This window comes from Haliotis cracherodii, unplaced genomic scaffold, assembly GCF_022045235.1.
Source record: "Haliotis cracherodii isolate W230 unplaced genomic scaffold, xgHalCrac1.p SCAF_4, whole genome shotgun sequence".
Classification (NCBI taxonomy): domain Eukaryota; kingdom Metazoa; phylum Mollusca; class Gastropoda; order Lepetellida; family Haliotidae; genus Haliotis; species Haliotis cracherodii.
In genome coordinates this window covers 22,377,442-22,503,793 of record NW_027266297.1, presented here as the reverse complement: position 1 = coordinate 22,503,793, position 126,352 = coordinate 22,377,442, and the positions used below count along the sequence as shown (strand labels likewise).

General features: G+C 38.6%; 2 protein-coding genes across 6 annotated transcripts; both read left to right on the top strand.

Annotated features, from left to right (window-relative positions):
* Positions 1 to 8,317: 8,317 nt before the first annotated feature.
* On the top strand, positions 8,318 to 60,768 carry LOC139480506 (hippocampus abundant transcript 1 protein-like). Of its 5 annotated transcripts, none has more exons than XM_071263596.1 (14): positions 8,318 to 8,467; positions 21,355 to 21,375; positions 38,427 to 38,522; positions 39,850 to 39,912; positions 41,594 to 41,721; positions 43,527 to 43,641; positions 44,667 to 44,885; positions 45,973 to 46,086; positions 48,327 to 48,398; positions 48,717 to 48,829; positions 49,776 to 49,873; positions 50,349 to 50,530; positions 51,510 to 51,666; positions 52,521 to 60,768. In XM_071263596.1, exons 1-14 carry the CDS (start codon positions 8,393 to 8,395, stop codon positions 52,574 to 52,576), a joined length of 1,509 nt encoding a protein of 502 aa, XP_071119697.1. In that variant the 5' UTR covers positions 8,318 to 8,392; the 3' UTR covers positions 52,577 to 60,768. The 5 variants fall into 5 exon arrangements, with proteins under 5 accessions (XP_071119697.1, XP_071119698.1, XP_071119701.1 ...); XM_071263600.1 differs by lacking the exon at positions 21,355 to 21,375 and adding an exon at positions 33,515 to 33,606 and having other exon boundaries at positions 8,388 to 8,467; positions 38,434 to 38,522; XM_071263598.1 differs by lacking the exon at positions 21,355 to 21,375 and adding an exon at positions 33,515 to 33,606 and having other exon boundaries at positions 8,388 to 8,467.
* Positions 60,769 to 63,822: 3,054 nt separating this feature from the next.
* LOC139478524 (trimeric intracellular cation channel type 1B.1-like) lies at positions 63,823 to 104,889 on the top strand. The gene is made up of 5 exons (XM_071261017.1): positions 63,823 to 64,041; positions 88,389 to 88,551; positions 89,947 to 90,131; positions 96,306 to 96,393; positions 99,013 to 104,889. Exons 1-5 carry the CDS (start codon positions 63,921 to 63,923, stop codon positions 99,317 to 99,319), a joined length of 864 nt encoding a protein of 287 aa, XP_071117118.1. The 5' UTR covers positions 63,823 to 63,920; the 3' UTR covers positions 99,320 to 104,889.
* Positions 104,890 to 126,352: the final 21,463 nt, after the last annotated feature.

The following is a 126,352-nucleotide window of genomic DNA, read 5'->3' as shown; positions in this document are numbered from 1 at the left end:
TATGTGAATTATGTCCTTCATATTGCCTTACCTAAAGTCTCTCCTTGGCTTCTAAGTGTGTCTCAGCATAATTTTAATCCTTTAACCTCTGTAAAAGATCTGCTTAAATTGCAGATTCATGCTTGCCCTTTGTGTCCTTTGTCATGGTAAGAAGTCACACAGCACAGCAGAACCTACTTCACACAAGGAGGATGTTGGACTCTCAGGAATCTGTTTTACAGGAGACACCGGCCTGATGTTACGTCCCTGCCGTATACATCGCGATGGGCGCAGACTACACCTCTGAGAGCTGTATTACCCTTGCCCCACTTAATGTTTACTTGGGCTTCCTCCAAGCGCCTTCAGCATACCCGCAGACGACAACGTCATACACACATCCTGCGTGGATGCCCAGCTTTGTACAGTCTATTTCCACCAGACCTATGCGCCTCACCTGCTTTTTTTCAACAGCTCCTTCGTACCATCCAGCCCCTCCGGTGAATCCTGCTCCACCAGCGCCTTCCGCACCTGCTGCACCTGTAGCACCTCCTGTGCCTACACCTCCAGCGATCATTGGTGGTCCTTTCTCCTCTGGGGCTCTGCCTTCCCATGGCTCAGCGTCACCCGGGGCCTCCTCCAGATGTAGTTCTAAGTCCTGATCAATCTGTACAGCAGTTTGCCGCACCCAATGCCAAGCAAATTTCACCTGTGTGCTTGGTGCATTTCAAAAGGGCTTCAGGCGCAAAGGGCCACACAGACCCTCAACCTGGGGCCTTTTTGACGATAAATGGTGCTCTTTTGAATCATTTTGCAAGAAAAAACATCAAGACCCCACAACAGCATCCCCTCAGTTCTTGGCCAAATACCTGTTGTACCTGTGCAGTAAGCGACACCCTAGGGCCAGCACCATAATGACCTACCTGGTGGCCATTAACACAGTGTTCCAGAGGATCGAAAACTGACCAAGGTTCTGGAACTGCAAGCCCTCCTGCACTCTTTCCACCTTGAGGATCAGAAGGTCAAGTTTCAACCACTTGCATGGGATCTGAACGTGTTTTGGGGGTTTCTGTGTGGACTTCCGTTCGAGCCTCTCCACGCAGCTTCCTTCTATAACCTCACCAGAAGATAATTTTCCTCTTGGCTTTGGCTTTAGCTATGGTGGCAAGGGTCAGCGAGCTACATTACCTGTTGCTTGACAGGTGCTTCAGCATCCCACCTCTCTCCTCGATTGTAGGGAGGAACTCCATCTGTGCCCGGAAACGACTTTTCTTTTCCATCTCCAAGACATCCATGACTGAAGTCAGCCGCAATAAACATTATCCCTATGGTTATACATGAGGCCACTGGCCTTGATCCTGCCAGAGCCAACAGTCCTTATGAGATCTTGGCTGTCACCTTTACAATGGCTCTCCACAGCAATTGCTATGTCAAATCCATCACATCAGACGCCACTAACACCAATTTCCAACTGTCTGGAGCTGGCCTTTCCTGACTCTTGCAGTGTTCGCATACCCAACGCTGGGTCTATATGCTGGCAGCATTGGCTTGGTAAGGCAGTGTTTAGACTCTAGCACATGATATTTTCGATTGCTACATTTTGCTCGGACGTCCTCAATCTCTCATTCTTTCTGCGGACAGGATTGGCTGAGTGATTGCCGATCTTCGCAAGTGATGGGCAGGACGGCTGCTAAGACATTCTAGAGGGTTTTTTCTGAGGACCACATCTGAATGTATGCCCACCTCCAGAACGTTTGATTCAGATGCATCAAAAAGTAATGCAGGATAAGTTTAAAAAATTTGTAAAATCTAAAACTTTTTGCATTTATATAGTTACGTGCATTACTACGTCTGATTGGCCCACCCGTTGCAGGGCTGCCTCCCCACCATGTCTTCAGATGTTATGTTCAAGCAGTGATGTGAAGATACAAAACGTCATCACTTCCGTGGGCGCTGTGCAATGGGGTCAGCCTTACAACTAGTTGGAACAACTTCTTCTGCAGCTGCACCTCACACAGCTTTGTTTTTCTGTCAAAAGAAGACAGTAAATGCATTAAGGAGTAATGCAGGATAAGTATAGAAATGTAAAAAATATATTAAGAATTTACTAAGATGTATAAATTATCTATAAAACAGTGATAGTGTGGCTTATTTTTTTGCTTTCACATTTCCTTGATTATATTCATTTTCAAGGTAAACAAAATCAGATGTGCTTCTCTGAATGCGTCGCTCACTTGTACCAAGACTTGGCGCTGATTTGAATGATTAGAAAGTCACCTGACACAACGTCCTATTGGGGTGTCCTCAGATTTTCACACAGAGAAGTATTGTATTGGAGTAAAAGATCTTATGTTAATGAGATTGTGCAGACATAACAACTTTTAATCTTGTTGTCTCATGCTGCAGTCAGCAATATTTCAGCAGTGTTGTGGCTGCAGCCAGCAGATAATCCGCTCCAGCTCCAGCTTAGACAAATCAGTGATTATTGATTGTGTGTCACTGTACCCTGATGGCATGGGGTGTTGCTCATATCATCAACCACTGGTTTGTCCTGTTTAAGGCTGCAGTGATATAGCTGGAATAGTGTTGCCTGTCGTGTAAAAACAACAAACACTAACTGTGGACCAGTCCGCTACTTCAGCTACTTGTCAGAATAACGAGTCTGTCAAATTTCATTCTGTCTGTGCTCAACTGATAACACAAACATCTGAAAATAATGCCAAAGGACATATTTGGGGTAGTAGACTCAGGTTTGTTTTTTTGCACTGGTATATGTACCAAGCTAAAGAGTGTATGATTTCATGGTAACACATGCAAATATCAAATTGTAGGTAGCAGAACAGTGTTGCTGAGCTACATGGGAGATATATTGTTGACACAATGTACTCAGGTTTTTGATGTAGATACTGTTGATGTCACAGGGTATCTTTGCTTCAGACAGGCCTTCATCTATGCTCATAACTGTCCTGTTTTAGTTTTATTGCATAAATGAATTAGAAATAAGTGAAAACTCAACTTTTGATAGGTATACTCCATGGATAGTTTTTAGACATGTCTTCTGATTATTATTATTACTTGAAATGAAGTTGAAAATGTGTCGGCTCAATCCATGGAAATATTAAATACTATTTTAATGACATCTCGAAGTAATCAGTCACTTTTAATTCCTACCTGGTATTACCCAGAATTTCCCCACCAAAAGTTGTGCAGTATACTATGTTATTGACATTTATAGCAAATTCTGGAATTTGTATACTGTTAAGTGATATATACTGAGTCAAATCTTGTCTTATACACGTTATGTAGTGTAAGTCTGTTGTTGAATAAATTATTTTAAGTATTGGAAAATTGTGTTGATTCGAATCTGTTTTTGCAGTCCCTCAGATGAACAGTATACTAGACCTGGGAACTTGTATTCCACTCTTGTTGATTAGTTTAACCTTCTTAATGCCTCGTGTGTGATACTGAATAATTCATGGTACGATTGGACTCTACTGTGTCAGTCAAGTGTTTGGTGTCTACAATTTGATACTTCAGAGTGCTGGCCGAATAGCTAAGAAAACATGTTGACTTTAATACTTGTGTATTATTGGTTTAAACTATTTCTTTTCTTACACCACACGTAATTGATTTGTGAGAGTGAGTATGGTTTTACGCCGCTTTTAACAGTATTCCAGCCATATTTTTATCCAATGAATCTGGATCCGTCAACAAGTACAAGTTATATTCATGACGGTAATATACAAAATACAATATAACAAATACATGATGATCAACTGAATACTTTCAACAGACGCAAGTGGTCATGAACAAGTTTGGTGTTATAAGCAGTGGAAGATAAGGATAGTGTATATGCAGGATTTATACTCTCGCGTTGGTTTAAACCTGGTTGGTGATGTAAAATTACCATCACCATTCGATATTGTGTTGAGATCAACACAGAGTAGGAGAAGGAATACGCTGATGTCACTTGCGAGGTAGCAGAACTGAACAAATTTCTTTGCATTTGATGTCAGATGAAGAGTAAAGGAATAAAAGTAAGTAACAGAAAACAAAACTCGTATATTTTCATGTTTGAAGAAACAATCAGTCATTTGTTGATTTTTAAAATTACTTACAGAAGTTCCTTCGATCTTCGTAACATCGAAATAGATCCAAAACAAAACGAGGAGATTAATTTAAGGAGTCTAATTCATTTCAGTCAAAATTTCTAAAACCCAGTCTCATTTTTCAGGCAATATGTACATTGACTGAATATTTCAGTCAATATGTACATTGTCAGAGTGAATGAGTCGATATACAAAGACATTGACTGTAACAACTGCATCGTTGCACTTCATTAAATTGTCATTTTGTTCTTTAAAAATTGGTTTGTTCTGTATAGTTCCCATTATAGGTCATGACAAAGGTTGTTTTTTTAAAAACAACATCATTTGGCTTCAAGAATAATATTCCAATAGTATCTCATCACCCAAGCTGGATTAAGACTTTGCAAAGATGAAGATGATCTGTCTTGGAAGCATTCGTAAAATCTCAAATATCAACAAAATCAATTTCCTCATTATGACTGAAGGACCACTTCTATTGACTGTTCGATATCCGGGGTGTTTTTCTCTTGTGTATGTATTTAGTAAGGTTATCAGTTATCCTGCCGTACATGTGTTTAAACAAAGTTTCCAAGCGTGCAGGTTAATGTTACACCACAGTTTAACGTTGGGTAAATATGTTAACTATTTTATAGGGCCCGACGGCTTAAATATAAAACTAGTTTGTCCTATTTCCACATGTAGCGCTCTGTGATGTGCAGATTTTATATTTATAAAACGTGTATGAGTGTTCATAAAGCTGAGACGTTTACAGACAATCGGTCTGCCTGTGTAACAGATGGGATGACATGCCTGTCAACGTAATGTTTTGAAGCGCATTGTAGCAATCTTCTGACCCAAGGGATTTTGAGATTAAATATGATAAAAGGAAACACAGCATAACAATACATCAAAGTATGCCGATGTGTGGCGCAAGACGCTGAAACAGTGTTACCCACAACACAACAACAAAGCGACGGCGCCTCGCAACCTGTGTTGTCGAGACACAACTCGGGACGTGTTAATCATGACTCGTGATACCGAACTCTGTATACAAGACGTGTTTTCACCTGTCTCGTCAAATCATACAGACATTATTATTTCGCAATGGAAATCATCTCAATGAATGAATTACCGAACCGAGGATATCCAGACCGTGCAAAGAAAACCAACAGAGAGCTACCAAAACTATATAATATAATATAAGGGATTGTGTCTTAGTAATTTTGTCTGAAGGTATTCTATAATTGGGTAGCTCTCTGCTGTTTTCCTTTGACAAACCTGCTATCGAGACATTAATGTTGAACTATTCTAGTATATATAGAAACCAAAATGTTTTTTCGAAGTAATAAGGTAATACGAATCAATATTTCTTGTAGATATACACCCTTTACTTGTGTAACATACGTTATTAACATGCAATATAGGTTACCTCTTAACCACACGTGTATAACTGTAAGTATGGAGAGGAGTCCGTAAGTGATTCACTTTTATCCAATCCTTTTGAACATGTCAATGTAAATATAAGAATCGCGGATCACACAAAACCTTAAAATACGGTTAATCGGGCTTTCGTCAAAAGAGAGGAAAACCAACAGTGTGGCATTAGAATTGACACGGATATAACATGCGGTATTGAAGTGTGATATGGATTAGTTCGTTAGATTCTATTTATGTCAAAACACGTATATAAATGTCAGCTACACTGCCTTAGACGACGGGGCTAAATACTCGAGTCTGGACCAGACAATCCAGTGATTGACATCATGAGCATCGATCCATACAATTGGGATACGATGACATGCACCACCCAAGTCAGTGAGTCTGATCAGCCGATCCCGTTACTCGCCGCTTACGACAAGCATAGTCACCTTTTACGGCAAGAATGGGTTGCTGAAGACCTGTTCTACCCCGGAATCTTCACGGGTCCAGTGCCACTGTTGTTTTACACGAGAGCTAATCCTTCAAATATTAGATGTCTACTATTTTCTTATGGTTTTGGTTTTGTTTCGCTGTCACAAACAGTTGGAGATAAATAATGTTTAATAAGTATGTTGAAGGATTGTGCTATTAATATGTTTCATCAAAATTGGATATATACTACAGTCAACTAGGGTTATAACGAACACGCTTATAACGAACTGACGGATATAACGAATTTACTTTTTTGGTCTCGACTATTTGCTGTAGTTATGCTATATATGCTTATAACGAACTACGGTTATAACGAACTAAAATTAGTAGTCCCTTTGAGTTCGTTATAACCGGACTTTACTATATTAATAACAGTTCAAGATATAACCTTTATAGAGAATATAAAAGTTTGTTAGAACCAGAAAAGAATCTTAATGCAATTAGAGAATTAAAGCTTCTAAATATTTTGGGGGAATTTAGGGGGTTATTACGGTTGAGAAATAATGAAGGTAGGTGGCAAAAATATCGACATGCATGAGAAACTGTTCTTTATGTGATCGAGGTATTGAGGACGAATTTCATTTTCTACTTGTATGTGCTACTTTTGATGCTATTAGAAGAAACATATCTACCAAAGACATGTATAATTTATGTAAATATGCATACATTTAAAAATATAATTGCCACAAACGATACAGAACAAATGAAATCACTATGCCTGTTGATTTATCATGCGTATGAAGGAAGAAAGTATTTGTAAAACAATGTTTAAAATTATGTATAGTGTCTCTACCATACTTGTAAATTGTTATTTGTATATGGGCCTATGGCCTTCAAATACTGAATAAAGTATTGGTTGATTGACATGAGAGGTAATCAACATTGTTCCCTGGAGTAGACGCATTGTTTGAGTTGATTATATTATGTAGTGAACTTATTATTATTAATAATCACATACTAACCTGCACGTATAAAATCAACAGTTTCAAACCACGCAAAATCCATATATATAGTTAGTTTAAGATCCGTACCTTGCAAACTGTAAGTATATATATTGAGTAACCAAGAGTATGAGAAATGCGGATTCGTTTAAGAGACATAGAGACGGGTGTAATAAGTTCTAAAGTGCGGTCATCCTGGAAAGAAAACCCTCTGCCCATTTGCACAGACGCCCAAGACTTGGTGGTGGCCCATTCGTTGCAATGAGTAGCGTCCCTTGTGCATACCAAAAACCTGATTGTGAGTTCGAATCCCGGTTCGCCCCGATTATGTTTCTAGATTTAACAACACCTTACTCGTGCTCGTGGGTCTGAGACCTGCATCACTTCGGGCTTTCCTCCCACAGTAAGATGACACGACCTGATATAACTGGAATATTGTTCAAAACTGCGTTACCCAACTCAACAACTCAAAGACTGGGATTTGTTTTGGAAACAAACTATGGTTTCTGTCAGTCCATCAATATTTTTTTTCTCAGAAAGGAGACCTACATTTTGTTTGAGGAATCGCAGCACGCTTTTCCAGCATGTCCAATGAATAATTAATTTTTATATGTAAAGCCAGATGAATTCTTTAAAGGTTTTCTGGAACCTTTTTTTCTTTTTTCTCAACAGAAACTGAACTCAGAAAAATCCTCAAGAAAAAAAAGACGACTTTTTTCTGTACTTGGAATAAAAATTGCGTGGGCATATTGATAGGTGATGTTTGATAACATTCGGAATCTGGTTATATAGAATGCGAATATCTCCTTATCTCCTTGAATGAATATGCCAGGATTAAAATATCTCTTGTTTAAATCGTTAGGTCCTTTATCTAGACCATACAATTTTGTTCATTGCTTGTCAATTCAATCTCAAATTTCCACACAACCAATCACAATCGCCTTTTACGGCGACTTGGGTATGTGTCAAAACAATAAAGTCTAAAATATATAAACAATACACAAATGCTATTTCGGGCTATAAAAAACGTTTCTTGAGGAGAAATACCAAACATATTGGATCTAAAGATAATTGTCAGTGTTTAACCAATACGTGATTCAATTAACGACCTATCATTATCTCAAGTGATAAAATGTGTCTATTACTTTGACACATTCCCTAAATAAATTTAGCGTAAGGCTCGCACCTGCTAGCCTCGATAAACCACTCAATATCGGACTGTATAATCGACAATATTATAGTCTCTTTTGTTAATTTTCGGGCTGTTTAAATATAATCTGTGAAGTGTTTAAATAACGAATGTATTTATTTCCATATCAAAGTTTGGTAATGGCATCGCAGTTTTATTTACTTTAGCAAATTAACCTCATTCTGTGCGGGGATGAAGTGGCGATAGGCGAAGGTCAAGGCCAAATTATATGGCACGAATCGCAGAGATAATGACTTGATAATATTTTAGTGAAAAATGCCGTCGTAATGTTGGGAAAGAAAAGAAAAAGAGTTGTTGGAAATATACTGTGGTCGAAGAGAAGCTACAAAGAAGGCTCTTCGGTATGATTATCGTTTTTGTTTTGAATCTGTTGTCATATGATTGGTGTGTCGCCAGCCAGGTTTCCGAATCAGAAACCGGGTTGTCATTTTGCGATTCACAGACCGATGTTGTCGTCCATACGGCGTATTACCGTCGATGTACCGTAATCGACGATTAGTTTTGAAATATACAAATAATTCGTTTAGGTAAGTGTAACAGATTCGGTCAAGTTCTGTTCGAAGTGCCATCATTTCATGAATAGCTTGTGTATTTTAGATGTTTATTTTCGAACATGTAAGAATAATATGATTCATGGTCCTTAGATTTCTCTAAAACGATTTAGCATACCCTAGTTTATGTCTGATATGTCTAACTTTCTTAATTTTATATAATTTGAATAAAATACATTATCAGATTTCTCAATACCATGATTCATTGATCACGAGTACATGAAGTATGTTCACTTTCATGTTTAAAGGAAAGAGAATGATCAGTCACGTTATCATTATTTAGGCCTAGATAATGCTTGATATAAATTAAACATGATTAAGTTTGCCTTTGTATTTATTTCTATGAACCATTTTACCAATTCGTAACATGCTAAAAGTGAAAAGAATGGTTGAATCATGTCAATCAAATTGTGAGCATGTTGATACAAATAACTTGACCATAAGATATATGGGAAGTGGTCAATGATAAATTCATTTCTCCTGTCATTAATCTTGTTGATAATTGATAGTGGAATTGCCTTCTTGCCCACATTGCATAAGCATGGTATAACTGACAGCTGCTAAGACTAGAAAAATTTTCTGTTAAAAATATGACAAACTTAACTATTCAATGCAGGTCTATAATGCTGTTTTCAAATTAATGATTAGTCATCATGGTTATGGTTCTGTAGTTTATGTTTTGTACTGGTTTGTTGAACAAATGTTGAAAACTCAAAATAAGTCTACAAATCTTTGCAACACTTACTATTGCATCTTCACCATTGTCCAACATATGTATCATTTCGTGAACAGTATGCCATGTTTGCAAACTTATGTAATTTTTGAGTATTTAAATCAGTTATTTTATAATGCCAAATAAATGAATTACTTGTAGTTACCTTCACGCTTTGTTTTCTATAATCTCTGGGAATGTCTTATCATCATGTTGTAGCAGTTACCTGCAGCAGGAAATAGCTCGGAAAACAAGAGTGTCATGTGGAATTTCTCTAACCTATTAATTTTGTCAAATTCCTTAGACAGCAGATGAAACATTTGATATCCATTAACTAGTCTGCAACATAAAATGTACGGCTTGTAACACTGGTCTAAAGTCTGAATCCTGAGACCATGGAGACCATTAACATTAATTTCATGAGAGTTAGCTCAGGTAATAAATATGTTCCAGTTCAGAGTAAAATCTACTGAAACTGATCACAAAGACAGCGGTAGAAATTGGCACTCGTCCTGTAGTCCTTGCCAAACTGCCCAATAGTTAAGGTATCATAAGGACTAGAAGAAATTTGCCATTTTTAAGGGTTTTGCTATATGTTATCATTATAAGGACTAGTGGACTAAAACTGTTAGTTTCTGCTGCTTTCCTAGGGCGAGTTAACAGTTTTTGGTAGAAACTGAGAATGCTGTTGTATCATGTCAGATGGAATATATCTTGAAATAACTAACCGTGACCTTGTTAAACGTGTAACAGAAGTAATAATACAAAACAGATTCATATCAGCCTCAAAGAAAGTTGAGAATAGTGTCAGTTATATTATGCATATAATTATAACTTGATGTATGTGCCTAAGTTTGGTCAGTGTTAATAACGATGCTGTCGTTATACTATCTTATAGTGTATGAACTGTTGTAGACATTGCTGAACAAGCTAAATTGACTGGAGGTTGTTAACTTGTTACAACATTCCTTATCATTTGGTACTCCTGATGCTCAGCTGTGTTGGTTGTACAATGTCAGACATGACCTTGAGCTGGACATTGTCACTGAAGTGTTGACAGACTTTGATACAGGGAAGATGTTGATCCTTTCATCAAGCCTGGTGTCCATATGAATTGATTTCCATCCATGGCAGGATTGATGTATTTTCTGAAGAACCAGTCAGAGCTCTTCATACTGACATGGAGGTATGATAAGTGTTTAAATTATGGACATAGTTGCAAGAATTGTACATATAATTTTCCAGGGAGTGTTGACAAGTGTTAGTCATTGCTTGTTGAATCGCCTCCGTGGTCTAGTGGTAGAGCGAAAGGTCCGGTGTTTGACTCCCGGTTGTGTCATAGCAAAGGACGTTAAACGATAGTACCCTGTCTGGTGCTCGGTATTAAGGGGCTAAATCAAGGACTGGTTGACTCAGAGTCAGTATACTGTGTCTGAGTTGGGTATTCATGTTAAACTGCGGCATGGTATCTCAGTGGGCTAGCACTATAAACTCTGCATAAGTCAGGACCAGTACAAGCAGCCACACTCACACACATGCATGCACGTCGCTATGTAAGTGCAATAATCTTGGACGCGACGTCAAACCCCATTTTACCTTCACCTTCATTGCTTGTTGACCATGATGAAGGGATGTATATAATGAACACCCAATTCTTCATGTTACTGTAGGTAATCTGTGATGGCAGTAGCCACAGCTGTAATATAGCTGACTATGTAGTGAGGAGGAGCATCAGTGTGCTTCACCTGCTAACTTTAACATGTATTTTTTCTCTTGATTTTATGTGAAATTGTGTACATGATCTCCAATGATGTCTGTGATTTCTTCTGGTGGTTTAAGGACAGTATGGAATCTGCACGATCTGAGATGACTGATGACAATCAATACTTAGCCCTCTGGGATGTCCGACACTGTGATACACAAGCACTCAAAGAGTCCAGGATAACTGCTTATATATTATAACTCCTTTTAGACTGCGTCAATGTCCCAGTGTTTTCACAGAGTCTATGCATCCATTACAAATACCACTGTGTATCCTGGGGATATTTATTTGTTTTTGCAGTTGTATGTAATGAATATTTAATGTTTATTGGCTCTGTATGTTGGAGCTGTGGGTATTGGACACTACCGGAGTGATTTAGTGTTACGATTGGCTGGTCCATCAGACTATTGGCTTTATCTCTCATGTGTCTATGGAGAGTGTAATGTTGTATTGCCTTGGGAAGGAATGTGATTCAGCAGTAGATTGAAGAGGGAGGCACGTTCTGCTGGGTGTCCACTTGAATCTAAATGAAAGGAAGTGATGATAATGAGAAGTATTGAAATACTGCTATGACAGCCATGTGTAACAATGTCATGGATGTGTACCGACATCATGATGCATAGGGGTAGTCTGTCTCCCAGACCTCAGAGAATAAATTAACCAACTAAAGTGTAGAATGACTTGGCAAGTCTATATTGCCTCAGTTCTCGGAAGTAAGGATTGTTCTGGATCAAAATCAAAATGTAAAATAGTGTTGATACCGGAAGGTAATGTCTGAAATAGTAGAATTTAGCTGTGTATATAATGATAGGAAAAGAGTCCTTGATAAAAGGTGTGACCCCCATTTCCTTGTCTGTAAACTTCTGCCACACTCTTGTGACGTCACATGGATTCGAACACCTGATTGGTTGGTATTATAACGGGGTTTCCATTATTGAACAGCCGTGTATGGTGCACAGTTCTCAACATGATTCTTGCAGTTTGGATTCAAAACTCCAAAAGTAATTGAAAGTAGAAACCTATTCACAAAATAAGAATATTTTGCAGTTTAGCACATTGTGACATATTTTCATATATATCCTCATGATAAGGGCTTTCGATTCCCTGAGAAGTGTTTCTGATTACTTGTGTAACAACAATCCAAATACATTAAAATTAAGTCTTACCTTCGAGAACATTTATTACTGTTAACACTTGGATGGTCAAATGGCCATATCTTGCTAATTTCATAGTGATAATGCCTGGCCAAGCGAGATGAGCCAATTATTATTATTGTCACATGATTTTGAACCCATCCATTACAGTCAAGTTAAAATTAACGGCACAACATGATAAGTCACATGACATTACAGACAGGAAGTTTACAAACAGCAGCTGATACATCATCGGTGCATACAACTATCCTGATGCAAAATTATCATTAGATCAAGTTTGATTAAATTTAAAATGTGCATTTATGAATAACATAGTAATAAAGTAAGTTTTGAGGCACGTTTTCATTACGTATTGAATATCTTACTTCCTGTAGCTATATCATCTCGTAACATAACTCCTGCGGCAAGTGGCGAACACTCAGCTTTCTTCAGTGGGCTTTGAAGCGTCTACCTTGACTTCAACATTAAGCGCATGGTCACATATTGTTTAGGGGCTCGAAAACATGTCCTGTGGGGATACAGAAATGTTCACACTATTTTTCTCTTCCTTTTCACCATGATATGGGTACCAGAATTCTGAATGACAACGGATCTCAAATATAGTGACACATATATGTTATCACAACAGCAATTATTTGGAAATATACTATCATAATCAGAGTCATTATCTGCCCTTAATTATTCTGATATGGCATATAATGTAGATTATTCCATATCAGAAGGACAGATAGTGACTTGTGATGATACACTGCATGACAGCGTTGATGGTAGACTATCATGATGAGGATAATGTTATTGATACCAGTACTTGTAACCTTCTATATTTAATATTTTGTGAAGAAACTAAGTTTTCTGAATAACAATGATAACATATGACATCATTAGCATTAAGAATGTAAAGAAGCCCTCGTAGTATCAGCTTATACTGTAACATTTGATGATTATTATGAACATGGTAAAAGAATCCATTATCAAGTTTGTTGATAATTTGTTTATCATTTGTGTCGTGGTTTGTGTAAAAATTGGGAAACATGGTTGAAAAAGTGATTTTATGATGAAAATATAATTGTTATTATGTGAGGTTTTGAATTATGAATTGACCATCATAATCATAGGGAGTGGTCGGGTAGCCTTGTGCTTAAAGCGTTCGCTTGTCATGCTGAAGACCCAGGTTCGATTCCCCACATGGATACAATGTGTGAAGCCCATTTCTGGTGTCTCCCTGTTGGGATATTGCTGGAATATTGCTTAACATGCTTAAGGCGGCATAAAACCATACTCACTCACCCGTGATCATAGTCGCGCCTAATCAGTGTTGATTCAATTAGATGATTCAGTTATTGGTTTTTATATTCAAGAAATATATGTTCTGATAATAATTATTTTTCCATGAACATGATTAACATCTTGACTATATTCCCTGTTAGCATGGTTAGATGAGATCCCGGTCTACATGGTCTATTGCGTGTGTCAGTGAAATAGGAAGTGGAAGTGGTAACACCCACTCTGCCAGGTCTGACTGGGAGTGACCTGCCGCCACCCAGTGTTTCGTACTGACTGCTGCACTGACAGTTTACATCCTATCAGTTGAGTGACTGATCTGTAACATGGACAGTGCACTGGTACACAGCCTGCTGCCGGATACACACATCCTCCTTCCTGTGTCATGTGTGTGTTGACAGCGTGAGTAGCCAGCCGACATCACACCCATGTACTACACAATTACACCTGCAGTCTGTAGCTTCCACATATATATGCCAATCTGAAGGTGTTGATAGGTGTTGTATTTGTTGAGGGTTTGTTGGAAATATTTATTTGCTTGTGCCCTTGGAAATTCTGGGCCAGAACAGGAGGTGAACTGAATTGTTGAATCACTTGTCTGAACATGGAGCGTAATACTGTCAGACATCTGCTGTGATTATCATGAGGTAGAAATTTTGCATGGAAAAGATTGTTTCTTTGTTGTTTAACGCTGAACTCAGCAATATCCCAGCTATATGATGGCAGTCTGTAAATAATTGAGTCTGGTCCGGACAATCCAGTGATTGACATCATGAGCATGGATCCAGGAAATTGGGATCCATGACATGCATCAACCAAGTCAGGGAGCCTGACCACCTGATCCTGTTAGTCGCCACTTATGACAAGCATAGTTGCCTTTTACCATGTTTACGGCAAGCATGTGTTGCTGAAGATCTATTCTACCCTGGATCCAAAAATACACCATTGTTCATACCCTTTAATATCTTTGCTATTGCTGCAAATTGTAACCTCTGGTCTTATTAAGTATTTACTCTTATCAGTCATGGTACTTGTGGTCACATGTTTACAAATATTAAGGAAATATTTTAGGAAAGAGTTTAGTTATATTTGCTCACATCCCCTGATGCCTATTTGCAGTGGTGAGAATCTTCCGCGGATCCGTGAATTTCTGTGAATTTTAGTGACGAAACATTTGTTAAATTCTCATGGCTTACCCCTAAACACCCCCAAATTATGGACCAAGCTCCATTACAAAGAAGTTTCCGCTGAAAAGGAAAATATCCTTTCTCATCCCTGTATTTGTAAGTAAGACATTCCTAATTGATTAAGTTTTACGGACCACTGTTTAACATGTTTAAAGACATTATGATAACTTCAGTGATGCAGGTGTAATCATGGTAATATGGACATAGGTACAATGTGTGAAGCCCATTTCTGGTGTCCCCTGCCGTGATATTGATGGAATATTGCTAAAAGCGGTGTAAGGCCATACTCACTCACTCACTCTCATGATATGTCAGTCAGTATGTTTGTTCTGAGACTTTTGTTTTGACCGTGATCATGTGTCTGTGTGTTGAGAGACAAATGCTGCCACCTTGTCCACCATATCTGTATTTACTAATCAGTTGTCTGTGTGCTACCATCTGTGCTTGTAGATCTCGTCCACCTTTGTGTTTCTTCGAAGCAGATCAGGTGTTACCTTTCTTATGTAGATATATATTGAACTGTAGGTATATAAATGTGACAGTGTATAAGGACTGATCAATATTTAAATCTATAGCACTGTGTATCAGGCTATTGGCATGTGCCCACATTCATGGAACCTTGAGATAGTAAGGTACTGTGTCTATTGTACATCATGAATGTGGTGGAAATAAACCTGTAAGCCAATCACAGTCCTGGCCTGTTGTATTAAAATGAAACAATGTCTTGAGTACATTTTGGATTTCTCGAAAACAGAAACAATACAGAAATTTAACACTCAGGTGCCAGATACCAGTTCACCTACTAACATGACTGACACAGTTTCAAAACTCAAGAATGAATCCTGTTGAAAGCAGTTCTTATTTCCACCATGTCAACCTACAAACCAAATTATTTCAGTAATATCATCCCCACGCCACCCCGAAAATAAATTAAAATTAAAAAAAATTACAAAAATAGATACAAAAGGTTCTGGCAGGAGCTCAGCTTGCTTAGCTCATGAGATCATGTGATTGATGCAGTGAGCTATATCATGTATCCTTGCACATCTTTTTATATCAGACCCATGACCATGATGAAGATCCAGGGTAGAATAGGTCTTCAGCAACCCATGCTTGCAGTAAAAGGCGACTATGCTTGTCGTAAGAGGCGACTAACGGGATCAGATGATCAGGCTTGGTGACTGGGTTGATGTCATTGTATCCCTATTGCGTGGATCAATGCTCATGACATCAATCACTGGATTGTCTGGTCCTGACTTGATTATTTACAGACCGCCGTCATACAGCTGGAATATTGCTGAGTGCGGCGTAAAACAACAAACAAACCAACTTTTTATATCACGATCATCATAGTCAATCTTTAAACCAAAACATCACAATTCACATAAACGTCTTTCATCATGTTCATCCTGTGGGGGGTGGGATTGGGAGGATTTAAATGTGTTGACCCCTGAAACAACACGTCGCTATATAAGTGCAATAATCTTGGACGCGACGTTAAACCCCATTTCACCTCACCTCACCTCACCTGAAACAACAAGTAACTTTCCACCTGTGATCATTCCTGGACACATCTTTCTGATCTCATTCACTTTATTTGAACATCAACAAATGGGTCATTGACCCAAGTGTATTTACATCAGTCTGAAAGTCTCTCACCCTTTTGAGGCTATATAATGTTCACTCCGCTTTGTAATTTTATATTTTCCTTTTATCATGTTCATACTGGTATCTGATGTATGTAAGCCATCTTTGTGAAAGGTATTGTAGCAGAATACGGCGGCTTAGTATCTCATGCTTGTAGAAACAAGCAAATAGGATTCAGATCTTAGCCATCATGGCTGCTGACTGAATAGCGTATTGATGGGCGTCCACCAAGAAAGGCGACATTTCATCTGGCTGATACAGAGATAATGTCATCAGTCGTGATGGTAGGCATGGTAGGGTATGTTGTTGATCTAGGTTCAATATGTTTCAAGATGCTGTGAGCAGCTTTTCTCTTCAGTGATTTTGTTACAGACAAATGGCTTGGAGTGACATAATGTATTGCACTATCCATGAAATGCAATCGTTTGCCCTACAATGGTGCTAATAGATAGGAATTTTAAAAAATCAATTGTATTGTCGATAGTATGCATAACAATTGATAGTTTCAATAGCTGCAATTAGTTATGAATAAAATATAGATTATGCCTGTGTTGGTTAGCAATGATTACAACAACTTCAGAGTTACTCCCCTTTTGTTTGAGTAGCAGCAGGGAAGAAAATGGCAGAGACTGTCAGCAATACAGTGGACTTTGTCCAATTTGGACTTGGTTGGGACTGGTCAAAAAGTCCGGTTTATGGCACATTCTGGATTACAGAGAGTACAAAAAATTTTGACTGAAGACAATCGCAATAGTGAAAATAGCCCCTATCATGCCTATGGCATAACGACATTTTCTGTATTTGATCAACATATGGGGCATTCTTTTCTATATGATTACCAAATTTGAGAAACAATCTTTCACATGTTTAAGACATTTTGGATGACAATTGATCAAATTCCTAGAAAATATATCTGAAAGCCTGATGTTACAGACTGTTGATTGGACCTGATAAACATTGCACTTTATAATCAGTATCACTATACAACTGTATTCACTCACTCACTCTTGTTATTCCAGGTCTGTTGTTCAGTGAATGTGTTATCACAACGAACTATCGCAATATGTTTAATTATTATCGTATTCTCACAGTGGTAATTACTCATGATTACCTAATTTTGAAAATTATTACCCCAAACTTCCAGTTTGAATTAGATATACACAAAATCCTATGTAAATCCCCACCTATATTGTGATATGCCTTTTCTCACAGCTTGAGGCCTACAGCTGAGAAGTTAAGGCATGGATCTGCTGAATCTGTCCCCAATGTCAAACCTGCCTTGCCTCCAGCTCGTTAGACATTATTATGATGAGTTAGCTTGAAACATTGGCCAGTGTTATGCAACATGTGTTGATGTCTGACATCAGAAGTAACTTGGTCAGCCCGACCTCGTTGGTGAGTGTTCATTTGGACATGTTGTCAGGTTTCACTCAACCAGAGTACAACTGAAGGGCCACATGGGGAAACAGTGTTGATGCCGGACAGACATATCAAACCTTTACCTCATTTTGGTTTGGGGCTGTGTTTGATCCCCTGTTTATAACAATGTAGGTATATATGTTTACATGAAACATGTCATTAAATTTCAAAATTTAAATATCTACCATGGTAAGTTTGTGTTCACCTGTGGTAAAATCATTGCTGAAAGATCAGTAAATTATGTGTGATCACATTCTCTGTGCAAGTTAATGTGAATCTGTGATTCAACGACCAGTGTAAATTGTGGTAGATTTTTTATCAAATGATCTGTGTAAATTAGTGTAGATCTGTGCCAGTTAATGCAGATATGTGATAAGATTTGTTTGTTTGTTTGTTGTTTAACGCCGCACTCAGCAATATTACAGTTATGCGACGGCTGTCTGTAAATAATCAAGTCTGGACCAGACAATCCAGTGATTGATATGAGCATCGACCCAAGCAATTGGGGATACGATGACATGCATCAACCAAGTCAGCGAGCCTGACCACCCGATCCCGTGAGTCGCCCCTTACGATAAGTATAGTTGCCTTTGGGTTGCTGAAGACCTATTTTCTACCCGAATCTTCACAGGTCATATGTATAGATCTGTGATCAAATGACCAGTGTTGGATGAGAGTCGGATAGTTGGTTAATGCATGGACCTGGATGGTTATATAGGTCTGTGGTTAATGGTACCTTAGGCATTGTGACTAAAGCTGAGAATGGTATTCCAATCTTGTAGTCCTGAAAAACATAAAATTTCCTATGTAAGTGGAAAGAGGTAAAGGGAAGTTCATTTCCATCGCGTATTATTTTCAGATGGAATGTAAACTTTATACATTAATAATGTAGGGAAAATGTTCGGCACTCCCCTGAACATGCTAAAGTTTTAAACATCCTTGGGTATGCAAGGTTCACCATATTGTGTCACTCCAGGAATGTTCTGACATTTATATGGCCCTTTATCTGAAAATTTCAAATATTCCCGAGGTACACCCACACTTGCCAATACAGCACAATGTTAAAATGCCCCATTGTATTTGAAAATGTAGGCCTTTTTTTCAAATTTAGGGGCACAAAAGCACAAGGTCCCACCCTAGATTTATCCCTGGTTGTGGTATCCTTTGCCTGCAATATACCGATATATAATATGTTACCATTATTTAGGCAGTGTTGGGAGAATCTTTTGAAAAACAATCCGTTATCCCAGTCCTCCAGATTACACCATGTACACTGATCAGTTAATCAAGGTACATTTGTTGGGTAGCCTAGTGGTTAAAGCATTCGCTCGTCACGCCGAAGACCCGGGTTAGATTCCCGACATGGGTACAATGTGTGAAGCCCATTTCTGGTGTCCCCCGCAGTGATATTGCCGGAATATTGCTAAAAGTGGCATAAAACCATACTCACTCACTCACTCACTTGTTGGTTTGAATAATATCATTGAACTGCTTTTCAAAGGTATAATAGTTATGAACATGATATTGATAATGATTCAAGATGTTCAATGATTCTCAAAAGAATGAAAGGTTTAATCAATAATTACTTCATAATTATTGTGTTCTTGCTGAGACTTCTCTCTGTTCTTGGTGAAATAAGGTCAGACAAAATGTCACGAGCTTTCCACAAATAGGTGGAGGTTTGTAATGCACTTAATATTTAAACTAGAAAGTGTTTTCATGTGGCTGTGTATATTTTAATTCTTAGTAATCACTCAGGGCTGCTTGCAGTGTTCTAAAGCTAAACAAAGTGTGTGTACACAGTAAATCAATGATATCATTGTGGCAGAGCGTTCTTAGTTGTATACATGATATAGGAGATCCAGGACAAGAAAAGGAAAATGCCTTCAGCAGGAATCATGAAGAAATAAACACATCTCATAATACTTGTGTAAACATGGTAATGAGGAAGGAAAGGGATTGTGTAATACATATTATACTACAATACATACAGAGAATAACCAGTGTCAGAGCTACTAGGAGTGAACATGGTGCAATGGTGTAAACACATTAGCGAGGGGCAGCATTCTTTCACGAAGGGTACCTAATTCTGAGGTTCGAGTTGGATATACTTTATATTATTCATTCTTATTTAAGAAGAAGAAAGTGAAGAAAAATGTATGAAATGTCAACCATGTAGAGAAACTTCACTTCACTTCAATGCAGTAATGTTAAACTAAGCATTAAAGTCTCTTCATGAATTGGTCCTGTTATCAGTGCATGGAATACATGTCACCACTACAAAGACATAACTACAACACTGGATTTGGGAAACGTTTAATTCCAATTTGGGAATTTTTACTGACATTTGCTGCAAACTTGGTGCCGAATGTTGGCCTCTGAGCAAGTCTAGATATGTATATATCATTGGCTTTGTTCCTGTTTCGAAAATGAGTTTGTTTCAATATTTGCACTTGAATTGATCTCAAGTATCTCCTCTGCTTGTTGTAAGAGTTAACCAACAAGTGGATATATCCAAAGTCTTTGAGTGTGTGTGTTGATGCTCATGCTGTCAACCATCAGTTCTGCCTGGCACTGTCATGTTGCTGTTTGCTGACCAAGGCATGTGCCAGACATTCACTCACCCACTTTAGCATGTTTAAACATGTGACATGCATCAGAAGAATGAATAGTGCAGAACCTAATGGCTGCTCAGTCATTACATTGATGCATCCGTGAAGATATGGGTTAGAATTGGTCTTGTTTGTTTGTTGTTTAACACTGCACTCAGCATTATTCCAGCTATATGACAGCATGCTGTAAATAATCGAGTCTGCACCAGACAATCCAGTGATTGACATCATGAGCAACGATCAATTGGGATGCAATTGGGATCGATGACATGCGAGCCTGACCATCTGATCCCGTTTGTCGCCTCTTACGACAAGCATAGTCGCCTTTTACAGCAAGCATGGGTTGCTGAAGACCTATTCTACCCCGGGTCTTCACGGGTCAATTGGTCTTCAGCAACCCATGCTTTAGTATGGGATAGGGTGGTCAGACTTGGTTGATGCATGTCATTGTATCCCATTTGTGTAGATTGATACTTAGATTGTCGATCACTGGATTGTCAGGCCGGGATTTGATTATTTACAAACCACAGTCAAAAAGCTGGAATATTGCTGAGTGCAGCGATAAGCAACAAGCAAACGTTGAACAGATGAAAACATCATGACAAGTAAATCATGGAAAAAAAGTATAGCAGAGACTTCTCTGTCGCTCCAAGCCAGACTATCAGTTACATCCCATCTAACATCATGTGGTTAGGTGATGTCAGCACATGATGAACATAGGCTAAACAGCGATGAATATCCTAAACCCATTGAGTCATTTCATCAGGCGATAATCATTGATAAAAAACCTCCTTTTGCTGTGTGTTTGTTTGTTCATTATTCATACCGTTACTAATACTTGTTGCCATGGTTACTGATAACTTATCTTGTTTGTTTTGACCATGATGTGTGTTTCTGTTTTAGGATTCGAGTGAAGAGATGAGTGTAAGTGAGAGGTGCATGGAGGGAGGGTGTACCGATACACAGGTGCCATGGATGTATCACGATACGTGGCTTGCAGTATAGTACATCACAATTTCGGCCAAATCCATTTTGTTCTACCAGTTTGAACAAGTCTTTTGGAATATTTTTGGAAGTTTTACACATGGGCTACACTAGGATTAACAGGAAAGTCATCAGCCTTTATTTATGATTCAGACCTTGTCTATAAATTTTCTAGTTGCTGTTTGGTAAATTTAGACTTTTATTACCAGAGCTAACTTGACCAGAAGAAATTTTACTTGACACAAGCTTCAGACGAGTATTTCTAAAGCTGCAACAGCAGACTGGAATTGTTAGCCGTTTTGAGATATTTTCTATAAAAGTTGGTTCCATGAAATATTGCCTCTGGACATATCTAGACTACATTTTGACCCTTCATCATTTACCTGTTAAAGTGAAGCAAAGTAAACTTTGTGTGATAAAGTATTCAAAACTATGTCTATGTATCTTGTGTCTCTAGATAACTTTTAGTTAAGTGCCTATCACAGACCTGATGAAATATAGCCCATTTGATGCTGTATGGTATTTGCAAGCTCGTAGGTGGATGCTGATTGGCTGTATCGGGACACCCTGATGTAACAGGATGCACACTTTCCCAGTAGGGAATGAGTAGTTGGTTTGCCCACAGCTTGGAATGCTTTCCCACCCACCCACCCACCCACCGTACATGCTTCTGGGAGTTGGTTTCTACCATAGTCATTGATATCACAGACCCCTGAAGATTCCGGGGTAGAATAGGTCTTCAGCAACCCATGCTTGCTGTAAAAGGCAACTATGATTGTCGTAAAAGGCGACTAACTGGATCGGGTGGTCAGGCTCACTGATTTGGTTGATACATGTCATCGATCCCAATTGCGTGGGTCAATGTTCATGATATTAATCACTAGATTGTCTGGTCCAGACTCGATTATTTACAGACCGCCGTCATATAGCTGGAATATTGCTGAATGCGGCGTTAAACAACAAACCAAGCAAGCAACCAAGCATTGATATCAGAGTGACATGAAGCTTGTGCACTGAGGGACTTTAAACGATTACTGTTTCTTGTGGGCCATTCTGATTTGTGGGAAATAATGTTGGACAGAAGTTGGTTTATTTGCAACATGTTGCAATTCTTAGTTCTGCTTTGAATTTTGGGATCATAGCCATTTTTCTCTTTTCATTGTCATCCGGCATTGTCCAGTTTTATTGTCATTATAACCACTGGTCAAATTAAGGGTGGTGGGGTCACATTGCGGGTGAAGCATTTTTTCATCACGTTGAAGACCAGGGTTCTATTCCCCACGGTATACATCATTACATATACAATGTGGTACCTCACTCACTATCATATACATGATATATGAGTGTTATGACATGCCTAAAACACTAGCTCCCATATCACCTACCCAGCATCTACTAACAGGCATGTATTTCATGTTTTGTATCATCCTTAGTAAGTATATATATATATATATATGTGTGTGTGTGGAAGACTCAGATCTATGGCCTGACTCTAATCTGTGGCATATTCTCAGATCTGTGGCAGATTCTCATTGTTATATGACGTCATGGTTACAATGATCTCTTATCTATGAATGGACAATCTATTCAATTGTAATATGATGTCATGCTTTAGATGACGTCATGATTCTTTGCCTGTGATGACATCATGTAAGTTCAACATCTATTACTGATAGACACAGTGATCAGTCAAAAACGATGGAGCCAGACACCATAGAACATGTAGAAAATGAAGGTTTTCTTATAGGGGATTCATGCCGGCAGAAGAAGAAGCCAGTACCGAAAGACCCTAATGTGCCCTAAAGCCAAATAATTTTCAAATGATTTTTCAAAAAAGTTCCTCATGTAGTGGCTCTGAATCCCAAAATGGGCAAACATGAAAATATTCTGGATTTCATCAACCCCAGCAGAGGATGGTGTGGAAGGTCTTAGAAAATTATTTTTACGATGAAACTTCGGGAAACGTTAAGAAAAGTACCGATATGCAATCCCTGCACCGACGATGCTGTTCCACAGGGGAAATGATAAAAATAATCCAGATATATCACAACATTGATCATCGAAAGTCTGCCGCTATGTATGAATCTATACAACGTTTCACGCTACAGAAATGGCAAATTGTTAATATTATATGATAATCTGCCATAGATCTCGAGTATACGCCAATATCTGCCCTATTTGTGGAATCTGCCCGTATCTTGAGTATACACCAATATCTGCCTTATTTGTGGAATCTGCCATGGATCTCGAGTATATGCCAATATCTGCCTTATTTGTGGAATCTGCCACGGATCTCGAGTTTACGCCAATATCTGCCCTATTTGTGGAATCTGTCATGGATCATACCATAGATCTGACTCCTACATGTACTAGGGAGTTATTCTGTTTTAATGTACACTTGACATTTTAGGAGAATCATTTTTGTGTATCATGGAAGATATAAATATCTCTATCAAGTGGAGGTGAAAGGACATTCCTTCCTTGATCTTGTCCTGCAAATAAGAGTGGCCCAGTGGTCTAAGGTGCTGCAATTCTGTGCAGAGTTGCTTCCCTTTTCCATGTTAACTAGGCACCTGGTACTATACCTGTTCAATTCAGATCAGTTCATTTTCCTGGATTAATATCATTACTTATCATGTAGACAGTCTCATAAATATACAGATATTCCTGCAACTGCAAAAATTCATGATTTATAAAGCAAAATTGTTTTACATATGCACAATGGAATATTCAAGCTTCCAGACATATGTAAATATATGGCATGTGTTAATAGTGATAGTGCAGGTAGCTGAAATTTGATAACCTATCGCATGTTTATTAGCATTAACATGTACCTGATGTAGGTATATGGTTTTAACATGGGAATATATTTTGTCAGACTCAAGTTTATTTTATTATAATCATGTTGGTTTGGGCAAGAGACAAGATGCAAAGATTATTTCACTTGATATTGAACATGTTTAATCTTGAATGATTTCATGCATATTTCTAATTTGTTTGTGGGGGCACTGGTGGAAATAGATAGAAAATGTAACTAGGTGAAGATCTAACAAATGTTATATTTTGGATAACACTTTCTTAGTAAAGTACAGATACTCATACTTTTTTGGGGTGAGTCCCGTCCGGGATTCGAACCCACACTTGCCAGAGTGAGGCACCTAATTGCCAGCACACTAAATCAGTGATCTAACCCACTCAGCCACCGAGGCTTCCACAGAAATGAAAGTCCGACAACTGGAAGTCTAGATCACATACTTTGAGTACCCCTCTGACAAGTGTAAATTGGCACAGCTCCCATGGCCGAAAGCTATGAATACAGTAACACAATGCCATTTAGAAAGTGGTGAAATGTAACAAATGTTATATTTGGTAAGGATCATGAGATGTGAAGGTTGTGTGATTTATTACATGTGTTAACATTGATAAGTGGGTGGACTGAAGGAAGTCGGTCGGGGTACCAATAAACATGACAGACCCATGGAGAACTTCCTGAAAACAAGTGTTTGCTTACTCACGTTAATCATTTTGATAATTCTGAAATTGTTAGTATGAAATAATATATTGCCTAACACCTATCATTCTTAACAATGCTTAACATCATAAAAGTAAGATAATTCTCACAAGTTTGGAGTTGACAGGGATGAGAATTTTTTCACAGATCCGCGAAATTCCGCAGATTTCATAACGACACGGGTCACTTTTGTGATACATGCCTATACAATATATGCTCAATTCATAAATTCCCCTTGGTCCCCCAGACCCCCCAGACCCCCAACTAACTCTCAGTGTTGATGGAAAAGAAAACCCATTCAGATCTCTGAATTAAGACTATTGTAACTAACGTTGCTGCTGAAAAGATGTTACTTGGTAAATGTTGGTTGAGTGGCCCAGAGGACTACATACGTCCTTGGCCTACAGTTGTGCATCTCTGGATCTGTTAGTCATGGGTGCCTATCCCACATTTTCCCAGGTTTTATTGACCCCTGCAGATCCGGGTTAGAATAGGTCTTCAGCAACCCATGCTTTCCATAAAAGGCGACTATGCTTGTCGTAAGAAGCGACTTACGGGATCGGGTGGTCAGGCTTGGTGTCTTGGTTGATGCATGTCATCAATCCCAATTGCGTAGATCCATGCACATGATGTCAATCACTGGATTGTCTGGTCCAGACTTGATTATTTATAAACCGCTGTCGTATAGCTGGAATATTACTGAGTGTGGCGTTAAACAACAAACCAACCAACCAACCCAGGTTTATTGGTTTGCCTGAACCATACCCATGCTTTTGGGTTTATATGAAGGAGTGTTCAAGGCAGCATTGAACCCAAACTCCCTCACTCACTGTAGTTTTTTCTCAACAAGAATACTGATATAGCCATGTCATAACAAGATTTGTCATGAAGAGACCCAAGTTTCAACAGAAACATAATTTTCACTCAAACCATTTCACTCTGACAAGCAGCTGAGGAATCCTGGCATTTCACTGTTTCCAAAAGCATATGTCGACCAAACATCGAACAAACACGATGTGATTAAGTCCAAGAGTCCAAGGAATGTAAGCCTGGTTCAATGTGGATTCTGCTGGTCTAGCTTGTTACCATGTTCCGGTGTCTATTGATTAGAATCAGTTCGATTGCTGTGGGGACAGTCTAACTTCCTGTGGATGAAGACGCCATGTTCTGTCACCTGTGACTGCCATCTCCGACAAGCTGACAGGGGAGGCTTCAGGCCTGGCACTGACAGATCTCGGTTTGGGATTGGGAGAATCAATGTTCGGAATTAGAAAATACTTTGCAATATGAAGTTTGGTTGCTACAAATTATTGATTAAAATTAGAATTAAAATAAGGAGAATTTTAATGATTTTGTATTTAATGACATGGTTTTATTTTTGAAAGTTTTTGATAATTTCTCTCGTTATATATTATTAATATTGCATTAGCATGACATGGTTTATTATTGAAAGTTTTTGATAATTTCTCTCGTCATATATTATCAATATTGCATTAGCATGACATGGATTTTTAGCATGGTTAAGAATGTTATTTAAGCTGAAGAGGAAAAAAGTTTTATGTCTTATTTAATATAATTACATTAGCTTGCTTAACTTTTTATGTTCTATGAGTATGCCCCTCAGTGGTGTGGAAATATGCACAATATAAATAGACTGTTGTTATTATTATTTATACAAATGACAGAATGTCACAGGTATGATGGTTATACAGTCAGTGTTAGGTTTTTGCCTTCTGTCAAGACATAAGGGGAGTTCATTTTGTGTGACCTGCTTGATTGTCTCATGACGGGAATAGGGGCGGTCGGGTAGCCTAGTGGTTAAAGCGTTCGCTCGTCACGCCGAAGACTGACATGGGTACAATGTGTGAAGCCCATTTCTGGTGTCCCCCGCCGTGATATTGCTGGAATATTGCTAAAAGCGGCGTAAAATTATACTCACTCACTCATGACGGGAATAGTTGCTCATGTAATCAACCACTGGTTTGCCTGGTCCAGACTTACAGGTCATTGTGACATAGCTGGACAATTGCTGAGTTTGATGTAGACCAACATTCACCAATTCACTCTGTCACCTTGTCTCTCTACATTTGGTGCCAGCTGTTGACATTACTATGGAAGGAAGGCAGGTAAATACAGTCACATGTGTTTGAGCATCAAAGTCACTATCTGAAATGGAGAAAGATGTTATGGACTGCTAATAATAGATTTGTTCAGAGCTAAAGTGACCTACTGGAATTATTGCATCACTAGCCTAGCTACCACCGATACTTGGAGCTATTGAGTCCATTCTGCTATCCCTGCTATATGGAGAATGTTTGGTGAGTGAGTGAGTTGGTTTTACTCTGCTTTTAGCAATATTCCAGCAATATCATACTGGGGGACACCAGAAATGGGCTTCACACATTGTACCTATGTGGGCCAACGAACCCAGGTTTGCTGTGATTTGAAAATTGCTAAATGCGGCATAAAACCATACTCACTCACTCACTCACTCTTCAGTGTGACGAGTGATTGCTTTAACACAAGGCGCCTCCAGCATCCCCTGTTTGAAGAGATTATGGAGTTGTTATGGGGTTGTTATGTGTGAAGTGAAGGAATTGAATTTAATGTTGAAACTGTTAAATGGAATTATTTGGTGCAGAGAATAAAAGTATTTAGTTCTATTCATGTAGTCATTATCACAGAAATGTTTCCATATTTATGAGGGAACAGTAGAACTGTTATTACATGTCTTTGATAAGAGAAAAGCGTTTTCCATGAACTAGCATTGATTTGTCTGTTTTTTTTCTGATGGAGTGTAAGGTCTCTGATAGTAGTGATAAATGGTGGGAAAATTAGTGATTAGTAGATATGCTGTAGAGATCTCTCTTGTCTGGGTCAGAGTTGAAAGGTTTGATGGGAAAACTGAACTTCATTCTAATCCTTGCAAAGATCCGGATCTTTGTCGTCGTTCAGATAAACACGATAAGCAGGAATGAGCATGACCTGTGACCCTAAAACCAGGGTATAAGTGACCTCTCGGCCCCCTTGAGATATCATCTGTGTGTGGTAAACACACTGTGTATGTGGATGTAGGGAAAACAACTCACTTTTAGTGATAACTGAAGGGCAGACATTTAAAAATAAGAACTTTTTAAAAGGATTTTTTAAAGGGGTGCAGAGGGGCAGGGGTGTCCCAGTCGTCTAAAGCGCCGCGATTCGCTGTGCAGAGTTGTGTCCCTTGGGCACGCCAGAAACCTATGATTGTGGGTTCAAATCCCGGTTCGCCCTACTTGTCAAGACTGAGTTCAAAAATTGGTCCTGTAATGCATAGGATGTGACTTAACACATTCTACTGAGATCATGTTAATATATAATAAGGTATTGGGTCAACCACCTCCTGGAAAATCAGCCCTAGGGGCCATTGTTGTAGAATTTTATGTGTATCATGTATATGGCCCAATGATGCTATTAGTGATCACATATTCATGCTGCCACAATTAGGTCAATGTGTTCAGTACATCAAATAGGCCCGCTGGCCACTGACATCAAATAATGCTATTACCAGGCCCGCTACAATTCTGTTGGCCAAAGGACCAGCAGCCGATTCAGCAGGAAATTGGTTGTCATGCCAGGGCTACCGGCTAATCCTTTTTTTTCATGTACGTTGATGAAACATGGATATGTGAAAGCACAGGGCCACGTATAGCCATACTATACTGATTGTACTGATTACACTAGTGTGTCAGTACAGTATGGCTATACGTGGCCCTGTGTGTGAAAGTGTTTTTGAGAGCCCTTGACCGTCACCTAGGCCATTGCCAATAGACAGCTGTACAGTTACAGTATGTTCCAAATCTGTTTTGGCTCTCAGCATCATTGTTTGTACATTTTAGTGTTGTCATATGGTCTATTATTACCTGATCAGGGTTCATTGTAGAAATTTTCTGACATGGGCCTTTTATGTGAAAATTTCCCATACAGCACAATGCTAAAATGCCCCATTGTATTTGAAAATGTAGGCCTTTTTTTTCAAATTTAGGAGCTAAAAAGCACAAGGCCCCATCCTAGAATTATCCCTGCCTGATCTCACTAGACTGAACTGAATTTTACTAGACTCAGGTTTAGGACTATTGGCTGAGGTCACGGCCTAGTAGTTAAAGTGCCCTCTCATCTCGCCACACACCCATGTTTGATGCCCAACATGGATACAGTGAAGCAGACTGAAGCTCATTCCTGCGCTTTCCTGGGGGGAAATTGCTGGAATATTGCAGTGTATAAACAGATCCTCGTCCTCTGCTCTCTGAAATGCGAGGTATGCTGTGTTTATTATGCAATACATGCCATGTATCCAAGCACTGATTCCTCATTCATGGGAGTAAGGTAGATACTCCCCAAGTCGTCAGTCATGGTAACCAGCTCTACTGCCAGGACCTTCAAGGAGACTAGCATTCTGAGCCTAACAAATTAGTGTCTTTCTATATCTACAGCTGAAAATGTCAACTGCCGTACAAATTTGATCAGAATTAATAATGTAAAGTTATGTTGAATTGTTCGTCTCTTACATTCTTGCTCTACCCTGCGGGTTCCCCAGTGGATGATGTGCATCAGGAGATGATGGCGTCGGAGGGAGTGGTGCTGTGAACGCTGGCAGTCACTGTCACAGCATGAAGGGAAACACAGCTGTGACCTGACTTGTGTCACTGATCCCCATGCGGTAGATTGTGCTATCAACCACCTGTATGTCCAGTCCTGAGCCCTGTGCCACAAGACAATCTGAGCACTGCGACTGTCTTAAGTCAGGGTTAAGATATGGAAGTTCTTATTGTCTTAGCACTAAGATTGCTTGGTTTATAGGGTCCAGGTCTCCTTTCCGTGCTGTTGTAATGAAGTGTTGTCCACCATGAAGCTCCGGCATTCGTTTGTAGGTCGTTACATTAATCTGAGTAATATTGTCATGAATGTAGTTTAGTTTTGATCAGTCAATGACATGCAACACATGATTATTTTTAAAAATCAGTGTCTCATGTCTGATGTTTGCTTGATGTTACGATCTTCAGCATGTTAAGACGAAACCACTGTTTGATCGAGTTGATCAAATTGATAATTAATTAACTACTGTAAGTATGATCAGTGTTTGAAATAGCTGCCAGCCCACTAGCCTAATGACAGTGATGTTTAAATTGGGCTAGTGACATTTCCATAAACACGATAAAGCTGGCCTGACTGTCTAGTTGAAAACAGTAGTCAATATATATCTATTTCTAAAAATTATCAAGTCAGTTATGGCATAATTTAATGTCAGGACCTGTGAATATTCAGAATAGGCAAGGATCGATGCTCATGATTCTAATCAATGGATTGTCTGGTCCAGACTCGATTATTTACAGACCGCCGTCGTATAGCTGGAATATTGCTGAGTGCAGTGTTAAACAACAAACAAACATAATGTCCGACTCAGTTTTCATTTTGTTTACATTTCATAGTTTATGGGCCAGTAAAATATGATTAGGGCTTGCAACAGTTTTTGTTAACAAGCCTACTTGCCAAATACCATCTCAGTTTGTGGATCATCTCATGTACAGTATGAAGTGTAGAATGTATCGTAATGTTGAGTTTCATTGCGTTGTACATGATTTTAACCTCATTCACTGACCATACTTTATCTAATGCTTCATCACATCAGGCTCCCCCATCAAGCTGATCATGAAATACTGTTCAAAGCAGTGTCACTTAAACCCAACTCTCTAACTCACAACCATAGACCTGAAGATCCAGGTTAGAATTGATTTTCAGCAACCCGTGCTTGTTGTAAGACAAGGCTAACAGTAACGGGTGGTCAGACTCACTGACTTGGCTGATGCATGTCATCGTATCCCATTTGCAAGGATCGATGCTCATGATTCTAATCACTGGATTGTCTGGATTGACTGCTGTGATATAGCTGAAATATATTGCTGAGTGCAGCGTTAAACAACAAACAAACAAAACAAAAACAACTAGAATGTTTTGCCTGACATGAAGGATTCAGTTACAAGTCTGCCAGTCTGAAACTGGGCAGTACTGATCGTTAACATAAACATGTTGATGGACAGGCCAGTGCTTTATGAACATGGGGTCAAAATGATATTTGATGGACTGGAAGAGGTAAATCATACTGAAGGGCTGGGATTGTTTTCCTGAATATGCGTAGCCCATTTCTGGCACCCCCAGGTGATATTAGTGGAATATTGCTGATGCGGCGTAAAACAGCACTCAACAAGGAGTGATGCCCAGCATGGCTGCCCACAGAATGTCTCCGGTGTAGAACTGTGAATATGCAGGGACTCTTGTGCAGGGACTCTTGTGCAGGGACTCTCGTGGCAGGGAGTCTCGTGCAGGGACTCTCGTGCAGGGACTCTCATGCAGGAGCACAACTGTCTCCACAGGCTGCATGGTCGGATGCTCAGCGGCAGATGTTGCTTTTGCTGTAGCTGTTGATGCCACAAGTCGGGTTTACCCACCAGATCGTGTGTTGTTGTAGTGTGACTCCATCAGCCCTGAAAGCTGTTGCATGTTCATCACTTATCTGTACCACCAGTTTATTATGGTATATAGTTTGCAGTTGACTCACACTGATTGGCTGGCAACTCATGTTTTACAATGAAGTTATTAGATAGTAGGGGATTAAACTGGTTGGAGATTTTCAGACATGAAATGTGGTATGTTCAGTATTCTTGAACATGTTGAAGCATGTTTCTCTTTTCATTCCTTGATTGGTCAAAGTCATTATTAGTGTCATTTTTGGTGATACAGAACTAAAAGATCATTTGAAAATTCAAGTAAAAATGTGGGTTTATGTAGATGGGAATATCTGAGTAACTCTCCATTCCTTAAAAATAATGGAGCAGAGGCCCATTATATTTAAGGAATGGAGAGTTACGAGGATATTCCCCTACTTAAAACTCATCCCTACTTTTACACTTTGACAAAATATTCTGTAGTTGAAAATATTTGAAAAATTTAAATGCTGCTTCAAGATAATGTACAGCTGACAAGCAACTCTCCATTCCTGAAAAAAATGGAGTGTTCAAACAAAAGAATGATGTCACAGATGTGTTTTAATTTTTAGAAATTGTATTACATTTTATTAGTATTTTATTAATATGAGGATTGACAGATTCTCACATATTGCAGGCAGCAGTTAGCATGGTTAGAAAGTTAGACATGATTATTCACAAGGAATGAAATAAATCCAGGAATGGAAACATGTTACGTGTGATATTAACCATGGTAATAGTTTAGCTACACAAATAAAACTTTTATAAGCAGATATAAATTATTACTATAATGTTCTGTTGATTTCATAATGTAAGTCACCATATTCCTTTTATTTGTAAGAATTGTTGTATTTTGGAAATGTAAGGATGGTTATGGAGAAATAAATGCTATTGATTCAGTGATCAGGAGAGTCTGAGGAGACATGATTCCGTAGTTCAGAATTAGATGACTTGATGCATCCGTGAATCCCTATTTTTTCACTTATCGATACAAGTAATGATCACAGTCAAACAATCTGTAATTAATATCGATTCTTACCTTAAATGTGTTTGCTTAAGTGTTACACCAGACACTACATTAGTAAAATTTGTAGTGAAAACATACATATTTTCATCCATTGCTGAATACTTGACACTGCCATCTGTAAATCGTCAGTGTGCAAGGTATTTGGCCATCTGTCTATGAAAAAGATGGCCCATTCACCACAAATAAGAGCACCTGCAAGTACCGTGATACGTATCGGATCACTCAATTGGTGTATCGTCCCGTTCCCAAGAATTTCACACTTTTCATACATTATTTCAGGGATAGACGTGTATCCTGTTCAAGTATTTGAATTGATATTCCGATACCAGCAACGGGCATGTTCCTTGATGATTTTGTGAGAGACAAATGTCAATAAGACATTTTCATGATTTATCAACTTTTGATATGACATTCTTCTATTTGAAAAACCTTCAGGACAACTTTGGACCTGACACCCTGCAACCATGAGTTTTTCTGTTGCCCTGTGAGTTTAATCTACATTCAAGAATATAATTAGAAAACTGTGACTCAATCATCACATCCCAAGACATTGCATGACATGATCATGATGGTGTTTATTGTATGACACTGGGCAGTGTCTTGGGCCTGTTGGAGCAGATAATATCAAGAAAAACATTGGGTCAGATTGGGTCTCAAGCACCCTATACTTTCAGAGACAACAACATGGATTGGGAGGTTACTTTTTTTATCTGGCTGATTGTGATCCATTGTGACCCAACATCATAGATTGTTGCTCATGCTGTCCATCATCGGTTTGTCTTGTGAAGACTGAATTATTTACAGGTTATATGACTATAATTTTGACTGAAGCAGTAGACATTCACTCACTCATCTGAAAATCACTTAAATTCATCCCATTATGTTCGGGGCAAACTGACCATGACATAGCTTTAACCCTTCATCAGTGTTCATTGATCAGACCGTAATCAAGATCGTGGTGGTGGTGGTGCTTTAGCTGCGATTGGTTGCTTTCAGTTATTTTTGTTTTGTATTATTTTTCAGCTTATTTACCTGAAGAGCATGACATAGATGGGCTTTGATAAAATCTGCAGATGCGTTGTAACAGAAAAATGTTCTGGAAACACCTCATGACGGTACATCATTGACCTTTTAACTAACCTTTAAAGAGTCTCACGTATAGACCGTTCGCGAGCACGCCTAATCCTGCTTGATTGCATTACAGTAACACCGTTATGCATCCCAACATGTTATACTAACCCATCATCCAATTATTGCCTTTGTAGCCTTGCAGGATGCTCAATAGAAATAGCATTGCTTCCTCCATGCTGTAGTCCTCCTAGCTGGCATGTGGGTCATGTTGGATGGTTTCAGGACTGCTTTTTACATTGGTTCTTATACCTTTCCTTGTGACATCTTGGAACGATTTTGACTTTTGAGGGGAAGAGGCTATAATTAACAGTGAAATGTTTGATTGGCATTTTTCAAAGTTGGTAAGTCACAGTAAGGATAAGATAATTTATGGATGACAACTTCTTTTTTCTATTATGATTAACGTTTCGGTATAGATCCTTATACCGTTGTCCTTATACTCTTGATTGATGACGGTATAAGGATTTATGCTGAAAGGTTTCTCTTATGAGAGAATAAAGAAGTTGTCTTTACTGTATAATTCAAGGGGGCACAGGTGGCCCTGTCGTCTGAGGGCCCGCAGTTCGCTGTGCAGAGTTGTGTCCCTTGGGCATGCCAAAAACCTATGATTGAATTCTAGGTTTGTCAGAAACATATCTGTGCTCGTGAGTTTCACTGAAGTGGTAAACGTCTCTGAGACCTGCATCACTTCGGGCTTTCCTCCCACATTAAGCTGACACGCCGCGATATGACTGGAATACTGATAAAAGCGGCGTTAAACCCAACTCACTCACTCACAGTGTTTAACTGAAAGTGTTACAGGGGTGGACACAATTGATCAAACACAACTTGTCAGCAGCTCATTTCGGACTAGTTATCATGTAAAATAACTAGATTTTAGGAGAAAACATCTGGTCTCTCTGGACTAGTGGTTGTGTCTATCTCTGCTTGTAGAACATTCTGATGGATTGATGTTTGAATGTATTGGAGTATGGTGTGACTAAAGCTTGATGAAATCACTGTAAGGAGTTTGTAGTGGTGGATTGCTGTAATGTATTAGGTGTAGAGACTGTCAGAAGTCAGAGGTTGTTATAGTGCTGATGGCTTTTATGGTAATATAGCTTGCAGATATCTCCTTGTATTTAATTGTCAGTGTATTTGACTAAAATAATCAGCCATTTCAAGAAATGTGAATGTCACACTGTTGTGTTCAATCCTGCATGTTATATACCGTATATGACCGCGTATAAGCCGAATTTTGAGGACCAGAAAAAAGATTCTGTAGAAAGGGGTCGGCTTATCCACGGGATACACTTTCATGATAGTATTTTTCAGATCGTGATCTGTCAGAAACATCGCCTGAATGACGGTCTGATAGATCACAACTTCCCGAAAGTTTGGAAGTTGCCACGACTAGAGCCATTATTGTTATAAATTATCAATAAAGTTATTATTATACACCAATGTTGTCATTATTAAAAAAATGTTATGCATGTGACTACTTCCGATAATAAGTTTTCAATTGAATGTTCAAAGTTTATCGTTCTTCGTAAACTTCACAATCTTTACATGTAACAATATATGTAATTCACAGCTAAAATATATAATCCCCAGATGAAATCGCCAATAGCTATTACGTACGTTTTGCAAAGTTCATAAATTGATAGTGAACAAGTGTCTACCTTTATTGAAAGAGGCAAATAAACAACTGTATCGGCGAGTTATTCCGTTCGCCATTTGCAAAAACATGTGATCAGCTGTTTCCTGTGACGTCACAAACGGTGACCACTGTGATTGCTTCCTGTTGTTTAAAAAGCAACACGGTACACAAGGAAATGAGCATTGATAATAATGGGCCGATTGGTATTGTCATGTTGTTTACAAAAACATTTTCAAGTTGAGGGTGCTTAGCGATCGTGTTGGGAGTAGGGACTTAATTCCTTTGTTTTCGAGAGATTAGTTTAATAAACTGGAGAAGCCTGTGAGTAAGTGATGGTCATTCAATGTGTTCATAGTATGATAGTTTATTTAATTCAATTGGATTAACATACAATAGTGGTGTAAAGGGGGTTATAAAAGTTGGTATATTTTACTGACTGACATGAGTTGGAAACGAAAACGCCATGCTTACGATGCTGAATTCAAACTGCGAGTCTTCGCTCTAGCTGATATATTTTCTCACGGGTTCGTAATTCTATATGCACCGATTCACAAAATGGCGCTTGTTGTTGATGGCAACATATAACGATCATTATGAGATTAAAAAAAACCACGAGAAACAGCTTCCCACATTATGAAAGTGGATGACTGGTTTGTTAAATCTTTATTAGAAATAATAATGACTTTTTCAATATAATTAAAACGTTTTTCATCTTATATTTTTGAATATCTGCGAGTACCGGCACATGTCTTGCAGTCCGACTTCGCAGTGTTATTTGCCTTTCAATTCCTGGTTCGGCTTATCTGCGGGTCATATCATTTTCTCTCGTATTTCAATGGTCAAGTTAGCACCTCGGCTTATCTACGGGGTCGGCTTATCCGCGGTCATATACGGTACACAAGGAGGGACTGAACTTAAACTCAGAGAATGCAGACAATTTAGTTAAATTTACTAGCCCATCCATTTCATTTAAAAGACATAACGCTGAGCTCCAGATCAGCTTCATATTAGAAATGATTGGATACATAATCAGTATCTTGTATTTTTTACTTTGCAATGAATTTTTTTGTTTTAACCTCTAGGCAATACATTTGTATTATTTTTCGTTTCATGGCCATGCTGTGCCAACTGAAAAGCAGCTGGTCCAAGAAAAAAATTAAACATAAAAATCGTTATCTATGTTATGTCTCCTGCTAGTAATCATGGTAATATAGATCCTCTTATACAATGAAAGCTGTTATATATAAATTCCATGTTTTCATTGCTAATAATCAGTGATTCAGGAAGCCAGCAGCAGTTTTAACTCCACGTCAGAGTGACTTTCATATAAATAAATAATTGACATAGCTGTTTATTTTTGTTTCTACTGACCTTGTGTGAAAAAGTTGGAATAAATCCATGGAACATAAATTAAAACAGTGTGTCCCTGCATGGTCTAGTGGAAACAACAACTCTTTGTCCATTTGTGGCCGATGATGCAAACCAAAAATTGACAAACCAAAATTTCATCAGTAATACAAAAATGTATTTGTTATGGGGTGATTATCTACCATGCTTACTGACTTGTCAGCCTGGTATAGTCGAGAGCATATTCGAGATTGAACCAACAGTAAGCCAGTATCCTTAACCCTAAAATGTGCACCATAGACTAAATGAATGAAGCTTAAGCTTTGATCTGTTTTGTAAGCTGTTCCTGACAGTTTGTAGCTACCATATTCGAATTCTGTGGTAGAAATTAAATGAGAATGAAGAGACTAAATCATTGAAATAGTGAATGAAGAATGAAACAAACAAACAAACACAGAAGATCTTACCGAATCCGTTTGCAGGCCGGATTTGGTTCTTGGAGTTGATTTCAGATTCAGAGAGTTATGTTGAATAGTTTCAGTTAATTCAGAATTTGTTTGACTAATGCACATTAAATGGTTATGAAAACTAGTGTTCACAATATGCAGCATCACAATTGTTATGCTCTGTATTGTTGTGAACAAGACTAACCCTTGATTCAGTACACTCTCTGTCTGTTCATCATGTTTATACAACCTGTCACACTGATGGGGCCTTGTGCCATGTCAGACATGATTATTTGTATTTCCCTATCAGTGTTCAGCATTATGAATGAAAGTCAAGGAGTCCTTTTCAGGGTTTTAGATCAGTTCATTTTCTAGGACACTGACTGATTTTCATCCAGTAATTTTCAAATTTTCAAATTCAGTAATGATATAGAAGAATTGTCTATTAAAAAGTGATAAGATCATGAAAATGTCCTATTGCCATTTGTCCCCGGAAAAAAACACAGTGACCTTATTGTTACCACTTAAAGTGGGGTGGGTAGCCTTGTGGTTAAAGTGTCTGCTCCTCACACTGAAGACCTTGGTTCAATTCCCCCATTGGGTACAATGTCAGAAGTCTAGCTCTTGTGTTCCCAAGGCGTGATATTGCTGAAATATTGCTAAAAGTGGCGTAAAATCATTCTTACTCATCAAAAGTTAAAGATTCATGTGGGCACTGGATTCAAATCTCGAGAACCCTGAATTTTGAACTCTGCGTACAAAAAATGTAAAATGTGACAAAGAATGTGGTGAATGTGTGTATGTTTCTGTTTGTTTTTAGTTATGTTGGTTGTTTATGCATGTTGTGGGTGTTAAAGTTATATATCATTGCATACAACTATATGACTTGGCCTATATTCATGATATAGTTCCCTGTATATTTTGTCATGGGACCTTGGAATGAACACATCTTAAGTTTACCCTCGGCATGCTATGATAAAACTAAGTCTTTGAACATGTTGAAATGACATACGTGTACTTGTAGAATACAGATCGCTACTCTGGTGACACTTTCAGTCAAATAGCAGTTCATTATAATCATATATACTATGACCATGAGTGTAATAAACACAAGCCAACAGGAAAAATATATTTTTTTCATATCATAAAAAAACCCAATCTGTTGAAAGTATTTGATCATACAAAAAAACAAAGATATGATGTACAGTATACTTAAGATTCATATCATGTATGTATTATAATGATTATATATATCTGTATAGTATCATCATGATCATTGTAACAATGCTATTTGAAACTGTCTTTGTTGTCTTTGTTTTGGTGTCCAAGGTGAGTTGTGTCACACAGAACTAACAGTCGTGTTTTGTTTCAGACCTCAGGGATCAGCCAACCCAGCATCTATCATGCTCTTGTTGTTATTTTCCTCGAGTTTTTCGCCTGGGGTCTGGTCACCAGTCCTATCATCACAGTGAGTACAAGTTGAATATCCCGTGAAAATTCTAGGGAAGAATAGGTCTTCAGTAACCCATGCTTGTTGTAAGACGCGACTGATGGGATCAGGTTGTCAGGCTCGCTGACTTGGTTGATGCATATCATATATCCCATATGCGTAGATCGATGCTCATGATGTCAATCACTGGATTATCTGGTCCAGACTCGATATAGCTGGAATATTGCTAAGTGCAGCATTATAAAAAAGAAGAAACAAACAAAACAAGGGGAATAGAATATGTACAATGATGTACAATAACTGTATACAGTCGGAACCAAAAACATTTGAGTTTTCTCACCTCGTCCTGGCTCGTAGCATTATTGTCAGTAGAATTTAGTGTTATGTGGATAAATATTACCTGAGCTTACTAGATCGGACACAGTTTACTCGACTAGGGATTGGGACCATTGGCTAAAGTCACAGACTGTGTGATATATCCCAGATGTTTATTTTTTTCTGTTTAGCCATTATTATTCGACAACACTCACATCTTCTTGTAACCTAGGCAGTATCCTAATGACACAAGGGCGGTCGGGTAGCCAAGTGCATGTAGTGGTTGAAGCGTTCGCTCGTCACGCCGAAGACCCAGGTTTGATTCCCTACATGGGTACAATGTGTGAAGCCCATTTGTGGTGTCCCTCGCCGTGATATTTCTAAAAGCGGCGTTAAACTCCTGATGACACAGATAAAGAAAAGTGTTACTGTTTTGTCGCTACTGACAGCCATCACAATGCAACATGATGCAATGAAGACGATGAATAAGACAGGAGGGGTAGACTGAGAATAGAGCTTGAGAGCTGTGCAGCGTGGTACATGTTCCCATTGAAAATAATTCATTGTATTTCTTCACCAGGCTGTACTCAAACCACATGGGTTATCTTGACATTTTATTGTGCGTTTCCATGAAAGCATTCCAAACTTAAAATCAATCCAAGGTTGAATGTATTATTAGAAATCTTCCTGAGACTGTTCAATATTTCTTCAGCATAGATCTTGGGATGCATTTGTCCTGATGAAGAAATACATGATAGTTTCTTTCGTCTTGTTCCCTAAAACATTAAACAGAATTAAAGAATTTGTTGTAGACTGGTGATATATGCTCAGTGTTCATGAAAATTGGTTTTACTGGAACTTATCTGGAAGCTTGCGATTTCTGAAAACTGGAAATTTTTTCAGACCGAACATGTTGACATATGTCAGATAATGTTTGACTCCTGTAAAATAAGTTAATTACTGTAAATGTACAGCTTTCATTCCTTTTATACTGATGCTCTGCTTATGGTAATTATTTATGTTCTCCTAGGTTCTGAATGAGACGTTCCCCAACCACACCTTCCTCATGAATGGACTCATCCAGGGAGTGAAGGTCAGTCTAGGTCACAGGGTCACCTTCATGACTCCAGATTGCATGGTTGACCAGAGGTGTAGGGGTCATGGGGGCTGAATTAGAACATAAACATACTGTGTTTTCAATGTAGAGCTTGGTTACCTGCAGATTTAACTGCGCAAAATTGAATTTGCAACCAAATGCACAGCATGAGGTTTCAAATGTTAACTTTACCATTGTTATTACTCCGCACTTTGTAACCTATAATCGTACATATCGTTATTTCAAAATATCCACCAACAGTGATTGAGAAAGAAGTAATTGTATGAATGTAGCTTCGATGGTGATGTATGAATTGTTTGATAGGCATTACTTAGAAGTTGACAGATGACAAAGTAGACATAATTTACGGATAACTACTTCTTTAAATTCTGTAAAGGCAATGTAATGTTATAGATCCTTATACCGTTGTCAAGCAAGACAACGACAACTAGACAGTCCTGCTTGACAACGGTATAAGGTTCTATACCGAAATGTCACCTTTACAGTAATTAAAGAAGTCGTTATCCGTAAATTGTGTTGATTTTGTGAAGGTGATGTAGCTGTCAAATCTGCTGTTTTAATCACAGGTGGTTCTGGGGTAGAATAGGTCTTCAGTAACCCATGCTTGCCGTAAAAGGTGACTATGCTTGTGGTAAAAGGCGACTAACAGGATTGGGTGGTCAGGCTCGCTGACTTGGTTGATGCATGTCATCAATCCCAATTGCGTGGATCGATGCTCATGATATTAATCACTGGATTGTCTGGTCCAGACTCGATTATTTACAGACCGCCGTCATATAGCTGGAATATTGCTGAGTGCCGCGTTAAACAACAAACCAACCAACCAATCAAGGATCTTAAATGGAAGGAATCTACCTTGTACAATAGCTTGGGTGCTATTGTGCAATGTCACACAATGTCACACAATGTCTCAAAACTGTTTCACAACAATAAACTTTCTTCATATTAATCAAGATAATTCCAATTAATTCTCGGTTCTACTCTTTGTTAAGTATCTGTTCAAAATGAAAGCAGACTTGTGATACTTCTATGAATGACATTCCACACTTGACAGTCTGCTCTGAATATTCTGCTGTAATCTTTGTTGTCTCTTGGGGATTAGATCTGCTAGTTTATGTCTATGCACATTCATTATGCATGCACACAATGAGCTCTGAGTGTTCAGTGTTGTTGTGTGTGACATGTCATCTGTTGCACATGCTGTCACCAGTGTCAATGTGCGTTACAGAATATGAAAGTGTATGATAATATCATGTGGCTGAACCAGCTGGTGGTTTGGATACAAACAATGAATTTGATGAAACTGTTAGGGAAAAGGCAACTATGACACAATTTCATACCAATCAGAAATATTTGATGATAATCCAGAGAGCTTTTCAGGCAGCTTTTGAAAATAGTGATGTAACTGTAATACTGCTATATACAGCTTAAAAAAACAATGGTCACTGTCACTTCTTGCCTGAGCTTAAGAGACTAATCATTTTCAGACAGAATACGAATCAATTAGCTGTAATTAAAACTGACTCATGACTGCCATCAGTCATATGTCTGTCATGATTTAACTAAAACAGTTCAGTAATTTGCCTGATGACTTATCGCTTATTGAAATGATTCCCTCCAGGTTATAATTAACATGACCATGTTGTTGTTGTTGCAGGGGATGTTGTCGTTCCTGGCTGCACCCCTGATTGGTGCACTGTCTGATGTGTGGGGCAGGAAGCCCTTCCTGGTCTTCACCGTGGCCTTTACGTGTGCCCCCATACCTCTCATGAGAATCAGTCCCTGGTCAGTATGTCATTGTAGACTTTACGTGTGCCCCCATACCTCTCATGAGAATCAGTCCCTGGTCAGTATGTCATTGTAGACTTTACGTGTGCCCCCATACCTCTCATGAGAATCAGTCCTTGGTCAGTATATCACTGTAGACTTTACGTGTGCCCCCATACCTCTCAAGAGAATCAGTCCCTGGTCAGTATATCAACGTAGACTTTATGTGTGTCCCCATACCTCTCATGAGAATCAGTCCCTGGTCAGTATATCACTGTAGACTTTACGTGTGCCCCCATACCTCTCAAGAGAATCAGTCCTTGGTCAGTATATCACTGTAGACTTTACGTGTGCCCCCATACCTCTCAAGAGAATCAGTCCCTGGTCAGTATATCAACGTAGACTTTATGTGTGTCCCCATACCTCTCATGAGAATCAGTCCCTGGTCAGTATATCACTGTAGACTTTACGTGTGCCCCCATACCTCTCATGAGAATCAGTCCCTGGTCAGTATATCACTGTAGACTTTACGTGTGTCCCCCATACCTCTCATGAGAATCAGTCCCTGGTCAGTATATCACCGTAGACTTTATGTGTGTCCCCCATACCTCTCATGAGAATCAGTCCCTGGTCAGTATATCACCGTAGACTTTACGTGTGTCCCCCATACCTCTCATGAGAATCAGTCCCTGGTCAGTATATCACTGTAGACTTTATGTGTGTCCCCCATACCTCTCATGAGAATCAGTCCCTGGTCAGTATATCACCGTAGACTTTATGTGTGTCCCCCATACCTCTCATGAGAATCAGTCCCTGGTCAGTATATCACTGTAGACTTTATGTGTGTCCCCCATACCTCTCAAGAGAATCAGTCCCTGGTCAGTATATCACCGTAGACTTTATGTGTGTCCCCCCATACCTCTCAAGAGAATCAGTCCCTGGTCAGTATATCACTGTAGACTTTATGTGTGTCCCCCATACCTCTCAAGAGAATCAGTCCCTGGTCAGTATATCACTGTAGACTTTACGTGTGTCCCCCATACCTCTCATGAGAATCAGTCCCTGGTCAGTATATCACTGTAGACTTTACGTGTGTCCCCCATACCTCTCATGAGAATCAGTCCCTGGTCAGTATATCACCGTAGACTTTATGTGTGTCCCCCATACCTCTCATGAGAATCAGTCCCTGGTCAGTATATCACAGTAGACTTTATGTGTGTCCCCCATACCTCTCATGAGAATCAGTCCCTGGTCAGTATATCACCGTAGACTTTATGTGTGTCCCCCATACCTCTCAAGAGAATCAGTCCCTGGTCAGTATATCACTGTAGACTTTACGTGTGTCCCCCATACCTCTCATGAGAATCAGTCCCTGGTCAGTATATCACCGTAGACTTTATGTGTGTCCCCCATACCTCTCATGAGAATCAGTCCCTGGTCAGTATATCACAGTAGACTTTATGTGTGTCCCCCATACCTCTCAAGAGAATCAGTCCCTGGTCAGTATATCACTGTAGACTTTACGTGTGTCCCCCATACCTCTCATGAGAATCAGTCCCTGGTCAGTATATCACTGTAGACTTTATGTGTGCCCCCCATACCTCTCAAGAGAATCAGTCCCTGGTCAGTATATCACCGTAGACTTTATGTGTGCCCCCCATACCTCTCAAGAGAATCAGTCCCTGGTCAGTATATCACTGTAGACTTTATGTGTGCCCCCCATACCTCTCATGAGAATCAGTCTGTTGTCAGTACGTATGTACCACCATGTTGACATACCTTCACATTACCATGGTATTCACTGCATGTCTTGTGTGTTTCAGGTGGTATTTTGCCATGATATCTATATCTGGCGTGTGTGCGGTGACATTCAGCGTGGTATTTGCCTATGTGGCTGATGTCACCTCGGAGGAGGAGAGGAGTGCAGCCTATGGTTTGGTGAGTGCCTACTGTCAAACCCCACCTCAAAACAAGCACCTGCTGTTTCTTGCTTTATCTTTCCAGGGCCATTAACAAGCTGGAAGTCCACAGTATCCTGTGTTGGTAGTGTAAGCCCTACAACATGGGGATTGTGGTTACAGTGGGTGCCCTGGCTGTATGGAGGCCAACACACTCAGATTGCATTGCTGCATCTGCTTAAAACCTGGGGATGTGCTTTACCAAGTGGTTTAGCCAAGATGGTCATCACATTGGGCACAATGGGGTGTTGGGGTAGCACATTTGGTTGTCATGCTTAAAACCTGTTTCGATTCCCCATTTGGGTTCAATATGAGAAGCTCCCTTCTGGTGTCCCCACCATGATATTGCTGGAATATTGCTAAAAGCAACGTAAACTAAAGCCCACTCACTCACATTGGGCACAATGTGTGAACTCACTACTGGTGTCCCCTGCCATGATATTACTGGAATATTTCACTCACTCACTCACTCACTCACTCACTCACTCACTCACTCACTCACTCACTCACTCACTCACTCACTCACTCACTCACTCACTCACTCACTCACTCACTTCTAGTGCCTGCAGAAGTCCTGAGTCATTCATATGGAAACTGCCATGATAATACTACTGTGACTGCATATAGCTTAATGTGACAATATGATCTGTATCTTTTGACCTTATGTTAACATATATACAATAAACATTTGTGGCTCAAGACGAATATCCATGTGAGTTGTTAATCCGTGACTATCATTTCTCATGTTGTAAATTGATGACTGACATACTTTTAGTTTTGAAGTGTATTTGCAAATTTCCCAGAAAGGATGAACGCTTTGGCATTTAAAAAACACATTGATGTAATAAAGAAGTTGGAGCCTTGTTTTCAAATTTGTTTTTGAGAGTTTAACACTGAACATTGTATTTGTCAACGAACTGTATACACCTGAAACAATAAGAAAGGAATATGCTTGCAGAGTGGATCAGGAAACATAATAAACAATGTATTTCCATTTCCGTGAAGGTATCGGCAACATTTGCTGCCAGCTTGGTGACGAGCCCTGCTATCGGCGCCTACCTAGGCAGCATGTACAGTGATTCGCTGGTTATCTGGATAGCCTCCGCTGTGGCACTGTTGGACGTGCTGTTCATCATGGTGGCTGTGCCAGAGTCGCTGCCGGAGAAGCTCCGTCCAGCCAGCTGGGGGTCACAGATTTCCTGGGACAAGGCAGACCCATTCGGGGTAGGGATGTCATTGTGTTGGATGTGGACTGTGGACTGGGACTGTGGTCCTTTATTCTATAGGGATGTCATTGGTGCTTGTTGTTGCTAGGGGTGTAACCAGGGATCCGAAAATATTTTTGTATATAGTAAAAGCAGCAACTAAAATAACATGAATATATTATTCCTGATAAAATAACTATTTCAGATACAGTTTCTTCCGACCATTGCAATAAAATTCTTTGAAGTTGTATCATTGGGTACTTTTTGACTGAATCACCGGTAGATTGTTGCGAGAACGTGTGCACAGCTGATTGCTATTTCCGGGTTAGTTTACGAAAAAATACACACAGTAATCTTAATCTCTGCATATAAAACAATGCCTTGGAGAACAGGAAACACAAGTTAAAATCGTCATGTCTAGCAAAGTTTTATATCAAATTTTATATATTTATCGACCAAGTTTGTTATATCTATTCGTTCACCTGAATTCACGGAAGCCAGGGATAGATCCACTTCCAGCTTTATAGCGTACAACACTCGATAGATACATAGATCTATACATATTTCAACCTATCATGATGAAGGTCAGTGTGCTGGTGGTGCTTGATGTTGACCGAATTTTAAAATTTCCGGTTTGCATTATTTCAAATCAGACATTTTGCAGTCACAATTGGATAAGTCATAAGTCCGGCGCACAGACCGATTTCCTGATCTTTGGGTGTAACAATTCATCAGATGTTCGGAGCATTTTGATACCTAGTGCCACGATTTGATTATTGTATTGACAGGTTGTATGTAAGGGTGACATGTAAAATGGTATGAACATCAACTGTTAAATGTTACATACTTCTTTCTGATTGTATGTAAAGGGTTGCTTAATATGTTTTAGTTGGGCTATTATTGTTTACCTTTGATTCAAATGTTTCCTCGGTTTGTCAAGTGTGGTGTTTTCATGCATCTTACAGTAAAGGGGGTACATCAGTATTTCATTTTGTGGAAATATTCAGCCACAAAGTCATTGTAGTCATTTTGAATACATTGAATGCCTCGTTTCCATCTTTGGTATGGCTTCAGTGTCAAGACTACTATTGCCTTGTCTGTTTCAGTCTCTACGCAAAGTCGGACAGGACAATCTGATCATGCTGCTGTGTGTGACCGTCTTCTTGTCCTACCTCCCAGAGGCTGGAGAGTACTCATGCTTCTTTGTTTATCTTAGGAATGTAAGTCCCTCATTGCAAAAGTTGCACAATAGGTCAGTTTGTCATGGTAGTAGTTGCACAACATGTCAGTCCCTCATTGCAATAGTTGCACAATAGGTCAATTTGTCATTGTAGTAGTTGCACAACATGCCAGACCCTCATTGCAATAGTTGCACAATAGGTCAATTTGTCATTGTAGTAGTTGCACAACATGTCAGTCCCTCATTGCAATAGTTGCACAATAGGTCAATTTGTCATTGTAGTAGTTGCACAACATGCCAGACCCTCATTGCAATAGTTGCACAATAGGTCAATTTGTCATTGTAGTAGTTGCACAACAGGTCAGTCCCTCATTGCAATAGTTGCACAATAGGTCAATTTGTCATTGTAGTAGTTGCACAACATGTCAGTCCCTCATTGCAATAGTTGCACAATAGGTCAATTTGTCATTGTAGTAGTTGCACAACATGCCAGACCCTCATTGCAAAAGTTGCACAATAGGTCAATTTGTCATTGTAGTAGTTGCACAACATGTCAGTCCCTCATTGCAATAGTTGCACAATAGGTCAATTTGTCATTGTAGTAGTTGCACAACATGCCAGACCCTCATTGCAAAAGTTGCACAATAGGTCAATTTGTCATGGTAGTAGTTGCACAACATGTCAGTCCCTCATTGCAATAGTTGCACAATAGGTCAATTTGTCATTGTAGTAGTTGCACAACATGTCAGTCCCTCATTGCAATAGTTGCACAATAGGTCAATTTGTCATTGTAGTAGTTGCACAACATGCCAGACCCTCATTGCAATATTTGCACAATAGGTCAATTTGTCATTGTAGTAGTTGCACAACATGCCAGTCCCTCATTGCAATAGTTGCACAATAGGTCAATTTGTCATTGTAGTAGTTGCACAACATGTCAGTCCCTCATTGCAATAGTTGCACAATAGGTCAATTTGTCATTGTAGTAGTTGCACAACATGTCAGTCCCTCATTGCAATAGTTGCACAATAGGTCAATTTGTCATTGTAGTAGTTGCACAACATGTCAGTCCCTCATTGCAAAAGTTGCACAATAGGTCAATTTGTCATTGTAGTAGTTGCACAACATGTCAGTCCCTCATTGCAATAGTTGCACAATAGGTCAATTTGTCATTGTAGTAGATTCACAACATGTCAGTCCCTCATTGCAATATTTGCACAATAGGTCAATTTGTCATGGTAGTAGTTGCACAACATGTCAGTCCCTCATTGCAATAGTTGCACAATAGGTCAATTTGTCATTGTAGTAGTTGCACAACATGTCAGTCCCTCATTGCAATAGTTGCACAATAGGTCAATTTGTCATTGTAGTAGTTGCACAACATGCCAGACCCTCATTGCAATAGTTGCACAATAGGTCAATTTGTCATTGTAGTAGTTGCACAACATGCCAGTCCCTCATTGCAATAGTTGCACAATAGGTCAATTTGTCATTGTAGTAGTTGCACAACATGTCAGTCCCTCATTGCAATAGTTGCACAATAGGTCAATTTGTCATTGTAGTAGTTGCACAACATGTCAGTCCCTCATTGCAATAGTTGCACAATAGGTCAATTTGTCATTGTAGTAGTTGCACAACATGCCAGACCCTCATTGCAAAAGTTGCACAATAGGTCAATTTGTCATTGTAGTAGTTGCACAACATGTCAGTCCCTCATTGCAATAGTTGCACAATAGGTCAATTTGTCATTGTAGTAGTTGAACAACATGCCAGACCCTCATTGCAAAAGTTGCACAATAGGTCAATTTGTCATGGTAGTAGTTGCACAACATGTCAGTCCCTCATTGCAATAGTTGCACAATAGGTCAATTTGTCATTGTAGTAGATTCACAACATGTCAGTCCCTCATTGCAATAGTTGCACAATAGGTCAATTTGTCATGGTAGTAGTTGCACAACATGTCAGTCCCTCATTGCAATAGTTGCACAATAGGTCAATTTGTCATTGTAGTAGTTGCACAACATGTCAGTCCCTCATTGCAATAGTTGCACAATAGGTCAATTTGTCATTGTAGTAGATTCACAACATGCCAGTCCCTCATTGCAATAGTTGCACAATAGGTCAATTTGTCATTGTCTGGTCTCGATTATTTACAGACCAACTTTATGTAACTAAAATATTGCAGATGGTTCAACAACAAACAACAAAAGCTATAAATACGACATTATTTTAATAAACAAAACTTTAAGATTGAACGGCATTACAATGATTGTTTTCCAGATAATGGGCTTTTCTGTGGAGGAAACTGCCTCGTTTATAGCTGTGGTGGGCGTGTTGTCTGTTCTTGCACAGGTGAGTGGGAGACAGGTGGAGTTGACAAAGTGATACTTTGAATTTGTTTACTGAACGACAGTATTTCAAGTTTTTTTAAATGTGCAGTGAAGCCAGTGACAGTTCAGGAACCATCAAAGATATATTAATTTGTCCATAATTTGAGATAAGTAGAGTGCTTGGCTAGACCATAAAGACACTGCGAGGATGATAAAGTTTCGTTATGCCAAACAATAAAACGAGTAGCAAAGATTGGGTATTTACTATAATTGTTTAAATTCGATTTCAAGTCTATGCTGTTTATCAAAATGATTTTTATTGTGATTATTTTCCTTTCAGACTCTTATACTTGCTTTAATAATGAAATACCTAGGACCAAAGCAGGCTATTCTCTTTGGCCTAGTGTTTGAAGTAATCCAGTTAACATGTTATGGCTTTGGATCACAAACATGGTGAGTGTGACATTACTTTACACATTGTTTAACTATTAAACTGTTAGACTATACTTTCAACATGTTCATCCATGACAACAATGAATGTGCCACATATAATTTTGAACAACGATTTGCGTTACATATTATTTTATTAAAACATTGTTTAGAGCCAGATAAAATGGCATTGTATTATCTAGTGTACAGTCATGCCCCGCTTATACGGACTTCAGATATCCGGAAACCTCAGTTCCCGGACAATTTTCATTCAAAACGAAATAATTACTATATAAATTTACAGAATATATATACAGAAATTCAGTGTCCGGAACCGGATGGTCATTTTCATACACAAAACACTGAAATGCACACAAAATTGTCTCACTTACCTGGACAATACACTTCCGCTGGTGGTAATCCTTTGATTCGTGAGAAGTCAATTAACCAAGTGACACTGAGTTACGTTTGAGACGAGCTTGTTTATTGTACATGTAATCCCATTTGATAAATATGGCGTCTGTGGAGGTCATAGGTCAAAGTTGTGACTTCAAACTGTGAGTATGGCCTGTCAACCAGCGAAACGTTAGCGACACGCAGTTACAGCACGCGAAAAAAGTAAGAAGCTGGTTTCAGTTATATGGAAATTCGTTTATACGGACGAATTGTGAAATGATGCAAGTGTCCATATAAACGAGACACGACTGTATAGCTTGTGTATAGTTTCATTGTTTTCAAAAGGTGTTGATAATTGCTCAGCCATTGTATAGTCTGTCTTGATTATATGCATGTAGCCACAGTATTGTCATAAGGATGACTGAGGCATAAAACAAACACTCACTCCTAGTTCAGTAAATTCTACGCGTGAGGAATGTTTCCTAAGGGTTTTGTTTCAGAAACAGCATGGCCTTACGAAACCTAGGTGTTACATTGTGTGATAGATACCCCGATGATAATACTTGTGTTGCAGGATCATGTGGTGTGCCGGCGGCGTAGCGGCGATGTCCAGTATAACATACCCTGCCATTAGTTCCTTTGTCTCAGCTCATGCAAGTGCTGATCAGCAGGGTAAGAGTTATCTCCCTTTACAGTGACACTTGATCAGATTCACTCACACTTGGGACTGCCCCTGGCAGGCAATTTTGGGTAAAAAATCATTATCTTGTTCAAAATTGGATTTTTTTTTAAGTTATTATTTTCTTATATTTTGGTGTATTAGTTGAACATTGTTTTTTGAGATTGCATTCAATGTAATAATATGAAACTAAGCATTGAAACTTATTAATGCTAAGCAATATTGGTCCTGTTGTCAGTGAAATACAGGTTACTTCTGCAATGCCATGAAATTATTTATTAGTTATTACATGAATTGGTAAATTTATAGTTCCAATTTGGGAAGTTTTTATGACATTTGCTGCAGACTTAAGGGCCAACTATCAGCATCTGGGCAGGTCCAGATTAAACCCTGCAATGTGTTGTCATGGTAATGTCTTCACTGTTAAGCATGGTGTTGTTATCCCAATGTTCTGACTGTTGTACACAGGTGTCGCTCAAGGGATCATCACAGGTATCCGAGGCCTGTGTAACGGACTGGGGCCGGCAGTGTTCGGTTTCATCTTCTATCTCTTCCACGTAGACATCTCTGCCAATGGGAGCGAGCCACAGGGCCACAAACACCCCAAAACATCTAACAACACATTTAGTCCCCTTCCTAAAAATTTCCAGGTATGACTGAAGTATTTTACAGAGAAAGTATCTTTAAACGTGATGATAATAGTTTTGTATCCACATAATGTTTTGTCTTTCAGAAAACTTGCACTTAACATGTATGAAGGGAGACAGACCACTTTAGATCAGATAGTTTCAGTTGTCATGTGATTGTGACTGTGTTGGAAACTAACTGTTTATCCAAATTGCGTCATATCTTGAGAAATTCAGAGCTCCAGTTAAGCTGCGTATCTGAGTAAAATACGCATCAGAAATGCGGAAATACGCATTAAAATATAATCCAAGCGTATCAAATACGCAACGAACATTACAGATAAGCTATAATGCATGGGTAAAATACCCACAACACCAACAGCTTATCTGGAGCTCTGGTAATTGCTGGCCTTGGACAGATTCTTTTGTGGAGAATAAAACCTGAAACTATCTTATGTGACGCATGGGGATGCCAGAATAGGTCCCCTGGGCTGAATGCCATTTGTATGACGGACTTCATTGGGAATCAGTGGTTTCAATGTTTGACATCATACCCCAACAGGGTGGATCGTGGCTCATGTTTCCATGGTTCCAGGTTTGCATGTTCCAAACTTGAATATTTACAGGCTGCCATGACACTCATTCATAGATTAGAACATGTTGTTTGTTGAATCCAAGCTGTTTCAGTTGCTGTTTGTTGACTTTGTGGTGCTGATCTGAGTGTGTATCAGTATCCAAAATAGGAGCCTGAAATATTTTTCTACGTACCCGATTGTCTAGTAGAAAATTTCCTTGCTTCACTGACACGCACAATTTGTAATCAGACACTGATATGTGACTCAAGATCACAAGATCTACATCTTTGACTATACAGCTGTAAATGTTACAGAGTAAAGTCAATCTCAGAAAAAGGTTGATCTCTGGCCAGAACCTTTCTAGACACCGGCCCACTTAGCTTGTGGGGAGAAGAACATATTTCTGACACTGCTGTGTATTGTTTCAGAATGTGGTGCCAGGCCCACCATTTGCATTTGGAGCTGTGTTGGTGATTCTAGCGTTGCTAGTTGCAGTCTTTCTCCCCGACAACCCACATGGTAATGTCAACAAGTCCTCCACCAAGAAGATCCTGCCATTGTCATATGACTACCAAAAGGAATCAGGTGTGTAGCTTCAGATAAAGGTCGTAGGTAGCAAGTATCTGCATCAGTAAACAATCTGTCTTAAACTTTTCTGAGATATTTCAATTAAACTCTTAATGACTTTATCACATGCTAATTGCTTCTTTAAACATGTTGCTTTGTATGTTGTTTTGCTGGGCACACTTGCTAATGCAGTTCACACTCTTTCTCTGGAGTGAGTGAGTGAGTGAGTATGGTTTGATGCCGCTTTTAGCAATATTCCAGCAATGTCACATTGGGGCTTTTTCTGTGGAAGCATTGAGACTAATGTATTGCTGACACAGAAAAGAACACGTCAAATTATGTGAGGGGTGGTTGGGTAGCCAAGTGGTTAAAGCTGTTGCTCGTCACGCCGAAGACTCGGGTTCGATTCCTCACATGGGTACAATGTGTGAAGCCCATTTCTGGTGTCCCCCACCGTGATATTGCTGGAATATTGCTAAAAGTGGCGTAAAACCATACTCACTCACTCACTCAAATTATGTCCCCTTTGATCAGGACTATTTGAGTGTTACCATGGTTACTGTCAGCATTTTGCTTTCAGATGCGCTCAGTGTACTGTCATTTGATCTTACCAATGATATAGGTTCGCACTGATTATGTTTCTTGGTTTGGCAGCATCATACCCATGCTTGTGGGTTTCACCAAAGTGGTAAACATCTAAGACCTGCTTTCCCTCCACATTAAGCTGACAGGCCATGATATGACTGGAATACTGTCCAAAGCGGCGTTAAACCCGCTCACTCACTACTAATGATATATGTATGTAAGTCTTTCTACAAACCTTATCATGGCTAGCATGGATCAGACTTAACCGCATGTGTTTCCTGTTGCAGGAGTGAAGAAACATGAAGAGGAGCCTCTGATGGAAGAGCCAGAGGCCGACTTATAGCAGTAGTCTCCCCTAGGCTCTTTAACTGGTCAAGGTCATATTCTACATATTCAAACTTCACGAGAAAACAGATCATTTGCACCAAATGTTGAAAGGAAGAGAAATTTCTTATTTAAGGGAGTCACAGGGTTCCATGAAGAGTATTCTCCCTTGTGTGGAAAGATATCAGAGTTATCTCCCTTCTTGTCATGATTTTGTAAGGAACTGAAACGCACTCACTGTTTGCAATGTGTACAGACTTTCTGTCCTTGATGGCAAGAACCGGTATTACACTCTGACTCTGTCGCATGTAGTTCCAAGACTTGTATGGTCCCTGTCAGTCATAGAATTAATCCCAGTCTGTGACTAAGTGTTTCACATGGTCTGCTTGTTGTCAGTGTTCATCATCCCACTGTTTGTGTCGTCTTCAACAAAATATCTCAGTATTATCAGCCGGAGATACAACATCAACAGTCATGTCTAGGGATGGATTTCCACACAGATAGGGTCTCTTGCTCAATCTCGTAGCAATTTTAAACAATAATGCCAATGATCTTTTCTTCAAATCAGTTATTTTCTAATCAGAATATGACTAGCGTATGAAACCTTATTGATTGTTGATAATCCACATCTGTCATGAAGTGTGTTTTGTACAGTTTGAAAATATAGATATTTTATGCCAGAGCCCTATATTTTAGCATATATTGTACCAGTAGATTTGAAAGTAGAAGTTTGAATTTTTTTTTCGCCTAATGACTGACAATCTTTTGCATGTTTTGAATAGAAGATATATGAGTATCTTGTATTCTGCCAAATTAACTGTTTTGCCAAATATGGGACATATGGTGTCCCAGTTTGTCTAGGAGTGATGTGAGGCTTGACAGATATGTTCCCTTTGTGTTTGAGTTTTTCTTCTGTGTTCGAGACAAAAGGATGGTAAATATCTGTGACAGAGATGTAGGTAGATTGGTAGATATAGGAAAACTGCAACACAAGGTAGAAAGACAGGGATTTTGATTGACGTTGAGATTATTCTCTTTAAATGGAACATTTCAACCTCATAAGTAGCGAAAGAAAAATACAAGCATTGATTCTGTTAAACTGCAAATGATTGCGGATGATTCATGTGTAGCCGTGATCAGTGTTTTTGCAAGGATCAATACTGTAAGACCTATCTTTATTTACTTTCCATATTCAAATTTGTATAGTGTGTATTTTATGATAAACAGTTAATAAATGGATAGGTTCCCTCCATGCAGTTAGCAGACGGGATATCCTGTAGGATATGCTACAGTATTAGGAGTATGTATTAAGATAAGCCATAAACAAGAGGACAATAGGTATTAAGTCTCTGGCAATATCCAGGAAATTAAGGGGGCATGGGGGACCCAGTCGTTTAAGGAAACGTGATTCGCTGTGCAGAGTTGCGTCCCTTTGGCACGCCAGAAACCAATGATTGTGGGTTCGATTCCTGGTTCGCCCCAATTATGTTTCTATAGGTTTGTCAGCACCATACCCGTGCTCGTGGGTTTCACCGAAGTGGTAAACGTCTGAGACCTGCATCACTTCAGGCTTTCCTCCCACATCAAGCTGACACACTGCGATTTAACTCGAATACTGTTCAAAGCGGCATTAAACCCAACTCACTCACTCACTCCAGGAAATTAAATCGAACCCCAATAAGATGTAGGATGGCATATTTCAGTGATTTTAAATATTTAGGTGACAGATGTTGGGTGAATGGTTCATATGTTACATGCTTCCTTATGACTTTTGACCTCAGATATGTAAAGACTAAACTGATGTGGGAATGGAAGATTACAAGATTGTGTTTGTTTTATTGTTCTCAACACATGTTTTGTAAATATGCGCAAGGAATTTGGATGATTCTCTTGTTTTTTATGTGTTTTGTGACATTTTCATATTCCTCGTGTAAGATATTGATGTACTGATTTGCTGTGTCTCTTGTTCCTGCCAAGTATAGCTTCCCCAGGGATATCTGCATGACTTAAGTTCTTGTATTGCTGAAAGTTTAAGTTTAATGTATTCACTTTGTTATCAAATGTTACGGACAGTCTCAACAAAAGATGAAATGAGGTTAATTTCATTTAGGAAGAACACCTGATAAAAATGCTATTTACTAGAAATACAAACAAGAAGTTTGCAACATTAATACCGTACTCGACGTAATAACTGATAAGCGCTCTCAGCATTATTTGCTAATAAATTGGCTAGTGAACAATCTCAACTAGCACCCCTTCCGATTGATCAATGTATACAAGACTTATTTGTTCGTGTGTAAAATGCACTCATGTGTTATATGCACCCTTAATTATGGGCAATTAAATCCTGGAAAACTATATCTGTCGTATGTAAACATTTCAGGCTGTAAGCATAAACCAAGAAATGTGCGATCTATTAGCTCTGGTTTTCTTCACCAAAATAATATTCTAATAAGAGCCCCCTATTTCTAATTTTGAGAGCGTCATGGAGTCTTATTACGTCGAATACAGTAGTGGTCTGTAAAGCATGGTAATTAACTATTAACAAAGAGAAAATAAGCATATGGTTTTGAAATTGGTAGGAAATGTAAATGTGTTTATTTTAAGATTGTGAACTCTTTTACGTAACTGTAATGCCATTATATGACTTAAATACTATTCAAGGCAGTGTAAAACTCACCTCACCTGCCGTAGCTTTCTCAATGTGTTTTATGTCTTTATGTGAATGTCTTTTGAGTTACCGGTATGAGTATATTGGAAACAATATTGAGAAGTGTTTCCAGCAATGTCTCCACATTAACAGCTTAGTTTTGTGGAGATTTTATGTTGAAACTACCATATTTGGTACCCTGCGCCAATTAGGGCCTCGGACCAACTTCATGACCAATTTGGGAGTAATCTTTATATGTACCCATTACTAAGACTGACAATTTGCATGATGGTCCATATTGTCTTGTGTATATTTCAATTTATTTACAGACAACGGCATTGCAGAAGGGGTTCATAAAGTGCTCCCCTTCGTCAAATTTCTGTTATGGCATATACGGTATTTATTGCTCAGCTGAACATGTGTATGGTCACACCTGCCGGTGTGTCAGTCACGTCAGATTTAGCTACCTCGGCTTCCCATCCAAGATATATCTGTTTGAAAAATACCTATGATGTTGCCTGGATTTGTGATTTGTCAGGATTAGGGATGTTAATATGAGAAAACAGCTTCATCATCTCCCGGTGGGAGGGGTCGTACCTTTGAAATAACTTAAGTTTGCAATTAGCATCAGTTCACTGTTTTCCCATTTCTTTGAAAGCTAGGTAAGTCAAACATATCTCATGAAAAATACTTTTATTTAATATTTATTGCATTTAGTATTTAGCTACATTAAGACTGTATCATATTTTGGAGAATGGAAGATTTAAGTTTTCGCGTTTTTATCCTGTGTGTATGATTTTTGTGAAAAAAGTGAGTTAGCGTGGCTCCGTATATCAGTTAGTTAGTTTGGTAAGTTCAATTAATTATAGTAAAAATTGGAATGATTTTTTCCTTTTTTTGGCCTTGTGTGTGAGTCTTTGGCGTATAATTTGCTGATGTGTCTTATCATAGCTCTCACTCACTGTACAGGTGTACACTGACTCAATGTACAGACGTGACAGCTTCAGATTATGTACAGGTCTAACAGCTACGGTTAGGACTAGGTAAGCTAATGTCACCCCAGATATTTTTGCTGTCTGTGATTTTGATTAGCTTGTCTTCCAATTCTGGCTACCAATGAATCAAGTGCAATGCTCCCATTGTTTTGTTTGAACATCATCCAACATGGCATGCAAATATTTTTGAAGATTTGTAAGCAGACTGAACATCTATATAATTTTGGTAGTGACAATCATTTTCAGAGAAAAGTAGAAGCGTATTTCATCATTGTTTCATCGTGGACGTGTGGAATGTGTCCAAATGTCTTTGAGAGCGAATGGGGCCATTGTACCCCCTGCTCCAGCTCCTGCCAGTTTCATGGGACTGTTTGTCCAGTAGAAAGTAACACTTTATCATCAGCCATGTTTACCAGAACACACACAGCTCTGAACACGGCATTGAGCTTGGCCAGAGTGAGTGAGTGTGTTAGTGAGTATGGTTTTACGCCGCTTTTAGCAATATTCCAGCAATATCACGGCGGGGGACACATTGTACCCATGTCGGGAATCGAACCCGTCTTCGGCGTGAAGAGCGAACGCTTTAACCACTAGGCTACCCGACCGCCCCTAAAGAGCTTGTCCTGAAGTCCCTACAGGGCATGTGTTCTGTATGATTATGATTTTCTTTTATGGTTTAAAACTGCATAAACCCCACAAAGTAGAACTTGAGATGTGCTTGTATGTGTGTCCAGCTTTTCAGTGTAATTTATCTCTCAAACAATACTGTAGTCATTCCAATGTCAGGAACTCTGGCCTCCTCTCCATGTCAGTGTCAGTCTTTCACTTACCTACCTTTCATTCAGGAACCATCTTTCTTTGTGGACACCTTTAAGATGCTTAGTAGGTAGGCTATGGATAATCCAGGTTTTTTACAGGTGTAACTGCAGTGTAATTGAAGTATACTATAGGTGTATCTGTGGGTGGGACTGCAGTGTAACTGAAGTACGCCATAGTGTCATTTAGGTTTTCACAGTTGTAACTGTAGTGTAATCTAGGTCATGACAGGTGTAACTTCTGTACCTAGTGTAATCTAGGTCAGCACAGGTGTAATGTTAGTTGCATATGTGTAACTAGTGCAATCTAGGTCAGCACAGGTGTAATGTAAGTTGCACAGGTGTAACTAGTGCAATCTAGGTCAGCACAGGTGTAATGTTAGTTGCATATGTGTAACTAGTGTAATCTAGGTCAGCACAGGTGTAATTTAAGTTGCACAGGTGTAACTAGTGCAATCTAGGTCAGCACAGGTGTAATGTTAGTTGCACAGGTGTAACTAGTGCCATCTAGGTCAGCACAGGTGTAATGTAAGTTGCACAGGTGTAACTAGTGCAATCTAGGTCAGCACAGATGTAATGTAAGTTGCACAGGTGTAACTAGTGCAATCTAGGTCAGCACAGGTGTAATGTAAGTTGCACAGGTGTAACTAGTGCCATCTAGGTCAGCACAGGTGTAATGTAAGTTGCACAGGTGTAACTAGTGCAATCTAGGTCAGCACAGGTGTAACGTAAGTTGCACAGGTGTAACTAGTGCAATCTAGGTCAGCACAGGTGTAATGTTAGTTGCATATGTGTAACTAGTGTAATCTAGGTCAGCACAGGTGTAATTTAAGTTGCACGGGTGTAACTAGTGCAATCTAGGTCAGCACAGGTGTAATGTAAGTTGCACAGGTGTAACTAGTGCAATCTAGGTCAGCACAGGTGTAATGTAAGTTGCACAGGTGTAACTAGTGCAATCTAGGTCAGCACAGGTGTAATGTAAGTTGCACAGGTGTAACTAGTGCAATTGTGGTCAGCACAGGTGTAATGTAAGTTGCACAGGTGTAACTAGTGCAATTTTGGTCAGCACAGGTGTAAAGTATGTCGCGCAGGTGTACCCAGTGCAATCTAGGTCAGCACAGGTGTAACTAGTGTAATCTAGGTCAGCACAGGTGTAACTACTGTAATCAAGGAAACTACAGGTGTAACCGTTATGTAATCTTGGCGTACTACAGGTATAACTAATGAAATCAAGGTTACCACAGGTGTAACTTGTGTAATCTAGGTAACCACAGACATAACTATTGTGTAGTCTTGGTTACCACAGGTGTAACTAGCGTCTTTTTGGTTACCACAGGTGTAACTTGTGTAATCTAGGTAACCACAGGGATAACCAGTGCACTCCTGGCATACAGCAGGTATAAATGTAGTGTAATCTAGGTTACCACAGGTGTAACTATAGTATAACCAAGGTTACCAAAAGTGTACATGTTAGATAACCTAGGTGTACCACATGTTTATCAGTTTGTATATAGTAGGTCCACCAATGCTACATCAGTGTACAGATAGTAACTCATGCATAACCTGAGTGTATTTAGCTTAATACAAAGTAAGCAACAAAGTACCATTAAACAAAACTGGAATCTGTGATGAAGTGCAATTTGAAGGATTGTAGAACTGATATGAAAGTTACAAGCCTCCTTTGAATCTATTGACATTCTATCTGTTAGCTATGAAATGTGTACACACAAGACAAGGAAGAACCAGCCAAGTCAGCATTTCCTGTCTTAGATTAGTAGTCAGTAATACAGGGCCCAGTTCTACTAAGAGATCATGTAATTATGTCTCTTGTCAGCCTATGTATGGAGGTCGCGACCTTTGTGGTACTAAGATTGCTTTGTCACACAAGGTCAAGGTGATCCCACTAAGTTAGTCGGAGAGGTTATCCTAGTTCGCGGAGGTACATTTTTTATTATTCTGTTCATTCACTGTAGGTCAGCTATCATTTGACGTGATCATTATGTTATATTGTGATAAGTAAAGTGTGATTTTTAAGGCATGAATACTAATTGTTAGGTGAAATAGTTCTTTTGGTCAAACTACATGTCATTGTTTGGTGTGAATTTCTTTAGGACATCTTCATTTGTTATCAGTATTTAGTACTATAAACTCATTTTCTACCACAAGGGGTTGTTTTAGTAGAACATACTGATAGCATTGAACTATATCTGTGTAACCATAATCTCCATCATCATCATCATCACCACCACCATCATCATCTTTAAGACGCATCTATTTAAACTAACAACCTATCCCTCATTAGATGTTATTCATGATGATTCTAGTCTCTCTGTGGTAATGATTTGAGAAGGTTCCAGCATGTGTTGTGGATGCTCATGAAATGTTGCCATCGGTCTTATCTAATGCAAATTGTTTATATTGAATCTGTTAATAAAGACAACCATCAATAAAGATCTTACTATGATGTATTCTGAATGAGTAATAATTGCGCTATTTTAAAATAAGAAACTTTATTAAGAAATAAATTCAGTGTTATATGGTTGTAATGACCACCATTATGATGGAACTATGATATCTTTGTGAATATGGACCCAATCATATTTGATGAAGAGCTTCAGTTTGGAATAGAGTCTGAGAGATTAATTGATCCGATTATTCTAGTCCTTACACTTAATTCTGATTCTGCATGTAAGCTTCAAGTGAGTATCTGTGGGTCTCAAGGTTGATCCACCCTACTGAATGTAAGTGGACTGTGCCAGCACAGTGTGTATATATGAAGTAAGGATGTTCCATTGTTTTATGAAGGGGCCATTTGTCAGTAATTGTGACCACATTTGCCTTATAAACATTATATGTGAGCCTGAAGGGAAAGCTGCATTGACATGATACTTTCAGAGTCACTTGTTGGTCTAGAAAATGTGAAGCTCTACAGAGATTCTGCCAGGCCAGAGCACACAGTATACTCATGTTCTCATATATTATTTGGGAGCTATTCAACACTGTCGTCATATACGTTATACATTTTGATTTTTAATACTCAAAATTATTTAAATAATTCAGTGTTTTTAATTCTAGTATACTTTCCTGAATAATTTGTTTTGGAATTGTGTTGCCTTATTGAAAATTTAACAGTTTTGATGTGTACGGTAAAATCTTATGGACTTAAACTCCATGTGTTCGATATATCAGTCAGGCAATGAAACACTGTTTCCGAGGATGCCAAGTTGTCAAGGGTTACCTGTCAGTACAGAGGAGAAGAGCTGTGCGTCCTGCCCTACAGAGCAGATGATGTATGTTATTTCTTTTGTGTTATTACCATATAAGTCATATATATATATACTACTCAACATCTGCTGCGGACCACACCTTTGACTTCAGATGACTCGATCCTAGGCAATTGTAGAGTAGTATGCCTCTCACATTCCTGCTTTTCTAATTTCTGCTGATGAAATTCTGGCAGAATCTCTCCTTATCAAGTGTTGTTGTCAATGATTAAACAGAATTTATATATCATCCTGAAAAAGCAGTGATGTATTTACTTTTTTCCAGGTTTGTAAGGGTAACATTTATATATGATCCATTGTACCTCCATATAACCACATTAGATTTCTGATGAACAGTCTAGATGCCCTCTCAATGGAAGTGTTGTGTACCTACTCCTCAACTGTTATCTGTAGATTGTTTTACTGGTCATATACATGCCACATATGTCATGGTATCCCTATGCTGTACATGTCATCGTGAATAAAATCAAAAGTCATCACAATCTCTTGTTGTCTTTACATCACTTTTCTCTCCAAGGACACGGGAGGGATTCCGGGTTAGAATGTGTCCTCGTGCGTGAAGGAGCAAGGGGGTAACCTGGTGGTTATAGCGTCCCTCATCACGCAGAAGGACAAGGGAGAGATTCTGGGTTAGAATGTGTCCTCGTGCATGAAGGAGCAGAGGGGTAACCTGGTTGTTGTAGCATCCCTCATCACCCTGAAGGACAAGGGAGGGATTCTGGTTTAGAATGTGTCCTCGTGCATGAAGGAGCAGAGGGGTAACCTGGTGGTTATAGCATCCCTCATCACGCAGAAGGACAAGGGAGGGAGTCTGGGTTAGAATGTGTCCTCGTGCATGAAGGAGCAGAGGGGTAACCTGGTTGTTGTAGTGTCCCTCATCACGCAGAAGGACAAGGGAGGGATTCTGGGTTAGAATGTGTCCTCGTGCATGAAAGAGCAGTGGGGTAAATTGGCGATACAGCATCCCTCATCACCCTGAAGGACAAGGGAGGGAGTCTGGGTTAGAATGTGTCCTCGTGCATGAAAGAGCAGTGGGGTAAATTGGCGATATAGCATCCCTCATCACGCTGAAGGACAAGGGAGTGAGTCTGGGTTAGAATGTGTCCTCGTGCATGAAGGAGCAGTGAGGTAACCTGGTGGTTATAGCATCCCTCATCACACAGAAGGACAAGGGAGGGATTCTGGGTTAGAATGTGTCCTCGTGCATGAAGGAGCAGAGGGGTAACCTGGTGGTTATAGCATCCCTCATCACGCAGATGGACAAGGGCGAGAGTCTGGGTTAGAATGTGTCCTCGTGCCAGAAGGAGCAGTGAGGTAACCTGGTGGTTATAGCGTCCCTCATCACACTGAAGGACAAGGGAGGGATTCTGGGTTAGAATGTGTCCTCGTGCATGAAGGAGCAGAGGGGTAACCTGGTGGTTATAGCGTCCCTCATCACATTGAAGGACAAGGGAGGGAGTCCAGGTTAGAATGTGTCCTCATGCATGAAGGAGCAGTGGGGTAACCTGGTGGTTATAGCGTCCCTCATCACACTGAAGGACAAGGGAGGGATTCTTGGTTAGAATGTGTCCTCGTGCATGAAGGAGCAGTGGGGTAACCTGGTGGTTATAGCGTCCCTCATCACACTGAAGGACAAGGGAGGGATTCCGGGTTAGAATGTGTCCTCGTGCGTGAAGGAGCAGTGAGGTAACCTGGTGGTTATAGCGTCCCTGATCACGCAGAAGGACAAGGGAGGGATTCTGGGTTAGAATGTGTCCTCGTGCATGAAGGAGCAGTGGGGTAACCTGGTGGTTATAGCATCCCTCATCACACTGATGGACAAGGGAGGGATTCTTGGTTAGAATGTGTCCTCGTGCATGAAGGAGCAGAGGGGTAACCTGGTGGTTATAGCGTCCCTCATCACGCAGAAGGACAAGGGAGAGATTCCGGGTTAGAATGTGTCCTCGTGCATGAAGGAGAAGTGAGGTAACCTGGTGGTTATAGCGTCCCTGATCACGCAGAAGGACAAGGGAGGGATTCTGGGTTAGAATGTGTCCTCGTGCATGAAGGAGCAGAGGGGTAACCTGGTGGTTATAGCATCCCTCATCACACTGAAGGACAAGGGAGGGATTCTGGGTTAGAATGTGTCCTCGTGCGTGAAGGAGCAGGGGGTAAATTGGTGGTTATAGCATCCCTCATCACCCTGAAGGACAAGGGAGGGAGTCTGGGTTAGAATGTGTCCTCGTGCATGAAGGAGCAGTGGGGTAACCTGGTGGTTATAGCGTCCCTCATCATGCAGAAGGACAAGGGAGGGATTCCGGGTTAGAATGTGTCCTCGTGCATGAAGGAGAAGTGAGGTAACCTGGTGGTTATAGCGTCCCTCATCACACTGAAGGACAAGGGAGGGATTCTGGGTTAGAATGTGTCCTCGTGCATGAAGGAGAAGTGAGGTAACCTGGTGGTTATAGCGTCCCTCATCACACAGAAGGACAAGGGAGGGATTCTGGGTTAGAATGTGTCCTCGTGCATGAAGGAGCAGTGGGGTAACCTGGTGGTTATAGCGTCCCTCATCACGCAGAAGGACAAGGGAGGGATTCTGGGTTAGAATGTGTCCTCGTGCATGAAGGAGCAGAGGGGTAACCTGGTGGTTATAGCATCCCTCATCACACTGAAGGACAAGGGAGGGATTCTGGGTTAGAATGTGTCCTCGTGCATGAAGGAGCAGAGGGGTAACCTGGTGGTTATAGCATCCCTCATCACACTGAAGGACAAGGGAGGGATTCTGGGTTAGAATGTGTCCTCGTGCATGAAGGAGCAGTGGGGTAACATGAAGGAGCAGTGGGGTAACCTCACGCTGAAGGACTGGTTTTCATTCCCCACATGGGTACAACATGTGTAGGCCATATCTGGTGATGCTGTGATATTGCTGGAATATTGTAGAAAGCAATGGAAACCATACTGATTCTTGCATACAGATCAGCTGATTTCCATAGTTTGTTTGAATAAAAGTTGAATGGATCATAGTTATGACAATATATTTCCTAGTTGGTTTAATGTCATTCAAGGCAAAAATATTTGGTTCCCCTATATCTTTGATGATTTTAGAATATTATGACTGCCACTGTGACTTAGTTGATTGCATGTCTATGTACCCCGATGTCATGGATTGTTGCTCATAATATAAATCACTGGCTTGGTCCAGATTTGATTATTTACTGGCTGACCTCAAATAGCTGGAATATATTGCTGAATGCAGTGATAAACAACAAACAAACAAACACATAAGACATGGTCTTTGTTTCAGATATTAAAAAAAAAAAGCCCTGTCATCAATGTGTCATGATTTAATGGTAAGTGGTTGATTGAAAAAATACTTGTATCCTATGTAATAAGTCAACAGTGAACCAGTACGTATCACGAACTGAACTAAGCGTAAATGAAGTAAAATGCCCATACTGTGCTTCATGAGCAACATTGCTTTACTAGTGGGCTGCACAATGCAAGAGTTATCGAACTTGCATATAGAGGCGCTGTATACAGTGTTCGCCGGCACCAGTGTCGTTTTGACATCCAAGAAGCACCGGTTTCTCCTTCGTGTGGGCCCGTATTTTCGATCAAACTGGCGCTAGAGTGGTTAACAATGGATCCAAAAACATTCATGGATATTGCTACGGTGGTTACAAAACTGAAAATGTACCCCTATTTCGACATTGCACATTACGTGCTAATGTGCTGTTCGGTACGAGAGGATATGCCGCAAGGTGAGGATTCAGAGCCCTGTCATACCAGAACTATCTTTGGCAGTCGATGAAACCGATACCAAAACATAATGCACGTGTTCTTCGTGCTAATACATTGCTATTTGCCATGTTTTCTGATAATTGATCGCAATATTTGGTTGGCATCCCAACCTGACAGCTATCCTTGAATTGAAAATTCGTCTGCTAGCTTTTTGGCTTTGAATAATGGGCTTGACTTTTATTGGTTGAGTCAACTGTTATATTTCATCAATCAAATATTTTCTGCATATGATATTATTTGTCTAAATCGAATCATCAAGAATATTATTTTATGAAAAAAAAGATTTTGTGATTTAAAAAGGCATTTATTAGTCGTAAAGGTCAAATTTAGACTAGACAAGAGGCATGAAAGATTGCATGATAATTTAATTATAAGGGAAGTCTTCATAGAGGTCCCATTTGCTTTGATAAATCAAGGTATACCTCGTCTCAACTAGTCTTTAAAATGAGATATATGAACCTTTTGCAATTTGAGTGGTAGAATATAAGATAATATGCTTGTTTTTAAAGATAATATGCTTGTTTTTAAAGATAATATTTTGGGTATTGTTGTATAGGCCTAATTATTTCTACCCTAACAGACTCACTGTTGTATACTAACAAAGATAATTGATGAAGCCATTCAGAAGGTTATGTCCTATGTAATGTGTGGAAACTACTCATGCTGTATATATGTCAGATATTCCTTAAATAGATTTGCAATATGTGATGTTCTGAGGATGTCACCATGGTCACATGGTTTTTTTTCATTTTGTCCAACATGTTGAAGAAGCAAAGTTTTTTTTCACTTTTTATCACTTTTATATTTCAGATGATTTTTTTAGTATTAATAATAACCATGATCAGCATACTACTGTTGACTAATCATACACATATAATAGGGGCATGTTCTACATATTTGTTTTTGGATTTCAGCCAAACACCTTATTGTAAAGTACAGGAATTATTTCATATTTTTGGTCTCAGTTTAGCATATGTACATGTGTGAGCTAATAATTAATCCATAGCCTCATCATGCTCATAGGAGTATCAACCATACATATTGCAGCTCTGATCTCTTATCTCTCTTAGCATATAAGTTTAATTAGTTATCATAGATAAAAAGATTACTTATACTTTTCATTGAATTGGATTGAATATTGAAATAATTGGTATGTACCTGTAGAAGCTAAAGCTATTATTTTTAAGCTTGTGACATATATCTTATCTGTTCATACTGTTCAATTCCAATACTGTACATATTTTAAGGGTAACCATGTTAATAGTTACACAAGGAAATCTCATCATTGATCACCGTGAGAAATGCAAATCATTTTAACAAAAAAGCATTTATTTGGATATGTTGATAAGACCATTTGTAGACATGATAGGTATGCAGTAGAGATTGCAGTCAGGCTTGACTAGCTTGAAATCAAATAGCTTACCTAGATATATCTCTTGATAATGTACAAGGGATAAATTTAAAAAAAAAAAGTCCAGCATGATAAAAATAGTTTTGACTGACACTTTCAAACACTGTTTCTACTGATAAATACAGTGCAGTATACCAATTTGGTATACATGCATTCAATTTTACACAGTTATGACAATTCAGCATCATCTTTCTCTATGTATTATCTACACACAGCATCATTGAAGAAGAAACAGATGGCCCAAGATCAATAACCATGAGAACTGAAACACAGTTTAGTTTATGATGGATGTTGTATTGTTGTGCTAATTGCAGATGTACACCATATGCTTGGCCATTCACATAACAGCTTGTCAGGCTGAGTGGGAGTGACTGTGTCCATTTAGAAGATGACACTTGATCCCACAGTATGACTGACTAATGACTTGGCCAGCTGAGCCAAGCTGTACCACATTGCTTAGATCAGAGATCATGGAGTCCATGAGATACATAATTGATCATTGAACCACTATTCAGGTTTTTGGAATTAAGGGGGGTTCTGGTGTCCTTGATCATTTGTTGACGTAGCTCCTTGAATCTGGAGATCCACTAAATTGTTAACTTCTAATATTTAGGGTCATGCACAAGAATTTGTGAATGTACACAAATGAAAATATGTTTTCATTGACCCATGTACCCTCCTTTTTCCTCGGAGGATACGTGGGTCTATAGAGACATATTTTTTAGCTCACTTGACTGAGAGTCAAGAGAGTTTATTGCATGGCCTGTTTGTCCATTGTGCGTTCTAAACCAATGCAGCTGAAATTTTGTGTGCTTATTCCCACCGATGTTGACAACCTGATTTGTTCAAGAGCATCAAATCTCAATTTTCAATATGGCCGCCAGTCAATTTGTTACTACCTCTCGATCTTTGAAAACAAATTTAACTTGTGCATGTTGTGTATGTTTTTCTAAGTGTCCCCCTTTGTCAAGTTTCTAAGCACCAATGGTGCCTTTTACTAGAGCGAATACAGTACATAGAGTATGTAGACACTCATGACTGTGTTGAGACATATCAAGATATACAGCTTACAGCCTCATGATTTTGTGAACTTGAGGTTAATAGCTTAGTGGTAAGAAGTGTTTGCTATCAAGTATCATGTCACACCAGAGACTTGGGTTGGGTTCCCTCCATGGATATGATGTGACAAGGCCACTGTCAGCATGCTCAGTGTTCCCACTGAGTGACTGCAGTAAGGCATGAGGGTCAGTGTTCATCCAGTTAATCCCTACTTTCTCAATCTTGGTATATATAACATTTTTGTTTGGTATAGCCTAAAAAACACCTAAAAAAAATTAAAAGACACACCACAGGCAACTGCCCCCACTGCAAACAACCCGAAACCACAGAACACGCACTCATCCACTGCACCCACTACCAAACACACAGAACCACACTACAAACCACCCTCAATCTAAATAAGGTTCCTACTCTAGATGAAATACTAAACCCTCAAAATAAACTAGAAAACTTCAAGGCCCTAGGCGTATTCCTAATCAAAACAGACCTAATTAAGCGCATCTAAAAACTAATTAATCTACCAATCCAAAATCCAATAAACATACAAACACCCACCTCACCCGGCTCCCTTAGCATGCTTAGTTCCCTCCTCCACCCACCTCGGCATTTATTCTAAATTTAAAAATTCCAAAAATTCAATATAAGCAACCCCTAAAAGCCCCCTCTTGGGTTGCACACACCACTTTCACCCTTTTTGGAATACAATAAATGGTCCAGCCAGGCCCGTGTGCGAAATACGCTGTAGTCGGAAAGCGCACGTTAAATCTCAGTCGGTATAGCCTGTTTTTACACATACACTTGTAGTAGGATATGTTAATTTAATCTTTTCTTCCACTGAAGGGTATAATTGTTTATATTTGCAACCCCCACCCCAAATGCTCAAGAGTTCCATAAATGTTTAAGTTTGCTTAATTTGCTAATGTATATATGTTAGTCCTGGAATATATGTATTTTATGAAATCAAAACCAGTCTAGATTTATATAAAAGCTACTCTAGCCAGCTCGATGAAATCAGCATCAGGAAAATTAATTGTTTTCATTTTAGAGGAAAAAAATGTATTGTGTTGTAAAAGATTTCATAGACTATACATGAGACTATACTATCATGTCTACATATAGGTATATGTGCAAAGACAGGAATCAGTGATTTAACATAAAGGTTGTCTGGATTGAGGTCCCTGTCACTGTTTCTGGGTCAGCTAGGGAAGTGTCACTCATTCTACACCACCAATTTCACAAGTTAAAGCTGTAAGTTAAACAGCATTAAGTGAGTGTGCCTTGCAGCCATGGTGTGTGAAACCTGTCAAGTCTTAAACATCCCACTACTGTCAAGCTTATTGTTTTTCTTCATAGCCCATGGCTGTCTAATCCTCTTGCATTGTTTGCTGTAAGTCATTCGTACCAACACTAGCCCCCTGGTGTCGTTTCACAGTGATTTTAGGGCAAAAGCAGCTGATCTGAGGATTGTAACTTTAGATAGGTCCCCAGGTTATGGATAGTGAAGGAAGGGTGTTTCAGAAGAGACTGAACTTTGCAGTACACTGACTAGACCTGGCTCAGTGCCTAGGGCACCCCTTTGTGTGATCCCATTGTAGATATGTTTTATACTGGCGCATATATGTATATGTCACATATGTGTTAATGTTTGTGTAACTGAATGTTTTGCATGTCTATACTTGCCCCTTATTTGCCAACTGCTGTTCAAGACAACACAATCATTTGTTAATTGTGTTAATGAAAAATAATATAAGAAAAACATTTCTGGAATGCTCAACGATGACAACAATGAAATGATATGTCTCCAAATATCATTGTCAAATGATATTTGATTTTAGTTGTCTTATAAATAGCAGGGAATATACTATTAGGTCATGTTTTTAGGAGAGCTGAAAGCCTCTTGCTATATTTACACAGTGATTAAACAGTCCGAACACCCAGCCTTAATAAATTAACTACTTATATTACCCAACTAAATGACACATGCGTCTACAGTTACTACTGAAATTGATCCCAACTTCTACTGCTTGTTATTTCACTTATAAAAATTGTCATTGTGTGTAAAATTGTATATTGAAGAATGAATTTGCAACCAAAGAAATGACCTGCCCCAAACTGCTTGTAAAGAAGTATTGCTCACAATCCGTTTACACCAAGTGCTGCGCAGTGTTGACGTGATGCCTGTATCACCAGGGCGGCAGATGCACCAAAACACTGAACATTGTGTCTACTGAACAGATAACACTCTTGCATAGACCAGTGTCACTTACTCTCTTGATTAATTTACCTCCTGTCTCTGTTGTTTTGCCAGTATCAAAACATCCGTCTCTGTAACCTTGTTACACTTACAGTCATAATTTATTCTTATTCAAGATTGTTTGAAGATGCTCAACTTAAACAAGAGCCCGAATAATCCTGTTGACGGCATTACATTTATAGATAAACCCTTTTGTTTATTCATGCCTCTGTTTTGATAATACTGAGTTGTTCCAGGAATAGGGGGCGGTCGGGTAGCCCGGTGGTTAAAGCGTTCGCTCGCCACGCTGAAGACCCGGGTTCGATTCCCGACATTGGTTCAATGTGTGAAGCCCATTTCTGGTGTCCCCCGCGGTGATATTGCTGGAATATTACTAAAAGCGGCGTAAAATCAAACTCACTCACTTCAGGAATAGACCTTGCAACGTCTGAGCATGCTGAGACAAGCGGAAAACTGAAACTTTTTTCATCAGTATTAATTATGATGAATAGAAAGACAAAACGTTTGTCCAAAGTATACCACGTAGAATATCACACATGGTATTTAGTACTATTTACCTGTGATTGGTGTCATGGTTGCTTTAAAGGACGTTGTTAAGGGGCCCCAAGCATGCTGTAACTACTTCTGAATTATTATGTAGGGATATTGTAATACATATTTTTCAGTACCCAGTATGTACATGATGTACAGATCACATCTATTTGTGTTATCAGTTATGGTTAATACATAACAGAAATGTGCTTGTAATCAAACCTGATCATGATACCTAGGTATTCAAGTTTGGTGTATAATGTCTCGTAATGAGCGGCATCTTGTATCACACAGTTTATCTCATCTTGATACCCTGCACTGATACCCATACAGTTATCAATTGTTGATGCGTTTCCTATCTTTTTATCGCTGTCTTTATTACATTGTATTAGGCTGCATCAAAAAAGGGAAAGCATTTTATCTCAAATGTGAGGAGGGTGGTAGGACTTTATTTCCATTTTTTTGTTGAAAACTAAAGTGATGGAGGAACATGATATATTTTCTCCCTACCAAGAATACAAATAAACAACTGGTCATGCAAAAAACTGTGCTCTGTTATACACTGTCAGATGTCAAGCATTTCCTTTGATATTTTATTGAAGATGATACCTTGATTACTTTATCCATATGGAATGCTATAGATGAGGTAATACAGTAGGCTAAGTTCACAAGCACAAACCTCTTAACTTGACAGACATTGACAGAGAAGAAATGTCTTTTCAGCCCTGACTTGAAATACCTGTGAAGATCCGGGGTAGAATTGGTGTTCAACGACCCATGATTGCCGCAAAAGGCGACTATGCTTGTCGTAAGAGGCGACTAACGGGATCGGGTGGTCAGGCTCGCTGACTTGGTTTGATGCATGTCATCGATCCCAATTGCGTGGATCGATGCTCATGATGTCAGTCACTGGATTGTCTGGTCCAGACTCTATTATTTACAGACTGCCATTATATAGCTGGAATATTGCTGAGTGCGGCTTTAAACAACAAACCAACCAACCAACCAACCAACTTGAATTATCATAAAAATATGGTCAAACTATAAAAAATACGCCATTTCTAATCATGTGTAACCATTAAATTTGGAATTGCATCCGTAGGGTAGTGCATCTGCCAGGAGCAAGGAAGGTCGTGGGTTTGATCCCTGTCTCGTTATGCCAAAAAATGTTAAAAGATTTGGAATACATGTATCACTCAATGCACATAAAGTATGCAAGTATCAACTCTTTACCCTGTTTTAGCCAGTACTAGTAATTAAACGTTCAGGGATCCATACCATGCATAGTGCATATGATCACGATACATGACAAAAGTGTGTTATATCCCAGTTTGACTGAACGCAGTTCCTATCATCCCTAGTCCTACCAATACACGCAGTCGGCTTCCTTCAGCTCAGAACCGCTAAAATATTATTCTTAGATTTTGTTAGGGCTTTCTGATAATCAGTAACTAATGAAGTTATTAAAGTAATTCTATTAAAGGATTTAAGAACGAAATGTCTGATTACTGTGTGGAAGATTTGACATGCTGAAGCAACCTGTGTTTAATGATGCTTTGATAATAAACTGTAACGTACGCAGCTGTCCATAATTCATGTAACATGGATCACTGATGCATAGCCATGTTCAAGTAATTACATTTTTAAGCCATTATCCAGCGTCTCTTTGAAATAAATGTAATTTGTGTCCATGTTAGAACTGGCAGATCTTTGCTGACTTTTGATCTGTCAAAACGAAGCATAATTTCTGTCAATTCCTGAGCTGACAGGGGTGATCCTGCAGCCCTGATTGAAAGAATCTCATTAGAATCACACTCACATTCAGTGGGAGACCAATAGCTGGTGGTGTGATCTAAGGCTAATTATCTCATGTCTTCCTAATCTGCCAACTTTCTTATAGCCATGATGTGGTTGGGTCGATGAGCACATGTTTGGATTTAGTTTGGTTTATTTAGCATGTTGAGTTTTCATACTCTAACTTTTGTAAGTAAATATTTTCAACTGGAATTGCTCAAGGTGGTGTTATGTCTGGGTAAATTAGATCCAGGCCATATACCGATGTATATTTTCATCATATGGAATATGTTATACACACTGCTGAAGGTTGGGGAGCTGATACATGTAAAGCCTTCAGACTTTGCTGATGGTGTGATATTATTTAGGTTAGTAGATTGACAAAACTGTTGGGGTACGTCCTGGGAGGCAAAGAGCAATTGAAGAAATGTTTGTTGCTTTGCTGTTTTACGCCACAGTCAGCAATATTCAAGCTGTGTCAGCAGTCTGAAAATTATCAAGTTTGGGCCAGGCAATTGTTGTAAAGCAGTGGGTAATAGCATGACTAACGTCTAATGTAGTTGGGGTACAATCAGCCATGTCACAGACCCTGATGACCAGACTGAGACTCCCATTTTAGTCACCTCGACTGACAAGTTGGAGGTAGTGGGGACATGTATTTTAATCGGAATCCACATATGAGCGCCGTATTATGTTTATGTTTACAGACAGGGTATAAGTTCATATATATTTCGTTTATTGACAATATATGCCATTCCTATCTGATAAAAGGCAGGTCACATGACCGCAAAACAGACAATCTTAAGTGTATATAAAACTGCACATTTTGACGTTCATACATGTTGCACAAGTCTGTATTCTTGAAATGAAGTAAACACTGACAAACCCATGGGAATTCACAATCCCAAATTAATGCAGAAGTGTTGGTTTCTGATCACTTACACACTTTAATCTTGAACTGGGAGTGTTTGCATACTTCGGTAAAAGTGAGAGATTTTGACTGCATGTCTGTGATCGAATATACTTGCTATGACCCGTCCTTGTCACAGAAAAAAGAAATGCACTCCCAAACTATCAACTCGATCCATGCCTGAACTGACTGTGAGCGACATTCAAAACATGTTCATCAGCATTCTATAGCAATCTATGAATTGTAAATGCATTACAAGTTACAACACACCTTTACTGTGACTGACTAAGTGACCTTCCGAGGTGGTCAGTTCTCCTCTATTGGTGATATTATTTAAATCAGTTTCTTGTAACTAAACTACGAAAGATGTTACTGTAGAGCAGACTGAGCATACATAGGCTCATGTGTTAGTATTTTACCACGAAACAACTCTTTATTGTAGGGCAATCAGTGTAATCATGAAGTCACACATACCAAATGAAATTGTATGTACGACCTTCAAGCACTGGACCATGTAACTACTAAAAATAATTACTCGTCTGCAAGTTTGTTTGTTATTATTATTAGTTACATGGTCCTGTGCTTCAATGCACAACATGTGCAAAATATGGATATTAAAAATGATTAGAATTGAGTTTCACTTTGTCTGAGTTCATTTGAGTATGACCATTCATACTCCAATGAACTCAGTGTTAGAGCCTATTCTTAAATGTATGTTGATAGGTACCGGTACCATGTCTACTGCAGTTTAATACAAAAATTATGTTAATGATACCCGGACATATATCATAGTAGTTATCATAGCTCAAATACAACCTGGAAATGAAATATAGAGTCTGTTTACACAGTATTATTAAGATAATCGTCTTGAAAGTAGGTTGTCAACACTCAGCTCTAACAGGAAGTCAAACATTCCTGTTTCCCAGGCAATGATAGTATGTATGGGATGTTAATATTGTTATATTAACTTACCTAATTCAGCATTGACATAGGTTACAGTTAAGTTACCATGGTTACTTTACTCATGCTAAGGATATGCTATACCATTCTGCCACTATGTACTTTCCCATGTGTGTAGTGAGGGCACATTTTCGTGAACAGGTCTTCAGCAAACTATCCAGTGATTTATTATGAGTCCAGTCATATCTAGAAATTCACTATGAAAATAGGATTTCAAATTGCTAGGAATAGGCATAATGAATCAATCAAAGCAATTTGCAAAGACTAATTTATCCTATGATGTATACATGGTATCAGTGATAGAAACTAACAGTTTTAGTCCACTAGTCCTTAGAATGAAAACATATAGCAAAACCCTTATAAAGGAGAAATTTCTACTTGTCCTTATCATGCTTATGATACCTTAACTATTGGGCAGTTTGGCAAGGACTATCAGACTAGTGCCATTTTCTAAAGCTGTGATATAGGGAATAATGACATGAAAACATCATGTAAATAATGTGAGGGTTCAAGTTACAGCCGAACACTACAAGGACCATGCTTCATTTCCATCTAGTGTGTCACCCAAACACACTGATTTATATCACATTTTTCACATTTTGTAATGTCATGCTCTATATGAACATGAAGATTTATCTTTATTAAATGTCTCACAAACTATAGACCAACATATCATGTACCTACATGATAAAGTATGGTGTCTTTTCTTCACTGGCTTCAGACGTTATGTCCATGCCTCCAAGGCATCTGCTGCCATTGTATAAGAAGCTATATGATTGTCATGACTGGTGTGTGTGGCTGAGTGGCTTTGTCAGGACATATCTGACTATAGGAGCCAGGTGCTGTGTAGCTAGGTTAAGTGTACAGATTGTTAGGAAGCTAAGCTGCACTGCTGTGCCTCTGTAGCCCTTACTGTGGCACCATGTGTTTCAACACATCACTCCAGTAACCAGCAGTGTACCAATGCTAGTGCAGTTGGGCCAACATTGTGATACTTCAGCATGGGTACTTTGTGAAGGCTTCTAACACGTCTAATGAGAGATTGCACATTGAATTGAGCTCAGGTGTTTTTCAAGATTGCTTTAGTTATTTCTCATCTTTGATGTAAGGAACTGAGGATACAGTAACTGATGTATACACATCATGCCCTAGCCTTGCTCCAAGGCTGTAGTGAATGATAAGTCCTTGGATATATTGTAATTCTTTCCTTATTATAGGCAAGTCTAGATAAGCGGGCAGGACAAAATAGGGACAACTTGTTGTTATTATTTATTATAATCTAGAAATTATGATTAAAACTAATGATGTTTGCCTTAGAGAATTGTGCAAGTCAAATCATACCAATGATGAGGCTGTAGTATCAAGGAAGACAGCATTGACATGGATTTCGACGTGAAATAATGAAAAAGAAGATGAAATCCATATGTCAAGGCTGTCTTCATGTCATGATACACAGTTGTTGAAGCAATGTACACATGTATTGAGTCTGCATCATATGAATCTGTGTTAGACATTAATTGAGGTCCCAGCTGGGGGTATTTAGGTTTGTTGCTCTGGTATTTGAAACAAGGGATTCTATATTTCTATAATTGTTGACATAAGCATGATAAGGGACTCACTAATGTTTCACTGAATATAACAAATAATACATCAACTGCTGACTTATTATTGTATTCGTGAATAATATTCGTATTCATTACCCTATATTTGTGATACGAATCGTATTTGCCTCATAGGTTATTCATTGCAGCCCTAGTCACCTGCTTCTTCAGTCCTGTCAGATTATGTCAAAGCACAGCTTAGACTAACATTTAGTCTATGAAATTTTATGTAACACAATACCCTTCTCGACTCTAAAAATAAAAAAATAATTTTCCCTATTGTGCAAGTCAAGTCATACCCATGATGAGGCTGTAGTATCAAGGAAGACAGGATTGACATGGATTTCGACGTGAAATAATGAAAAAGAAGATGAAATCCATATGTCAAGGCTGTCTTCATGTCATGATACACAGTTGTTGAAGCAATGTACACATGTATTGAGTCTGCATCATATGAATCTGTGTTAGACATTAATTGAGGTCCCAGCTGGGGGTATTTAGGTTTGTTGCTCTGGTATTTGAAACAAGGGATTCTTTATTTCTATAATTGTTGACATAAGCATGATAAGGGACTCTTTGACTTTAATGCTTATATTTGGACACACTAGGTCATGGGGCCCCTGTCATAATACTCCTTGTTGAGAATTTATTATGTTTCAGCATTGTTTATAGGGTTCCTAGATTAAACTACAAGAGCAAAGTACTCCAAGGACTGCAGAGCCCTGCATGATTTCTGACACTGTAGATAGTAACTACATTATACTGTTTATACTGCCGTGATCTAGCATGTCTAGTATGGGCACGTCCATGGTCTTGTAGATAGAGCATCAGCTCGTAGAGAGCAGAAGGTTGGTGTTTCAATTCCCAGCCACACCATTTCAAAAGATGTTAAAAGATGGTACATATTGTTGCCCTGCCTGGCATTTGGCATAAAGGGGACAACAGGACAGATCAACTTGGAGACTTTATACAGTGTCTTAGTGGGATATTCATGTTAAAGCACACACACACAAACTGCAATTACCAGAGCTCCAGATAAGCTTTTGGTGTTGTGGGTATTTTACCCATGCATTTCTATCTGGGTATTCAAATTTCTGTTGCCCACTAGTTTTTACACATGTGGGTATTTAAGTTAAATATTTAAAAACACTATTCATCTAGTCCCTGCAAACTGGTGTTGTGTGGGTTCGAGAGCTTTATAGGACTCAAAATACCATGATACTTCCACAAGAAAGTGTGATGGCAAATGATCATGATGTAACTGTCATCGTGGAGTTTGGCAAGGTTGACGGAATGCCCGTTTATAATTTCAAAATAAGTTGCTGATTTGCCAATCGAATACGCAGGGTTACTTCACAATATTTGATGATACGCACGTTTTATTTTTGTAGCGTAGGTTGCGTAATTGATACACTTGGATATTATTTTACTGCGTATTTCTGCATTTCTGATGCGTATTTTACGCAGATATGAAGCTTATCTGGATCTTTGTGACCTGTAGGTAACGCATCTGCTTTACTTACAAAATAAATTCCAGAATGGTCAGTGAATTTGTGGCTCGGCACTGATTGCATCAACAACAGCTAGCTTTTTTGATAATGGTTTTACTATTGATATCAGTGCAGGTTGTTGGTGTATCTGTGGTACTCCCACTGTGCCCATTATGGCTGTCTGGATGACACTGTAATTAATCATTGTAGGTCATCTCAGTAGGGCCGTTACGATTCACTCGCGTAACCGGTGAATCGAACCGTATCCATTCATGAATTCAATTCGTTATTTGTTGCCACTAGAATAGAATATTTATGAATATGCAATCATGTGCATTTACATACCCTGTACCTAAAATGTCCATAAGAACATATGATATGCATAGTTTTCTTTAACATGTTTAAAGACAACACTCTTATAATATTTAATTTGACAGGAATTTGGTCACTGGTCATTGTAATATTCGTATTCATTACCCTATATTTGTGATACGTATTTGCCTCATAGGTTATTCATTGCAGCCCTAGTCACCTGCTTCTTCAGTCCTGTCAGATTATGTCAAAGCACAGCCTAGACTAACATTTAGTCTATGAAATTTTAATGTTTCACTGAATATAACAAATAATACATCAACTGCTGACTTATTATTGTATTCGTGAATTAATATTCGTATTCATTACCCTATATTTGTGATATGAATCGTATTTGCCTCATAGGTTATTCATTGCAGCCCTAGTCACCTGCTTCTTCAGTCCTGTCAGATTATGTCGAAGCACAGCTTAGACTATCATTTAGTCTATGAAATTTTATATTACACAATACCCTTCTCGACTCTAAAAATAAAAAAATAATTTCCCTATGATGATTTCATAGACTGTTGAATAGAGCAAGCTAGAGCTGGCTAGACTTGCTTTGTATACGTTTCTAGATTGTTTTTTTTTGGTGCAGGACTAGGTGCAGCTAAACCTACATGTGTGAGTGGTAGACCGCTGACTGTATATGCATGCCTGGGGCACTGAGACACATCACCACTCTAGAAACATGACCCCAACAGCCCACTTTCTTGCCTTAGCAGAACCTACACACCTGCCAAATGCTTCAGCCAATGGGACAGCTTGAAATATTCACATCAGGAACCATTGCTGCCAGATGACTCAACTTGGAAGGTCAAAGGTTACGTAGTAATGGCTGTCTTTGTTTCCATGGAAACTGGAAAACAATTGTGGTTGTTCAATATAGAACAAGTATTATCTTGGTAAGAACATCTAAGTATAATGTTTTGGTAAACATGACATTGAGAAACATGATAAACAATGATGCTTGGTGTAATTAGTCAATTGAGAAATCACACACTGAGCACTATTTTTTAAATTGTTTTGAAGAGCTAAAATCATGTAAAATATTTAGGAATAATTAGGGTAACATTCTCTTGCTAGCTTATCTTGCTTACACAGCATATTTCTAGTATATGTACTATCGCCATTCCACACTGAAACAATCGCTGGATGGGTGATAATATAATGTTAGCCAATGGGCAAGTGTACAAACTTTGTGCATTAAACATGTCTATAGGGGAGATACACATCTGCTTTGCTTTTAGACTTTCGGGTTAATTTTTTTGAGAGCCTTGATCAGTTGACGTGGAGTCTTTTTTGGCCAGTGTAGCTGAGAATAGTTAGCTGAACCTTTTTATAACACCACACATGCGCCACCACAGCATTTCAAACAGGAAATTGAAATATATGGCAGCTAGATGCTTTGTTCCACACAGGGGTGCTTAGGAACAGCACTTTGTAGCCAGTGTTTTACAAGTGTCATTGACGTGTAGGATATATTTTGGTGATTAAACCTAATTGTCTTTACAGAACTTTTGCATGTTTTCGAATGCACAAAATATAGTAGTATAAATAGAAACAGGGGGTGTTGTGGTGTGGTGTGGGGGTGGGTTGATTTTATGTAAGTTTTCCTAAAAATAATTGGTCGGCAGATTTTCCCACAAACATGTCAAAGAACAAAATCGTTTTTAGTAATTTAGATGCTCCAAAATCTCATTTATTAATTTGATTTTGGACCCGTGAAGTTCCAGGTTAGAATAGGTCTTCTACAAAAAATAAAACTTGTGCGTATCATCAAAATATTGTGAAGTAACCCTGCATATTTGATTTGCAAATCAGCAACTTATTTTGAAATTATTAACGGGCATTCCCTCAACCTTGTCAAACTCCGCGATGACAGTTACATGATCATTTGCCATCACACTTTCTTGTGGAAGTATCGTGGTATTTTTGAGTCCTATAAAGCTCTCGAACCCACACGACACCAGTTTGCAGGGACTAGATTTTTTTAATTAGAATAGTGTTTTTGAATATTTAACTTAAATACCCACATGTGTAAAAACCAGTGGGTAACAGAAATTTGAATACCCAGATAGAATTACTGATACCCAATGATTTAAAAATGCATGGGTAAAATACCCACAACACCAATAGCTTATTTGGATCTCTGAGTATTCAAGTCATAATCCTCTTATTAAAGTCCGAACTTTTGGGGCCCCTAGATTCAAATACTGACGAAGCAAACCTCAAGGAAGCTAGGATTCCCCTGAAACAAGAACACTGTTGAGGAAGTGGGTTTCTGCTGTTGGTGGAGGAAGCTGGGGATGGAGTGGGATGAGTGGATCCTCTGTAGTAGTTGTGCTTTACTACAATGGTAAACCAGGAGACAGAAATAGCCTGTCTCATCCCCCTGCACTCAGTAAGCACATCAGGCATGGTAAACTGGTTATCGGGATGTATAGCCAGACCATATGCCTTCAGGCCTCAGCCTCTTACACCCTATCTTTAGTGTTATTGTGGATCCCGTTATACACAGAATTTGTTGATACTGGGACCATTTTACAACTCTTGAGTGAAATGTTCAGGCTTTTAACGTTTTAATGTTAACTTCATGTCTGTTAGTGCTATTGGTGGGACAGTTGTACCAGTGTTAGAATGGTGTAGTTAATCCTCCGTTATCTTTGGTCATAGCAAGATGGAATAGATACATTGGTATTCTTCATGAAGGGAATGCTAGTGGGGTAATCCTTCTGTATAATGATCGACTCAGTTTGTACACATGAAAGAGCTGGTTCCATCTAGTTGCAGCATAAGCTATTAAATGAATTTGAACAAAATTTCTTGAAGATCTTGTTATTGATGAGGGTTTCAAATTGGCATGAACGATCCTCACTTTATTTCAGTGATTGGTGTTGATTTTGTTGATTTCAGGAAGGTTTCTTTTGCAGCATATTTATCATCATTATCATGTTACCTTTGATACTTTACACTGGGGGTGGTCGGGTAGCCTAGTGGTGAAAGCGTTCGCTTGTCACGCCAAAGACCTGGGTTCGATTCCTGACATGGGTACATTGTGTGAAGCCCATTTCTGGTGTCCCCCGGCGTGATATTGCTGGAATATTGCTAAAAGCGGTGTATCACCATACTCACTCACTCACTCACTCACTCACTCACTCACTCACTCACTCACTCACTCACTCACTCACTCACTCACTCACTCACTCACTCACTCACTCACTCACTCACTCTTTTTTCTTCTGATGTAAAATATCTAGGCCAACTATGATGGCCAAGGGACTGGAAGTCTTTCATGTAAAATACCAGAGACCATAAAATACATGTAGATATTTTATGGTCTGTGAAAATATCTAGGCCAACTTCATGGATAAACTGGCGGTTACCTCTTGAATGTCTTGCTAAAGGGCTGAAATCTAGCATCAAGTATTAACTCACTGAACAGCTGATATGTGTTTCTGACTATTTAAATGATGGCAGACCTAACCATTAGCATGATGCCTGAGTCTAAAAACATTCCTTAATCATGTTAATAGTCCATATACTATGACCAAAATATACTAAAGTTGATTCCAAATTACATGTTCGTGCTTGTAGACGCAAATCATTTTGGCACTGATGATGATGGTGTCTAATCCTGACTTCCTCAATGATAAAAAAAAACCCAGCAATGATCATAACCCTAATAATCATTATAGTAAAACTAGGATAGTGAAAATTGATAATGAAGTTAATAATGACAACATTAATGATTCGAATACATGTATAAGGAGACATTTGGCGTTCAGGTCTTGATTATAGACACACCAGTGGCTGGTAGTTTGAGAATTGATTCACAGCGAGGCCAAAACTTTTGTTTTTGTTTTATAACTTTTTATAATAAAATATTTGCTTCCTAGGTTGAATTTTTGAAGTGTAATTCATGTTACAGGATTTTTTTAATCACCTGAATGTTGATTTGGATGGGCAGGTGAAAAAAACAAACCCACAACTCCTGGTCTGGTTTGGGTCCTTATGAATATAATAAATCTAAAATTTGACTGCACCATTTCATTGTCTTGATCTTGAGTGTTGGCAGTGTGAAAAATACCTTGTTGTTTTTTTGTTTTATTTTGAATTCTTGATTTTAAGGATCAGCAGATCCGTAAACCAAGCAAATAAAATGCAGTACATCAGTTGTGACAAGTGCAAGTTCTGATAGTCATGTTCCTTTAATCCCTTTGTCAGATCTTGGAATACTTAGGTCGTCATCCATTGTCTGTACAGAGAGATTGACAGTGTATTCCAGCAGCAATAGAGATTTGCAAGTGGCATAATCTGTCCGCAGAGGAATGGGATTGAGAAGAGGTGTTTTATGCTTGCAGTTGATGTATCACCATCATCTGTCTTCAGAGTTGTGAATTGTAATGCACCACTTCAACATGTTCACTATGCACATAAGGAAGCAGTGATCACTGATGGTTTATTCATGTCACCTTCAGGCTCACTGATGTCAGTGTTCTGTTTCTATTAACACCACTATACAGATACGCTAAATGTTTCTTCAGAGAGCTGGGCTCTGCACGATTCTAAGAGTTTCAAAGTTAGGAAGATAATTTGTCTTTCTGTTGACCAGATAATAACCCCGTGAAGAATAGGTCTTCAGCAGCCCATGTTTGCCGTAAAAGGTGATTATGCTTGTCGTAAAAGGCGACTAATGGGATCGGGTGTTCAGACTCACTGACATGGTTGATGCATGTCATCTTTTCCCAATTGAGTGGATCGATGCTCATGAAGTCAATCACTGGATTGTCTGGTCCACACTTGGTAATTATTTACAGACCATCGTCATATAGCTGTCAAATAGTGATAACCAAATAATATGTAAGTCCGGGGTCCACTAGCTAGCTCTGTGGTTACCCAGGAAGGTTTCTTTTGCAGCATATTTATCATCATTATCATGTTACCTTTGATACTTTACACTGGGGGTGGTCGGGTAGCCTAGTGGTGAAAGCGTTCGCTTGTCACGCCAAAGACCTGGGTTCGATTCCTGACATGGGTACATTGTGTGAAGCCCATTTCTGGTGTCCCCCGGCGTGATATTGCTGGAATATTGCTAAAAGCGGTGTATCACCATACTCACTCACTCACTCACTCACTCACTCACTCACTCACTCACTCACTCACTCACTCACTCACTCACTCACTCACTCACTCACTCACTCACTCACTCACTCACTCACTCACTCTTTTTTCTTCTGATGTAAAATATCTAGGCCAACTATGATGGCCAAGGGACTGGAAGTCTTTCATGTAAAATACCAGAGACCATAAAATACATGTAGATATTTTATGGTCTGTGAAAATATCTAGGCCAACTTCATGGATAAACTGGCGGTTACCTCTTGAATGTCTTGCTAAAGGGCTGAAATCTAGCATCAAGTATTAACTCACTGAACAGCTGATATGTGTTTCTGACTATTTAAATGATGGCAGACCTAACCATTAGCATGATGCCTGAGTCTAAAAATATTCCTTAATCATGTTAATAGTCCATATACTATGACCAAAATATACTAAAGTTGATTCCAAATTACATGTTCGTGCTTGTAGACGCAAATCATTTTGGCACTGATGATGATGGTGTCTAATCCTGACTTCCTCAATGATAAAAAAAAACCCAGCAATGATCATAACCCTAATAATCATTATAGTAAAACTAGGATAGTGAAAATTGATAATGAAGTTAATAATGACAACATTAATGATTCGAATACATGTATAAGGAGACATTTGGCGTTCAGGTCTTGATTATAGACACACCAGTGGCTGGTAGTTTGAGAATTGATTCACAGCGAGGCCAAAACTTTTGTTTTTGTTTTATAACTTTTTATAATAAAATATTTGCTTCCTAGGTTGAATTTTTGAAGTGTAATTCATGTTACAGGATTTTTTTAATCACCTGAATGTTGATTTGGATGGGCAGGTGAAAAAAACAAACCCACAACTCCTGGTCTGGTTTGGGTCCTTATGAATATAATAAATCTAAAATTTGACTGCACCATTTCATTGTCTTGATCTTGAGTGTTGGCAGTGTGAAAAATACCTTGTTGTTTTTTTGTTTTATTTTGAATTCTTGATTTTAAGGATCAGCAGATCCGTAAACCAAGCAAATAAAATGCAGTACATCAGTTGTGACAAGTGCAAGTTCTGATAGTCATGTTCCTTTAATCCCTTTGTCAGATCTTGGAATACTTAGGTCGTCATCCATTGTCTGTACAGAGAGATTGACAGTGTATTCCAGCAGCAATAGAGATTTGCAAGTGGCATAATCTGTCCGCAGAGGAATGGGATTGAGAAGAGGTGTTTTATGCTTGCAGTTGATGTATCACCATCATCTGTCTTCAGAGTTGTGAATTGTAATGCACCACTTCAACATGTTCACTATGCACATAAGGAAGCAGTGATCACTGATGGTTTATTCATGTCACCTTCAGGCTCACTGATGTCAGTGTTCTGTTTCTATTAACACCACTATACAGATACGCTAAATGTTTCTTCAGAGAGCTGGGCTCTGCATGATTCTAAGAGTTTCAAAGTTAGGAAGATAATTTGTCTTTCTGTTGACCAGATAATAACCCCGTGAAGAATAGGTCTTCAGCAGCCCATGTTTGCCGTAAAAGGTGATTATGCTTGTCGTAAAAGGCGACTAATGGGATCGGGTGTTCAGACTCACTGACATGGTTGATGCATGTCATCTTTTCCCAATTGAGTGGATCGATGCTCATGAAGTCAATCACTGGATTGTCTGGTCCACACTTGGTAATTATTTACAGACCATCGTCATATAGCTGTCAAATAGTGATAACCAAATAATATGTAAGTCCGGGGTCCACTAGCTAGCTCTGTGGTTACCTATTAAATTTACTGAGGAGAGCGTCTGTTTGATCCTCTGGTTGCATCATACCAAAAAACTGTACTTGTTGATACACTGTCTGAAACAGACTAGTCGGCTCTGTCAGTCCACTGTGCCTGAGTTGGGTATACCCACATTAAAACTGTGGCATGATATGTCCATGGCCTAGCATTATAGATTTATACTCCTCTGGTACAAGCAGCCACACAAACACACATGCATTTAGGTCTCTATACAAGTGCAGTAATCTTGAACGTGACATTATACCCCATTTCACCTCACAACTTAATTAGGGAAACCTGCCCATAGGTGTAGAGTGGTGCTTATATCCCAAAGACTTATCCATGTTTCCATGGTAACTCTAATTGTATCCATTATCATTTATATCCTCAAACCTGTGTGTGTAGTGTAAGAAGGACCTACTTCCGCTTGAGAGGCCTAAAATCGACATACTCTGTTTACTTACAGTTCAAGACAGGGGGTGTCAGTCTATGTCAACATAGTAATGTAGTGTACCCACCTGACAGCAACACGGTGGAACAACCATTAACTCTGAAAATATGGGTGTAACTGGGAAGGGTCTACCCATGACACAGGACTAACATTCATGGCCAGTGAGAGTCATCTGGTCAAGTACGGGACTAAGCTTGCGAGACTTAAAAGGCCCACTGTCAAACCCATGGACCGAACACGGTTTAATGTAGAGCCAGATCATTTTTATTTTTTCATTTTGGGATGCCATAACATTTTCTGGAAATGCACAACAATGCTAATAGGGTTTAGATTTACTTTGTTCACAAGTATATCTATCACCAGCCGAGTGATTTTGCCGGAGACAAATAGCATCAGGATATTTCCATGATTTTAACAATATTTGATTGATTGGACATTCTTCCATGTCATTACCAAATTTGAAAATAAATCCATTCAACTTTTTGGATTACTGATGATGATCATTCAATGTCCTAAAAAATAACTGATCTGAAAACCTGAATCTGGTAATGAGGAAATAGCGAAGTTGTCATGGATTTCACATTTTGGATTCATTGCATGGATCTATAAGTATACTGATTTATTCATCCCGTTAAGAGTCATGAAATGATACCATTATTGTCATAGGTGCTGAACATGCTGAAGTGGATTGAGCATGTTTACAGAAAGGGAGGATACATCATTACCATGATTAATCAAGGGACTGAATTTGGTTATCGTGATAACATAAATCCACCCTTATCCATGTTTGTTGCACACACTTTCATGCCATCACATCTTATTGAGCAATTCATTAGATTTTGGGGAAAGAAAGCGTTGCAAGGACACTGAAAATATTGATTCTATGATTATCTCCCCGGAGTCTATTTGAGAATGTTATTATTGTCTTAGACCACACACGGTTGTGAGAATCTCAGCAGTGATCTGGAATTGTAGCCTTGCACAGTCAGTCACCAGAAAACATCATTATCTCCAGGCTGAGGCTTGTGTAACTAGTTGGCCATGTTGGACACAGGTGTCACTCACAGACAGTAGTGCTTGGAGAAGAAACAGAAAATCAATATATTTGAAACATGGAAGGCATGTAGAATCTTCAGTAAAGTATACATGGTTAAAGGGTAATGTTGGTTCTTTGAATTAAAATGTTAAGAAGACAGGATTTTCTTAAGATTACATTTACAAGTCAAAAAGTTACTTCCCTTACCATAACATGCCATAAAGCTACATGGAAATTTGTCATTGATTAAGAATTATATGTCAGCTGGAAGGCCACACCATTGCCCACCTGAGTTTTATGCTTAAGAAACCCCTGAAAATCACAATAGATACAGCCAATAGTTCACATTGGAGTGAGTGAGTGAGTATAGTTTTACACTGCTTTTGGCAATATTCCCGCAATATCACGGCGGGGAAACCGGAAATGGGCTTCACACATTGTACACATGTCAGGAATCAAACCTGGGTCCTAGGCGCGATGAGCGAACGCTGTAACCACTAGGCTACACGACCGCCCAGTTCACATTGGATGATATGCTGGGACACATTCTTGGTGGTACCAACGGTTTGTTGGCTTTGCATTTTGGTAAATATTTCCCCTCAAATGTAGGTTTCCAGAGGGTAATTACATGGAAATATAGCTCCCTATAAGAGAAATAACTACATACTTTGTGTTTGTCATGAAAACTGTAATTGGTAGAATTGGTATCGGATGATACATGTTGGCCTTTTTTGGAATTCCCTAGGATTCCTATCTAGGATAACAGAACCAATGTGGTTGACCAGTAGTTCTGCATTTCTCAAGATATGTGTGATTCATCTGATGTTACGCATCTACACACTCCCTTATGAATAAGGATGCAAACAAGGGAGATGAATTGAGTGCACCATTAGCCTCTTGTGGGATATTCATGCTCAGACTTCCAGTGGAACCTGATAGTTTAACACCAAGAAGCTTTTACATGCATTTGTGCAGCCAGTAATGAGAAAGAATTGCAAAGCCAAGGACATGAAGTTGTCCCCAAATGTAGATTTTTATGTTCCAAATCCATTATCAGGACCATTAGTGGGCTGCCTAATGGACACCATCTCCTTGTTTCATCATGTCCATGTAGATGCCGACAGCGATAAATCAGTATCAGAATAAGAAAACAGGGCACTGACAGGACGGAGTATCATCATGGCACATTTTTCACACCTTGGATCTCACGCATAGCTCTGCTGTTCTTATATTCTGTCCATCTTTCTGTGCAATACTTGAAGGAAAGAGTACAGAGTAATACAGTCTGAGCTGTAGTCTGAAGCCTGAGTCTACATGGTCTAGTAATATTTCTTTTGGTCCAGAAAGCATGGTATGCTTTACTTAGAATCTACACCAAAACGTCACTCTTAATTGTAATAAAGAAGTTGTACATCCATAAATACTTATCCTTTCTTAGTACTCCAACTTCTAAATGCCTATCAAAGAACTGAAAATAATGTCCAGAGATAAATTTTTAAAGTAGACTCCAAAGTATTTGGCACAGACTGTAGCACATTGCTATTTTCACCACTTGTCTGAAGCCAGAGTCTGGTAAAATTTATTTTGATCTGGAAGGAACAGCTCAGAGATATATCATGAATGTGTATAATAAGACTAAAATCCACTGAAAGTAATGCCAAGATGCAAGGCTATTAGACTCAAAAGCTTTTAGTACAGGCCAGTCTTTTATTTCATGGAGATTCCAGGTCTATCTGTGCTGGAGACCGTAACCCCATTAGTGGGCTCACCTGCTCCCAGGTGTCTGCGGGACCCTGCCGTCATCTTGGAGTGCCATGTATACAGTACACCAGCAGGAGGTTCAGCCAGTGTTTAATTGATCCTCTACTCCCCTGAACAGGTCTTACAACACAACCTTTTACAAGGAAATATATCATCTAGCATTGCCACGTACAGATGTATAAACAGATGCACATTTCCCAGACAGCTTGTCAGTAGTGTTGTGTCTGCCTGTAATCATGCTAATCATGCTACTGTCTTCCACTACTGCATCTTTGCCATGCCGATTTCATTCTTCTGAGAGCGGTATGCATTATTGACAGCACCACTGGGGTCAGAGATGGTGATGGGGTTGAAAGCAAACATCATTAACAATCTGGTGAAGGATTTCATTTCTATGCTCACGTTGGTTGTTTAAAGAAAGATTTGAAATTGACAAATCAGTGTGGAGAAGTTGCATGACTGAAGAAGTTTCTGCGATTGCGTGTTTTAAGTTGCCCCCCATTGTTTCTCAGCCATGCAAATACAATGCAAGATAACTGGTTTAATACAAATATTTGAAAGTAATTTACTCATATATTGACTGCCAAGAATATTATATGGAGGTCAATAATGGTTGGGATTTATACATGTGTAAGAAAAGTCATCACATGTATTTGATGGTCCTGGTACGTCATATTTATATCATGTCTATTGACAGTTAAGTTTGATTTATTCTGTAGGCTTAGTTTGCATGTGCAGTCTCATTACGTTTACTGATTATTTTTCAGTCAGATGTTTTTGTTCTGGTTGTGTTGTATTGATTACTATTATTCCCCTCCCGCAGTAATCGTCAGAATTATGGTAATTCCTTCACTGTGCAGGCTTCATTATCATTTGAAGCAAGATAAGATTTAGTGTTCAGACCAGAATTCTATTTTGTGTGTCATGCAAGCCACAGTTTACCATGTTAAAGCATGGACATGATGGATGGTCATTAGATATTTATATCTTTGTTCAAAGGATGAACTACAAATTACGAAACAGCATCTATACAACCTACTCGTTGCCATAATGCTGTGTTTCAAATACAGTTGATATAAACAGTGTTTACATCTTGCTAATTAAATGATTACAGAACAGTGATGTCCCAACCCATTCAAAATTAAGGATTGAACTCCCAATGACAAAAAAAGTTGATGACAAGAACTTGTTTTTACGGCATTTTCATGAGATTTTAATCTGAACATTTGACTTATCATGATTATCAGCTAAGCTTACTAGATGAAAATAAGTTTGAATAGACTGTCATTAACATGTTAAACTGTGTTTAAAAAAAAGTTGTATGAAAACACGAACTGATACACTGCAAACCCTTTCATAGATTTTAACCTTGAAAAGGTCTTAAATTTGGTTAATTTAAATATGTACAGGGATAAGTCTAGGGTGGGGCCTTGTGCTTTTAGCCCTAAATTTGAAAAAAGGCCCACATTTTCAAATGCAATGGGGCATTTTAACATTGTGCTGTATGGGCACGTTTGGGTGTACCTCTGGACATGCTGGAATATATGAACGTTTCCAATAAAGGGCTCATGTCCGAAAATTCCTAGAGTGAACCCTGTATGTATGATAGATCTCAGCAGTCAGATATGGTTATACTTATGAGGCAGATGGTGAATTTTACTAACTGAGTGAACTTGACCACAGTTCTAGGCTGTACATGATCATTATTATTACTCTGTTGAGGTAAAGAAGCGTACTATTCCTGGGTTCAGCCAGGTACGAGCTCATCACTGATCATTGTTCCATGTGTGTTGTGTTGCAGTGACGGGCCCACAGGCGTTCTCCAGGAAGCACCCGCTGTCTTGCTGGTTCTCCTGTATGTTGATTTGCTTCGCTGGCAGTTTCATCGCTAACTTGCTGCTTGGAGAACCCTGCCTTACACCATTCAAAGACCACAAGAGTTTGTTAACAGCTTCAGTAGTATGGTAGGTAACACATGGTTTCTTTATTTCTTATTTAGATGTCAAATATCCTACAGGTGTCTTGGGAGACTTGTGCTGGTGGTATTCCTGTTAGCTGTAGGGACAGGAAGAGTTGTCTTAGAATAGTATTGACAGGTGGTATTACTTCATTATGGTGAACCTCCCATGAGGTTTCTGGGTTAGAATAGGTCCCAGCAAATTCTGCTGGCTCTAAGAGGTGATCAAATGGATCGGTTGATCAGGCTTAATGACTTGTTGATTGCGTGTCATCGTACCCTGACTGTGTGAATTGTTGATTGCTTTTCATCGTACCCTGACTGTGTGAATTGTTGATTGCGTGTCATTGTACCCTGACTGTGTGAATTGTTGATTGCGTGTCATCGTACCCTGACTGTGTGAATTGTTTATTGCGTGTCATCGTACCCTTACTGTGTGAATTGTTGATTGCATGTCATCGTACCCTGACTGTGTGAATTGTTGATTGCGTGTCATCGTACCCTGACTGTGTGAATTGTTGATTGCTTGTCATCGTACCCTTACTGTGTGAATTGTTGATTGCGTGTCATCGTACCCTGACTGTGTGAATTGTTTATTGCGTTTCATCGTACCCTGACTGTGTGAATTGTTGATTGCGTGTCATCGTAGCCTGACTGTGTGAATTGTTGATTGCGTGTCATCGCACCCTGACTGTGTGAATTGTTGATTGCGTGTCATCGTACCCTGACTGTGTGAATTGTTTATTGTGTGTCATCGTACCCTGACTGTGTGAATTGTTGATTGCGTGTCATCGTACCCTTACTGTGTGAATTGTTTATTGCGTGTCATCGTACCCTGACTGTGTGAATTGTTGATTGCTTGCATCATACACTGACTGTGTGAATTGTTGATTGCTTGCATCGTACCCTGACTGTGTGAATTGTTTATTGTGTTTCATCGTACCCTGACTGTGTGAATTGTTGATTGCGTGTCATCGTACCCTTACTGTGTGAATTGTTGATTGCTTGCATCGTACCCTGACTGTGTGAATTGTTGATTGCTTGTCATCATACCCTGACTGTATGAATTGTCTGGTCCAGACTGTTTTATTTACATAACTTATGGCTGAAATATTGGTGTGTCTGGCAATAAGCAGACAGACAGACATGATGTGTGCTCTATTTATGATGGAGTGAGGACTATCAGTATTGGAAAGTATCATGACAGTCAAAGTGTCTTTTGCAATTACCCTGATGCCTAAAGATATAGATTAAGGGTTCCAGGTTCAAATACTATAACGTACCCCAAGGACCCCCATCATTGCAAACACTGACTATTGATTCATGCTCACAAGCATTGACCACGTAGATTATGTTTCCTTGATGAGGTCTAATGATGCATCAATGTTTGTTTATCTTTCAGGTACCTAATCTTTTATTCACCGTTCGATATAGTCTACAAAATGGTCAAGTTCCTGCCTTTCAAGATAGTATTAGCAATGCTGAAAGAAACACAGCGGGCTCACAAGGTTTACCATGGCGTGATCCACACCGCCAAGCTCTACCCTAATGCTTACCTCATCATAGTCATGATCGGTACTATCAAAGGTAAGAAAACATTTCACTCCTATGTGAGCATCACATGTCCTTACTTTTCTCATACTTAATTATCATACAGCTGCCTAGTGTAGGTGTGATGTGCTGTACATGTCTTGAATTGAAACAACCATTTGGGATTCAAAGACATCCCACTATAACAAGGCGACTATGGCGCTCATAGAAACTTACCATAACTTAATCATGGTAAATGTTTATACCTTATTGGAATAGGGACATGTGGAAACTGATATGTACTTTGCTACTTAGAGATACTGTACTACTACATGTACTACAGATAAGCAGCGTATTTGCGCAAAATACCCCACCCCCCCCCACCCACCCCAAATATTTAAAACCCAATTACTCTCAATTATCTTGCGTACAGAAACGCATGCATTAAATGAAAAACTCAAATGTATAAAAATAGCACTCGTAAATACCAAATGAAGCTTTTTCAACATGCGTACAAATAAGCTAATTTACCAAACACAGTTACTTGCTAATTTACTTTCTGAGCCAAGCCTATGTATTTAGAACAGTTGTATACATCTAAACCATTATTTCTTTTTAAAAAAAATCTTAATATGTTCACTAATTTTGGGAAAAATCCAATAGAGTGATGAACAGATGAGTGAAAAAATATTGGTTACCCAATGAAAAATGTAATACGGTAACCAAATTAAAATAGAAACCCTAGAGTAAAAACTCAATTACTCAAAAAGTTATCTGGAGCTCTGTACTTAGCATTGGCATGGTAGTTTTGGTAAAATGTCTCTTTAATTCCCATTATAGATATTCCAGTTGTATATGTAAAGGTGTATATAAGCATGTATAGTTTGTGTAGATGCAGTTCCTTTCCTGTTGAATTGTGATCAGATGTAATGTGGAATTTTAGGTTGGGATATTTTAGGTTTATTAATTACATATTCATAGAAAGCTGTTGGTGGTTAAGAAATGCATATTTCCCCCAATCAACTTGCCAGAGCATTAAGTATAAATTCCTGTATAAATATCTGCAGATTACATTGATGGAGCTGTTTAGCAACCTAAGGCTGTCTTCCCCCATCAATATCACCGACTCAAATTCAGATTTACATGAAATGGACTAAAATAAATATTTGTTCAGATGAAGATGTGTGATTTCTGATTTGTGTCAATTTGACACCGGGGCACATCACACTAAATATTCGATCTTTGGTTTCTATTATCCCTTTTTCAATGTTTTATCATGAGAATGTGCTTGCAACAACATTGTGCAGGGCCATGTTAAACTCTCTCCTAAGGAATAAGTCAAACTAGAATCTCAACAAGATCTTATGTATTCTTTCTATCATGCAGGTTGTTATATATTAACAATATAAAAACATAATAATTAGGGCTGGCTATCGATACAGATCATACAACTTGATAATCGTTAGCTAATTTTCGATGAATTATCGATAAATATCGGAGAAGTTTCTGAGCAAATTTGCAAAACAAATCCTAAAGAAATCAAATATTTCACTCCATTAGTGAGTGGTGGCACATTTATTCAGGGATTACTTTGTGGACATTTGAGATATAACAAAAACAGTCACTTTCCATCTTCAGCAATTGACATTATTGACAATAACAAGTCTGTTTTGGTAAATCTTAACTATATTTCATCACAATAGATCATGTCAGTATTATTGATGACACAATTTTCATATCGATAATCGTTAATATTTCTTCTCATCGATGATAATTCTGATTATCGACTTTTGCCAGCCCTAGTAACAATAACATGTGCCAGAAGAAACTGTCAGACCGTGTCAATCTTGGAAGGCATTAAATGATGTCATTTTAAACACTGAATTTTGACATTCAAGCCACACTAATTTTAGTTTGTTTACCAGCTATGCAGATTTTATACAAGAAAATACCTGTCGGTAGGTGAAAAATAAATAAACTGGAAAAGGTGTTCAGATTTTTAAAATATTTTTCTAATCCACTACAACATGTACAAGTAGCTAGACTCGAAGAAAAAACATGAAAATCTTGTTTCTTTATCAAACATTGAAGCAAAATTATCAATACAGCTCTCCGTATTACGATATATTGCAGTATGATTTATGTGACAATATGCCAACCCTAATCATTGTCATGGTTGTGGCTTTAATAATTTATTTTTGAAAAGTGCTTTCATTAATTTGCTTGTTGATCATGATCTATTCTTTCTTTCTTCATATGTGTAATAGTACTGCCTATCAAGTTACACATTCATCCCATATTTCACCTGTATCAGATAGCTCAGAAATATTACTGGTAGTTGTAAAAAGTACCTCTGCAAGGTTACAGCACGAGTTGGTTCTACCATGCATACTGCAGCATTAACAATGTGTTAGTAAACACAGCGTGTGGCTGAGTATGCAGCCGCCAGACTATAGATGCTGATTCAGTGCTATCTCCACATGCTGCCACGTGTCCTTGGCTCTGCGGGTACATGACAGCATACTGGAGCCCTGCCAGGCATTAACACCCAGACAATATGGCTCCACCAGCTGGCTGTAAGACAGGAGTTATCTCCCTTCACCTGCAGGCCATGTGCTCACAATTAGTTTGTGTTCATGTGGAATTGAGGATTTAGCATCAAAGTTCGTGTAAAGTGGATTCTTTAAAAAGAAATATGATTAACCATTAACATTTAAAGTTGCATCAGTTATTTAACCTTGAATAATGGTAACTTAGAATCAACCTACCATGTATATAAATCTATGTGGTATACCTAGATGTGATGTAATTATTTGTCATTGACTAAAATTATTTGAGAAAAAGAACAGTGTTTCCCTGTACTGTGTTCATGAATTATGGATTTAGAAGTTATGGTGGTTATCTAGGTAGAGGTTAAAAGAAGTGTATCTGAGGTTTCGGCACAGCAGAAGCTATAAGAGCTGGAGCTGCTTCTTTACTCAGAAGTGAATCTGCCCAATCACTTGGCAGGTCAAAGACACATGGTCCTTGACTTGTGGCAGTGTGAAAGGAGTAATTGCTTTTTTGATATTGTTATAGTGATGATAATGGGGGGAGGCCCGGGAAATCATTTCCACCAAATTGGTGAGATAAATTAGCATATTCATAGTTTTTGCTAGAATTTAATTCATTCTAGTTTTTTTCGAATCTATTTTCCATTATATGGTACTCATGAGCATTAAACAATAATTTTGGTTATGAAATTAGCATGATTAGGTTCTCTTTGTCCAATTTGTGGTTTGTGATGTTTGATGACCTTGATGTGGTTGTAAGGTCAGGGTGACCCAGTATCATTTGTTGCAGCTGGTGTGTTTTTACATTTGTGGATCTAAAGGGTATAGGCTCTTTCAAACATGACACATAATGTCCAAACATTTTTCTTGAGAGCTCTATGACACTTAAACCAAATGAAGAATTATCATGATTATTGAAGTAGCTTACCATACATATGGTGACATAGTTTAAAAAATACCTAACATCTAGTTCAGCATATTTTCAATCAAATGAAAATAAAGATGATAAAGTCTTTAAACATGTTTAAAATGATTAAAATAACAAAAGAAGCAAGATTTCCAAAGACAAGTTTCACAAACATAACGGGAAAAATAGGATTGAAAAAGCAACCACACTTGCCAAGTAAGGGAGACAACTTGTAGCAGCATGGCTTCCTTTGTGTCCCTGCTGTAGCAAGGGATGAATATGCTTCAATCTTATTTGAAGTAACACAAAGATGCCAGACTGATCTGATCATCAACATGAAACAATTTGGTCAAAGTTAAAGGGGCACTGATCTAACGGACTGGTTGTTGCCTTTGTTATTGTTTTTCCCCCGTGAGTACCCGGATGATACGCAACGCAACTGAGCGTGACGAGAGACTGGGGTACCGTCTGCAAGGACAGCTAAATAAACTTGGAGGCTGGAGGCAATATTTGTTTTACGCATTTTTGAACACTGATTGGTTAACTGTGATCTATAAAGATTTCGACAAAGGGCGCATGTTAATTTCTTCAGCCTAAACAAACAGACAAAAAGAACAAGGGAGCTCATCGGATGTCGTCATTTGGAAATACCCCAGATGGTTATAGTTTAATACTAAAAAAAGTATCTATGCAGTGAAAGCAATTTCGGCTTGCGTCGATAATACGATTACTACTCCCTAGTTGTCATCCACGTTTTCTCGTATAATAACCCTACACTTGTGTATTTGTCGTCATTCACTTGATGCTCAGTTAATGAATTTATTACAGGTACAATTAGTGGTAGCACCACTTAGATTACCTGACAAAGGTTCCCATTTGGCATTTATTGTGTCTGGGGTAATTATTCAATCTAAATCCAGGTTTGAAGTGAGGTGAAATGTGTGTTATGTAATATGCACGTGGCAGCCTAGCAAGAGATGAATGATCAGTTGATTTACTTTGTTTTGTAAATCAACGGATCGTCCCTAGTCATCAAAGGATTAACAGAAAATACGTTGATTGATTAATCACTGTTATCTTGCACAGTGGATATGTCAAGAGTGAGTGTTTACATGTCTAGGTTTACTAAAACAAAGGGAATACACTCATATCATGGCGCGAAGTGCCGATGTATAAACAACATACTTTGTTCAAAGGGTTAACTCATAATACGTTGATTGATTGATCATTGTTATCTATCACTCAATGGAATTTTTAGGAACCGTGGACGTTATGAAAATACTTGTCACGTGGGCTTTCTCAGCCGATCATTGAGACTTGACACCTATGTAAAACACCTGAAACAATCCAAGCGATCAGTTGAGAAACGAACACGGGTTATAATATCCCGAAACGATATATATCTTTTAAAATATTTGATTGTTACTGAGACACGTGACATCGAATAAGTTTCTTTGTACAGCTGCAGACGAGTGGGATATTGTTCCTTTGTGTGGATATTCACGGATACATTCCTCGAACAAGGAAACTGCCTAAAACTTATACGCATAAATTTGGTAGGTTGTAATTATGATATCTGCATTTTTTTCCTTCATTTGAACCGATTCGTTCTTGTTTCTCTACGTCTTGGTTGGGAAATTCTTCAATGCGCGATAGACGTTGTTGTCACAGGTCTTTTCCTTTGTAAGCGTGTATATATTACCGTCAATTTGTAAAATGTGATTCTCTCAGGCAATTTATAAAATGTGTAAATATTTCAGTCATTTTGGCTAAGAAATCTGTCCAGATTGATCAAGACGATCAAAAGGGCCTACAAACATCACAACAGATTATTATGTAGGATTAAAAGCCAAACAACTTAGAAATGTACTTTTCAACGTAACATTTTCAGTCTCTTGGTGATGACATTAAACATCAAAATGTTTGGAATTCGTTGTCATAATAATACAGATGGAAATGTTTTTCAGTCACTTTGTAAAATAACTGAATATTTAGACGTTTAATATATTTGTTACACATTTGACAGTAAAAAAATATACACACTATAAAAAAGCATATGCTCAGGTGAAATATATACTTTGTGTTGCAAGTCAAAATAGTGTAAACGAAAATCGCAAAATTACCAAGCAAGTGACTTATCAAAACTTCGTCACCATTACCGATGCTACTCACAAAGATACCTACATTTCCTTATTATCTCGAAAACTGTATTTCATTTTGTTGATCAATGTGACCATACGCTCTTATTACTACCCATAAAAGTGACTAATGCGCTTACGAATGGCGCAGCAGAGGTCGCGAACTAGTCTAGATTTCTGCTATACATCCGGGTACTCACTGGGAAAAAACAATAACAAAGGCAACAACCAGTCCCGGGGAATTGCGTTAGATCAGTGCCCCTTTAACAAAGTTAATTGGAGCACATTTCTTGATGTGACATTAAATTTTAACTCACTCACTCAGTTGCAAAAGATTGTTAAGTTGATTGCCTTAGAACTCACAATATTGTTTTACAAATGGCTAATTATTTTAAGGTTATTTGTTGTCTTTTCACCAGATATGTCCCCATACCATTTTTATGCATGTTAAATGTTATTAACAAAACAAATCAAATATATGAGGTTGAACTGGTTCATTTGGTGTATACTTTGCATTGATCATTGTATGTGTGTCTTTTTCTCTTTAACTTCTGCAAATTTCAAAGCAGACAGAAAGAAAAGGAATCAGTGTGATATGTTGTAGATGACAGTGTTGTGTTTGTGTTGTGTACAGGTGCAGGCAGTGGGATGATGAAGAATGTTGATAGGCTTGTCCGAGGTATCTGGGTGCCCACCACAAATGAGCTTTTACAGCCAACTTTGTAAGTATTCATCCTTGCATTATTCCCTGTGCGATTAAGGTTATTTCTGTCAATAATTTTGAATACAGCACCCATACTGAGCAAGAACATGTGCATCAAATTAATTGGTTATGGCAGGACAGGGTCATATGGGAATTGAATCAAAGGTGTATTTCATAGTTATTTGTCAAATTAATCACTTATCCAAACAAACTATGAAGTGTCAACATTTTGTTAACAGAATTATCGAACAAAAGTTATCATTGTTAATAATTCTAAGAATACTACCTCTATTACATTTGAATTACTCCCTTCCACCTCCCCAATTCATCTACCTCTAGTAGGAGATGAGGGGAAAAAGTGATATGGCCGCCATTGTGACGTCACGGCGTGGATAGTTACGAGACTACTTGGCGGCAACTAATTGTGTGTAATTGACAGTGAAGAGGAAGTGTGTTGAAAATCTGAAAATATTAGTTAGTGTGATCAAAGCCAAAATACAGGATTTATGGCAGATATGTAATAGAGGTAGTATTATTAGAATTATGAACAAAAATAACTATTGTTTGATGATTGTTTCAATGATAGAAAAACAATTTTAATATATTTCCTTTTTATCATTCAATGCCAGCTGTTGTGATCATATTATCAGTGACCCTCCTATCAAATTATCTTGGCTCAGCATGCTTTTCCTGTATTTGCTAAAAATGAAACTCTAAACAGTTTATCTTGACTGACATGTTTTAATAAGGTAACAATAAAGCAAACTGACTGGTCTGATGGAAGCCTCTGAGCATATGCAGCATCCACTTAGTGTAGCTTGTGGGCAGACTGGATGTGTTATATTTAGACCCTTGCCTCTCTTCTGAGGGCCAGAGGCACTGAAAGGCTTGCTAGAGGACAGCTTCCCTTTGTGATATCTACAGAGTAGATTACAGGCTTGTTTCTTGTGTCTATCAAGTTGATGCTGTGAGCTTGAGGTTGAGCACCTGTTAATTTCCTTGATTTTGTGACCCGTGAAGATCCGGGGTAGAATAGGTCTTCAGCAACCCATGCTTGCTGTAAAAGGCGACTATGCTTGTCGTAAGAGGCGACTAACGGGATCGGGTGGTCAGGGGTCGCTGACTTGGTTGATGCATGTCATCGATCCCAATTGCGTGGATCGATGCTCATGATATTATTATCACTGGATTGTCTGGTCCAGACTCAATTATTTACAGACCACCATCATATAGCTGGAATATCACTGAGTGCCGTGTTAAACAACAAACCAACCAACCTTGATTTTGAAGAAAGCATATCACCAATAATTCAAAGACATTTTACCCATTCTTCACTTGTTACGATTCCATTTGTATCTGTTGTTCAGTTGAAATAAGGACGGTAGTGGAGGTCTTTTCACTGTTGTATTGTCAAGTGGAAAGTTGACACGTTCCAATGTGTTTTATTTGAATGTAGGAACGCTTTCCGGAAGTCATAAGAGCCCCTGAACCCTCCTTAATTTCAAAACACTGTAATCATTAAAACCCTACTTTGATTATACCCCTGACCTAAGAGGGAATTTGAATTTGTTAATTTAAACATTTGTTCCACCTATAACTTCAAAACTACTGCATAGATTTGTTTCAAAGTTAGTGGCCAGTTTCCATACTAACAGAAGACTTGTAATGCAAAGTCTGATTATGATAGGTTAGGATATGAAGGTTTTCTGAGGTTTTCTGAGAAAATACAAATTTTTGCGTTTTGAACCTAGAATTTTATTCTTTTACTTCAACATTTGTGCGACCTATAACTTGAGAACTACTTCATAGATTCTTTCAAATTTAAGGAACATTTTCAATACTATTAGGATAGATGCAGTGCAAAGTTTGATTCTGACATGTATTTTCTGAAAAAATAAGACTTTTTTATGTTTTGAACTTAGAATATTCTTTACTTCAACATTTGTTTGACCTATATATTGAAAACTACCTGATGGATACTTTTCCATTTGGGGTACAGTTTCTATACCAATAGGAGAGGTGCAGTGCAAAGTTTGATTTCAATAAGTAGATTTTCTAAGAAAATATTGCTTGTTTTCATGATTTGAACATAGAAATATGTTGGAGTTAAAGTCGGGGATATTAGCGAGACCTGCTCACATTTTGCCTTGTTTTATTTCTCATTTGGAAGTCCAATCTGAATCAGTGATCATGTTAACATTAAAACTAGTGTTTTATGTGGTATTCCATATCAGTAGGTACGAGAGGGTCATGATAGTGAGTTTGCTGGTATACATGCAGTATTCAATATAACTGCCTGCCTGCTCGTGGCAGGTAACTTTTTTGTCAGGCTGCATGAAATATTCCAGCACCTGCCCAATTGTCTGGCAAATAATTTTAAGACTACTTACATATTCAGTTTTATTATGTCTCCTTGTAGATTCTGCTGTAATTGTTTGCATTATTTCAACTGAATTAAGATGTAATTTGTCACTTCGTTTTTACGATATTTATAATGTCTTAATGTTGGCGGGTAATATTGAAGATGAGCAGGCAACACTTTGGGTCACCTATCCGATTGTCTTGTTTTAAAATTATTTTGAACACCCTATACATGTAATTGCCTAACTGTCTGTAACTCCCATACCGTCCCTTGCAGCTACACAAAGGCATCAGCAGTGGCCTCCCTTGTGTTCCTGTTGGAGAGGCAGGGACTCATCAGTGTGCCACACCCACTCGTCTATTTTGGAGTCGTCATCTTCTTCATCTACTTCAAGCTGTCGTCAATAATCCTTGGCATTCATGACCCATTCGGTCCCTTCGAGAACTTGTTCTGTGCCATCTTCATGGGCGGAATCTGGGATGCCATGCGCAGAGCTGTCACCAAGGAACCTAAGAAGGAGGAAGAAAACAAAGACATGAGGAACGACGTCATCAAGTCAAAAGAAGACAAGAAGAGAGATTGAGAGAAACACGAGAATGGAGGAATGAATTAGAAACAACATTCAGTGAAATATTGGAAAACTATATGAACTATATTTTGATTATTTGAACACAAATAGTTCAATTCATTTGAGTACCTAAGTATTATTTTCTTAGTTGAAGGATGATTTTTAATATAATTGTCAAATATATATTTAAGGTATATTATGGATGACTTAAACATGTGGGAAAATACGACACAAAGACAAGGGTTATAATCTAACTAATGTCATATTGTTCACAAATGGTCCTGGAACATGATCAAACAGTGCCTAAAGATAAGACCATATTTCTTCCAACCAACATGCCAAAAGTTCCATGGAGAAAATCTCTGTAATAGATTCATAGAGTAATAGAATCTGTGTTGACGCTTCCTGATCTTGCTTCAGAGAATCGCAACAGAATATGCCTGGCCCTACCACTAGTGTCCCGTAGCCTTTACATCCAACTCAGCACAATACCAGTATCATATTGTTGATATGTATATGAGATTATATTATGTACATAAGCATCTACAAAAACTAGAGATCACCTGTGTACATAACGCCATCTGCTGGGCACTGTGATGGGGTCATATATTACCAAAGAGAGCTGTGCAAGGGTAGTTATGCTTAAGAATTTTGTTTATTTTATATGGAGGGCATCAGTTGGAATCATATGTGTATGGAGTACTTGTCATTGTGGAACTGTATTGTAATAAGATAAATGATCTGATTTTAATTTGTTTTGTTGAGATTTCAACTGTCCCCCAGATCAAAGCATGGTTTAGTTGCAAGGCTGGTGGTTTTTGTACTGACTCTCATTATGGTCATGTACTTGCTGAAAAAGTATGTTTCGGTTAAGTAACTGTACATACAGATTTCAGTGTTGGACAAATCTCACGGTCTGCTTATAGAGGGGTCATCTATTTCAAACTGTCACCATGATGCAGAATCTGGCTTCACAAAAGAAAGATGGGTATATTGTGTCAGTGGAGGATATACTTATTACAAATAGTTGGTGTAGAGGAAAGTTGTATTGGCTGTGTGAAATAAGGCTTGAAAGTCAAGGAGTCCTTATCATAACCCTTCTGTTAGATCTTGAAGATTTAGGGGTCCCTAGATTCAAATACCATAGGAGAAACCCCAGGTATATCAGTTAGGGCTGTAACGATACTCTTTCTTGCGACACGATACGTATCTTGATGGTGAGGTCCCGATACGATACATGATACGATATGCGAAAACGACACTTGTCTTGGATTCCATCAGTAAGAGAATGACCAGAGCCCCAACCAAAACATTTGTTTGAGATATTAATATGCCTATAGAAAATTGAGTTATTTTCATACCAGGAAACTCCTTGTCTATGTAATTATGAATGATACATATCTGGTGTATTGTTTTGTAGTGATACATCAGGGGAAAATATGATACGTGTATTGTGGAACAAAGTGTTGCAATGACCCAGTACTGTGGTGAATTGTTACAGCCCTAAAGTAATTCATCTTGCATATCACCATGACTCTACTGCATATCCTGCATAATAACAGACCTCCCCTATATGACAATCCTGAAATATTTTCCTTCAGATAGAAACATATTTTCACAATGATATTTACATATGAATTTATTTTTTCATGAAGTGATGTTAGATGTTTGCTTTGAATATATCTTCTTCTTTTATTCTGTTAGATTTTGAATACTTCTTTGTAGGGTCTGCTTTGTCATATTATGAAACTCCCTGCTTATCTGTATCAAAGGTTATTGTATGGTTTTGTTTATTAACAAATTACATATCCACAAGATTTTCTTTTATTCCATTTTTGGAATCGACACAGTCCATTTGTTCATACAACTTGTTTTATTCATTTAAAGATAATTAATTATATTCTTTCTTTTTGTTATTTAATTAATTGAGTCATTAGTGTTTGTAATCCTTAACCCATTTGTTACAGTCCTCATGGCTGGTGATGAGTGGAATACTAAGCAAAAGTATTATCAAAACACAAGTTAAATAAGTTTAATTAGTTTAAATCAAATTCCCAAGAATTTATGATTTAATATATAGAAATCAAAGCATTGTATAATCTTAAAAATAAGAAAAATAAACTGTTCAGCCAGAATGCTTATTACCTTGATAGAATAGGACATAAAAGAATCCTGGTTCACTGGAGATGATAAAAATGTACATGTTAATCTATTAAGTTCTACAATGTCAGTGTTTTTATTTTCCGGATTTGTCTTAAAGGGATGAATATGATTTCAGCTTAAAATTCTATCCCTACTACATTGTAGTAAGGCATCGCTACTCAAATGTTGCTCTGTTCCCCGTTCTGTTAAATAGTTCATTACCACATCATGACTTCAGCTTGTTGGAATCAGATTCGGTTCATAATTCATTTGTGGATAGTTTCTCCTTTTTGATGGCTTGTGTTGATTTTTATTCAAGACAAAAGTATTTGTTTTATGTTTAACTTTTACACGTTTAAAATCAGTTTTGTTACAAGTGAATGTAAAATGATTACATGTTTTACAATAGTAAAATTTAATCTATTACAAAATATTTTATTCAGAGTTGCCAAAATACAAATGTCACTTGTTAACAACTTCATCGCCGACTGTTTTATTCTTGTTGTTACAAGGCTGGTGTTGAGATACACGATTTGTATCAGGAAATGGTTTTATTGATGACTTCAGTATTCAGAAATAGAAAAGCATTGTGCCATTTCAGCCTGTGTATACTGTGTAGGCTAGTGAATCATAATCAAGTATTCATTATCATAAAGAACAGAACTTTGTACCGCTCAGTTTAACCAGGAATTGTATGCAGAGCTGTAGTGGTCAACTGTTTACTGAACATTATCAAGCCATGGTTCAACATGTTCAGCAAGCCAGTCACAGTGGGGACTAATGGCACATCGCGGTAGCTCTCACAGAAAGGGATATTTACAGGTTTTATGGATATCCTGTGTTCTAGTTACATCTGTATCTTGTTGCCATTGCCAATGAAGATAATCAGTATTGTGTGATTGATATTGTAGCAGCGTGTTTTAGTCTCACATCAGTTCAACAAGGTAGCAGTTTATTTAAGTCAGTCATTACTTCACCAAGTTCACCAATGACCATGTTGTTCTCTACTTAGATCCTAAACAAGTTGGTTGGTATGTCATATATATTATCCGAATGTTTGGGTATTTGAGTTGATCTATCAAATACCATGGGTTATCAGGAGATAATACCACTCCATGTTCTGACATGTTCTGACATCTACCAGCTTGCTCATCAATAAATATCCTGTTATAAAACAACCTGGTAAAACCCATGGTGATAGTCATTTGAACATGGTCATCATAGTATAGTCTAATAATTTGAAGTCTAATCTTCGATAATTTTCCTTCAAGTGTGCGGTGTTGAAAGTTTTGTATATGTAGTGAGTTCGTGATTCTTGGTGAATCGTAGCAAGTCCGTGTTCTCCTCCCCGTGGTGTATCCCTCCCCGACATTCCGTTACAGTTCGTATGTGTAATTGTCATCAAAGTGGGTTTCCTTGACAGTTTTGCATATTTTTTATATCTAAATATTGTCAAAGGGTATTAAAATATTTTCAGTAACAATGTTGTGAATTATTTGTACATAAATAAGGATATACTGTTACTATTTCAAACATTGAGTTTATTGGCTGAAACTATTTTTCATAGTTGACAATTAAATATCATGGTTCTTTTTAGAAATCATACTGTAAGTGTGTTTTAAGATGATAAATAAGTACCAGTTATGAATTGCTTAAGAAATAATTTTGGTCCCGTCACAAGATACACAAGTGTTTGATCAAAGGGAAGTAACTCTTGAAAACCTCATTCAAACCAAATGTTATTGCCTTATTTGCCTATGATCAATATAGCCTTGTAGATTTTCCAATGCTACTGATACAATATTGAAAGGAGCCAGATGTTTCTATCAGGATAGGGAAGCAGTATTGTGGAGATAGGTTGTGTGATAGGTATGGAGTCGAGGAAAGGAACCTTCGTAGCACTTCATGTTGCTGTGTTAATGGCCATGTGAAATGGTTCTATCTCCAAGTTGTGTGTCATATTTCGAAACTCCATGACATGCTATAACTGTTTTTTCGAGAGGATGGTTGTTGTAGTGTTGTAGGTGGCAGTGTTGGACGGTAGTATTGAGCTGCAACATGTACTTCGGTCGAATATTTTGTGTGGTTTTGATTACATGAACTTGTTTCTCTTCAAATGTTGGCAAAAATAGCACATTCTCATGTGAAATAAAAATGTTGATGAAAAGGTTGGTGCCCCAAATAGCATGGATCAGGTAATTTGAACCGTACAATTTATTTAGTTGTATTATTTCAATGTTTATTTTACTTTTACATGGTTTATTCTTTTAAACTGTTATGGAATTTATTGAGTTCTTGTAGCTTTATGCTACGGCTACTTACATTTCAGCATTGTGGTGAAGTAGCATAACTTGTTTGTTTTGATGTATTGATCTTAATAGTTGCATTTTTTAGGTGTTATGTTTTTGATTTTAGAAGACAAATGTAACATGACTGGTTTTTGACATCTGGTTCATCAATGACATCAATGACCATATGACATTGAACTTGACAAGACAAACATCATATGTGCAATACAGATCAAAGAGGGTTTGACATTTTTTGACAAATTCCTTCCCAGGTGTTACGCAAACAAGTCTTGCTAGTACTTGAATCTCAGTATTTTTGAATGATTGGATGTTATTCTTTTTGTACCGGTAATAAATGTCAGGACTTGAGTGGAGAGCATTCTTCACAGTATGTATTGGTACATTAAATATAGATATTATATACCATTGAATGACACTATATGGGAAATTATCACAAAGATCAGTTTCAAAACGCTCTTAAACCAAATATTAAATGGTGCTAAATTTGGTCAAATTGTCAACAGTGAATAATCTGTTAAATCATTATCTAGTCATCTTGTTAATTGTTTTTAATTTGTTCCAAGAGTCCGAGTTTCTGTGTTCACAACCTTTGTACCATCCAGGTAAAATATAGTCCACATTGTTCCAGCATTATGGAGATCCCATTCCAATAATGTGTAAGCACTAGGATGTTGCAATGAAAGGCAATCCCACGCAGAGTAGTCACTTTTGACACTGGAAGCAGAAGGATCACAGAAATGGCTACTACCTAAGATGGTGTGATTTTGGAAGGGCATCATGCACAGAATTTGATCTCTTTACAAATCATAACCATGTTCCTACTGTGCATTCATTTGGAAACATTGTTCCGGGAAAGTCTTTGAATCCAACCGCTGGCGCCAGTCTTAAAAGTTGCTATTATAGTTAAGTACTGCAGTCAAGGAAGGTGAACAAGGGTGGGAGGTCCTTTGAGCATCAGTGTCACAGACAGGGAAAGATAACTCTGGTGTTCTCTCACTCTCTTGTGTGTACTGAGTGTGACCCTCTATGTTGTTATATAAATTTGAGTTTGACCTATTGTACAATTCTCCACTGTAGGCAGACTCGGACAGTTTCTTACAGATTTAGGTATAGTGTACAGATGATAGATGACAATAAAACACATGGAAAAAAACGTTCCCAGTTTTGTGTTAATTTCATTATTTCAGAGTGAGGTGGCTGAAAAGTTCTGAGCCCTACTATGATTGACTGCATTGATCAAGTTGTTTGTTAATTTATATTATGAAAACAAAACCAATATAAATATATGTATGATTATTAATGTGACCTATTTTCAGTGGGTGGAATATGCCATGGAAACAGTTAAGGCTATTGTTACACACTTACAATAATTTCACTGTCCAAAACTCCAGATTAACAGTTGTGTATTGCATGAAAGCCCATTTGAATGATCATGAAGTACTTGTCACCCCTATAAAGGTCATACATCAAAAAGTGTATTATGTTGGTAATAACTCAAAAAGTGTTCACCGTATAAGGATGAAATTTAGTACCTATCATCCTTAGGGTATGGCATTGAATTTGTAAGGATAGAATGGCCATTCAAAAGCCATAAGTGATTATTGTGTCTAAATCATGTAACCTCTTGTTTTAAAGAATCATGTCTCTCATGTCATGTAACATATATAATATATGCTTAAGTTTGATGCTCATGTATGCTTGAAAAAAGGAAGAGTCAAACTCTTATCAGGTGTACCCTCGCCAGTAGGTTTAATAACTGACATCTGGAACAGTTGCTCTTCAAATGGAATCATCACTGTGACATGCCACTTTCTGAACAAGACATGAACACTTTCCAATGTGGTCCTTGCTATGATCACTTTTCAAAATTTCAGGATAGAAGACTTTTCTTCATATTTTTGTCTATTTTTGAATTGAATGTTTTGAGAAGACTTAGCCTCAGATTGCAGGATATTGCGTTTTTCGAAGTTCATATTTCCCGAAGCATGATCTCCGAGCCCCCCTTGATGTCTCGGTCATTCTGCGACCTTGAGATCTGCCGCCTAGGTGCTTTATTTGCGAGTACTCCATTATTATTTTCATACTTGTTTTCAACCCGTGATGTAGGGCTGGGACGAGTCCAGATTTACTACCCGGGTACCCACCCCCCTATTACCCGACCCTACCCGGGTACCAACTGTAGGTCTAAGGAGATGTCTCAAAATGTCCTATTGGGAATTTTTTAGGATAGACCTAGCAAAAGGTATTTAGATACATGTATTAAACAATCTGGTCATTTATACACTGAAGTTGAATTAAGTTATATCTTTATTCAACCACATGAAAAGTCAGAAGGAATGGGTCATAGTCAGAAAGAAATGCGAACATTAGTGACTTGTAGTGCAACCATAGAGTTCTAGATAATTTTTGCCATTAAACAATATATCACGTGACTAACCACGGGTGCGGGTAGTCCTATGGGTACCCGGCTCCTACTCAGTACCCACCCGAGTTACCCGTCCCAGCCCTACCGTGATGCCCTCCAGCCTCTTCATGTACCAGTTCAGGCAACTTTAATCAAGAATGATATCGCAGGCGAACCATCAGGCGCCGTAAGCAAGGGTCTCTTCTACAGACTCCAACAACTCTGCAAGATATCAAGCCTGTAGGATACTGGGGAGGACCACAGGTCTTTCCTCATCAATGATAGTGGTTCCGAATCTAGGAGTAGTTTTTACGTCACTTCAAGAGCCCTGCTTCATCTAGCCCTTGTCAAGATATGGTTCACCTTTGATCCAGCTCCCTCCCTCTTTCATCAACTTTTCGTCACCCGGGTTCCATTAGTCAACACTGCTGTGACATGTGCTTATGGGGCCTTTACACAGGATGGCGACCTTTGTGCCTCCAGTGTGTGACCATAGAAATCGCCAGGTCGTCTTGGAGGCTCAAAGGAGACAGAATGGTTGCCTAGGTCGTTTCAAGGTGGTACACAGAAGGTTCAGACATCACCATGGACGCCATGGTAGCCGTAAAGTTTTGAACGTGTTCTAAACAGTCGCACAAAGGAGGTTGGTTGCTCAAAGGTGGCTCAAAGGAGGCAGAAGGGAGGCACAAGCATTGCCGTTGTTGCAGAATGAAGGCACAGTGGTCGCCCAATGGTCGCCAGGTAATAGATGCGTTCTGCTGAAATATTTTCCCGTTAATCTGGGCGATGCTTCTGCCTCCCTTGTGGTTCCTTTGGGCGATGCTTCTGCCTCCCTTGTGCCTCCTTTTGGCGACCAACAGCGTGCATTGAACGATGACTGTGGCGACCGCCGTGCCTCCATTCGGCGACCACGGCAACCTTTGAGACACCATGGCAATGCTTCTGCCTCTTTTCTGCCTCCTTTGAGCTACCTGTATTGCCTCCTCAGCCTGCCTATAAATAGAGGGCTTGTACCTGTAGTGTTTCATTGCAGACGCTGAACAACTCAAGCAGTTACTGCTGAAGAACTGCTGGAGCAGTTACATAGAAACATGATTTTCTGGGTTTAGGCGACCATTGAGCGTTCTGGACAGGTTTTGGTGGCTCAAAGGTGGCACAAAGGTCGCAGCCCTGTGTAAAATGGCCTTAATAGGGATTTTTTTTACTGTCAAGACGTTTTGGCATGTGGGGTATTGTCAACATTTCCTTTGTGTGACAACTGTCAAAATTTGTGTGTGTGACTAATTGCGTGTGCAACTAATGGGAGGTAACTCTGAATGTGGTCCTATTACAGATTAAACGACAACACTGCATACATTGTTGAGTGTGTGAAACGATCTTTGACCTTGACGTTGTAAATAATTAAAATAACAATTGATATCTGTAACTACCTTTTTGTTTGGGTACAGTAAAGCAACTGCTGCCATCGGAGTGGACAACTGAAGGCATCTTCTGTGTTGTTAGTAATTCCAGGTATACGTTGTGGATACGGTAATCGAAAGGCTGAGCAGGCACTTGCCCTTTAATAGAGGTATGACATCATCTTAACTGTATATTCATAACCCCGTGACAGGTACCTTCGGTTTGTTTATCACGTGGACCGTAACTATGAAAGGTAACTATGGAACGGCACCAGCAGCAAGTAGACCTTCGATCAGATATGTCACATGCATGTTCCCGGATGATTGAATTCTTGCAAAATGACAGATGCGAAAGGATGCCTCAAACTTCTTTCATAAAGGAAGAACTTTATTTCGTCCCACAAAGGGAGATTTGGAAAGGGTGTAAAGCGGTTGTAGATCTACATCTTATTTTTGATAGGGGCCTGTTCACAGGGGTATCTTTCCTTTACGAAATCTCGATTTCATCAAAGTCGTAAGTATATATATATTTCTTAAATTTGATTGACATTTAATGTTTGAAAAACCAAAATCACATATCAATTAGCAACAATTCAGTAGCGGAAGATTATATAGGCGGTGAGTGTTTTCAATATAAAACTTTGAACCTGCCACTATTTTGATGAAGTGGGATAAAATGACCACAACTAACAAAAGAACACGTTCATAAAGTTCGTCGCCCCCGCCCAATGACCTGACTATGACCACAGTGGGTACTGCTAATATGTAGTAGTTTTTATCCCGGAATAACAAGGGTATTTCTAATCATGACAGGCTCCTATGGTTATTTCGCCCCTTGTTATGCTACCTTAAAGTTCCTAATACGTAGGATTTAAAACAAATATTGAACATGTTACAATATTAACCCCTTCTCTTGAGAGTATCAATTCATTAAACATGTATACACATACATGTATAATATTATTCATGAAACACATGCAGGATTCAGATCAAATTATTCCACTGCTGATCATATATTTTCACTCTATGCAATGATTCAGAAATATGCCTGTAAAAATAAAGGGAGATTCTACTGTTTGTTTATTGATTGTATGGATATTTAGGTATAGTATTTACACCCAGACTAGTTTGGACTAAAGCACAGTCCCGCCTTGAATCACAATCAAATAAAGCCCTTTTGGCAATATACAGGTATCAAAGAGAGTGGGTGATATTAATTAAACTGATCTTTACAGGATGCAATGGTCACACCAATATTGTGCTGTGAAATAGTCAGAAATCTGGGGAACAACATATTGTAAAACTACTGAAAATGTTCAGATGAGAATGTGCAAATACTTCCTGAAAATTGGTAAAGTACGTGATATATGGTACTGGGTGAATGTGGTAGAGCTCCACTTCCGCTTGCAGATTAATCACTCTAGATAGAAATAGGCTGCCTCATCAGTGTTATTTAATGTTAAAATCTCTTGATGATGCTGGCAGAGTCACATGGGCTACACATATCAAACACATTCTATTTCAAGTTGGGTTTCCTTTTCTATGGATTAGCCAGGATGTTGGGAATATTAACATTTTTATCAGATCATTGAACAGAAGACTTCTTGATAATCTTAAACAAATCTGTTATTCTACACTACACTCTTCTCATAAATGTGCCAACTACATGTATGTGTTATAAAAGAGAACATTGAATATATATATTTATATGTGGAAACATCTGTGCATTGCCATTCCTTTCCATTTGAAAATTTGTTTCACAAGACTTAGATGTAGTAATTTTAGACTAATTTTCCAAACCATCTAAGACTATGTCCTCACTGTATGCTAAATGACAAAGTGTCCATAGAAGATGATGTTCATGTTTGCTTGTAGACGATGCATATGCCTCTATTAGAAAAAGGGTACATTAGTTAATACATCAGAAATGATATTCCTAAATATTATGAACACTCAAGATACACAAAGAATAAATGATCTCTGTTTATACAAAAATGATATGCCAAAAATAAGAAATATGTCCAATACCAATTAGCATACCTTTTTTCCAAGAATACTACATACGATATGTGTGTCGTGCTATATGTGTGTATATATGTCTGTGCATGTATTTGTCATCATCACTACTAATTGCACCCCTAAGTACTCTCTCCCTCTCTCGCTAAGAAATGTAACTTCTACATGTCTGTATTATATGCCTCTCTATTGAAAATATTGTCTTGTCTTGTCTAGTCTTGTCGTGTATACACAAACACTCACCTAGATGCTTATTCAACCACAAACTACTATATAAGGAAAGCACGTCACTGCTGACATCGATATCTGTTGGCATGTCAAGCAGTGGGGTGTGAGGCGTGTTTCGTTCAGGGGCTACAATTTTATCTTCCAGTTTCTCGTAGAGGAGCAACGCACCAACGCACCCCTGAAGGGACGAGACATGAGTAGGGTGGATCACAGGAGTCCGTATTTTTTAGATACGGACTCCTGTGGGTGGATATAGAAATATGGCGAGAGGGGTGTGTATGTATGTAAGGATGAGTATGGCTACATGAGGGCGGATATTGTTATATAGTGTGGTGAATGTAGGGGGATTGTGGGGAGGGGTGGGATGGGAATGCATGAGCACGGATCCATAAGGGCTTATGCAGATATAGTGAGACGGATGTGTTGTTGAGAGGGGTGTTCATAGGTGTACGCGCGAGTACGAATACATGAGAGCGGATGCAGTTATAGTGTGACGGATGTAGGGGTACTGCGGAGAATGGTGGGCGTGGTGGGAGGAGGGAGTATGTATGTAAGCATGCGCATGGATCCATGATGGCTGACGTCGACATAATGAGATGGTTGTAGGGATATGGTGGGGAACAGATGAATACGACGTGTGCGTGCGTGGGGATACGAGGGTTTGCGAAGATATAGTGAGATGATCGTGTGAGTAAGTTAGTTTGTTATGGATGCATGGTTGCAGGTATGGGTATGCATATACGGGAGGACATGCAGACTTGAGGTTGGGTGACTTGGCCTTACTGTTGTAACTTTCTTTTTTCACTTATAGTGTTTCCTTTTAATCTATATTTTTTACGCATTTAATGACTTTAGTGTCTCAGAGGTCATACTGGCCGGGCATTGTACATATCTACCCGAACTACGTAGCAATTCTTATGCTGTACAATGCGTGACACTTAAATACAAATCTTCTTCTTCTTCTTTTTCTTCTTCATGAAGAGTAACATATTGTTCTCAACCAAACAGGGGTTTAAATGTAAATATTTAATTTAGTTATGTTATGTTATCTTTTTTTTATTTGAGATTTATTAAATATTTAATCTGCATATATACTAACAATTATTTTGAAATTTGAAAATAATCAAAACCAGTAAAGGAACGCCTAGAAAGCAAGTAATTGTTGCAAAAAGGATAATTAAATGTTTTATATTATTAATAATATTACTTCTGTTACAAGCGTATAATCCGTCGCACAACGAAGGCTATAGAAATGGGCTTCGACTGTCTGTTACGTGTCGTTTCTGGAGCATACCTCATAAGCCGATCAATATTTCTTCGTGGAATTTTCAAACATTTGTATACGCACCAGGCATGCACTAGTGCCTTTTGCTTTTTCAATGTTTTCTTTTGCAAATTAGACTTAGGCTCAAATGAGGGTATGTATCATATAAGGTTAAATATGTCTTCATGAAACCTTGTATACACGCAAGGCATGCGCTGAACTGAAATGGTTTACCTGTGTTTGCTGCTTGTCCCCTGACCTCTTGAACGTTGCTCATACCATCAATCACTGCACAACCGTAACCACCGGGATATTGCTTAGTGGGGTGTTAATACGAAGGCTGGCCAAAAACGTCTAAGCCTGACGAACAAAACCAACAATTGTAAAAGTGTTTTTAATTTTATTTTTCAACATGATCTCCCTGCTTTTCCATACGCTTCTCATATCGATGGTGAAGCTTTTCAATTCCAGTCAGGAAGACGTTTTCTGAAGCCACCCTGAAAAACCAATTCACAGCTTTGAGGTCATCGTTGTCGTCATAACCCTTTCCACGAAGGAGTTCTTTCAGTTTAGGAAACAGGTGGAAATCACTTGGTGCCAGGTCTGGTGAGTATGGAGGGTGAGGAAGCTCTTCGAACCCACATTGTTGGACAGCAGCCTTTGCAAGTCGAGAAGCGTGAGAAGAGGTATTGTCATGAAGTCGCAGAAATCCAGAAGTAAGCATTCCTCGCTGCTTTTCTTTGATTGACTCTCTCAGCAATGTAGGCACCGGTAATCGTCGGATCACACCCTTTGCATCCCAGAATACTGTGGCCATAACTTTCTTCACTGATCTCGAAGACCTGAAGAATGTATTTTGTGCCTGAGAAGTTGAATTGACGTTTTTACTCGGGATCATAACCCGTTACTAATCTCGAATCTTGAATTTGACGAAATCCCCATTCACCTGTAAATGTTCATGTATAATAGTTTAGACGTCTAGACTGGGTCACCCGTGCCCCACTATCTGACAGTATAAGTTTTTCTATCTCCTTGATTGATTCTTCATTGATAGAATTTGAGGGACATCCAGACCTGGGGTCACCATTAAGGCTTGGTCTCCCAGCCTTAAAGATAGCTGCTTTGTGTTAAGAATAGCTGGGACACTTATCCCCATACACTTGTTACATGCAGTCATGAATTTCTTGGGGAGTACTTTTCTCTAAAGTAAAAAAACTTGATGACTGCTCGCTACTCATTCTTTTCCATTTCTGTGTCCATTTGGAGCCCATCCCGTTCACCTGGATGTCACTTATATACAAACGACCTCAACAGACCAAATACACTTGCAATGAACTACTCAAACGATGTCCTTATAGTTGAAAGTTCGTGAGGCTTAGAACTGTTTGACCAGCCCTCGTAAACACACAAACATATTTAAAGAATGGGGAATATACGTGACTTGGTCTTCATGTTTATGTTTGAAACGTTTGGAGCTGCACGGTAAATTGCCACCAGTAGGTGGAGCATAGTCCCTCTTGAAGCTCGGTTTACTCTTTGCTTGAACAGGTTTCTCTTGTCGATGTTTACAAATGCTCTACATCGTTATACACTATCACATTGATTGTTAGTAAAATAAAACTATAATTATGGCTGACATATTGCATTCTGATATCACTTAATTATTTCTGTTGTATTCTGCACTGAGGTTCTTGAAACTGAACTAATATGAATTCACGAATGATTTGTCTTTTGACAGGTCATGTGCAGCGAATTGGTATATCAGAGATCTGAGGGAAGATCTGCTGACTTCAAGGACCGTATACAGGATTCTTTGAAAGACTCGTTTGATCAACATGGGATAGTTGTAGCAATACTTCACCAACTTGCAGACGATCTTGATGAAGCGCAACAAAAGCTCTATTTTGCGAAATCTGCATTTGCGGCAGGGGGGGGGGGGGGGGGGGGGTGTTGGGAGGAGTGTTCACAGCAGTAGGATTACTTGGGATACCTTTCACATTCGGAGCTTCCGCAGGATTTGCTATTTTGGGAGTTTCATCCGGAATTGCTGGTTTTGGTACCGAGCTGTACAATAGCACGCTCAACAAAAAAACAATTCTAAAGGCTCAAAAGGAATTAGACAAACTCGGAGAAGAAGAAAACCACACACTGGATCTAATTGGGGAGATGAGAAAAACCAAACCAAGAAAATTTGAAGAGTTTCTGAGAATTCATTTGAAACAGTTCATGGATCCAACATACCACGAAGTACTTTCCAACGTGCTGGCCATGGAAGATGGCGATATCAAGGTGAAGGAACAAGGTTATGTATATAATGTAAAAGCTGCCATTGGGAAGATGCTAAAGAAAGAATACTTATACAGGGCAGCCAAACTTGCATATGGTAGAATGTGTCTTTCTGCTTTCGATGTTGCGTCCGAAGGAGCAAAGCTGTCAAGATTTCTTTCCTTTGTCTCCGTCCCTTTCGATTTACACACACTCATCTCAAACAGTCGGAAAACAATGAATAAGACACCCTCAGAAGTAGCTGTGGAACTGCGAACAATTGCAAAAGAACTGCGCTCGATTGCAACGTCACGATGTCGTAAGTATAACGTTAATGCAAATACTGATATATTGCTGTTATGACATGGCACAATACATGGACTTGCATACTTCTTTAACGTTTGCTGAAAGGTCATAACATTGGCTTATATGTTGCAGAATCTGAGACTCAGAGACTACGTAAGGAGAAAGAACAGATGAAAGAGGAAATGAAGAAGAACGCTGATGCTTGGGATAAGACGAAAAGCAAGATCGAAGAGGATGTCACCATGGAAATGGAATCCTTGTCTGCTGAATATGACTACAGGACACGCGTCATCAAGAAAGCAAAAATATACAATCTAATATGTCAGATGGTGCTTGTTCTCATCACTGTTTGCCTGTCTGTGTTTGCTTCCTGGTTTGAGTCGGGTTGGGTTGGCTGGCTGCGTTATCTAGTTGTATGTTTGTTGGCACTATATGATATATATCTGTTCATACTGTATCCAGTAGAGCACGGCCACAAAATCTGGATAGAGAAACGAGTCCAAACAGGAATGGATAAGCACACATATGCCATGGAGGCTCTCTTTAAGGCCCCTCCACTGATTCTAAAAACTAATGTCACAACTGTACCTGGCAACCCTCTACAGATAGAATATTCGAATCAAATTTTAAAACATTCAATTAAGGATTTTTTCATCATTCCTTTGAAGCTCTGTCTGACCTTGACTCGTTGGTCTGTCTGGGTCACTACCTGAGGCTGCTGTGCCATTAAACCAGCACCTCCTGGAAGGTACTTCAAACACCTCTCTGATGTCAACGGTCTTAAGTAGCCTAATGCTTCCATGGGGTAGTGAACCCACTGATACAACAGTAGGGTTGAGGATGGATCTTTACATATTATCTTTGGCTATCATTTGCTATCTTCTTGTAGCATATGTCCAGGAAATACAAGGCTGCCAACAATCTGAGGTATCTAGAAACATTTTAGGCAAGGCTGAACATTTCAAGTTTAAACTGAAGGAAATGGATCGTATTATGCAGCGCAGAGTCATACACATATAATGAGAAAAGCAGCATGATGACAGAACTGTATCACGGACATAATCTGCCCACACATGATACTTTCATCTTTTAAAAAAATACTCGTTATTGGACACATAGAGTTATAGGATAGGAATATCTTGATGGATAAAAGAATAAGGTAGTTTCAGAAACAGTTATCATAACATCCATCAAACATTCACAATTGCAAAATATGTCAAATAAAGGTTATTCCCAGTGAAAAGAATGCAAATACTTTTGAGGTTCTATGAATACATGTGCGACCAACTGATCAAGGATCTGATGTTCGCAACGCTACGCAGCGTAAAAACGTTCGTCAAATGATGTGATATTGTTTTAATGTTTTCAATGTAGAGCTAAGTTTACCTGTATATTTAACCGAGTTAAACTGATTTTGGAACCGAATGCACACCGGTCTTAAATATGGAAACATACACGCAAAAACATTGCTTGATGATCCAATTAAATGCCACGGAAACACTTGCAATATATTTGTTGTGATTTAATACTTTGACAGAATCAAATTTTATTAATAGGCTGTGAATTGGAAGCTAATGTTGGACTGAAATCATATCCATACTGCTCACTAAAATAGTTATGATCGGAAAATATTTTTAGTAGTTTAGGGTGAGGTGAGGTGAGGTGAGGTGAGGTGAGGTGAGGTGAGGTGAGGTGAGGTGAAATGGGGTTTAACGTCGCGTCCAAGATTATTCCACTGCATGCACGTGTATGTGTGTGTGTGGCTGCTTGTACTAGTCCGGACTGATGCCGATTTATAGTGCTTGCACACTGAGATACCATGCCGCAGTTTAACATGAATACCCCACTCAGACAGGACTCACACAGTATCCTAACTCCGACTCCTTGTTTTTGCCCCTTAATGCCGAGCGCCAGACAGGGTAACAACAAGTACCATCTTTTAACGTCTTTTGGTATGACGCGGCTGGGGATCGAACCCCGGACCTTGCGCTTTCCGGGCGGACGCTCTATAATTAGACCACGGATGCGGTCAGTAGTTTAGGGACCGCCTCCATGGTTTAGTGGATAGAGCGTCAACAACTTTAACCTGAGCTGTGTTAATGCCATCTTCACTGGGAAAAGGTACAAGCCAATGTGACATTATTTCTATTTGATGTTATGGTTTGTGTTGTGTTCTTCGTGATGTTTACACGTCGCTATATAAGTGCAATAATCTTTCCTAAAAAAGTATAACGTGTTTTGCTGCAGTCAACACATAGAAGATGGGGGACCATTATCAAACTTCATTACACAGTCTTTTGCATTCTGTCAAATATATGAAGAAATGTTTGCAATTCAAGAGCTTTATACATACTAGGCATGAAGCATTGCTTTCGTTATTCAGATTTTCGTAGAATTTAATTGCATTTTTGTCAATAGTGAAGATAATCTAGCTATCTATAGGACTTGGTTTGTAAATCTTGAAACTAATGCGTCTCAGTATTGATACAACAATGCATGGTCTAATAAATGCGAACAGAGACCACTCGCATGTTTCGCATTAATTTCCCTCTCGCATTAATTTCGAGATTTACAGTATACAATTATATGCTTACATAGTTGTATAGGTACGTTTCTTTGTGGCATTATGTTGTTATTATCGTTGTTTTCATACATTACACACTACATGTTGTTGCCATTACACAAATTAATAAATCTCCTTGTACAATTTCTGTGCTATTATATATCGTAAATATCGTTAGCAACATACCATGTTTAGACGCTCTGTTCCAAAACTATAATTTTAACAGGAAATTTAACGTAAAGAGAAATCACCTAGATCAATGCCTTAACAGAGGATTGTCGTTATTAGCATTCTATGTAATGTATATGTAGCTATGTTGTTGTGGTTTTATAATTGTTTGTATATTTTCTTAGGTTTTTCACGTAGTTATCTTGTTTTGTTTTAAAAAATAATAGTTTGTATGTTTTATTAGGTTAATCATGCAGTTATCTGGTGGTGGTTTTATAATTGCTTGTATGTTGTCTTAGGTTTATGACGTAGTTATCTCGTGGGTTTTTTAATAATAGTTTGTATGTTAAACTGGGTTTATCACGCAGTTATCTTGTGGGAGGTTCACAATGCTACGTATGTTTTATTAGTTTTATCACGCAGTTATCTTGTTGGGGGTTTACAAGAGTTTGTATATTTTCTTAGGTTTATCATGTAGTTGTGGTTGTGGGTTTTTAAATACTAGTTTATATGTTTTAATAGGTTTATCACGCAGTTATCATGAAATGAATTTCACATTGTGGTGGTTTACTGGAGTATGAACGCTTTGAACCGTGCAAGTTTAAGTCGTGTAAACGCCGGAGCTTGCGACATTCTGACAATTTGCGTATTGTTATTTGTTTTTATGTTTTTCATTGTAACCAAGAAAAATGGTCACAAATGCCGATAAAAAGAAAACGTTGTCGTGCGTGATTTTGCATCAGTCATGCCGTCACACAGGAGGAAAACTTTGTTGAATTTACCAAATGATTGTAATGTATCTATTTTCTAATTCCCTAATTCTTGCTACGATACTCTTCCCATGCATAGAGCCATTGGGTCGCTCAAAATAGGAGAAAATGCTACACAGTGTAATATCTGAATTTTGTGTTGTTTGCATTTCAAACAAGTGCAGTTTTCCGATCATAGCGTTCGTTCTCACACCTAATTTATTTCGCTTGCGTTTGGTGACAAAGACGTATGAGGAATTCAGGGATGTATGTATCGCCGCTGAGTTTGAAAAACACGTGATGTAATAGGCGTCTCATAACCAGCATACGTGAACATGATTTTGTAAACACTGTTTCACAATGATCATTGGTGATTTGATTTAAAAAATATATATACCGGAAATCACCGATATGCTAATTTTGGTATTTAATTCTCCGTGTAACTATCCAATATTTTGATTTCAAAACATACACATAATAACGCAGTAATTTAATGGCGATTTAGTAATGTGTAAACAATGCTGAGATTTACGATGTCCCTTATTTTCAGAGGTCATTTTCAGTCATTTTCTTTTGCTCAAAATGAGATTGTCATAACTGATACTGATGTAAAACAATAAGGAAATAAAGCGACTTGTTAAATATTTGTTCACTGTTGTTCACACATACATGCAGTGGCTACAGCAACCGAGTGAGTGAGTGAGTGAGTGAGTGAGTGAGTGAGGGAGTGAGTGAGTGAGTGAGGGAGTGAGGGAGTGAACGAGTGCTATTTAACATATTTAGGAGATAAACAGTATGTGTTTTCAGATTTGCGGAGGTTTTTGAGTTTCAATGCCCAGACATTTAATCTGGAACCGTCAACGATAGCCTGAGGTGTCAACTGTTCAATGTTTCGGGCATCGAATACTCAATAACACCCACGAATATGAAACGCATACTGCCTATCAACATTGTGTGTTTCTGAAGCACTCTCTCTGTGCGTGAGCTCTCACAGTTGTGAGACAATACATGACGTCATAAGACAATAGATGATGTCACATGCTCATGTGCTAAATGACACTGTCTGGTTGGCAGAATGTGGACAAGAGCATTAAATCCAAGTCGTTTTGATAAATATTGATCATATTAATATTGTATTAATGTGGTATCCCTATTGCCAAGCCCACTGAAACGTCTTTTTCAAATTAAGGATTGAACAATATTAAGATTCGCATCAAGAAAAGATCTAAGCCCATTTAACTTCGTTTTTCAAACAAGACACACTCAATTAAATGCTAATTATGTATTGCTATACACGTGTCAAAACAGCCCGTGGTATACGGGATATCATGTCAAACAAATGCATCACTCAGTATGTGATAACAAGGATTGTGTGTAATGCCAACTTCTCCAAGGGAATACACGTAAATATAACTATATTATTAAATGTCAAGGGAATATTCATTCACTGAAATAGTTGTAACACCTTTATAACACTTATTCCCTGAAACCTATTTGTGAGACATGGGGTTATAAATAAAATCTGATGATTTTCTAATGATGACCAATTTTAAAGTTCATCAGCCAGAATTTTATGTCTTAGCATTTTTTCAAACCATTAGGCTGGAACAGCATATCCTAGCAGAGCAAACAACGTAGCTATATGTAGTGACACGTGCACGTCAAGTATGTCAGTATATGAAATAGGTTAACCTGGTGACACCTGCACAACCAGGATGTTAGTATATAATGTAGCTATATAGAGTGACGCATGCACACCCAGGATGTTATTTTACAACGTAGCTATATATAGTGACACATGCACTCCCAGGATGGGAGTACATAATGTAGCTATATATATATAGTGACACATGTACACAAGGATGTCAGTAGACAACGTAGCTTTATATAGTGACACATGTACACCTATGATGTCAGTATACAACGTAGCTATATATGGTGACACATATACACCCAGGATGCCAGTATACAACGTAGCTATATGTAGTGACACATGTACACAGATGATGTCAGTATACAACGTAGCTATATATGGTGACACATATACACCCAGGATGCCAGTATACAACGTAGCTATATGTAGTGACACATGCACACAGATGATGTCAGTATACAACGTAACTATATATGGTGACACATATACACCCAGGATGCCAGTATACAACGTAGCTATATGTAGTGACACATGTACACAGATGATGTCAGTATACAACGTAGCTATATATGGTGACACATATACACCCAGGATGCCAGTATACAACGTAGCTATATGTAGTGACACATGTACACAGATGATGTCAGTATACAACGTAGCTATATGTAGTGATACGTGCACGCCAAGTATGTCAGTATATGAAATAGGCTAACCTGGTGACACCTTCACAACCAGGATGTTAGTATATAATGTAGCTATATAGAGTGACGCATGCACACCCAGGATGTTTTTTTACAACGTAGCTATATATAGTGACATATGCACTCGCAGGATGGGAGTACACAACGTAGCTATATAAAGTGACACATGTACACCCAGTATGTCAGTATGCAACGTAGCTATATAAAGTGACACATGTACACCCAGGATGTCACTATGCAACGTAGCTATATATTGTGACACGAGCACGCCAAGGATGTCAGTCATGATATGAAATAGTTATACCTGGTGACACCCGCACAGCCAGGATATCAGTAAACAACATAGCTACATAGCAGTACATGTACAGACAGGATCTCAGTATACAATGTAGCTATAAATAGTGACACAGTACACCCCGGATATCAGTTCAAACGTAGCTATATTTAGTGACACATATACACCCAGGATGTCAGTATACAACGAAGTTATATGTAGTGTTACTTGTGCACATAAGACGGCAGTATACAACGTAGATATAAATAGAGGTACATGCTAACCCTCTATGTCAGTTTACAGTAACGCTATATATTATGGTACGTGTACACCTAGTATGTCAGTGTATAACATGGCTATATATAGTGACACATGTACACCCAAGGTGTCAGTATGCAACGTTGGTATACATTGTGACTCATATACACCCACGATGTCAGTATGCAACGTAGCTATATATAGTGACACATGTACACCCAAGGTGTCAGTATGCAACATTGGTATACATAGTGACACATATACACCCACGATGTCAGTATGCAACGTAGCTATATATAGTGACACATGTACACCCATGATGTCAGTATACAACATAGCTATATATAGTGACACATGTACACCCATGATGTCATTAGACAACATAGCTTTATATAGTGACACATGTAGACCCAGGGTGGCATTATACAACGTAGGTATATAAAGTGACACATGTACACACAGGATGTCAGTATACAACGTAGCTATATATAGTGACACATGTAGACCCAGGATGTCATTATACAACATAGCTATATATAGTGACACATGTACACCCATGATGTCAGTATACAACGTAGCTATATATAGTGACACATGTACACCCATGATGTCAGTATACAAAGTAGCTATATATAGTGACACATGTACACCCATGATGTCAGTATACAACGTAGCTATATGGTGACACATGTACACCCTGGATGTCAGTCTACATCATAGCTATGTAAAGTGTTACATGTACATCCAGGATATCAGTATACAACGGAGCTTTATACGGTGGCACATGTACACCCAGGATGCCAGTATACATCGTAGCTATATAAAGTGCTACATGTGCACAGCCCGGTTTTCAACACAGAACATTATGTTTCAGACAATGTGTAAAATCAGTCAGCGTGTCAATGGACAATGAACAGATTTGTCACTTAATTTGTAAAATGACTAAAATATTTAGACATTTTAGAAATTGCCTAAATGAATCAGATTTAACACATTGAGTGCAACATGTATATTGGTACGTTTTCACATTGGGTGTTAGTGTAGAGCATAGCAGGATGCGCATGCGCCTGAATAGCATGTCGCTGAAAAGAATGCTCCATCACAATCGCGTTATTTATGAGATGATGTTGGGCAAAAATAATGTAGTGTGACCTTGAAGCAACCCGGAATGGGTATATGTGAGTGAATCATGAACATTATTGAGCGTTTTGCTTAAAATCAAGTGTCCTAAATGTAAACAAATGTGAAGGCGAATTTACACAAGTATTGTCACTGCTGATTGACCCAGCGTCCAGGCAATCAACAAACAATGGGCAGCCCGAGCAGGGTCATAGAAGCACTGACCAGTTCTCACAGCAACGAAGATGGCCTACGATATCCAAAGTGTGGAGGATACACGCATTGACATTTTCAAAGCAATACACAGACGGCTTGGACAACGTGATGGAATTCATTTTGAAAATGAACTGTTTGAAACATACACTAATGATAAAGAAAACGGAACGAAGAGAGGAAGAGTAGAAAAGAATAGTCGACGTGATGCCCCAAAATGGACGTCCACCAAAACGTGTTCACAGAGATCATTCCAGGAAGTCGGTGATTGAGAAATGTGCGTCTGGTGTATATTGCCTATATGACTTTTTTTTACAAACACAACCCCCTCCGACATACTGGAAAAACAACAAGCAGTCAGCAGTTGCAAGCCCGACCCCCGCCCGACCCACATGGAGACAGTTCAATGGACAAACAACGAGGTAAAGATTTTTCTACCCTTATCTATACCACGTCCAATTTTCATTCTTTAAAAATCTGTTGTTCAGAAACTCTAAGCATTGTGGCCGGTTTTACACAGTTGATCGTGTTGTTTCCACGGAGACATCCTAAGGTATGAAAAGCGCAGCAATATACTGTCGAAAAACCGCGTGGTGACCAATTTTCCTTTGAACAAGACTGATATTTTTGCAGTCAAGACATATAACTCAACCGATGTCTAATATAATTCAATGTTTAGCGTCATGAAAACATTTGTCCCATGAACCAGCGCGTGTTCCTTCACTCAAAACATCATTTCTTTGTTTTGAAGAAACACAACCGTGTAAATACAAATATCACCAAACGTAAGTTATGCCTTTATTAAATATAATATGATAGACACTGTGATTTAAAAACCCCCAAACATGTTGTAAAACAACCGTGTGATAAAACCTGCGCACTTGTCAACACCTACCGTTGGATATTTATGATCAGTCAGATGTGGTAAAAACAATGACGGTAGGGATGGGATACTTGTGTTAGGAGGGTCACCTCACCTGTTAGTGATAGCTTGGTGTGTCTCTTTACCAGTATTACAGGACAGGCTTTAGCACATTTAGACAACTTATATTTGACCCGTGAAGATCCGGGGTAGAATAGATCTTCAGCAACCCATGCTTGCCGTAAAAGGCTACTATGCTTGTCGTAAAAGGCGACTAACGGGATCGGGTGGTCAGGCTCGCTGACTTGGTTGATGCATGTCATCGATCCCAATGGCGTGGATCGATGCTCATGATATTAATCACTGGATTGTCTGGCCCAGTCTCGATTATTTACAGACCGCCGTCATATAGCTGGAATATTGCTGAGTGCGGCGTTAAACAACAAACCAGCCAACCAACCAACACCTAATATTTTCATGACTTTGCGTTGTGATTCTTTTATCAAGGAGATATTGATGCCGAAAATACTAAAGAATGTGTCTACGGTCCCTCCGTCTGTCCATTACGACCTCAGTTCGTTGGATGTAGGGAGGTGATTCACGACAAAATATAATCAAGTTTCAACAGTTTATTACAGAACCCCCCCCAAAAAACCCAAAGCCCAACTGTAGCAAAATATAAATACGAACTCAACAACAATTACAAATCAGTCAATCCTATTCCTAACTAAAATTTACATTATTAAGCAAAAAAAATTCCTACTTACTTATACCTTAAGAATAAAACTCAGAAGCAGCCTAAAGAAGACGAACAAACCCCTAACTAACCCACTTTGATAAATAATCACTACAGCATCCTTAACACAGTCTACGAGGACAAACAAACCACCCTTCCAAACCTCCTAACACAATCAGTCAATGTAGCTACATCACATAGCTTACATTATTTCCTAATTAAATCCACCCGTTTAACCCCCCTTATAACAGTTTACCCATGAATTCTAAAGTTGCCACATAATTTAGATATTTATTGCCGAAAATCACTAGGAATTGGGGAATTATTCGATCTCCGAACAGGTAATTTGGTGTGGTCTTCCTCACCTGTAGTGATCTTCCCGATCATACCAGACAATGAGAGCATTCTCGCCAATCACTTATATACTCGCAAGGACACATAACCTCTGGGTCAACACGTCTAAACGGTGCAGCCACTGACTAATCCAGTCTGTCACCAACCAATCGGGGCGCTCTTACCATACGCCCCACGATTGAAAACACTAAATCGGCATGCAGCCGACAAACGCACGTGCACACACGTGGGGCAAGATCTGAAACGTGCTGTCCCATGCGAACTACATATAGGTAATGAGCTATTAACCACGTAAATGCTACCATCTATCCTACATAATCGGAGGAAATTTCAAAATTTCTACACCAAAATAAGGGTAGGGAGTTCGGACAATATCGCAACACCAGATGCACTTTACATCTCTACAAATATTAAATGTTTACTGATAAAAGAAGCTGTCATATTACGATTTCGCGACAGAAACCCTGCAAATTCATTTACAAGTAATTGCTGCAGTTTGTCAACATTCATTGTTACTGACTAGTACATCACATAGATGTATCTTTGACGATATTCATCTTTACTCACGTGCTTCCAAAATCTTTACATTCTCAAGTTCGACTACTTCAAACGTGTAAACCTAATTAAATTGCATTAAACATTATTTTGAAATGAAATGGCATAGTTTTCGTATTTACAGCTGTTACTTCCGTGTGTTTACGATTAGCATACAACTCTGACTAAATTACATAGCGAAACAGATGGTAATGAGCGCCTTTTTAAAATCTTTATTAACAAAGTATGTACGTAATTTAAAGTTTTAATGCCAGAGTTATTTTTACGTAATTTAAAGTCTTAATGCTGGAGACAAAAAGGTGTTGCCGTGACCTCGCGATCGTGAACAGGAAGTAATGAACTATTATTCTGTGAACTCTTTGACATAATCTCTGGTGTTTTCGCGAGTAGTGTCGGATATGGTCGACACATTTAATTCACTACCCCGAAAATAACTCGGTGTCCGTTTGTTGCATAACACTGGACTGAGATGAATTGACTGTCAAGCTAGTATTTCTCTTTTAAACATCAAGATACTACTTTGTATACACCGGTCTAATGCTCATTTAATTGTAAAGTACTCTTTGTTAACAATTTAGAAGTTGCAGGAACATGAGGACATAAAACGGTTATGGATTTAATGTTTGTAGCGATGTTTCAGGGTTACTCTATCATGCGAATACTGAGTAAGCCTATTGAGTAACATTGCTTATGTATTTTTACTTTAGCGTAATTTTACTTTGATTATATTTTATACAAAATACTATTTCGTAGTTCCTCGTATGGAACGGCTAAATGGTGTAATGCATTTCATCTTGTATATTTTTTATTAGATGTTAAGATGATACTTTCAAAAACATGTTACTTTACTCTACTCTCTTGCCACATGCCGCATATCACACATATCAAATCACACATCACACATATCTCATGACACATGACACATATCACACATCACACATATCACATCACACATCACATATAACATATCAACTGACACACTACGCACGACACATTTCACATGATGCACGACACCTACCTCATAACACATATCACATGATGCACGAAAAATATCTCATAAAACATATCACATGTATGACATATCACATACCACATTTAACTTGACGCATTAAACGTATCATGACACATGTCACATACCACATACCACATAACACATGACACATATATATCACCTATTACCTGTCGTTAATCACATTATACAGATAGCATGCCACATGCCACATACCATCAAATGACACATCACACAACACAACACCACACATATAATATATCACATCGTACATATTAGATGACACATATCACATATAAAATGACATATACCATAAGACACATCACGCAACGCATATCACATATCACTTCACACATATTAGATTTTAGATGTCACATATCACATATCACAGGGTGCATGACACATTTCCAAATCCCATATCACATGACACGTCACGCACTACACATATCACATGACACATATCATATTTGTGACATATTACATGTCCCATGACATATACCACATAAAACAAATATAACGCATATCACATCGCGCATGACACATATCAAATGTCATATGCCATATGACGCACGATATATCGTATGACATATCACATATATGATATAGTACATACCACATTCAACTTGACACATCAAACTTCTCATGACACATATCACATGACACATGTCATATATCACTTAACACCTGGCACATCTATTTCGCCAATTACCCGTCATCTATCACACATGACGTGAAACATGACATAATATCACATTATCCATGATGAAATGGGGTATGAAAAATGTTTAATATAAAATATCGTCACACATCACACATCACACATCACACATCATATAATTCATTTCATACGAACTACCCGTCATCTATCGCATGACACACATGATATGACACATAACGCATATCACATGTATCCACGAGGAATGACAAATATCAAATATCACATGACACATGTAACATAAGGAGCGATGGAGTAGCCTTGTGGTTAAAGCGTTCACTCGACACGCTTCAGACCCGGGTTCGATTCCCCGCATGGACACAATGTGTGAAGCCCATTTCTGGTGCCCCCCGCCGTGATATTGCTGGAATAATGCTAAAAGCTGCGTAAAACTATACTCACTCACTCACTATAACATATTACATAACATTCAATGTATACCATGATATATTTCGCGTGACACAACACATGATACATCACACAAATCACATTTCACATGATACGACACACGACACATGAGACGTATATATCACCTATGACATGACACATGACAAAACAGGAATTACACTACACACATCATATGCCACATGACAAATACCGGATGCCACATATTACGAACAAACTTTTCGTTGCTCATACCACAGAATACAAGACACATATCACAGGTAAAATGATACATTTCATAAACATATCGCATATCACATGAAACAAGACACATCACGCATATAATATTAATCACATATCACATAACACATTGCAGAACACTTATCACAGGATACTTGAT

Coding starts and splice junctions, on each gene's coding strand:
- LOC139480506 (XM_071263596.1), top strand. CDS start 8,393: ATGTTGGGAAAGAAAAGAAAAAGAGTTGTTGGAAATATACTGTGGTCG. Junction 41,722..43,526: donor CTCATGAGAATCAGTCCCTG/GTCAGTATGTCA, acceptor TGTGTGTTTCAG/GTGGTATTTTGCCATGATAT. Junction 48,399..48,716: donor TGTTGTCTGTTCTTGCACAG/GTGAGTGGGAGA, acceptor TTTTCCTTTCAG/ACTCTTATACTTGCTTTAAT.
- LOC139478524 (XM_071261017.1), top strand. CDS start 63,921: ATGGATCCAAAAACATTCATGGATATTGCTACGGTGGTTACAAAACTG. Junction 90,132..96,305: donor CATGATCGGTACTATCAAAG/GTAAGAAAACAT, acceptor TGTTGTGTACAG/GTGCAGGCAGTGGGATGATG. Junction 96,394..99,012: donor GAGCTTTTACAGCCAACTTT/GTAAGTATTCAT, acceptor CGTCCCTTGCAG/CTACACAAAGGCATCAGCAG.